At 41.9% G+C, this 144,179-nt stretch overlaps 1 protein-coding gene across 4 annotated transcripts; it reads left to right on the top strand.

The window, feature by feature from the left end:
- Positions 1-49,161: 49,161 nt before the first annotated feature.
- Positions 49,162-120,858, top strand: CGNL1 (cingulin like 1). 4 transcript variants are annotated; one of them, XM_072148136.1, is made up of 19 exons: positions 49,162-49,390; positions 63,592-65,158; positions 78,361-78,455; positions 79,117-79,213; positions 81,325-81,426; positions 81,768-81,916; positions 83,905-84,046; positions 84,863-85,075; positions 97,932-98,138; positions 100,748-100,852; positions 103,865-104,017; positions 106,524-106,694; positions 107,604-107,765; positions 108,741-108,830; positions 115,574-115,657; positions 115,926-116,050; positions 117,387-117,495; positions 118,575-118,738; positions 120,203-120,858. In XM_072148136.1, exons 2-19 carry the CDS (start codon positions 63,605-63,607, stop codon positions 120,330-120,332), a joined length of 3,852 nt encoding a protein of 1,283 aa, XP_072004237.1. In that variant the 5' UTR covers positions 49,162-49,390; positions 63,592-63,604; the 3' UTR covers positions 120,333-120,858. The 4 variants fall into 4 exon arrangements, with proteins under 4 accessions (XP_072004237.1, XP_072004234.1, XP_072004236.1 ...); XM_072148133.1 differs by having other exon boundaries at positions 120,200-120,858; XM_072148135.1 differs by lacking the exon at positions 49,162-49,390 and adding an exon at positions 49,401-49,507 and having other exon boundaries at positions 120,200-120,858.
- The last annotated feature ends 23,321 nt before the right edge of the window (positions 120,859-144,179 follow it).

The raw sequence follows: 144,179 nt of genomic DNA, 5'->3' as shown, positions 1-144,179 counted from the left end.
CATTTATGTGACAATGTCAGATCTAGTATAAAAAGTTATGACTTGTGGAAGATGAGCATGACAAAACAAGAAAAACCTGAAAGCCCATCAAGGTGTTCAGGGAAAAGTGACTTCTTTGTTTCACCTTCAAGGTGTTATCCATGGTAAAATATCATTATTGGAACCTCAACTTCTGAGCTGGTAAAAAAGTTCATTTGACTGACACATTTGTGCCCCTGCCTTTCTCTTTGGCGTCTTAACCATCAGTTCACTGACTGCCACGTAGAAATGTTAAATTATGAAGCCAGAGCAGTGCTAAACTTTGCATAATGTCACTGCGGTGAGGAACATTTGTAAGCCGGTTACAGTTCTTGGGGGTCTTCTGGAGCTACGACCAGACAAATAGGGTCTAGCGGCTTCACCAGGGCACCACTTGTAAGCTACCCACAAAGAATTTTATTGGAGTACAGGCGATCCCCTACTTAAGGACACCCGACTTACAGACAACCCATAATTACAGACTGACCCCTCTGACTTCTGGTGAAGCTTTCTGAATGGTTTACTATAGTCCCAGATTGCCATACTCAGCAGTAAGGTGTCTGTAATGAAGCTTTATTGATAATCCTTGGTCCCATTACAGCAAAAATGTTTAAACTCCAATTGTCACTGGGGCCAAATTTTTTTTTGTCTGGATCTACAATTATAAAATATACCAAACCAACAAACCTCTGGACCCTATCTTGTATGTAACCCGGGGACTGCCTGTATATATACAGTGGGTATGGAAATTATTCAGACCCCTTTACATTTTTCACTCTTTCATTGCAGTGAATTGGTAAGATGAAAAAAAAAAATTTTTTGTTCATTAATGTACACTCTGCACCCACCTTAACAGTGAAAAAAACGAAATGTAGATAGTTTTACTAATTTATATAACAAGAAAAACTGAAATTTGACATAAGTATTTTTAAGCCCCTTTGCTCAGTACTGAGTAGAAGCGGCTTTAGAGCCAGTACAGCAATGAGTCTTCTTGGGAAAAATGCAACAAGTTATTTACACCTGGATTTGGGGATCCTCTGCCTCTTCCCCTTGATCTTATCCAGGTCCCTCAGGTTGGATGGTGAACATTAGTGGAAGCCATTTTCAATTCTCTCTAGAGATGTGAAATTGGGTTTAGGTCAGTGCTGTGACTGGGCCAGTCAACAATTGCCACAGAGATGGTCACATTCAATGCAATTCTGCTATGAAGAAGGACTGTTCCTTGATATATTTCTATGTAGCTATTGTTATCCTATGTGCCAGGTTAAGGGGGTACATTATGTGCACGAAGGGTGATTTAATATTTGGTGGATTCTTTAATGCATCGGTTCTTTTATGTCTCTACCTTTTACAAGATATTCAGAATGAAGCATTTCATGGTATGAAGACCAATGAAAATAAAATACATTAAAGAATGTCTTCCTATAAATTGCATCTGACATCATGAAAAATCAACATGTATTTATATTATTTCTCTGAATGTCACATGCAGTTTATGTATTTTATATTAATACTATTTAATATCTCTTTCAACATCACTCGGTTTCTTAATTATAAAAGTTTTTCAAGTAAACAGATGCTTTCTGAAAGGCCAAATAAACATGAAACGGTTTATATTCCATGGCAAGTTAAAACAACACACATGTTTAGATCGTAATTTGCGCTCATGTTGATTCTCTCTATAATTTCTGAAGGAAATAATGAAAACAGGATTCCACTAAGACTTTCTCACAGGACCCCCACAACTCCAACTAAAAGAAATGGGAGATATTTAGCAGCATCTGGCACTTCAGCTGCCTCCCATGAAGCAAAACAGAAGGACAATCCTAAAACAAAGAATGAAAATTCAGGCACACCTCTAAATGGCTTGTAGTTATTACACACCCCATGTAGATCATGGATGCAACTGCCACCCTAACAGGGGAGGATTTACCTACTAAGGAACTCATGCAATTGCTTGGGTCCCCAGAGATAAAGGGGAACCCACAGAGGGGAGGCAACTGATTTTCCCAGAGGGGAGGGGGTTGCAGCTGCATCAACCTATGTGAGTGTGTCGCAGTCTCCTTTCCTCTAGACTCATCCGGCTCCCTCCTCCGAGTAGAGGAAGAAAGCATGAGGACTTTGTTACTTCTTCCCCCAGGACTCACCACATGCTGCTGGTAAATAGCCAAGTAATGTAAAATAAAGTTTTATAAAGTACAAAAGTGATTCAGACTGCTGACAAAGGCAATTTTAAAATCAGCATAGCATAGGCTATTAGAACCTGTCGCCTGCTAAAAATGACGTGCCTGGTTACAGCCAATTTGTGTACACCAGCTTTATGTCCTGTTCTCCACTGGCAGTTTCTCTGAAGTCTGGTTTAATAACTGTTCTCTTTACAAACAGTCTCTGGAGAGTCTAATATCCTTTATATCACCAGTTTTTTTTCATTTATAACACTTGTTAGGCAATTTTACTTTGTTCTTTTTTCTACCTTTACTCCTACCGTTGCTGCCCAGGGTAGGCAGGCACTAGGTGAGCAGTCACATGGTGCAGAGCAGATGTTTCCTTTCTCCTTTTCTCATACAAGTGAGCTTCCTGTTTCTAGCTACTGTGTGCTGACAGTGTGCTTAGTCATTATTGTACAGGCTTTAGCTACAATTTCATTTAGCTACTAATAATATCTGACACATTGAAAAAGATATATGAGACGATCGAAGAGTCATGAGATGGATATAAGATTGCTAAGGACACCGTTAAGGAGGTCCATTTTGTCCTAACCCATTGAAAAAGATCTCACAACTGCATACATTTTAGAGCAACTCCTTGTAAGGTCAGTTTAAAAATTGACTTGAGTTGTTTCTAAAGAACAGGAAAATAAATTGGACCGATGAATACATATATAGCATTTAATATGTCTATGTGCTATCTTTAGGACAGTAATCACAGAAGTGTGAATAAAGTCATCCACTTTTTATGTTCAAACCTTACTTAAACTTTTGCAACAAAATGGTGGTAGACGGCAATCAGGAAAACCACATCGGAGTAGGTGCAAACGTGTTCTTTTTATTAGGCTTTAATCGTGCATCGGTACATGGATAAAAAGAATGCGTAAAACTTTTGGTGTAGGATTTTTACAATAGCGGGGCAAATTTACTTACCTGGTCCAGTCGCGATCCCCAATTCGGACGGTCCAATGAGGATGAAGTCCGGCCCGATTCATGAAGATCGTGCACCCGAGTTCCTGCATCCGTCGCTTCCCCGCCAAGGTCCGCCGGAGTTCACCTTCTTGTTCCCGGTGCTTGTAAGTGTGTGTCGTGCGACACAATTCTAATTGTTAAATCTTGCGCGTTGTCCGAATCCGTCAGGTTGTCCGACAGCCCGCAAGATCTTGTCATTTATCAGAAGTGGTATGGACTCTCGGGATAGGGCTGTAATATTACCACTGTACAAGGCATTGGTCCAGCCTCACCTGGAATATGCCATACAGTTCTGGGCACCGGTCCATAAGAAGAATGCCCTGCAGCTGGAGAGAGTACAACGCAGAGCCACAAAAATGATAAGGGATATGCAAGGTCTTACTTATGAGGAAAAATTAAAACAACTAGATCACCAGAGGCGACAGGGCTTTTTTACAATGAGTCTTTTTACATCTAAATAACATTGACAGGTATGTTATATAGAATTGTTTCCCCTAAATCCCTTCACTTCACAATCACTTCCCTTCCTTTGTTGAAGTTGATGGACATGTCCCTCTACTATAAGTCTGGAGCCTATGTAACTACTAGGAGGCTCCAGGCTTATAGTAGATCTGGAAGATATCTCAGCCAGGATGGACCTTCTCAGACCAGGTCTGACCTGGTGGACAATCCAGCTTTTTCTGACGGAGACTACAGTAAATACAGCAGTTTAGGGCATTCACCCTTCAGCTCTTTGCCTCCAAAGTGACGTGCAGGGTCGGTTTAGCCTTAAAACTGGCGGGGATAGATGTTTTTACATGCTTTCTCCACCAAAAAACTGGCAGAGAAGTCATAGTAAATCTACCCCCAATAAGAACTCAAAAATTCATGCATCATCTATGATTCATTCATTAAAATCTGAGTGATTATCTCTATGTAAAGAAATATGCTGTCAGTAGATTAAGACGCAGCTTTACAGGCTCTAATACATACCTTTTACAACTAGGACAGATAGATCCACCAGGATATGTCTCATACCACAGCTGATGTTGAGCAAGCCCCTTAAGTGTTGAAAGTGCTCATTAAATAAAGAAATGAATTAATAACATTATTTAATAAATGTAATTAACATAAACAGTAACTCTTAGTGGGCTAAAGAGACCGATATATATAGTGATATATATATAGTGACTATATATATCGGTCTCTTTAGCCCACTAAGAGTTACTGTTTAAATTTAGCTTCAAATATATTGTTTACACTTGTTTACGTAGCTTACCAAGTGTCCTGTTATCTTATATTGTCTCCAAAACAAACATCTCAGCGTTCAAGAGAACATGAATGCACATATTCGCTGCATAATATAATTCAAATAACAATTTTTTCTGACAGAGATATGTCACCAAAATCCAGTCCACAGTTTCCAGCCAAACAAAATTTTGTTCAAGTTCAAGGTATCCGGGTCAGGTTTTCTAAAACACCCTGAACACTTTTATATAAAGAGGAAAAGACAAGGAGGTCCATAAAGGCTACTGAGGAAAGAGCTGTTTGCTCTGAAACGCGTCTAGCCACAGTTACAGCTATAAATCATAGGATCGAGACCCATCTAACAACCACTCACAAAAAAAGCACCAAGAACTCAAAACGCAACAAGAGATTTATAGCAGAATACCCTGTGTTGTAAACTCTATTGCTTGGGGTGGACGCACCCCGTTGTGTGCAGCTATCATTCACCTGATGTAAAACGATTGACCGGGACTGCAAAAGGAGAAGACGAAGCAAAAGCTTTGCTGCTTGACGCAGGACTCGCGCCAGAATACCTACCTTGGAGCGCCATTGCGCAACACACGCGGCAGTGGAGACGCCAAAGTGTACTCAGCCCACACTGCCTTTCATTATTCTCCATTGCGAATAAACTTTGTCTAATATGAAAACAAACTAGAACCGTCTAACCGTGAGTGTATGACTACAGTCATTTAAGATTACCTGTCATTTATACTGGTCCGATCCGATTTTTAGCCTTACAATGCAGATATAGGGCCCTATATCTTGCCAGCCACTTAAAATACCTCCCGGATACCTACCTCTCATACGGCATACGGCATCCAAACTTTGAACCCTTCAAAGAGATATCACCTTTTCCTCTTCATTTTTTAACTTAAAATACATTTTTGACATATCTCTAAAGCGCTATATTTTTTATTTTTTTATTTTTTCAAGCTAGTTGTCTTTTTGTTACAAAGACCAACTTTTAACACAGACGTCTGTAGGTCTGATTTTTATATCTGTATGTTTTTGGATGTACAAATAAATATTAATTTATTTAAGAAATCCGGAACCTTCCTTATTAGTGCCCACCTACACTTATACTTTATGCAATATATGATCTGCTCTATTACACACTTGCTGAAGATCTGAAAGCTTCCCCTTTAAATATTTTCTACTATAAATACTAAATGGCTAAAAACATTATCCTATACAATTTCTACATTTACACTTTTTAGCCTGGGGTTTGTGTGAATGGGTAATGTGATGTAATGCAAACTGTCACATCCTGGTTGCAAAAATCTTTAATGAAAATAATTAGCATGAAGATATATCTTTCTCTAATTGAGATTACTGTGCCGTCACAAATTACAAAAAGGGATCATTTCAACCTGATACAAAGTGGCAGCATTCAATTGCAATTTCTATTCTCCTCACAGGAAATACAAAAGATCTAATGGGAAAACTCACAGCGTGTCTCAAATTGTGTTTTAAAAGCAACTGGAAACCAATTTATATTAGCCTGGGAGGTCAATCTTGCTATATTATTAGGTATGTTAAAGATCTGGAGCTATCATGTGTCTTTCCCCCTCATATCCTCTATTCTTCCCATGTGCCTTGCGGTCCTTTTGGAAATATCACTTTTCACTTTTCTCCCGGATAGCAGGATCTCTATAGAATAGAATGATCCGTGTTAAATATCCTGCCTTAAGATTAAATCAGAAGCTTTAAAAACATTTTAGAGCAGCGGACAAAACACTTATAAGCATACAATTTATAAAGAACTGTTTTTATTATTAATCTGCAGTATCATGTTCATGGCTATATATCAGGACTAGAGATGAGCGAGCACTAAAATGCTCGGGTACTCGTTATTCGAGACGAACTTTTCCCGATGCTCGAGTGCTTGTCTCGAATAACGAGCCCCCTTGAAGTCAATGGGAGACTCGAGCATTTTTCAAGGGGACCAAGGCTCTGCACAGGGAAGCTTGGCCAAACACCTGGGAATCTAAGAAAAGGATGGAAACACCACGGAAATGGACAGGAAACAGCAGGGGCAGCATGCATGGATGCCTCTGAGGCTGCTTAATCGCACCATTATGCCAAAATTATGGGCAACAGCATGGCCATGACAGAGTGACAGAATGAAGCTAGATAGCATCTAAAACATCCAATAATTGACCCTGACACTATAGGGGACGGCATGCAGAGGCAGCGGCAGCAGCGGCAGGCTAGAGAGTGGCATGGCGACATACCCTAAATGGACTCAGGCTTCAAACCAATGGGTGGCAGAGAGGAACCAAAGGAGGTGAGCAAGAAGCGCTCAAATAATATCGGTACATGATAAAAGTTTGCCAGTATATTTTGTGGATTACACAGCAGGGTGGCGACAAAGTTAACATGGAAGCCATGAAAACAACCCAAAATTCTGCCTGACACAGCTCGTTTGATAAGGGGACCATGTATGGAGGCAGTGAACTAGTAGTAGATTAAAGGTGCTGCAGTTAAAACTATGTTAGTTGGATCTTGGCATGGAGCTGGCGCTCCGCTGCCAGGCGAGCTTTCGCCAATCCAAGCCCCTGTCTCTAGGCTACTCCCCAAACAGCACTTCTAAGAACCTTTTGTATAAGATCAAGTGTAGTAGCGTTCTTATAAGTTTAGGATATGGCGGGTGAGGGGAATGTAAACAGATGCGCAAGAAGCGCTGAAATAATATTGGTAAATGATAAAAGTTTGCCAGTATATTTTGTGGATTACACAGCAGGATGGCGACAAAGTTAACAAGTTTGTTGTGGAAGCCATGAAAACAACCCAAAATTCTGCCTGACACAGCTCGTTTGATAAGGGGACCATGTATGCCTACAGTTCATGCCAGTCGCTGCACTGGCTGCCAGTCTCCTTTCGAATACAGTTTAAAATAATAACCCTCATCCATAAAGCTCTGTATAATGCTGCACCCCCCTACCTCTCCTCTCTTATCTCAGTCTATCGCCCAACCCGTGCTCTTAGATCCGCCAGTGATCTTAGATTAACCTCTACCCTAGTGCGGACCTCCCACTTGCGTCTCCAAGACTTCTCTAGAGCTGCACCAATTCTATGGAATGCTCTGCCCCGGACTATCAGACTAATACCTAACCTCCAAAGTTTCAAACGTGCTCTTAAAACCCATTTCTTTAGGCAAGCCTATAACACTCATTAACTGCATGAAGTTTTAACTCTTCTACTAACCCATCCTGTGTCGTCCTCCCATCTGTTATCCAGCAACCAACAGGCACCAGACTTCTCTGCAGTCCCATTCACCCTGGACCTGGTATATAAGATGACGGCTGAGTGGTTCAAGCGACAGCAATTCTATTTATTATATTTTGTTCTATTCCCTAAGAAGAATGGCTTGACCATTAAATATTCTTTTACCTCGTGTTACCCCATCATCTTCATAAACCGTAAGCTCTGGCGAGCAGGGACCTCACTCCTGTTGTTCCATACAAATGTTGTGCTCTGTTACATTACATTTGTATTTGTTTCCTATGATTTGTAAAGCGCTACGGAATATGATGGCGCTATATAAATAAAGATTATTATTATTATTATTATGGAGGCAGTGAACTAGTAGTAGATTAAAGGTGCTGCAGTTAAAACTATGTTAGTTGGATCTTGGGATGGAGCTGGCGCTCCGCTTCCAGGCGAGCTTTCGCCAATCCAAGCCCCTGTCTCTAGGCTACTCCCCAAACAGCACTTCTAAGAACCTTTTGTATAAGATCAAGTGTAGTAGCGTTCTTATAAGTTTGGGATATGGCGGGTGAGGGGAATGTAAACAGATGCGCAAGAAGCGCTGAAATAATATCGGTAAATGATAAAAGTTTGCCAGTATATTTTGTGGATTACACAGCAGGGTGGCGACAAAGTTAACAAGTTTGATGTGGAATGCCCTGTAATAGCTCTTGGGCGGTGTGCCTTTTATCGCCTAGGCTCAGCAGTTTGAGCACCGCCTGCTGTCGCTTAGCGACGGCACTGCTGCTGTGCCTAGAGCTAGCGACTGATGGCGCCATGCCCACGGATGGTAGTTCGGAGGAGGAGGTGGAGGAGGGGTGGGAGGAGGAGGAGGCATAGTATGCCTGAAAGACCTGGACCGAGGTAGGCCCCGCAATCCTCGGCGTCGGCATTATATGACCAGCCGCAGGGTCAGACTCGGTCCCAGCCTCCACCAAGTTAACCCAATGTGCCGTCAGCGATATATAGTGGCCCTGCCCGGCAGCACTCGTCCACGTGTCCGTGGTCAGGTGGACCTTGTCAGAAACGGCGTTGGTCAGGGCACGGATGATGTTGTCTGACACGTGCTGGTGCAGGGCTGGGATGGCACATCGGGAAAAGTAGTGGCGGCTGGGGACCGAATACCGAGGGGCGGCCGCCGCCATGAGGTTGCGAAAGGCCTCGGTCTCTACTAGCCTATAGGGCAGCATCTCCAGGCTAAGCAATCTGGAGATGTGGACATTAAGGGCTTGGGCGTGCGGGTGGGTTGCACTATATTTCTGTTTCCGCTCCAGCGTCTGGGGTATGGAGAGCTGAACGCTGGTGGATGCTGTGGAGGATCGTGGAGGCGACAATGGGGTTTTTGTGCCAGGGTCCTGGGCAGGGGGCTGACTATCAGCTGACACAGGGGAAGGAGCAGTGGTGTGCACGGCCGGAGGTGAACGGGCTTGGTGCCACTGAGTGGGGTGTTTAGCATTCATATGCCTGCGCATACTGGTGGTAGTTAAGCTAGTAGTGGTGGAACCCCTGCTGATCCTGGTTTGGCAAAGGTTGCACACCACAGTCCGTCGGTCATCCGGTGTTTCTTTAAAGAACCTCCAGACTTCTGAAAATCTAGCCCTCGCCACGGGAGCTTGACTACGGCAACATTTGGCGCTGATGCACCTGCTCTGGCCCTGCCTCTCCACTGCCTCTTCCAACCTGTTCTGGTCGAGGACTCTCCTCCGTCTCAGAAGCACTGTGTTCACCCGGCCTCTCAACCCAGCTTGGGTCTGTCACCTCATCATCCTCTGATCCCTCAGTCTGCTCCCCCCTCGGACTTCCTGCCCTGACAACAACTTCACCACTGTCTGACAACCGTGTCTCCTCATCGTCGGACACCTCTTTACACACTTCTTCCACTACGTCAAGAAGGTCATCATCACCCACAGACTGCGACTGGTGGAAAACCTGGGCATCGGAAAATTGCTCAGCAGCAACCGGACAAGTGGTTTGTGACTGTGGGAAGGGTCCAGAAAACAGTTCCTCAGAGTATGCCGGTTCAAATGCCAAATTTTCCTGGGAGGGGGCAGACTGGGGGGGAGGAGGCTGAGGTGCAGGAGCTGGAGGAGTGCCAATTTCGGTGACATGGGTGGACTACGTGGAAGACTGACTGGTGGACAAATTGCTCGAAGCATTGTCGGCAATCCACGACATCACCTGTTCGCACTGTTCTGGCCTCAACAGTGCTCTACCACGAGTCCCAGTAACTTCAGACATGAACCTAGGGAGTGTAGCTCTGCGGCGTTCCCCTGCTCCCTCATCAGCAGGTGGTGTCTCTCCCCGCCCAGGACCACGGCCTCTGACCCCTGCAGTAGTTGGACGCCCACGTCCCCGCCCTCGTCCTCTACCCCTAGTCCTCGGGTTAAACATTTTGAAAATGAAAGTTATAACTTTAATTTTTTTTTTTTTTGTGTTTTTTAGTTTTTAAAACCAAACGATGCTATTCTATTGCTATGGCTATTTTCTAGGCCAAGTATGAAAGCACACTGCTATGCCAGATGAGATGACGCTGAGTTATGAAAAAATAAACGTAAAATAAAAAGGAAATGGCAGACTGTGCCTAATTGAAATCCAACCCCTAATAAATTTTCCCACTTCGGTCTTTGCGATGGATATGTGCGTCACTAAGCGCTAAACACAACGGTCGCAAGTCTCACTACAAATTCCTCACAATATGGTAGTAGATGCACTACAGCAAGGACAGCCACCAGCAGATCAACCAGAAATAAAATATATAACGCTATTGTAGGCGTAAGTAAGCCGTTTGGATTCTCCTATGGCTATTTTCTAGCCAAGTATGAAAGCACACTGCTATGCCAGATGAGATGACGCTGAGTTATTAAAAAAATAAACGTAAAATAAAAAGAAACTGGCAGACTGTGCCTAATTGAAATCAAACCCCTAATAAATTTTCCCACTTCGGTCTTTGCGATGGATATGTGCGTCACTAAGCGCTAAACACAAAGGTCGCAAGTCTCACTACAAATTCCTCACAATTTGGTAGTAGATGCACTGCAGCAAGGACAGCCACCAGCAGATCAACCAGAAATAAAATATATATAACGCTATTGTAGGCGTAAGTAAGCCGTTTGGATTCTCCTTTGGCTATTTTCTAGCCAAGTATGAAAGCACACTGCTATGCCAGATGAGATGACGCTGAGTTATGAAAAAATAAACGTAAAATAAAAAGGAAATGGCAGACTGTGCCTAATTGAAATCCAACCCCTAATAAATTTTCCCACTTCGGTCTTTGCGATGGATATGTGCGTCACTAAGCGCTAAACACAGCGGTCGCAAGTCTCACTACAAATTCCTCACAATATGGTAGTAGATGCACTACAGCAAGGACAGCCACCAGCAGATCAACCAGAAATAAAATATATAACGCTATTGTAGGCGTAAGTAAGCCGTTTGGATTCTCCTATGGCTATTTTCTAGCCAAGTATGAAAGCACACTGCTATGCCAGATGAGATGACGCTGAGTTATTAAAAAAATAAACGTAAAATAAAAAGAAACTGGCAGACTGTGCCTAATTGAAATCAAACCCCTAATAAATTTTCCCACTTCGGTCTTTGAGATGGATATGTGCGTCACTAAGCGCTAAACACAAAGGTCGCAAGTCTCACTACAAATTCCTCACAATTTGGTAGTAGATACACTGCAGCAAGGACAGCCACCAGCAGATCAACCAGAAATAAAATATATATAACGCTATTGTAGGCATAAGTAAGCCGTTTGGATTCTCCTATGGCTATTTTCTAGCCAAGTATGAAAGCACACTGCTATGCCAGATGAGATGACGCTGAGTTATTAAAAAAATAAACGTAAAATAAAAAGAAACTGGCAGACTGTGCCTAATTGAAATCAAACCCCTAATAAATTTTCCCACTTCGGTCTTTGCGATGGATATGTGCGTCACTAAGCGCTAAACACAAAGGTCGCAAGTCTCACTACAAATTCCTCACAATTTGGTAGTAGATGCACTGCAGCAAGGACAGCCACCAGCAGATCAACCAGAAATAAAATATATATAACGCTATTGTAGGCGTAAGTAAGCCGTTTGGATTCTCCTTTGGCTATTTTCTAGCCAAGTATGAAAGCACACTGCTATGCCAGATGAGATGACGCTGAGTTATGAAAAAATAAACGTAAAATAAAAAGTAAATGGCAGACTGTGCCTAATTGAAATCAAACCCCTAATAAATTTTCCCACTTTGGTGTTTGAGGTGGATATGTGTGTCACTAAGAGCTAAACACAACGGTAGCAAGACCCCCTGCAAATTCCTCACAATATGGTACTAGCTGCAAATAATAAAAAAAAAAAGTATAACGTTATTGTAGCCCTAAGAAGGGCTGTTGGGTTCTTGTAGAATCACTCCTGCCTAACACTATTCTAATTGAACAGCCTAACGCTTTCCCTGACCAGCAGCAGCTCTCTCCCTAGCGGCATCCAGACACAGAATGATCCGAGCAGCGCAGGCAGGGGCTAGTCTATTCCAGGGTCACCTTATCTGGCCAGCCAACCACTGCTATCGACGTGTAAGGGTACCACGTCATGCTGGGTGGAGTGCAGAGTCTCCTGGCTTGTGCTTGGCACTGTTTTTGGCCGCCAAAAAGCAAAACGGCGGGAGATGCCATTTTCTCGAGCGGGCGAAGTATTCGTCCGAGCAACGAGCAGTTTCGAGTACGCTAATGCTCGAACGAGCATCAAGCTCGGACGAGTATGTTCGCTCATCTCTAATCAGGACTGTACAACCACCCAGCTGCAGTAAGTTATAATATGGCATTCTGCTGCATTTATCTGTATCTTCAACACTTAAATGGGTTATATGGCCGTTCTAGGTAAAATATGAAAATCAGAGCATCTCAGATGCTCCTTTTTCATTTTCCAAGATCCTTCAATTTATGTGGGCCTGAAAAAGTTTTTTAAACTGCTTTTTACCTTTTAATCCTTCTGCCATGGAATAAAGACTAAACATGGTCGCCGCACTCAGCAGAAAGACTGCAACTCCCTGGATCCTATGCCCGCGTGTGCACTGCACACACTGTTCCCTGATTGGCTGTTTCAGCTTCTGCTGATCTATAAACAGTGGAGCGTACACGCACCCTCTCATGCAGAGCACAGACATCACAAGACGCATGCGCGACTGGTATATGCAGTAAGTCTCCTTGTCGTATCTTTGGAGATTAGGGGGTTCACAAATGCTGTCTGGGAAATAAACATAAACATTTGTTTTATAACTCACAAAGGTCTAGGAATTGTTTATAACATTAAATTAGTGATAGTTGTGATTATTAAGGGTAATTTTTTGGGGTCGTTAAAATTAATAATCATTTTTCCATAGGACACCTGGCACCTCTATTGATCATCTTTATTCAGCAGTCCCATCTGGACACTACAGTAGGAGCCGAGCAGGATATACACTACAGACAGAGCCGACTGCTTCCTGTTCTGTACTTAGTCTAGCGACCATTGGCACCTCTATTCATAGGTGATCATCAAGGGTGCCAGGTGTTGCACCCGTGCAGATCAACTACTTATGACCTAGCTAGCCTATGAATAGCTCATTAGAAGTGTTAAGGTCTTTAGTAACAGAGGGCATCAATACTTTTATAGAAGAATGGTGGTCTAATCCCATGGATAGAAGCATAACTGAAACATTGAAACACTTGTCACCAGCTACTCCCTTTAGATGTTCATACATGTTTCACTGATGGCTTCACTGATGGTTCAGGTCCACAGAACACAAACTCGGCCTTTAGTGAGAAGTTCCGGTTCACCCCCCACCAGTGCCATTTGGGCGGCAATCTCGTCGCTCCTTGTGATTTCACAGCTTTGTCCGTGGCATGGAAAGGATAACACCTGCAATCGCGGGTATTACCGGTGGGTGAGCGTTTTTTTTGTTTCATTTCTGGGTTCAACAAATCTGCCTGACCCCAATACTGATGGCTTTTTTTTACAGCCAAAGAGGACAATGGGGCACATTTGCTAAAAAAAACAGTGCAAACTGCACTATGTGACACACTCCTGTCAGGCTTTGCATGTTAAATGTGGCGCACGGTACGATTGTGCAGCAGAACTCCCATTGCAGTGACAAATTGGTTGCGTGACGAATAGTGCTATAACAACACAAAAGGGATGCATGTGCCACATATGTGGCGCAGACACTTCTTAAATACATGTACAAGCAGTTTGCATATAAAAGTCCGACAGAAAACTGTCGGTACGGACCCAATGTCTATAACCCTATGTTACACTGAGCATTTACCACACTATGAATTACGAAACAATATTTAGCTAAAAGCATCATTTATCAATTACACTGAAGTATTCTATAAAAACAATACAATGGATATTTTCATACTTGCTTGTTAGCTATAGGCATGTGGTGAAACAGGTTGAATATAGATCTGACTTAGTTATCACAATTTACTGCCCACAAGTCTCTAGACAGATCATAATGCCCCTTGTTCCAGTCTAGTGTGAGACAATAGTAAGCACTGTTACTTATTTCTTTCGTATATTAGGCTTCCTTGCTCATTTCCTCCAAGACTAATAACAATGCATCTCAAGAAAGTCATCAGTTCCTTTTCCTATGAGATCAGGCTTTCAAAACAAGTCACTTTGCAAAAGAAAAGGATTAAAAACTTTGACAAACATGTTTTTTTTTTCTTGGAACAATTCTGATATCAGAATCAACTGCAAAGCTTCTATAATCTTAAATATTTCTTGCTTATGGTATATATCATCTGCTCTTTGTGCCTAAAAAAATATAAAAATAACAGTAATGACAGTTCTACAAAAATCAAGAAAAATGATAAAGTATCTATAATACACAGAAATAACACAACATAAATATTTGGTACACTATGATTTTGTAAGTTTTCCCGCCTACACAGAATGGAGAGGTTAATCATTTTAATGTAGGTGCACTTCAACTGAGAGACAGAAACTAATAAAATAAAAAACAGGAAATCACATTGTATGATTTTGAATTAATTAATACGGATGTATTTCATCACCTACCAACCACTAAGAATAATAATAATCTTTATTTATATACCACCAAATTCTGGGGATCATAAACAAATAAAATAAGACATTACAGAGTAATAACAGTTATATGAAACAATAGGAGTGAGGGCTGTTTTTCTTATAGTTTTTCTTGAAGAATCTCCTCCTACTCTGCACTGTTACCTGTATTACATACACCTGTATAAAATAGACCTGTCCACACACTCTATTTACACTGTACAATGTCCATTTTAGGACATGGTAATGAGGCAAATCACCTCTCCTCAGCTGTTCAAAATGCAACCAAAATGCCACGTGTAACCTCACCCTTAGAGGTAAATAAAAAAATGTAAAAGTAAAAATGTATGAATTAAAAAAAAACAGGTTCACATGTCCTGGACCAGGTGCAGATTTGCGCCTAAAAATGTGCAAATATAAGCAAATAAAGTGATACATAAGTGAAAAGTCGCAGGGAACATCTGCAAAATAAAGATACACAAAGCGCACTGCACAAGGTACAGACCAAGGGGTACCTGAAAAACAACAGCAAAAGTTGCAGTGAAAAGTAGCAAAAATGAGACAATTTAACTAGCAGAAATAAAGATACATGTCCCCCTCTGTATCTCTCTCTGTAAATGTCTCTGTGTGTCTCTCTGACAGTCTCTGTGTCTCTCTCTGACAGTCTTTGTGTGTATCTCTCTCTGAAAGTCTCTGTGTCTCTCTGACAGTCTCTGTGTATCTCTTTCTCTCTGACAGTCTCTGTGTTTCTCTCTGACAGTCTCTGTGTTTCTCTCTCTGACAGTTTATTTGTGTCTCTCTCTGACAGTTTATGTGTGTCTCTCTCTGACAGCCTCTGTGTCTCTCTGACAGTCTCTGTGTGTCTCTCTCTGATAGCCTCTGTGTGTCTCTTTCTGACAGTCTCTGTCTGTCTCTATCTCTCTGTTTGTATCCACTCCAAAACATACTGGAAGGTTGATTAGATTGTGAGCCCTATGGGGACAGGGACTGATTTGACAAGCTTTGTGCAGCACTGCGTAATCTGTGTGCGCTATATAAATAAAATTATTATTATTATTATAATTATTATTAATTATTATCTTACCTCACACATAAGCTGTCTCGTATTGTATTGTAACCAATCAAAGCTCAAAGCGCATATTAACCCCTTAACGCTCTGCGCCGTAGCTCTACGGCGCAGAGGTATAGGGATTGTATGAAGAGGGCTCACGGACTGAGTCCTCTTCATACTAACCCTTTCAATGCCGCCGGCAAAGTCGCCAGCGGCATTTAAAAGACTGGCATCTGCAGATTCGTTACAATGAGCCAGTGGCTCATTGTAATGAATGAGCTGCAAAAATGCCATATATTGCAATACAGAAGTATTGCAGTATATGGTAGGAACAATCTGACCATCTGGGTTAATGTACCCTAGGTGGTCTAAGAATTAGTGAAGAAAAAAAAAATAAAAAAAAAAGTTTAAAAAATAAAAAAAATTAATAAAATATAAAAAATTCAAATCACCCCCCTTTCCCGGGAACTGATATAAAACATAATAAACTGTAAAAATCACAGACACATTAGGTATACCGGCATCCCAAAATGACCGATTTATCAAAATATAAAAACGGTTACAGGCGGCGGTGACCTCCGAGATGGGAAATGGCGCCCAAATGTCCGAAATGCGACTTTTACACCTTTTTACATCACATAAAAAATGGAATAAAACACCTCACACAGCTCCGTGCGCCAAAGTACGAAAAAGTTATTAGCTTCAGAAGATGGCAAAATTTTTTTTTTTCTTTTTTGTACACATTCGTTTAATTTTTGAAAATGTATTAAAACACAATAAAACCTATATAAATTTGGTATCATCGCGATCGCACCGAACCAAAGAATAAAGCTGAGGTGTTATTTTGAGTGCACAGTCGTAAAAACTGAGCCCACAAGAACGTGACGCACATGCGTTATTTTTTAAATTTTTCCACATTTGGAATTTTTTTTCAGCTTCGCAGTACATGGCATGTTAAAATAAATAACATTACGGGAAAGTAATATTTGTTACGCACAAAATAAGCCCTCACACAGGTCTGTACACGTAAAAATGAAAAAGTTATGGATTTTTGAAGCTGGAGAGCCAGAAATGAGCAAAAAAACCCTGCGTCCTTAAGGGGTTAATGACCTATGGAAAAACAGCAACCAATCACAGCTCAGCTTCTGACTGTCACAGTAGTCGCAGATAATGGTTCCTGTATATGGTGGTTAATAAGTGTATTTTGGAAGGAGCAGGGTAACAATTTCGGCTCAAATCCGAATCTATGATGTTCTCTGTGTCACAGAGAGAGCACCTGTGCAAAATTTGGTGAATGTAAATGGGACGGTGCAGATTCCTTTAGCGGACGTACATACATACACTCCGCTTTATATATTATATTACCGGGCACACTGTATATGTTATTTAAAGTGTAACACTTATTCATGAGGTATTGTATAATAATTTCCCATTAATAATGTGGTAATAATATGGTGACAGTGCGGTCACTTGTGATGTGAGGTGAATGTAATCCAGGTGATATTAAATTGTAAGTGACAGTGGTAATTTTAGTTGTGCCTCTGATTGATCAGTAGTGTAGTCACTGACTGACCTTCTGGTACCGATTTGGCAAACTCTGTGTCTTCAACATAAAATCTGCGTGCGCTATATAAAATGGCAAATAATAATAATAATAGTATAACCCTCATCATGTATTGCGTCAAGCAGATCTGAGCTTTTGCTCTTCTCAGAAAAAAGAGAACACAACAAATAAGTAAGTTATAGGAGTCTACCATCAGTAGATCATAGATGTCCTTTAATAGGGGCTACATTGTAAGGCGACCCCTCTCCATAGAGATACATGGCGCACAGCGCCATAACACAGGGACAGGTAGGACACGTGTGTGGCAGCATACCGCTGCCGTATGGCGCCGGGTGCCCATATATGGGGGACATATATACGGTGTATATACATCGGCTGTATATACGTCCCCATACAGCACTGTGAATGTAGCCGAAGGCTGAACAAAGTAGAATAGTTGTAAAAGCTGTAGTGAGATAAGTCACAGGGGCCGTTGTCTGTTAAATTATTAGGTTTATTGAGAATTCCACTGATTGGTTGCTCGTGTCCCATCATAAATTGTAATATGAAAGCATTTGCTTTGTCCAATGTGCATTACACTATGAATAAACCAAAAGCACTATGTACACTGAGTCTGTGTACTATTTACAACGCCCATTGTGCTGCTCAGATGGCTGGATGGAAGGAAACCTAGCAACTTGTGTTCAGTTGCCCTATAGCGCTCCCACAAGCAGATATGAGGCATTACATGGTGCTCATTAAAATCAATAGACTATGGATATCTATCTATATCATTAACTATCGCTATTGTTTGGTACCTGTTGACATTGCAGGCAGGTTATTTATTGACAGTTCAGTTTTTGAACTATACATATGCTACGGGTAAAGCCCATAGCATTTGACAAACCATATATAAATTTTGGGACACAAATATAAAGTTATATGGTAATCAGGGCCAGATAAAGGGTAGTGGAGGTCCCTGGCCTTTTTTCAATAAAATAAATGTTGCCAGTAATACATTTTCACAGCCGCCCAGTAATATATATACAGCTCTCCCCGTATATAGCCCTGCAGTAATGAATAAATATACAGCCCTGCAGTAATGGATATATATCCATCCCCACAGTAATACATATACACTCACCGGCCACTTTATTAGGTACACCTGTCCAACTGCTCGTTAACACTTGATTTCTAATCAGCCAATCACATGGCGGCAACTCAGGGCATTTAGGCATGTAGACATGGTCAAGACAGCTCACCTGCAGTTCAAACCGAGCATCAGTATGGGGAAGAAAGGTGATTTGAGTGCCTTTGAACGTGGCATGGTTGTTGGTGCCAGAAGGGCTGGTCTGAGTATTTCAGAAACTGCTGATCTACTGGGATTTTCACGCACAACCATCTCTAGGGTTCACAGAGAATGGTCCGAAAAAGAAAAAACATCCAGTGAGCGGCAGTTATGTGGGCGGAAATGCCTTGTTGATGCCAGAGGTCAGAGGAGAATGGGCAGACTGGTTCGAGCTGATAGAAAGGCAACAGTGACTCAAATCGCCACCCGTTACAACCAAGGTAGGCAGAAGAGCATCTCTGAACGCACAGTACGTCGAACTTTGAGGCAGATGGGCTACAGCAGCAGAAGACCACACCGGGTGCCACTCCTTTCAGCTAAGAACAGGAATCTGAGGCTACAATTTGCACAAGCTCATCGAAATTGGACAGTAGAAAATGGGAAAAACGTTGCCTGGTCTGATGAGTCTCGATTTCTGCTGCGACATTCGGATGGTAGGGTCAGAATTTGGCGTCAACAACATGAAAGCATAGATCCATCCTGCCTTGTATCAACGGTTCAGGCTGGTGGTGGTGTCATGGTGTGGGGAATATTTTCTTGCCACTCTTTGGGCCCCTTGGTACCAATTGAGCATCGTTGCAACGCCACAGCGTACCTGAGTATTGTTGCTGACCATGTCCATCCCTTTATGACCACAATGTACCCAACATCTGATGGCTATTTTCAGCAGGATAATGCGCCATGTCATAAAGCTGGAATTATCTCAGACTGGTTTCTTGAACATGACAATGAGTTCACTGTACTCAAATGGCCTCCACAGTCACCAGATCTCAATCCAATAGAGCATCTTTGGGATGTGGTGGAACGGGAGATTCGCATCATGGATGTGCAGCCGACAAATCTGCGGCAACTGTATGATGCCATCATGTCAATATGGACCAAAATCTCTGAGGAATGCTTCCAGCACCTTGTTGAATCTATGCCACGAAGAATTGAGGCAGTTCTGAAGGCAAAAGGGGGTCCAACCCGTTACTAGCATGGTGTACCTAATAAAGTGGCCGGTGAGTGTATATCCAGCCCTTCAGGAATGGATATATAAAGCATAACTCTCAACTTTTGTCCCCTATCCCCCTTTTGTGACCTCCTGTCTTCCCTCCATTTGATATTGTGGCCTCCTTTCCTCCTTCTTTAACTGTATTAAAAGACTTGCCTTTCTGTTGTTCCCTCAAAGCAGTCCTGCTTCCTCTTCCTCCAGGGCTCTAAGCTGACTCAGAGGCGGCGGTGGAGCCTGTCTGGGGGAGGATCTACTGCCACACATTTCTGCTAAAGAGAAGCAGACATGTATGGAATAAGCAGCAGGCCGATCCTACCTCCTCCTGGTCCTGATGCCTCTGCTGTTTTGTGTTTTGTAGGTGGGACAAAGCGGGGCAGTCTGGGACAATCTCCTAACCACCAGGGACGGCGGGGCAGCTGGGAAAAATTGGGACTATCCTGCCGAATCTGGGATTGTTGGGAGCTATGTATAAAGCCCCCCCCCCCAGTAATACATATCTACAGACCCCCAGTAATACATATGTACAGACCCCCAGAAAAGTAAAATAAGAAAATTTTACATTCTCTCCCGCTGCCCTGGAGTGTGGAGTAACCTGCTCCCCCTTTTAGCAGTCAGAACTCTGGCACAGGCATCACAGTGGGTCATATCATACTGTTCCCTAGCTCTGCCATAGAAACCAGTATCAATAGTCTATCCATAGTTTATTGATGTTTGGGGATCAAGGTAAGCCTCTGGCTACTGTTCAGATTCCCTGCACATATACAGCCCATCCCCGCACATATACAGTAGTGGGCGAATTGTGCACCCATGCGACGCCCGGATTCGCCCACATTATAATCTACCATTAATTGATGGGCCCCTTAACAAGAAAGTGGTGGAGTCCCCCCTGGCACATGCCCCAGGGTTCCTCCCCATAATCCAGCCCTGATGGTAATCAGTATGACTATCTTTTAGACAATACATTGTTAATTGTCTCTGGGATGTCACATGGTATTATATCTTTGTTAATTTTTGGTAGAGTTTTGTCTTAAATGTTTTATACATATTTGGGTTTATCATGCCATGATAAAGAATGGGGAGTATACCTACCAGTTTATGATGTTTTTAACCACTTAAAGGGGGTTTGCCCCTGAAAGAAAAATCTCAAATTTCCCAAATCCCCAGTGATAAAGATCATTTTTTAGTGTGGGTTGGGTCTCTCTAGTGCGGTGAGATTCTGTGTGCTGACAACGTGGTTAGATTATCATGGTACAGGTTTATATACACTTTCATTTTGCTTCTAAACATTCACTAGTATCTGACACATAGAAAGAGAGATGAGACAGATCAGAAATGAAAGATGAGATCCGTGATATGCATATAACACATGACAGTCTTAGCTATGCATCACAGCCATAACATACACTGTCAGCTCTGATGTGCCTCCCTCTCTCTCCCCTAGATAAAGTCCTTATCTGTCTGTAGCTAGTAGATTTACTCTCCTCAGGCTGCTTGCTGGCATGAAGTCTGCGTGTGTGTGTGTGAGCTTGTCTTGGAATGCAAGGGTGGGGGCTGGAGGCAGAGAGAAGAAAACTGTCCTGCATGACCCTAGACTTCTGAATTATGGTTGGAATTATATTGGTGAAATTCTGGGTTTTTGTAAATAAGAGTGAATTACAGACACATAAACATATAACATGTCACACAGCTCTGTAAAACAAAGTATGAAAAAGTTATTAGTGCCAGAATATGGCAAAATGAAGAATTTTTTTGTACAGAAGGTTTTAATTTTTTTGAATGTATTAAAAAGCAATAAAGCCCAAATAAATTTAGTAGCCTTGTGACCGTACTGATCCAAAGAATAAAGACATGTCCTTTGGGGCACACTGTGAAAACTGTAGAAACCAAGACAAAGAGAAAAATCATGCAAATTTCAGTGCTTTTGGAATTTTTTCAAGCTTGCCAGTACATAGAATTGAATATTAAATACTCTCACTGTGATTGCAATTCATAACACAGAAAACAAGCCCTCACACAGCTCTTTACATGGAAAATTTAAAAAGTCATAGATTTTAGAAGGCATGGAGTGAAAAATGAAAACGAAAAAACAAGATTCACTGCTTCCTTAATATCCCCCCCCCATTCCAGCTGCTGTATACAGAAATAGTCCACTTCATAGGACAGTGATACAGCAGTTGGTACAGGTGGGTGGGGAAGGGTGCCTGTAGGCAGCCACTGTAACAAATAGCTGCTGATTTTCCACAATAAGCAGCCCTCCTGCTTAGTTTAAGTATACACTGTATGCATGGACATGTTTTACATAGCTCCAAACCGTTGTCCAGCTGTTCCAGGCAGTTGAGCAAATATCCCGGTTTGTCCCACCTCCTGGTCCCAGTCCCGACACATTACACCTGCAAAGCAGGCAAGGCACTGGGATCAGCTTCCTGCTGCCTCCACACAGCTGCTACTGCACTTTAGCAGACATGGGTGGCTTCTCCACTTGGTTGTCCTCTTCCCCTCCTCTGAGTCACATCAGAAGAGGAAGCAGGACTGCTGCGAGGGAACAAGTAAAAGGCAAGTAACAATATTTGTTTTTGCTTAATACTCAGCAACAAGAAGCGGAGATGGAGAAGAGGGGCCACAATATGAGGGGGTCAAGGTCAGGAATCTACAATTTGAAGGGAATGGAGGGCAGTGGGCCACAATTGGAAGGGGGGGGGGAGAAAGTGGGGGTAGTATTAGAGAAGGCTTGGGCATTATAAGTATGGGTAGATAGTTTGAGTGAGATTGGTTTTATATATGTAATTGTGTAGGTATATAAGGTGATCTAACAGAGAGGAGGGCAAAAGATAAATTGCATTCATCTTTACCTGCCCTGCCTTTTCAGCATGTGCTTATTTGATTGTCTATTTTTATTTCTTTGGTCCCAATTGCTGTTCAATTAAGGTAAATACGGAAAAAAAACCTGGATAAACTGGAAAAACCTTTTAGGCTTTATTTTTCCAGATGCATTAATTTTGAAACACAATGCAAATGAATATGTACATCTCAGGTACGCAGCATGACCAACACGGGATGTCTTTTGGAATTTCTCTAAACTCTTTCTTGCTTTGTTATATTATACTACAGTATAGCTGGCCTGCAACATCTTCTTTTTCACTCATTCAGCCATTAAAAGGGTGCTTTATTTCACCTATTGGGAGCATAAAGAATCTTTCAATTGCCTAACACAGTCCAAAACGAAAAATAAAATAAAACGTGTAAAATTGTTCATTTCCACCAGGTGGCGATATTACCCAACAGCAATATCATGGCTACAATATACAGTATAATATGTCAGGTCAATAGATGGAAATACTTTTATATAGAACCTCTGGAAAACAGCAAACAATGTGATTAAAAGAAACTATAAAACGGACCATTCATTAAAAGCTCATGAATGTCATGGAGGAAAGCACACTGCTAAAAAGGGAAATGTGTCAAGCCGCGGGTCCCAGAAGTCTTGCGTCACACACAAAAAAATGGTAATGTCCAAATATTGACTGAGCAAAGAGTGGGGACAGAATGGACTGATTGACCATTGTGCTTTTGCAGAACCCCCAGACAGAAGAGGAGACACGGGGAGCCACGACAGGGATCGGGAGCCACCGGGAGCCGCGAGGAACATCGGGAACACCGGAGGGTGAGTATTAAAATTTTTTTTTTGTTATCATTGACTCGTGTACAAGCCGAGGCAAGGTTTTTCAGCACATTTTTTGTGCTGAAAAACCTGGCTTATACACGAGTATATATGGTAATCAGAGACAGCAATGAACCAGCTTGCATCCAGGTAGACAATAATGAGGGGATGTCTTTGTATCCCTTTTTAAACAGGCAACTTGTAAAAAGATAGATCGGCACTACCTTTATCTGGTTAAAAATGTGGTAGAACTTTATTCATCCAATGAAGAAGGACAGTACATTACAGTTATAAAGAAATGGATGCCATCTTATGCGTTTCAGACCTCAACAGGTCTTTAGTCATAGTCTACCAGATTTTTAACTCGATAAAGTGAGTGCCAATCTATCTTTTAACAAGTTGCCTAATTAGAGACACACCTATGGATGTATTTGACGGCACACCTGAAACACACTGCTTCAATGCAAAGTCTAAAGAAATCAGGAAGTGAATTGTGGACTTGCACAAGTCAGGTTTATCCTTGTGTGCAGTTTCTAGAACCCTAAAGGTGCCTCAGTCATCTGTACAAACAATTATACACAATATAATATTATACAGAATACAATACTAAATACAATTAAAATGTAACTGTTTGTCCATAATGACCATCGTCATGTTTGGAGAAAAAAGGAGAAGCTTGCAAGCCTGAGAACACCATCCCAACTGTGAGACACAGGGGTGTTAGCATCATGTTGTGTTTTTTTTTTGCTGTAGAAGGGACTGCTGCACCTCATAAAAATGGCATCATGTGGAAAGAACAGTGGGCAAGGAGTGCTACAGTATGTTACTTGGGCCTATGGGAGGCACGGTGGCTGAGTGGGTTGCACTTCTGCCTTGTAGCGCTGGGTCAAATCCCACCTAGGTCAACATCTGCAAAGAGTTTGTATGTTCTCTCCATGTTTGTGTGGGTTTCCTCCAGGTCCTCCCCCACTTTAAAAACATACTGGTAGGTTGTTTAGATGGTGAACCCCATGGGGACAAGGACCAATTTGTCATGCTTTGTGCAGCACAGCCTAATCTGTAGGCCCTATACAAAATAAAGAATTATTATTATTACTGAGATCACCCGCTGGCCACAGTGTGCCCAGAAAGTGTCCCAATGACTGGCTCAATGCAACCAAAGGTAAGTATACTTTCTGTTTTTGCTTCCCCCTGCCCTAACCCTAAGGGTTTTTCAAGCTTACATTTGTTTAATTTTAATTGTACTGATAACGCAAATTCCAAAATATAATATATACTCTTACTTCAAGTGGATATTTGAGCTCTGACTTATAGATGTCAGCTATATATAGATGACTTATAGATAGAGGCCAGCAGCTGCATATACATTTGTCAATTATTAACAAAAAAAAAAAAAAGTAGCATATTCAGTTATATGCAATGGTATAGCTAGAAGTATAGGGCTCAAGAGGCTAGAAAACACATGCAGGTTGGTCACCAGTAGAGATGAGCGAACATACTCGTCCGAGCTTGATGCTCGTTCGAGCATTAGCGTACTCGAAACTGCTCGCCCGCTCGAGAAAATGGCAGCTCCCGCCGTTTTGCTTTTTGGCGGCCAGAAACAGAGCCAATCACAAGCCAGGAGACTCTGCACTCCACCCAGCATGACGTGGTACCCTTACACGTCGATAGCAGTGGTTGGCTGGCCAGATAAGGTGACCCTGGGATAGACTAGCCGCTGCCTGCGCTGCTCGGATCATTCTGTGTCTGGATGCCGCTAGGGAGAGAGCTGCTGCTGGTCAGGGAAAGCGTTAGGGTGTTCTATTAGACTAGTGTTAGGCAGGAGTGATTCTACAAGAACCCAACAGCCCTTCTTAGGGCTACAATAACGTTATACTTTTTTTTTTTTTTGTTTGCTTGTGGCTGGGCTTGCTGGCACTAGTAGTGCAGCTAGTACCATATTGTGAGGAATTTGCAGGGGGACTTGCTACCGTTGTGTTTAGCTCTTAGTGACACACATATCCACCAAAGTGGGAAAATTTATTAGGGGTTTGATTTCAATTAGGCACCGTCTGGCAGTTTCTTTTTATTTTACGTTTATTTTTTCATTATTCAGCGTCATCTCATCAGTGTGCTTTCATACTTGGCTAGAAAATAGCCAAAGGAGAATCCAAACGGCTTACTTACGCCTACAATAGCGTTATATATATTTTATTTCTGGTTGATCTGCTGGTGGCTGTCCTTGCTGCAGTGCATATACTAGCCAATTGTCAGGAATTTGGAGTGAGACTTGCGACCGCTGTGTTTAGCGCTTAGTGACGCACATATCCATCGCAAAGACCGAAGTGGGAAAATTTATTAGGGGTTGGATTTCAATTAGGCACAGTCTGGCAGTTTCTTTTTATTTTACGTTTATTTTTTCATAACTCAGCGTCATCTCATCTGGCATAGCAGTGTGCTTTCATACTTGGCTAGAAAATAGCCATAGCAATAGGATAGCATTGTTTGGTTTTAAAAACTAAAAAACACAAAAAAAAACTAAAAAACACAAAAAAACACAAAAAAAAAGTAAAAAAAAAATTAAAGTTATAACTTTCATTTTCAAAATGTTTAACCCGAGGGCTAGGGGTAGAGGACGAGGGCGGGGACGTGGGCGTCCAACTACTGCAGGGGTCAGAGGCCGTGGTCCTGGGCGGGGTGAGACACCACCTGCTGATGAGGGAGCAGGGGAACGCCGCAGAGCTACACTCCCTAGGTTCATGTCTGAAGTTACTGGGACTTGTGGTAGAGCACTGTTGAGGCCAGAACAGTGCGAACAGGTGACGTCGTGGATTGCCGACAATGCTTCGAGCAATTTGTCCACCAGTCAGTCTTCCACGCAGTCCACCCATGTCACCGAAATCGGCACTCCTCCAGCTCCTGCACCTCAGCCTCCTCCCCCCCAGTCTGCCCCCTCCCAGGAAAATTTGGCATTTGAACTGCCATACTCTGAGGAACTGTTTTCTGGACCCTTCCCACAGTCACAAACCACTTGTCCGGTTGCTGCTGAGCAATTTTCCGATGCCCAGGTTTTCCACCAGTCGCAGTCTGTGGGTGATGATGACCTTCTTGACGTAGTGGAAGAAGTGTGTAAAGAGGTGTCCGACGATGAGGAGACACGGTTGTCAGACAGTGGTGAAGTTGTTGTCAGGGCAGGAAGTCCGGGGGGGGAGCAGACTGAGGGATCGGAGGATGATGAGGTGACAGACCCAAGCTGGGTTGAGAGGCCGGGTGAACACAGTGCTTCTGAGACGGAGGAGAGTCCTCGACCAGAACAGGTTGGAAGAGGCAGTGGTGGGGCCAGACGGAGAGGCAGGGCCAGAGCAGGTGCATCAGCGCCAAATGTGTCACATTGTGAAGCTCCCGTGGCGAGGGCTCCCGCGGCGAGGGCTAGATTTTCAGAAGTCTGGAGGTTCTTTAAGGAAACACTGGATGACCGACGATCTGTGGTGTGCAACCTTTGCCAAACCAGGATCAGCAGGGGTTCCACCACTACTAGCTTAACTACCACCAGTATGCGCAGGCATATGAATGCTAAACACCCCACTCAGTGGCACCAAGCCCGTTCACCTCCGGCCGTGCACACCACTGCTCCTTCCCCTGTGTCAGCTGATAGTCAGCCCCCTGCCCAGGACCCTGGCACAAAAACCCCATTGTCGCCTCCACGATCCTCCACAGCATCCACCAGCGTTCAGCTCTCCATACCCCAGACGCTGGAGCGGAAACGGAAATATAGTGCAACCCACCCGCACGCCCAAGCCCTTAATGACCACATCTCCAGATTGCTTAGCCTGGAGATGCTGCCCTATAGGCTAGTAGAGACCGAGGCCTTTCGCAACCTCATGGCGGCGGCCGCCCCTCGGTATTCGGTCCCCAGCCGCCACTACTTTTCCCGATGTGCCGTCCCAGCCCTGCACCAGCACGTGTCAGACAACATCATCCGTGCCCTGACCAACGCCGTTTCTGACAAGGTCCACCTGACCACGGACACGTGGACGAGTGCTGCCAGGCAGGGCCACTATATATCGCTGACGGCACATTGGGTTAACTTGGTGGAGGCTGGGACCGAGACTGACCCTGCGGCTGGTCATATACTGCCGACGCCGAGGATTGCGGGGCCTACCTCGGTCCAGGTCTTTCAGGCCTACTATGCCTCATCCTCCTCCCACCCCTCCTCCACTTCCTCCTCCGAACTACCATCCGTGGGCATGCCGCCATCAGTCGGTAGCTCTAGGCACAGCAGCAGTGCCGTCGCTAAGCGACAGCAGGCGGTGCTCAAACTGCTGAGCCTAGGCGATAAAAGGCAAACCGCCCAAGAGCTATTACAGGGCATCACGGCGCAGACTGATCTGTTGCTGGCACCGCTGAACCTGAAGCCAGGCATGGTTGTGTGTGACAACGGCCGTAACCTGGTGGCGGCTCTGCAACTCGGCAGACTGACACATGTGCCATGCCTGGCCCATGTGTTAAATCTGATAGTTCAGCGTTTCCTCAAGACATACCCCAATCTGTCTGATTTGCTCACGAAGGTGCGCCGCATCTGTGCGCATTTCAGGAAGTCCAGCACAGATGCTGCCACTCTCAGGGCAGCGCAGCGCCGCCTCCAACTGCCCGCTCACCGACTGTTGTGCGATGTGCCCACGAGGTGGAATTCAATATTAACCATGTTATCCAGAGTTTACCAGAAGCGCAGAGCGATTATAGACTGCCAGATGTCAACTTCCACCAGAACTGGTAGTCAGGTCAGTCAGCTTCCTCAAGTCTACAATGAGGAGTGGACGTGGATGTCTGATATCTGTCAGGTGCTGAGTAACTTCGAGGAGTCAACACAGATGGTCAGTGGCGATGCCGCCATCATCAGCCTCACCATCCCGCTGCTTGGCCTGTTGAAAAACTCTCTGATCAGCATGAAGTCGGAAGCTTTGCGCTCGTCACTACAGACGGGGGAAGAAGATTCCCTTGTTGATAGCCAAAGCACCCTTAGGTCTGTTTCTCAGCGCATATCGGAGGAGGTGGAGGTGGAGGAGGATGAGGAGGAAGAGGAGGAGAATGTTGGCGAGACACAAGAGGGGACCATTGTTGAGTCCTTCACTGTTCAGCGTGTATGGGCAGAAGAAGAGGAGTTGGAGGAGGAGGAAATGGACAGTCAGGCCAGTGAGGGGAGTGAATTCTTACACGTTGGTACTCTGGCGCATATGGCAGATTTCATGCTAGGCTGCCTATCCCGTGACCCTCGCGTTCAAAGAATTTATTCCAGCACCGATTACTGGGTATTCACTCTCCTGGACCCACGGTACAAGCAAAATCTTTCCACTCTCATCCCTGGAGAGGAAAGGAGTGTGAGAATGCATGAATACCAGCAGGCCCTGGTGCACAAGCTGAAACACTATTTCCCTTCTGACAGCGCTAGCGGCAGAGTGCGTAGTTCTGCGGGACAAGTAGCGAGGGAGAGTAGGCGAGCAGGCAGCTTGTCCAGCACTGGCAAGGGTACGCTTTACAAGGCTTTTGCCAGCTTTATGTCACCCCAGCAAGACACTGTCATCTGTCCCCAGTCTCGGCAGAGTAGGGCTGATCTTTACAGAAAGATGGTGAGGGAGTAAGTAGCTGACCATACCATCGTCCTAAATGATCACACAGCTCCCTACAACTACTGGGTTTCAAAGCTGGACATGTGGCACGAACTGGCGCTGTACGCCTTGGAGGTTCTTGCCTGCCCTGCCGCTAGCTTCTTGTCCGAGCGGCAGGGGCGTTGCTAGGGTGGAAAAAGATCCGGGGCACGGGGCCCAATGCATGTGTATCGCACTTTCAGTAATGCCCCCACCTGTACATAACCCCCTCACATTTGGTTGTGCCAATAACAACTTTACTGAGGGTGTATACAGCTACAGAAGAGAAGAGCTACAGGAGAAATCCCTACGTGTTACATCCAGTGACTGCAGGTGACATGTCCACTTCACTATTAGGGTGGTGGCACAAGTGACGTTTTGAACCCGCTGTTAGTCCGGTTTTAGTCATGCGTTTTCAGTCCATTACTTAAAAACGGGCCAAAAACGGGTTTAAAACGCCACGTGTAACATCACCCTATGGTTGCCCTCACACGATTGCATTTAAACAAATACAAGACACCAGGCGCTCGTTATCCATCAAATGCATTTCACTGGAGACTCATGTGAGATCAAACCTAGGCCCTTCCTACTGCCATGTGTGAACACACCCCAAGGAATGTCCCCACACATCCATCCAGTAATATTACACACAGCCCCCTTGTAATGTCCCCCTGCAATGTGCCCCACACACAGTCCCCCTGCAATGTGCCCCACACACAGTCCCCCTGCAATGTGCCCCACACACAGTCCCCCTGCTATGTGCCCCACACACAGTCCCCCTGCTATGTGCCCCACACACAGTCCCCCTGCTATGTGCCCCACACACAGTCCCCCTGCTATGTGCCCCACACACAGTCCCCCTGCAATGTGCCCCACACACAGTCCCCCTGCAATGTGCCCCACACACAGTCCTCCTGCTATGTGCCCCGCACACAGTCCCCCTGCTATGAGCCCCACACACAGTCCCCCTGCTATGTGCCCCACACACAGTCCCCCTGCTATGTGCCCCACACACAGTCCCCCTGCTATGTGCCCCACACACAGTCCCCCTGCTATGTGCCCCACACACAGTTCCCCTGCTATGTGCCCCATATAGATCCCCCTGCTATGTGCCCCACACACAGTTCCCCTGCTATGTGCCCCATATAGATCCCCCTGCTATGTGCCCCACACACAGTCCCCCTGCTATGTGCCCCACACACAGTCCCCCTGCTATGTGCCCCACACACAGTCCCCCTGCTATGTGCCCCACACACAGTCCCCCTGCTATGTGCCCCACACACAGTCCCCCTGCTATGTGCTCCACACACAGTCCCCCTGCTATGTGCCCCACACACAGTCCCCCTGCTATGTGCCCCACACACAGTCCCCCTGCTATGTGCCCCACACACAGTCCCCCTGCTATGTGCCCCACACACAGTCCCCCTGCTATGTGCCCCACACACAGTCCCCCTGCTATGTGCCCCACACACAGTTCCCCTGCTATGTGCCCCATATAGATCCCCCTGCTATGTGCCCCACACACAGTCCCCCTGCTATGTGCCCCACACACAGTTCCCCTGCTATGTGCCCCATATAGATCCCCCTGCTATGTGCCCCACAGTTCCCCTGCTATGTGCCCCATATAGATCTCCCTGCTATGTGCCCATATACATCTTCCTATGTTCTCCCTCTCACCTCACTCACTCCTGCAGATCCGTGCACTGCCGCCCCCTGCAGGTCATGTGATCGTGACATCATCACAGGTCCTGCAGGGAAAGCAGTGAACACTGTGCCTGTCTCATCACGATCTATGTCCGGAGGACTTGGATCGTGAAGAGAGAGAGAGGAGATCCGGGGCACCGGCCAAAAGATCCGGGGCACGGGCCCCGGATCTTTTGACCTAGCAACGCCCCTGCCGAGCGGGTTTTCAGTGCAGCTGGTGGCATCATCACCGATAAGCGTACACGCCTGTCGACTGACAGCGCTGACAGGCTGACGCTTATTAAGATGAATAAAGCCTGGATTTTTCATAATTTCCAATCTCCACCAGGTGAAGGAAGCTCAACCTGAATAATTTATCCACTCCTCCTCCTCCTCATTTTCCTCCTTCTCCTCCTCTTTGTACACTAAAGCAGAGGAAACTGGCTATTTTTTGACAGGGCCCACTGGCTCTAGCTATAGTACTTTATGCATTTAATTTTTCTGGAGGGCCACCTACCCGGTCCTCTGTTTTAAACAATTTTTGGGAGTGCCACATACAGGCACTCAATCTATTCAATTTTTCTGGAGGGCCACCTACCTGCTCCTCTTGTTTGAAGACTTTTTTGGACTGCCACATACAGGCACTCAATCTATTTCATTTTTCTGGAGGGCCACCTACCTGCTCCTCTGGTTTGAAAACTTTTTTGGACTGGCACATACAGGCACTATCCAAATTAAATTGTCTCCATAGCAGCCTCCACACGTTGTCTCCATTGCTACCTCCAAAAGTCGTCCATATAGCTGCCTCCATACATCGTCCCCTTATCAAACGAGGTGTGTCAGGCAGAAATTTGGGTTGTTTTCATGGATTCCACATCAAAGTTGTTAACTTTGTCGCCACCCTGCTGTGTTATCCACAAAATATACTGGCAAACTTTTATCATTTACCAATATTATTTCAGCGCTTCTTGCGCATCTGTTTACATTCCCCTCACCCGCCATATCCTAAACTTATAAGAACGCTACTACACTTGATCTTATACAAAAGGTTCTCTTAGAAGTGCTGTTTGGGAAGTAGCCTAGAGATAGGGGCTTGGATTGGCGAAAGCTCGCCTGGCAGCGGAGCGCCAGCTCCATGCGCATCATGCGCTTCTTGCGCATCTGTTTACATTCCCCTCACCCGCCATATCCCAAACTTATAAGAACGCTACTACACTTAACTTGGTGCAGGCTGGGACCGAGTCTGACCCTGGGGCTGGTCATATACTGCCGACGCAGAGGATTGCGGGGCCTACCTCGGTCCAGGTCTCAAAGGCCTACTATACCTCCTCCTCCTCCCACCCCTCCTCCACCTCCTCCTCCTCCGAATTACCATCCGTGGCCATGGCGCCATCAGTCGGTAGCTCTAGGCACAGCAGCAGTGCCGTCGCTAAGCGACAGCAGGCGGTGCTCAAACTGCTGAGCCTAGGCGATAAAAGGCACACCGCCCAAGAGCTATTACAGGGCATTCCACATCAAACTTGTTAACTTTGTCGCCACCCTGCTGTGTAATCCACAAAATATACTGGCAAACTTTTATCATTTACCGATATTATTTCAGCGCTTCTTGCGCATCTGTTTACATTCCCCTCACCCGCCATATCCCAAACTTATAAGAACGCTACTACACTTGATCTTATACAAAAGGTTCTTAGAAGTGCTGTTTGGGGAGTAGCCTAGAGACAGGGGCTTGGATTGGCGAAAGCTCGCCTGGCAGCGGAGCGCCAGCTCCATGCCAAGATCCAACTAACATAGTTTTAACTGCAGCACCTTTAATCTACTACTAGTTCACTGCCTCCATACATGGTCCCCTTATCAAACGAGCTGTGTCAGGCAGAATTTTGGGTTGTTTTCATGGCTTCCATGTTAACTTTGTCGCCACCCTGCTGTGTAATCCACAAAATATACTGGCAAACTTTTATCATGTACCGATATTATTTGAGCGCTTCTTGCTCACCTCCTTTGGTTCCTCTCTGCCACCCATTGGTTTGAAGCCTGAGTCCATTTAGGGTATGTCGCCATGCCACTCTCTAGCCTGCCGCTGCTGCCGCTGCCTCTGCATGCCGTCCCCTATAGTGTCAGGGTCAATTATTGGATGTTTTAGATGCTATCTTGCTTCATTCTGTCACTCTGTCATGGCCATGCTGTTGCCCATAATTTTGGCATAATGGTGCATTTAAGCAGCCTCTCCGTGGTGTTTCCATCCTTTTCTGAGGTTCCCAGGTGTTTGGCCAAGCTTCCCTGTGCAGAGCCTTGGTCCCCTTGAAAAATGCTCGAGTCTCCCATTGACTTCAATGGGGCTCGTTATTCAAGACAAGCACTCGAGCATCGGGAAAAGTTTGTCTCGAATAACGAGTACCCGAGCATTTTAGTGCTCGCTCATCTCTAGTCACCAGTGTAGATACACCTATTCCCTAGTCGTTAACATTTCTTTCCTTTCCCCCTGTTCTCTGCACTTCTACACATAGCAATGGGGTCCTGGGTTCAAGTCCCAGGGTCAACATCTGCAAAGAGTTTGTGCGTTCTCTCTGTGTTTGCGTGGATTTCCCTCGGGTCCTCCAGTTTCCTCCCACACTCCAAAAACATACTGGTAGGTTGATTAAATTGTGAGCCTCAACGGGAGCAAGGACTGATCTGACAAGCTCTGTGCAGCGCTGCGTAATCTGTGTGCGCTATATAAATAAAGAATTATTATTATTTACACATATTTTTTAAAAAGTTAACACTCAATGTACATAAACATTACATTTGGGATCCAAAAGTATGCAAGTGAATAATCCAGCATTATACGTATTCTATTAGTAAACAATATATGCTCCAGTTTATCCAAAAAGAAAAAAGACTATAATAACAAATTTCAAGGTGGTCCAGAGCACTTCATTTTATGCCATTGGGCCCATTTTCTACTTATGTCAAGTCTCTTAATAATTATAAATTCCCTCATATTTTTTTTCATAAGAGTAGCATTTTTCCATTTCCTCTATTATGGCCAGATCTGGCAAGATTTTGGACCTCCAATATTTAGCTATGTGTGCACGAATAATTGCACATATCCTATATACTACCCAAATAATTTGTAAATGTTTGCAACACGTAAATGTTGCGGGTATAGGTGTTTAACCCCCTGAATAAAGGCTTTGTAGGACCACCTTTGTCAACAATAACAGGTGCAAGTCTGTTGGGGGAAGGTCTCTGCCGGCTTTGCACATCTGGAGGCTGGAATTTTTGCCAATTCTTTAAAGAATAGCTTTAGCCCAGTCAGAGTGGATTATTTGTGAACAGCAATGCTTCCTAGTTAACATTTGGTGTTACTTATCATCATTGCTATATTAGGCAGTGTTTGACAATTGTGTGCTCAGGTATAAAGTCCACAAACCCAGACAAAAAAAAACTGAAGTAGGACAGGTGAAATCTGATAAGTTTACAAGTCTGTTATAATGACTGTATGTGTACTATAGTTATATCTATAGATGCCAAAGTATCCAGGCAGCTCACATGTGGTGGGGGCTGGGTGAGTGTTTGGAAACTACTACTAATAGATCTGTAACCTATTTGTCACTGGATAGTTTGTTGTTACTTCACGGTCTGATGCTGATGGAATTATTTCAATGATATGCAGCATCAACTAATTTAAAGGTGGTGATCACTTCATTGGATTGCTGGGTATCTAACATCTGACATCTGCGCATGGCTACAAAATGAACATAGAGAATGGAGAATGAGGGGTTAACTAAGTCTTTTTTTATCTAATTTCTGTTTGTAGCTAAAGAGTGGATGCAGAGAGTAGGGTGGACAGGAGTGTGAAATTCTTCTGCATTTAAGACCAGGCTTAATTTCTCCTGAATTTTAGACCAGGTTAGACTTGGTTTACCTTCTCCTGCATTTTAAACCAGGTTTAAATTCTCCTGAATTTTAGACCAGGTTTAACTTAACCAATAAACCTGGTAGATATCAGGGGCGGGAGCCTCCTAGTAAATCCTGCATGCAGAGTACTGGTTGGGGGTGGGGCAATTAAGGCTGTCTTCATAAATTACCCCCATTGTTCTGTTCTCTTTGTAGTGGCTAAGCCAGGTAGTTACAGCTCAGCTTCTACCCTAAAGTAAATGGGAGTTTGGCTGCAGTAACTCAGCTCAGCAACTACACAATAAAGAAAGCTGTGACTAATCAGTTGAGATCATGTGTTTCAGACTACATAGATCTCACATTGATGATCTATCAATAACCTAGCTTCAGTAAACAAAAGGGGTTTCATAATGAGATGACTAAATAAAAATATGTTTTTGAGTTTTTCTTATTTTCCCAATTGAAACATAAAAGTATAGCAAACTGTAACATATTATTGCAATGAGTTCCATTAAACCATTCTCATAAATGTAACTTTATGCTGAGCTTTAAATGCTCATCTGTAAATCAAATTATTGGTAATTGACCAGTATCCACTTTTTCCTGTACTCTTACTCCGAGAACTACTTGCCCTAGTGAATGTTTAGGTTAAACATCCTGAAGGGTTTCCCAGTATCAACAGAGTTGAACTTCTCTTAGATTTGCAAAGTTCCAGGCAGAGTCAGATAGGCCTTCTACAAATAGAATAGTGATAGGCAGACATAATGCACTACGCTATATTTTGTCCAAATCGATATGTGGGGCTGATAAGTAATGTTTAAGTACCGTATTTTTCGGACTATAAGGCACACAAAAAATCTTTGATTTTCTCAGAAATCAAAGGTGCGCCTTATAGTCCAGTGCGCCTTATATATGAATCGTACTTACAGACAACAGCTGCCTTGAACTATGCAGTGGTCTGCCACCTGCTGGTCATTCATCCTAATAATCAGGTGCGCCTTATAATCCGGTGTGCCTTATATATGAACCTAGACATTTTAGCAGGCATTTATTGATGGTGCGCCTTATAGTCCGAAAAATACTGTAGAATGGTATAAAAATAATGTCTAAAACAACTGTACCTTAAAGGGAACCTACCAGCCCGATTCTACCTATAAAGGTAGAAGGGGTGGTAGGTGGATGGATGGGACGTGAGGATAGCCCTTTTTTGGGCTAATCCTCACATCCCGGGTGTCTTTTACAAAACTTTATTACATCTATATGCAAATTTTTTTATGCGGCTACTGGGGCGTGGAGTAGCCGGACATTAGGCTACTAGTCGCGGCTACTCCACGCCCCAGTAGCCGCGTAACTTCGCCTACCAAGAAATCTTCGGCGCGCAGCTCCTGGTAGCTGCGCGCCCTCGTCCGAGTCCCCCGGCTACTGCGCATGCGCAGTAGTTCCGGCCCCGGAGCCGCGGCCACGCAGCCGAAGGCCTGCGTTCTGTGCATGCGCAAAACGCAGGGGTCCCAGACGAGGGCGCGCAGCTACCAGGAGCTGCGCGCCGAAGATTATCTGGTAGGCGGAGTAACGCGGCAACTGGGGCGTGGAGTAGCCGCAACTAGTAGCCTCATGTTCGGCTACTCCAAGCCCCAGTAGCCGCATTAAAAAATTTGCATATAGATATAATAAAGTTTTGTAAAAGACACCTGGGACGTGAGGATTAGCCCAAAAAAGGGCTATCCTCACGTCCCATCCATCCACCCACCACCCCTTCTACCTTTATAGGTAAAATCGGGGTGGTAGGTGTCCTTTAAGCTTCAAATAAAAAATAAAACTCTAACTACAAAAAAAGCCTATTCGACATAAAACAAAATAAAAATTATCTGTCCCTTAAAAATTGGTTTTACAATTTTTTTAAATAAACCTGTAGCAAAATTAGTCAGGATATTGTCCTAGCAGGCCCAGTAACAGGGTACAACAAAATAAACCTTTTTTTTAATGCAACCTAAAGCTATTTTATTTGTAATGGCCATACAACCATATACTGTAATCTAGTCAAGGTAACTGTGTTTGATTGCTGAATATGATTAACAAGTAAATTGGCCATACAGTATCTTATACTGCCCAGTATTTCTGTTTTTGTTAAACAGTTGTATGAATGCAGTGGATTCCAGCAATGAGCTGAACCTGATGAATACTGACCTAGTTGCTATTACCATACCTGTGTTCAACTAAATTTTAGTGATTTCCAAAGTAATGAAAATACAGAAGTCCTACCTTTCAGGACTGATGCAGACTTAAGTAATCCAGAGGGACAGCTGTAAGAATTGCTCCAGTCAGAAAAGAAAGCAGGTACCGCAAACAAATAATAGAACAATACACATAAAAGGGCACAACCCAATGACTATAAAAACATAAAAGATGAGACATAAGCAGGAAGGTATCAGGGGTATAAAGGAAAGAAATAGGTAGGGAAAATAAAAGGGAAAGAAGGACAGGAAGGGACAAGGACAAGACAGATCCTGAAAAAAATAGGATGGCAAGTTTTTATTGAAACCTCAACAGGTTTGGTGTTGGATTCAAATAGTTTTTTTTTTTTCCATGGGAGGGTCCTCCTGCCATGCCTCAAAAAGAAAACACAGGTCAATCAAATCTCAAGAGCCTATGAACCCCCTAGAGGTCTCCAGTGCAGGATAAGAGGCAAATGCCCCAGACATTATAAAACTTATCCACACTCCCTAATAGGAGGCTACTCATGATCCAAGAAAGTTTTGTTTCCAGGTATGTCACAGGTATAGTTCGAGATTTCCATACTCGTGCTATTGTTATCCTAGAGGCCAGAAAAATATCTACATTTGGATTTAGGAACATCAGGTTCTGTTACCATAGATGGAGATTTTCCCAGACTTTATGGGGACACAGTGACCGGATCACAGTGCTACTATTCTTAGCCTGCATTCATGGCACATCAGAGTGCTACTACTGCTAATATCTTAGTGTTGGGGAAGGGGAGAGAAGAGGGAAGAGTGGCAGTAAAATTTAACTTTTATTTTTTACAATAAAATGATACTTTTTATTCAGTGTGGAAGTGATTTAAAAAAGAATTTAAATAAATTCAAAAACTATTAGGGAAAGTTCTTGGGATATTATTCCCCTACATGAAAATGTAGACCCCTATCATTGATTTTGCATGTAATCCCAAATATTAAGGGATTGATAAAAGGGTTAGATTATGTTCTTTCTTTATTCATTGTTACAGTCTTAACTAATGTGATATTCAGCTTAGGCTTTGTTTGTCTTTTTCAAATTGTTATACAGTTTCATTGTTAGTATCTCCTTATTTAGTTTGGAGATTTAAACAAGTATACAATGTATTGTTGGAGAGACAATGTTACATCACAGTAAACAAAATGTATCCATTAGAATAGAAGCAAGCCGGGTTGAGTGTACAGCTTTCCCGGTAATGCCACGTTGTTCCACTGGGATGCATGCACAGCGATATATTATCTTTTAAAAAGCTTTTGACCCCTAGATGAAGCCGCATTATGGCGGCGAAACGGGAAAGTTCTTAACATCGCAAGTGAGTGAAAAGACAGCCAGATAACTCCAATCTATGAGCCACTACGAAGATAGGACATACAGAATAGATACACAGTCCGCTATTAGTTCAGGGAAGTCGCAAAGTGTATCTGATAGCGCTCCACACTACAGACAGAGTGTGAGAGCGTCTCCCTGCTAACACAGGGTCCGTGCCCGGCATTCTGCCGATCTGCGGACCTTGTATTAGAGTCCCGCGGCATACAAATCAAAAAGACTAAGTGGACTCGTACAAACGGGACAAATATAAAGATAACCCCTTATTACTAATAACAGCGGTTAAAAGTGGAGATCACTAAATGATAAAAGAGACCACATCACAGGATTAACATATATGTACCTCCTGCACAGCTTTTTAAAAAATAATGGGGGTCAATTACTAAGGGCCCGATTCACTTTTTCCCGACGTGTTACCCGAATATTTCCGATTTGCGCCGATTTTCCCTGAATTGCCCAGGGATTTTGGCGCACACGATCGGTTTGTGGCGCATCGGCACTGGCATGCACGCAACGGAAATCGGGGGCATGGCCGAACGGTAAACCCGACGGATTCGGAAAAACCGGCGCATTTAAAAAAAAAAAATGGTCGCACGGGCCATACTCACATGCACCACGATGAAGACGATGAACCTCGGGGCACCTCGGCGGACTTCGGCGCAGCAGCGACACCTGGTGAACATCAGGCGCAGGACCTTCATGAATCGCCGGAAGACCCAAACGCTCGTCAGAGAAGCCACCGCTGAAACGCGAATGGACCGGCTAAGTAAATGTGTCCCAATATATCGCTGTGCATGCATCCCCGTGGAACAAGGTGGCATTACAGGGAAAGCTGTACACTCAACCCGGCTTGCTTCTGCTCTAATGGATACATTTTGTTTACTGTGATGTAACATTGTCTCTCCAATGATACATTGTATACTTGATTAAATCTCCAAACTAAATAAGGAGATACGAACAATGAAACTGTATAACAATTTGAAAAAGACAAACAAAGCCTAAACTGAATATCACATGAGTTAAGACTGTAACAAAGAATAAAGAAAGAACATAATCTTACCCTCTTATCAATCCCTCAATATTTGGGATTACATACAAAATCAATGATAGGGGTCTATATTTGCATGTAGAGGAATAATATCCCCAGAACTTTCCCTAATAGTTTTGGAATTTATTTAAATTCTTTTTTAAATCACTTCCACACTGAATAAAAAGTATCATTTTATTGTAAAAAATAAATGTTAAATTTTACTGCCACTCTTCCCTCTTCTCTCCCCTTCCCCAACACTAAGATATAAGCATTCTTTAGTGGTGTACACCTGGCAGGAGAACAAGTAACAAGAATATAATCTCCAATTAAAAATAGTAGTCCTTCTGACCTGATCAATTGCTACTACTGCTACCCTGTATATATGGGCACAGCACAGTACCAATCCTCCAATCCTGCATAAACTGGGCCAGATTTATCAAGCTGTTTGAAAGTCAGAATATTTCTAGTTGCCCATGGCAACCAATCACAGCTCAGCTTTCATTTTACCAGTGCTCATGAATATTTTAAAGGGAAGCTGTGATTGGTTGCCATGGGCAACTAGAAATATTCTGACTTTCAGACAGCTTGATAAATCTGCCCCACTGTATGGGCACAGCACTACAGTACTCCTATCCTGTGTATATGGACACTGCACATTACCACTCCTGTTTTGCACATGTATGGGTACAGCACTGCGCCACTCCTATCTGGTGTATATGGGCACTGCATATTACCACTCCTATTCTGCATATTATTTATTCCTAGTCTACATATACATTATGAGCACAGCACATTGATACCTCCCTACAGTACAGATCGATTACTTTTCTTATCCTGCATATATAGCAGCAGCACAATATGAAAACTATAATTCTGTAAGTATCGGCAGAGCACAGTACTACTACTCCTGTCCTGTATTTATGGGCGCTGCATTGTACTACTATGCTCATTCAATATATGCGGCACAGCAAACTACTACTCATATCTTATACATATGGGCACAACACAGTACTACTACTCCTATCCTGTAACTATGGGCACTATATTTTACTACTACCCTTATTCTCTATATATGGGCACAGCACAGTACTACTACTCATATCCCGTATGTATGGTTTCCCTTTGTGGGAATGACAGGCATACCTCTGTAACCCTTGCTCACCTATGTGTAAAAACAGAAATAGGGAGCATTATGAAATGTACCTTTACAAGCTAAGCATTTCTTACATAGCTTTGTAGAATACCACATGATATATATTCTGAATGGAATTCCCCTTTAAGCATTCTGCATTTCATACATTTTTAAAAAGATATTACAACAACCCTTATCCAGGGTAAAACAAAGGGTTGTTTGCAAGTTGCAGGCAAAATTCTTGTATATTTGAATTCTTTGAATGTTACTATGGTTATGGTTGAGTCTGTTCTTATATTAATGCTGCACTGATTATACCATTATGTATGTTCATTGTACTGCAACATGCCCGCTAGGGCCTACGAGGGAATGGATTCAAAGAGTCCAGGAGGTGAATGGCATAGTGGCTAAGGCATAACTGGGTGGTCACAGTGGCCCTCTCTTGGCAGATGGCACTCTCCCACACCTATAGGGGCTGACTGCAACAAAGCATAAAGGCCAAACAATGGTAACGATCTTCCTTTGGGCACTTCTGGTTGGTAACAGTCCCAAGCTGATGTTAAAGGGGAAGTTTATGATGTTAAGTGGCTTGCCCAGGGACACTTTGAGTAAAAAGGGATACCAGCTCACCTTCCTTCATAACGTGGTGAGCGAGGCACGGACCCCACTTCTGCTGGGGCATGGACAGCCTGAGACAAAAAACGATTCATGGTCCAGCCAAGCTCCAAACACTTGCATTTTTAATCCTTTATTGTTGCATTAAATGACAATACAAAGCATCCAATTGTGGGGGGATAACAGCAGCTTACGCGTTTCGGACAAATATACTGTCCTTAATCATAGCTGACAACTAACATCATAGACAAATATTTATAATAAAACCCGACCACATACTCCACCCCCTAAAGGAAGGTTTTTACCCTCCACAATTACCCTACTTTGGACTCCCCCAGCATGCTGCTTCCTGCCCCCGAAGGCGTTCCGTTTCCTAGGTGATAGGTCATGTGATCTTGTCTCCAGGGATACAGCTTGGACACGTGATCCCCCCGATCACGCAACATCTTTTCGTCACGCACATTGTTCCTGATGCTACGGACTATAGAGAATAACTATATTAGTAACGAGTGTATTGCACTACTACAAAGTTTATTCACATGAAGAGTTTAAGCTTTGTAATCAAAAAGTCTTACGTTTCAAACTGCATGTGGGCCCAGAGTTTCCGTTGTCAGGGGCGTCAACGGAAGTAACCTTCTGTTAGGGGGTGGAGCATGCGGGCGGGTTTTATTATAAATGTTTGTCTATGATGTTAGTTGTCAGCTATGATTAAGCATACCTCCCAACATCTGTGAAAGGGAAAGAGGGACAAAATGGCGGCACGCGCAGTGTGCCGCGGCGATCCCCCTAAGCCACACCCCCAATTTTAGCCATATTATAATAATAAAAATCATCTCAATTAAAAAATAAAAAAAAATTTCCTCATTGGGATTTGAACCTAGAACCTGCAGTGTCCATGAACAATAATAACATAGCACCTCAACCCACTGAGCTATCAGCTCTGTGATTATCAAGTATTAGAATTTTGGTAACTAACTCCCGGGCTGAGTCCTCTTCATACAAGGGTGGGGGTTGTTGCATATTGCAGCAAACCCCCACCGCTAATAACCGCGGTCGTTGCTTGCACCGATCGCGGCTATTAACCAGTCCGTTGCCGCCGCGCCCCCGAACGTCATCGGGGGGCGGCGATCGGTTGCCATGGTAGCCTCGGGTCTTCGTTTGACACGAGGCTACATGGCTTCTGCAGATTCGTTACAATGAGCCAGTGGCTCATTGTAATGAATGTGCTGCAAAAATGCCATATATTGCAATACAGAAGTATTGCAGTATATGGTAGGAACGATCTGACCATCTAGGGTTAATGTACCCTAGATGGTCTAAGAAATCGTGGAAAAAAAAAAGAAAAAAAAGTTTAAAAAAGAAAAAAAATTAATAAAATATTAGAACTGATATAAAACATAATAAACAGTAAAAATAACTAATAAAAAAATTAGGTATCAAAATATAAAAACAGTTACGGCCGGCGGTGACCTCCGAGGCGGGAAATGGCGCCCAAATGTCCGAAATGCGACTTTTACACCTTTTTACATCACATAAAAAATGGAATAAAAAATGATCAATATGTCGCACAGACCTCAAAATGGTAGAAATGAAAACGTCGGCTCATTTCGCCAAAAATGACACCTCATAAAGCTCCGTGCGCCAAAGTATGAAAAAGTTATTAGCTTCAGAAAATGGCAATTTTTTTTCTTTTTTGTACACATTTGTTAAATTTTTTTAAATGTATTAAAACACAATAAAACCTATATAAATTTGGTATCACCACGATCGCACCGAACCAAAGAATAAAGCTGAGGTGTTATTTTGAGTGCACAGTCAAAGTCGTAAAAACTGAGCCCACAAGAACGTTTTTCTACATTTGGAATTTTTTTCAGCTTCGCAGTACACGGCATGTTAAAATAAATAACATTAAGGGAAAGTAAAATTTGTTACGCACAAAATAAGCCCTCACACAGGTCTGTACACATAAAAATGAAAAAGTTATGGATTATTGAAGGTGGAGAGCGAGAAATGAGCGAAAAAACCCTGCGTCCTTAAGGGGTTAATGCCTTGGTATATAGAGAGGGATCTTCTCAGAGATTATTGTAATTATTGCGACTATTATTATTATTATTATGGAGATTATTATTATTATTGAGATGATTATTATTATTTTTTCTATTATTAATAATCATCTCCATAATAATAAAAATAATAAAATTTATAATAATAATAGTCTCAATAATTACAATAATAATCTCTGAGAAGATCCCTCTCTATATATCAGTGCATTGTCTGTGTCACAGTGTAAATGGCAGATAACACTTCTTAGTTACCAGAAATCCTCAGCTCTGTATCACTGGGCTTATAGCTCAGTTAGGTAAGCTTCTGTCTGCAGTGCAGAGGGTCCCAGGTTCGATTCTCAGCCTGGGCAAAACTTTATGTAATTTAATTATATAAAGAGCTTGTGTCTGGGGAAGCCCTGGAGACCATATATGGACAGGTGCTGATCTGACCTGATGACGTGGTCCCTGCGCTAAGCCGACACTTCTCTGAAAAGGATTCCCTCCCGATGTCTGCTCTGGGGAACCCTAGGAGATGCAGTGACCATATATGGATAGAGATCTGAAGCTGATGACATGGTCCCTGCTCTCCGCTAAGCCCGACACTTCTCTGAAAAGGATTCCCTCCCGATGTCTGTACAAGCCATTCTGTACTGTTAAGTTAAGACTTTCAAAGTATTTACTATGCGGACACAGCGCCGGGACACAGCGGGACCTGGGGGGAAAATCCGTGATCATAGCTGCCCGTGACGCGGGGCAGAGGTACGAAAAACGGGAAAGTCCCGTCAAAATCGGGACGGTTGGGAGCTATGGATTAAGGACAGTATATCTGTTTGAAAAGCGTAAGCTGCTGTTGTCCCCCCACAATTGGATGCTTTGTATTGTCATTTAATGCAACAATAAAGGATTAAAAACGCAAGTGTTTGGAGCTTGGCTGGACCATGCATCGTTTTTACCTTAGCCCAGGGACACACAAGGAGACAGTCGGATCAAAATTGCAGTTATTGTTTCAAGCCGGAATTCAAACAGTACATAACACAGTACATGAACAGTAGTATAGCATCTGCCACTGGTAGCAGTCTAGGCTGAGGTAGAGTTGGCTTTACATGAAGCTACGGGTCTGGCTGATACCTTCCACAAGCTGGTGGCTGTAAGGTTCGGACTATCCCCTTAATTCTGCAGCCCCACAATACTGCAGCCGTGCAGTGACAGTCTGCAGGCTAGCACTCCTGCTTTTATACTCGTGTCTGATACATAAAACTCTTTACTCTCTCTACTACCTCACTCTAATCCAGGGGTCAGGAACCTTTTTGGCTGAGAGAGCCATAAGCACCACATATTTTAAAGTATAATTCTGCGAGAGCCGTACAATGGGGCTTATTTACTGAGGGTCCCGCGGCCGCATTTTTGTCGGGGATCACGCCACCCGCCGCAGAACATTATAATACACACGCCACCCCCCGCAGAACATTATAATACACACGCCATCCGTCGCAGAACATTATAATACACACGCCACCCCCCGCAGAACATTATAATACACCCGCCACCCGCCGCAGAACATTATAATACACCCGCCACCCGCCGCAGAACATTATAATACACCCGCCACCCGCCGCAGAACATTATAATACACCCGCCACCCGCCGCAGAACATTATAATACACACGCCACCCCCCGCAGAACATTATAATACACACGCCACCCCCCGCAGAACATTATAATACACCCGCCACCCCCCGCAGAACATTATAATACACCCGCCACCCCCCGCAGAACATTATAATACACCCGCCACCCCCCGCAGAACATTATAATACACCCGCCACCCGCCGCAGAACATTATAATACACCCGCCGCAGAACATTATTATACACCCGCCGCAGAACATTATTATACACCCGCCGCAGAACATTATAATACACCCGCCACAGAACATTATAATACACCCGCCGCAGAACATTATAATACACCCGCCGCAGAACATTATAATACACCCGCCGCAGAACATTATAATACACCCGCCACCCGCCGCAGAACATTATAATACACCCGCCACCCGCCGCAGAACATTATAATACACCCGCCACCCGCCGCAGAACATTATAACACACACGCCACCCGCCGCAGAACATTATAACACACACGCCACCCCCCGCAGAACATTATAATACACACGCCACCCCCCGCAGAACATTATAATACACACGCCACCCGCCGCAGAACATTATAATACACACGCCACCCGCCGCAGAACATTATAATACACACGCCACCCGCCGCAGAACATTATTATACACACGCCACCCGCCGCAGAACATTATAATACACACGCCACCCCCCGCAGAACATTATAACACACACGCCACCCCCCGCAGAACATTATTATACACACGCCACCCCCCGCAGAACATTATTATACACACGCCACCCGCCGCAGAACATTATTATACACACGCCACCCGCCGCAGAACATCCCAATACACATTTGTTAAAGTGTCTGCGCCAGTTTTATGTGGCGGCTGCTCTGTGTCCCACAAGACTGCTAGACTGCTGTTACTGCTAAGCCGGACCATGCGCCACATTTATTACTGACGTGCACCACAATTTTGTCTTAGGTCCTAGCTATTTTGTATCTCAGCTGCTGCAGAACCTCACATTAATGTAGAAATGCAGTAGTGGGGGAAGATATGAGGGGATGATGCATAGGGGTCTGTAAGGGACACTTAGGAGCTTCATAGCTGCTCCTGCACACAGGACACTAAGGGGTTAGTGCAGAGTGTGAGGAGACACTGGGGGGAGGGAGCACTTATCTGTGGCTGATCCCCGGCTGCTGACTCCTCTCCTCAGGTTCTGGATGTCTCCTCAGTATGCAGCTCTCTGGTCTCCTCTGTCTGAATCTCCCACGCTGCTACATCCAGCGCTGGGATTGGCTGCAGGCAGACATTCTCCTCCCCTCCCTCTCTCACATGGAGGAGGCTGCAGGGAGGGAGAGAGAGGCGCCGCCCCTGAATTAACCCCGCGGACCCTGCTCTGCTGAATACATCCAGGGGCATTACTACAGCCAGGGGCACAACAGGAGCCAGATAAGAGCCCCTGGTCTTGACAGGCAGCGTAGCAGATGCCACGGCTGTAGTAATGCCCCTGGATAGGAGCCCTGGCTGCGAGCCAGATGCGGCCATCAAAAGAGCCACATCTGGCTCGCGAGCCATAGGTTCCCGACCCCTGCTCTAATCCAATCCTCATCACTCTAGTAACAAACCAGCTGCTTAGGTGAATGTGACCAGAAGATGATTTCTCAGAACCAGGGCAGAACCCCTTTTTTAAACTTAGGGATCTCCCTTCTAGATGATTACAGGCTGCGGCCAATGAATACAGCCTAGTGCTACCAGGTGACCACAAACAGTAAATAACACAACATACATATTAAAATATGTTAATGAAAAAAAATTAAATAAAAACTAGAAATACAGGTAAGTGTTGTAGGTGTTGTCCCACCTAGTTCTCAGACAGATACAAGGTTACTGAGCTAGCCTGCAGCCACATACCGGACGGGGGTGACCAGTGTCTCTAGAGCAACACCACAGGTATTATCTGGGTCACTACAGTTATGCAATATGCATGTTATTTGTAATTCCTAAAATGTATATATGTTTTTGGCAGAGCAGACAGTCTTAAATTTTGTGTGCAATGAATGCATTTTGCAACACGCAGGTTCTCTTTTTGAATTTATACGATACATGTACCTGTATGAATGATTTTCGGACAGCATTGCAATGAAATATGTATAATAATGCATTCGTTTTTAGGGCAATTACGTTTTGTTGACGTTTCAGTCAAAACAACCTTTTTAAATTCCAGCCTTCTATGGGTGTAGGATGTAGGAATGTTGTGATGCTCCAGCACAGCATCTCTACTATCTACACTCATCAATGGATGGGGTGGATAACTCACGGCCTCATTTCTTTCTTTCTATGTTCACAGTGTGGTACAAACTTTCCCATGTATTTTTATGTTCTCATACACACGGCTTTGCTTTCCTTGTGTGTGAGCCAACTGCCTGGGCCCAAAATTCAGAGCGGGTCCAATTCCTGAGCATGTTTGTGGCTCGGCATATCTTTATTGATGTCACATGGTTCGGCAAAGAATGGACAATAGCTTTACACTTCCTAGCACACTGCCATACATAGCACAGTGACAGTACCTATATTGTCGCACAGAATTGAACACAAGTCATGGGAAATGGATGTGATGGCCCAGTCCTATGACATGGAAGCCGCACATACCCAGAGGTGATCAATTTTTATTTCTTTCTTTATGGTGTAAACTATGACAAATTCCTCATGTGTCGTGGGCCTTCATACAGTGGTCCGACCATGTGCATTTTCCACATAGTATAGCATTATTTGTTATGATAAGTATAAGTATCATAATACAGAGCTGGTACTCATAGTGCACAGGACAAAACCTCAGGGGTGTAACCCAGGGGTAGAGGGTCATCCTTAGCACCTGGAGGATACCTGGCCCTGCCATAAATCACAGGGGTGTAACCCAGGGGTAGAGGGTCATCCTTAGGACCTGGAGGATACCTGGCCCTGCCATAAATCACAGGGGTGTAACCCAGGGGTAGAGGGTCATCCTTAGAACCTGGAGGATACCTGGCCCTGCTATAAATCACAGGGGTGTAACACAGGGGTAGAGGGTCATGCTTAGGACCTGGAGGATACCTGGCCCTGCCATAAATCACAGGGGTGTAACACAGGGGTAGAGGGTCATCCTTAGGACCTGGAGGATACCTGGCCCTGCCATAAATCACAGGGGTGTAACCCAGCGGTAGAGGGTCATTCTTAGGACCTGGAGGATACCTGGCCCTGCTATAAATCACAGGGGTGTAACACAGGGGTAGAGGGTCATCCTTAGGACCTGGAGGATACCTGGCCCTGCCATAAATCACAAGGGTGTAACCCAGGGGTAGAGGGTCATCCTTAGGACCTGGAGGATACCTGGCCCTGCTATAAATCACAGGGGTGTAACACAGGGCTAGAGGGTCATCCTTAGGACCTGGAGGATACCTTGCCCTACTATAAATCACAGGGGTGTAACACAGGGGAAGGGGGGTCATCCCCAGGACCTGGAGGATACCTTGCCCTACTATAAATCACAGGGGTGTAACACAGGGGAAGGGGGGTCATCCCCAGGACCTGGAGGATACCTGAGAAAAGACAAAACAAAAACAACGGAAGAGGACGGCGCCTCGCGTAATAACGTAGAGACAAGTGGGTTCCGATTACGGTGAGAAAGGTGGAGGCTCACCTGGTAACCACTTGGGTACAAGTGGTGTTAGAGATCCAATTGGGGGAAGGATCCTTGTTAGTGCGGAGGTTATATTCTTAGGTTACTGCAGCAACTCGTAGGCCCTCCGAACACCGGTGACCGAAGGTACCGTGAGGTAAATGATACAGAAATAGAAAAAATGGAGAGGGCCAGGTGGGTGCGCTTGTAACCAAACAGAAATCTCCAAATATAGTAAATTACACGATATTTATTGGAAGCAGTAAAATTCGATGGTAACGCGTTTCGGGGAGACCCCTTCGTCAGACCAAAAGTGCGAGCGCTGAGTCGGAACTCAGAATGGGAGAGCTGAGAGGGAGCTCAAGCGGTCAGCTGCTGGAGGATACCTGGCCCTGCTATAAATCACAGGGGTGTACCACAGGGGTAGAGGGTCATCCCCAGGACATGGAGGATACCTGGCCCTGCTATAAATCACAGGGGTGTAACACAGGGGTAGAGGGTCATCCTCAGGACCTGGAGGATACCTGGCCCTGCTATAAATCACAGGGGTGTAACACAGGGGTAGAGGGTCATGCTTAGGACCTGGAGGATACCTGGCCCTGCCATAAATCACAGGGGTGTAACACAGGGGTAGAGGGTCATCCTCAGGACCTGGAGGATACCTGGCCCTGCTATAAATCACAGGGGTGTAACCCAGGGGTAGAGGGTCATCCCCAGGACATGGAGGATACCTGGCCCTGCCATAAATCACAGGGGTGTAACACAGGGGTAGAGGGTCATCCTCAGGACCTGGAGGATACCTGGCCCTGCTATAAATCACAAGGGTGTAACACAGGGGTAGAGGGTCATCCTCAGGATATGGAAGATACCTGGCCCTGCTATAAATCACAGGGGTGTAACACAGGGGTAGAGGGCCATCCCCAGGACATGGAGGATACCTGGCCCTGCCATAGATCAGGACGCCTGATGCTGTGCTGCAGAGCCCTGGCTCGCACAGTAGGTGGCGGTGTGGCGTCTGGCCAGATTTCGGATTCCTCCTAACAAAAGGAGGAAGGGGTGGTGACCCTGGAGGAGAGGGAGGCTGCCCGGAGCAGAGCTGCGCTGGGAGACTAGTGCTGGAGTAACTGCACAGCAGAGGGGACTGGCAGAGGAGGTGAGTGAGAGAACTTGTCATGTGAGGTAACTTGCTGAGGATGGAGGCAGACACCGAGGAAAGTCTGACAAACTTTCTGACAGGACGATGTCTGTGCTCATAGTTCACACCTTTCAGGTACCTGACCGCTTCTAGCGCAACTCTACATTGCGTGTCCCTGGTGTTCTGCTGATATGGAGATCGGAGCTTCTCCACACTGTGCGATTTTACTGCGTTCGGCTGAGTTCCATGTCTGCAATGACCTTGGGTGCCTGGATCTTCGCTGTGTGTTGAGTTGCTGGACTCAGGTGATAAGAGTGTTAACCAGTAGGTGCCCAGGACTGGTGGTCATTCTGGTTGTGGGCTCAGGTGTTTCTGCTATGAGGGTCCTGGAGGATCAGGAGACTGTGCTCACTCACAGAAACAATAAAATGTACCATATGTGAAGATCCTCTGTGGGTGCCTGTATACAGCAGCCATGTGTGTATTACTGCTGATAGTCAGGCGGACCCCATAGTGCATGGGGGTACTGGGTGCTGATCACATTCTGTGTGCGGGGTTTATTATAAACCAACCATCTGAACCATAGAGATTGCTATGGTCTCCTGCAGACAGGCCATGTGGCTGGTGTCAGACCCCGCCATACTTATCACCTGTCCTAAGGATAGTTAAAGTGTAACTAAACCTTCAACAAGACTGCATAAATCAATAATGCGGGTGATAATAGTAAACATTGTAATGTATTTTATTAAAGAAATCTGTTCATGTGCCCTTCTTTTTCCTCTGCCTTTCTTCCTTACTTAAAGGGAACCTGTCATCAGAAATTGGCCTAATAATTCACTAGCAGTGTATTGCTAAGCAGGCTCTAGATGTTTCTTTCATGGCCTGGAGTGGTGATGTCATCCAGAAAATCAACTTTGAAGTATGATGTAAATTAGTTTTAGGAGGCGGAGAGTTTAACACTTAAAGGAAACCTACCACTTGAAGTGGCAGGTATAAGAGGGAACTACCGAGCACCAGCTCAGGGTGAGCTGGTGCCGGAGCTTGCTTTTGTTAGTGTTTTAAACCGCAGTACCGCGGTTTAAAACACTTTTTAAACTTTATGGCCGGAGCTGCTTCGGCGCAGGGAGGTACGCGCTCGGCGCACCATGCGCGTGACCATGTGCACGGCTCTCCGCGATACTGCGGTTTAAAACACTAACAAAATTAAGCTCCGGCTTATTATACCTGCCACTTCAAGTGGTAGGTTTCCTTTAAGCTCTCCCTGCCTTATAACGCCTTCTTCACTGTAATTGACATTAGGACAATATAGATCAGATTTCCTGAGGTCCAGCGCATGAAGTCAATCACATGGGAGGAGGTGTTCAGAGGAAGGGAGAGCTTGACTTCAGTGATAAACTCTCCACCTCCCTGACTTTATACATCTAACTTGCATCTCTCTTCAAAGTTGATTTTCTAGATGATGCCACAAAGCTGGACCATGAAAGAAACAGGATATACAACCTGCTCAGCTGCTTGACAGCATACTGGTAGTGGTTTATTAGGCAAATTCCTGATGACAGGTTCCCTTTAAAGGAAATCTACCATCAAAATCAGTCATAATAAACACTTACACATAGATCCAGGCACCTTGACTATGGTGATCTTCTTATATCTGTTATCTATGGCATCCCTCCTCCAAGCCTGAAGGGCTTTTTTCAGACAAAAACATGTTTTAACCTTGTTATATTTTGTCCAGCCGGACGTGAACGTTATATAATGAGGGGTGTAGGTTCTTCTATTCAGCAACACCTCTAAAAGTCAGTTTAAAAAGTAATTGGTAAGAGCATCTTGATCTCTAAGGAATTTACATGAGCTGTGTCAGGGCAGCTTTAGATTTATAATGGGTTGTCCATAAGGAATGGTCCCTTATGTTACAGTGTCAGCACTGTTGTTTGGCAGGCAGGGACTCCTAGCATCATATATTGCTATGATGCAAGGACTCCCATCCTCTGCATTGTGTTATATTCATGGAATGTGACATCACAAGGGGCCTTATGTTTAGCCCTGGCCTTGGTGCCTGTGTAGCCTGTCTATGGTTTCCTGAGCACAGCCACTGTCTCATTCACAGCGAAATTGCCTGCGAGGCACAATTGACCTTTTCAGTTTATTTTCTTTTCTGACAGACCTTGTAAAGGTTGTGCTGTATGTTTATATATTTACCTACATGCACTGTATTCACACGCAGCTGCTCTGTCACAGTAATACCTGTAACTTAAAATCGGATTCATTTATCTACATGGGTTAGGTGTTAAAGGGGTGACCCCATTTTTTTGAATCTTTAACAGGGTAAATATAAGACCTCATTAAGGTCACAAATATTATACATACCTTGTTAAAGTTTTGCATTAGTTGCAGTTTACATTACAGGAAGTCTTGGAGGGTGGGCAGAGGTTTCGGAACCCAAGCAACAGGACCAAGGGCTTCCTGTGACGTGACCTGCGGCAACTGGTGGTGAGCAAATAATGGGGTCACCCATGTTATATTTGCCCTTTTTAGGGTCTGATACTTACCCTGTTTAAGGAAATGAACCAGTGAAAAAACAAAAAAACGCATGTGTTGACGCATGTGTCAACAATGCGTTTACGGTTGCGTTTTGTAAACACACGTGTTAACAGCTGTTTAATTAGGCAAATCACTCTTCCGCTATTGCAATGCGTTTTTAAACGCATTCGGTAAACGCGACATGTGACCGCACCCTAAGCGGAGACCAGGTAGGTTTACGTTTACAAATGTAATTAAACACAGTGGGGAGAAGCTTCTCCTAGTCGCAGTTGCTTTTACAGGAGACAAGGAGCATGGCAGACTCTGAGCATATACATATAAAAACATATTCATTTTACTTCTTATAAATTAGTGAACTTCCATTTTTTTTGTTATTGTTAGAAAATACTAGTGTGTTTGCGTGCGTGTATAGTATATGTGTGTGTGTGTGTGTGTGTCTAATATATTATATATATCTCAAACTTTTGGCTTGCCTTTTTCTTTAATGTTTGAGACTTTTCATGCTGCTTTTCATGTTGTTATTTATGACTTTTTTAGCGCCTAAAACAATCTCCTCTCAAAGTTTGCCATTGTCTAGTTTTCTGCAGTGTTCCCCGAGTTATCAACCAAATCCAGATGTGAAAGTAGGGACTTTTTTTGTTGCAAATCTATAGCTGCCCCTTACCAGGCGTAGAAATTAGCTAACTGATTGCGACTTTTGCAGACATTTTGCAACTTTAGTTAATTTGCAACTTAAGACCAAATGCCACATGTATCAATAAGGAAAAACCACTAAGATACATCTGACCAACAGAAAGTCCCAAAAAAAGACTGACAAAGCCGGACTTCTGATACATGTGCCCCATTGTGTGGCTTGTGTGTTGCTATGTTTGGGTGGGATCCCCAGTGGTCACAATGGCTCATTAGCATCCCTCTTCTGGCCTGTGGGATAACAGGCAGCGCAGCACATGAAAAGCTGTCATTAGCTAAACTCCTAATTAAATGGGAAACCTGTCAGCATCTGAATAGATGTGTCTGCGCTCCAAGTATGCAGCCACATAGCTGAAGTGGCATCTTTAGACAATACCCATTTTCTACAGGGGTGGGGATGGTACTGCGCTTCCCAATAACATTCTTTGCATTCCTGAACTCTGGGCACCTTCTAAATTCCCCCCTCCTGTGTCATGAATTAGCTGATTCCTAGGGAGGAGAAAGGGTGTGATTATTATTACTATATGGAGAAACATGTTATGTAACGGAGAAGGTTGGATTTGCATTACATAGAGATCTTAAGTTCCCCTAAGGGTCACAATAATCTGTTGTAAGCATTATATTAGCTGGTAACTAATATGTCTAGTAGTCTGCGTGTGGAAGGTCTGGGAAAGCTGGGTGTTAAAAAACACATGCATTTTTGAAAAACGCATGCGTTATTTGAAAACGCATCAGTTTTTGAGAGGTTTTACCAATCATCTTATTGAAAACTGGTCAAAAAACGGATGCGTTTTTTTTTTTTAACGTGTGTGTTTTTGGATGGACTGCTTAAAACAGACCAAAACCGGGTTCAAAACTCCATGTGTGGCATCACCCTAAAGCTGAATTGGGATTTATAAAAAAATAAAAAAATAAATGATCTGGATCATGTTATTTAATTGCTGTGGATCCCAACGTTGCAATGGTTTATCTCTGCCCCCTGCTGCAACAAAAGTGGGAGATACGAGCATTAGCTGATGTGTGCGGCATCACTGTAGGATTACTGCTGGGGTATATTCAGCAGCCATTCTGCAGTCTGTATTGGATGTGATATCTTCTGATAATGTGTTATTGTATTGAGACCTACAACAATTGATCTGATCTACAACATTGGACTTTGGAAATGTGCAGAAGCGCCCAAGGAACCTGTGGATATAACAAATTTTTGAGACCAAGCATACCGTATATATATATATAATATATAAGTCGACCCAAGTAGAAGACTCAAATTTTTGGTAAACCTTATTGGCTCGAGTATAAGCCGAGGGTGGGAAACATATTAGTCACATCCTCCTCCAGTTATGAAATGCCCCATGTAGCCAGGACCCCCCCTCATCCTCTTCTGATGAAATGCCCCCTGCAGCCCTTTGTCATAAAATAAACTTGCATACTTGCCTTCTGGCGCTCCCGATGCTTCTGCCCCCGTGGGCTTTCTTCTCTTGGCTGTAACAGCCAGCAGAGACGCGTCTATCCGCCAGCGCAGTGTGCATGGACGCGTCTGCCGGCTGTTACAGCAGAAAGAAAGAAGAGGAGCCACGGGGGCAGGAGCATCAGAAGCGCCAGAAGGCGAGTATGTTAGTTTATTTATTTTAATAGACTTGTGAATAAGCAGAGGTGGGGGTTATAGACGAGTATGTACGGTATTTCAGTATCTTCATGCAGTTATGTGCCGCAGACAATTATCCCTGTGGTCCCTTGTTTGTGGCCTGGCTGTCCATGGTATGTGAGGTCCGCTCCCACGCTGAAGATGATAGGAAAAGCTTAGTAGTCTAACGCTGTAGGCTGTGGAATCCATGGCCTTGTGCAGGAGCCCAGGTAAAGCCCCTTTCACACAAGTTTGTGGTCTGATAAACGTCCCCATAGACGGATATGGCGCCTAGTGATGGTGGTGAGACAAATGTGTGGCACCCCACCATGTCACCTCTACTCCTCTACAGTGCATGGTTGTAGGCTTAGTGGGGAAAGCGTACGGTTGTGTGAAAGCAGCCCAAGTATGGATGACTTTTATCCACATGACATCCATAGACTGGAATAAATGTACAGTATTTTGCACAAAAGTAGTGCCGCACACAGACTGATGTGTGAATGAGGCCTAAGAGAAAATGAAATAACAGGAACATTAAAAGGTGTCTTCTTTGTTCTGGACCTTCAGAGATAAGTGTAATTTTTTATGTAAAACCCCTGCAGCTGAAAATGAATAACCTCATATATGTAATACATTAATGATAAAGCCTTGTGAACATAGTGCCAGGGGTAAGGGTATGCTCACAATGGTGGGCTGCGGATTGTCACTGGGTCTGCTGTCCATGGTGTCATCCTTTTTCAGCACAGAGGAAACACCTGATGGAGTGTTTTCATAAATGTATCAGTACATTGTATAATAATGGGCACAGGGAGAGCTTCCGGGATTTATGGCACAGTATTGCCGGCTGATCCTGTGCTTTCATGTGTTCCTATAGGATTGTAGCTTCCAGTCTAACCGTCTATACAGTTTTCTCAGTGGGATCCTCCTTGAACACTTGCCTGGGTCCACTTTAGGCTTAGGTCAGGCTTCCCAGTTCAAAGTCAGTGTCATTGTTCCCAGTCAGTGAATTTACACACCTTGACATTTATTCATAGAGAAGAAAAGAGGGGTCAGGACCCCCCAACCGTAGTAAATCAATTTTTTCTTTCCCTGACTATGAAATGTAAGTTTACAGCTTCTATGTAAGACTTGCAGGTCTTTGTGTGGTGTTGTTTGTGTGTGTTATAAAGATGATTTTATATAAACTCTGGAATTTAGTCACATTATTGGGCATTGTAGACGTCTACTAATAAAGCTGCCCGGCTGTACATTTATGGCTTTTTTTTCTCTCTCTTTTGATATGTAACACCATATTATATGCACCAGGCAACATGCAGGCTGTATGTACTGTGATCTGATGTGTCTATGGAGCCTTCAAGACGTCAAATAAAAGCATACTGTTTGTATAACCAGGAGCCCATCACCGTTTCATACATTTTACTTTGAGTATCCCTGTTTTGTCTCCAGGGTCAGCGGAGGGTCTTCAAGTCCTTCATTATTAAGGTTACTGTTCTATCTTTCCCATTTGTTTGGATTTTCCTTTTGTTTTGAAACGTTTAATGTTGGCATTATATTATATGTATACTGTTTTCTCTGTATGTATAGGGACTAAAGTGGTGCAGCTCTGTTTTATGATGCCTGTGGTAAATAATGCAGTCTCTATGCCATGAGGCTGCATTCACACCTGGTGCTTGAGTTGCTTTTTTATTAAAACAGAAGTCAAGCACAACAGGGAGGAGTTTGGGTAACTAGCGCCACATGTTCTGCTTTGTTTTCATTTAAATGTCACATGTGAATGCAGCCAGAGAGTAGGCCCACACAGGACATAAATGCAGTTACTACATATTATAGGACCATCTTAGTTACACACATGCCTTGACTAAACTCCAATAAATTCAACCCCCTAGTATCCTGCAGACTTATCCAACAGTGGTTAACCAATTCAATGCAATGGTTGAAAGTTTTTGAAAACATTCTGTGATGTTGTTGCTGCAAAAATCATGACATTTAGAATGGAATATGTCACTGGATCATTTTCATGTTATGCCTTGCCTTTAAAGCCACTTTGCCCTCCTCACTGACTCTGAGGAGGCGGGGAGCTGCAGTACACAGTCAAGGTGTCCCACCTCCTCAATTATGCCAACACTGCTAATCCAGCTGAAGAGAATTCCCGAGGGTGGGGTCAAGAGCAACGTGGATTTCTCTTCACATAGTCCGCGTCACTCTCAACCCCAACCTTCCTAATAGTGTGAAGAAGAAATGAGTAACCCAAACCACTGTTTCTCTCTCACCACTCCTTCAGGAATTCTCTTCAGATGGATTAGCGATGTCTGCATTATTGATGAGGCTGAGTAGCTTGACTGTATACTGCAGCTCCCTGCCTCCATGACTGGAACAGAGTTTTTCTAAAGAAAAAAAAAGGGGGGCTCTACTTCCATAGATGGAGGGATCATTGTAACATATATAAAATCATCTAAAAGGTATTGTGTGTTTGGTTTGTTCAAGTGGGAGGGGGGGGGGGGGGAGGTCCCTCGTGATTTTTGCAGTGTAAATTTGAGACAAACTCTGTAGTTGAGTCGGCCATTGTAGTTATAGCCTTCCTTAGTCTAGGGACTTTCTTCCATGGAGCTTTGTGTCTTCAATGACTTTGACATTATCTGTCACCTGTGGATATTGTGTGGCTTTTTGTGAAACCTGCCAAAAGTGTATGACTGCAGAGGAACTCACTGTTTACCTTCCCGTTTGGCTCAGAAATGTGTATTGCCTCCTGTGCTGAAGAGATTAATTGTCTTTTGTGGTTTCGGTTAGCAGAATTAAATCTAGAACAAGTTTCACAACTGTTGCCAATCAGAAACAGGAAGCAGATTGCTCGTATCCCAGCCGTCCACATCCTCCTCAGCCGGGCAGGAAAGTCAGTAACAGCAACCTGAAGGGCTTGTTTCAAGACATAAAGAGCACACTGGTGAAACATGCAACTCGAGCTATTCCGAAAGTGGTATAACAGGTACATTTTGTTCTTCTCCCTGCATAGGGAGCTACTCTGCTACCTGACGGGAATCCTTAGGTCCTTGGATATAGTACTAAAGAAAGTAATTATAGACAGGACAAATTGATCAGTAATCATTACACAAACTTCTTTATTAGGAAGATTGATGCTCCTTAAAGGGAGCTTGCCATCAGGAATGTCATTTTTAACTGATGACAGGTTTCAATAACCTTTTGTGCTGATTTTAAGAAAGCCTTTATAGTCGATTCTCTTTAAAAATGTATTCATCCTATAATCCAAACTTTCCGATGGGTATAACAGAATCTCTGTTATTAACGGTCCCAGATAGCCCAGTAACTCAAGTCCGTCACGCACTGTCTACGATCTGTGGCTGACAAATAGCTGCAAAATATTCCCAGGGATCATATGTACTTCCGTCGTTTGAGTGTTGTCTGGTGTGTCTGTATGGCTGTGTTTGTTGGATGTGTGATGGTTTCTTATTTAGTTTAGGTATGTGTTGGTTGTCCTTTATGGGTCTGTACATATTTCAAAGGAAGGCGGGATGAAGGATTATATTTTGCTATAAATTGTGGGTACTACTTTTTCATGTTTTCCTCATACACTTTATTTGCACTAGAGTAATGTGTGATTTAGATTATTGTTGCTCCTTTTCTCCACAATATTCATTCAATGAATGTGTATTATGGTGCTTATAGTACTTATACCCAATGTTAATATTTTGTTTCAATAAAATCTTTATTGAACCTAAAAATGTATTCACGTTACCTGTCCTGTGTCTCAATCCCCTTGCTGAATCCTCTCCTCCTCCACCCTCTTACCCATCCCTCTGGCTCTTTTACAACAGTGAATCCTTGAGGGAGGGGTTTGGGCATAGAGGATCGGACTTGGTTGTTGGAGTCTCTTGATGCTGTTGGCATGGAGCCAGGTAATGTGAATAAACTTTTTAAAAGAATTAACTCTAGTCACGATTTCCAAAAAATGCTAATTTAAAATAGGCATAGGAGAGGCTATTGTAACTTGTAATCGGGTAGAAATTACCTTCCTGATGATAGGTTCCCTGTAACACAGAACTGAATGACTTTATCATGGCATCTTGGTTAAAATCTGAGACACTGAAGGACGTTTCAAAAACTGCTGAATGAACATTGGATTGCAGAGCAGGATACGATGTGGTGCTTCCAATGAAGCAGACATTGTACTGGCCAAAAAAAGTGTGAAATAAAACCTATTCCTCTTGCCTCGTATAAACAACTATAACTATGAGTTGATAAAATACTACACCTAGTATAGTATTCTAGAATGATGACAGTATAAGACATTTATGGCCATTTATTCAGCTTTTGTAGTATTGGATACTAACCTAAAGGTTGTTCAGCTTTGCCTATGCTCATGTCTTACCAAGACTTTATATGTATGAATGTATTTACCATTTAAAAGCTGTCCTTAGGATAAGTTATCTACCATATATCAGATTGGTGGGAGCCGGTTGTCTGCTACATGCTGTACACTGAAATGAAAGTGCTTTCAGTATTACAGTCTGATCAGCATGCAGAACATGACTCTCGTATCACCCAGTAGTTTTTCTTGCTTAGACTTGTTTTGTTTAAAGATTGTGGTTTGTGGAAAAGATTTTGTGGTTTGTGGTCACTTACTGATGTCTGGCAATTCAGTGCCCTGCAGGAGTGTGTTAATGTGTGTGCTATGCCGCTGATATTCTAGAGAGACTGTGGGATAGTCTAGGTGTTAATTTGCACTGTTTTTTTTTTTTTTTTTTCTTCCTCAAAGATATGGCATTACTGTATGATTGGGGTATGCCCAGTATTAGAGCCTGTCATTGGGTAAAAATGACTTGGTGGCAGGTTCGCTTTAAGGGTGTGCCCACACATTCAGTTTTTCAGATGCAGTTTTTGATGCCCAAAGCAGGAATGGAGTAAAAGTAGGAGGAGGAGCAGCACCTTTCAATTATTTGTCTCATCCAATTATCATCCGCACCTGCTTTTAGCTCCAAAAACTGCATCTGAAGAACTGAACGTGTTGCTGCACCCTAAGGGGTTACAGGTAGGCTGGTCAAGTTCTACCACAAACTAGGCAAACCAGTCTAAATGGACCTTGATAAGCACATGTCAGGCTGTCGACTGATATTTGGAGAAAACATTTCCCGTAGACTATGGATGCAATTTCTGGTGTATTTAGACTATAGGTGTAGTATTAAATTGCATCTAAAAACGGAATTTACTTTTGTTCATTGCATTTGGAAAACCTTTGTAAAAAAACTTCTTTTCAAATTTGATTTTTACTCCATCTCTACTACGTTGTCAAAATCCACCCATGTTATGAGTGAGTAAGGCAGGTTAAATTCACGCCGCGATGACACCGTGCTTCCTACTATTGAAGGGGGTTTCCTGAGGGTGTCAGACTGAAATTAATGCTCTCATGTTCATTTTCTAGTGAGGCAGTCATGTGAAGGGGAGAACTACAAACAATTGAACCATAGGAGCCATCACAAGAGGTTCAATTATTATGTTTTTTTTTTAATTGTGCTTGTTCAGTATAATCTTGACAAGGAACCCTGTGCCGCAAGTTGTGATATCCACAACTTGCTGTTGTACCACTTGTTACATAAGACACAGCTCAACAAACTCTACGGATTTTCTTGTAGACAGGGAACTCCCCTGAAATGCCCAGCACCGCTTCTATATTTGAGTTGACACAAAGGCAGGGATATGTGTAGATCTACTAGCAGGTATTGACCTAGAAGTCTTGAGTCTATACAGCTGTCTTATGGCATCCATTAACGTCTCATGGCGTTAATAATGTCATTTCTCACTTTTATTCCGGAGATAATAATGTAGAGCATAATCATTATTATTGTATATACATTGCTATTTAGGTCTTCTGAGTCACCACCATGACATGTCTGTCTACCTTGTGTTGCTTACATAGTTATTATCTTGAACACTTTGTAGATCCTGCTGATGATGAATATTTTCCCTATAAGTCGGCTCATGTTGAATCTTCACATTCCAGGATGTGTGTCAGTCATTGTTTTCTATCTCATTCCTGGAGTTTATCGTCTTATTATTTCATTTTTTATAGTCATTCCAACTTTTATGTCTTTGCTTTGGTTCTGATGATATACAGGTCATGCTTACATAAGCCACTCGTGATTATATCACTAATACTATGTATGGACAAATACTGGGGCTGTGCTTCATAGATGAGCGGCACAGAAGGCCACCAGTCCTCAGAACTGCACAGTGCATTTCTATGGACATGTAAGTGATCTATATTAGTTTCTATAGTACTGGTAGCGCTGGCAAGGAGGACTATAAATCTGTAGAGGGCTGTTGTGGCCTTGCCTTGCCACTAAACCTCTTTTATGCAATAATATAAGGCAAAGTTATGTAAAGTATGTGACCTTATTGTAAGTTTTAAGTCTGAATGGGTTAAAGCCGCAGGGGGAAAGCCTAAGAAGACCAGCATGGGAAAACTGTTCTGCCAATGGGACAATTCCGGGTGTATTAACCTGGTGGAAACCAATGCAGGAGGTCCCCTACTTAAGGACACCCGACTTAAGTTTCGACTTGCATACAAATTCAACTTGTGAACAAACCTATGGACCCTATCTTGTACGTAACCCGGGGACTGCCTGTAGGAGTTTTTAATTAAACAAAAACTTTTTTAACTTAACTTGTTTAACCGCCAAATATGATAGATGCTGGGATTGATTAAGTTATTTACATTGAGCTATTGTTCCCCCTCCAAAAAGAAAGTGGTTTTAGTCATAATTGCAGTATTATTAACCTGTCAAGGACTAGTCCCTTTATGGTTTACTTTTCCGCATCCTGCATTTCAGATTTTTTTTTAAATATATTTACAGTGGAATTGACAAAATAATGGTTTTGTTCCATTTTCTTAAGGACTTTGTTTTTATGGGTATCAATTTGATGTTGAATGAAATGAAAATGTCCAGGTGTCATTTCTTTTCATTCAAATCATTAACCACATTCCATAGTTAGTTGTTTTTTTATATTTTAATAGTATGGGCAGCTTTGCCTGTAGAGGTACCTAATGTTTTTGATGTTTTGGGAGAAAGATATATAATATATATAAAAAAATTAGTTTTAATTATTTGTTGCTGATCCTTTTATATCCAGTAACAATATAGTGTGGATAGGCCTGGTTATATGATGAATAATAGAATACCATTTGTGCATTCAACCTCCCCTGACAGAATGGAAAGCGTCTAATAGACTGATGTGTGTACACGGTTGGTACTTGGCAGCTGGAAACATCTGCTGAGTTATCAACTTATTTTTGCTGGAAATACTGTCTGCGGATTACTCCATTGCTGTAATGGAAAATTGCTTGCCAGGAGTAAACCATGATTTGACTCCCAAATAAATTATTTTGTGTGTCTCATAGATGCCTGTATGAATGTCTGATCTTGATAAGTGTGCGGACACACCTACACATTCCATGGAATCTGGCATTGACACAACAGCCTGCAGCTGGTTTCTAGTATGGTCAGTCTCAGACAGTAGGTGTTCTCCTTAAGGAGAGAGTGCCAATTAAGGCCACCTTAAAGGCATCTGAAGACTTAAAGCCATAGATGCTCCACTAGGTATTCTGGGAAGAATGCAAATAAGTTTTCCAAGGTGTTAAATGGAAAACAATACCTTTGTTTGCTACCTTGAAAGGCAGCCCCCTTAAAACCAACTAGGTTGAAACAGATCTGTCTACAGTTGGGAGTTTGTTCCTTATGGGATAGATATACTGGTTTGGCTTAATCCCACACCATGTTTTTAGACTTCTTGTAGGTCATACTTGGTGTTAAAGGGGCTGCCTTTCAAGGTAGCAAAAGGAGGTATTATTTTCCAATTAACACCTTGGAAAACTTATTTGCATTCTTCCCAGTATGGTCAGTTTGTGAGGCTGGAGGGTGCTTTTGGATTCTGCCAAATGTAGGATGATGCCAGCCTAAAATATGCCAGACATGGCCCGTATGTTAATTCTATTAGAAGAGCGAAAACACTAACTCTTAGCACAAGAACCAGTGCAGAAATAGTAAAACTGGTGGAGAGGAATTTAGTCACCAATGGAGTGCCGTCAAGTTTTCTCAATTTTATTTTAGAGGTTGTTGTAAAATGGAAGCGGAGCGCTGGTTTTAATATTTCATTTCTTTAAAGAGAGTAACTTGTGATGAGACAGTTTTGTAAAGTGCAGGAGTACAGATTGATTCTCCTACAAGTGAATACTATACAGCACCTCCATCCATGATCCATTGTATGTATAGATGTCTACAGAACAATAAGTTCAGTACTAGGCTATAATATAGGCTGGACCTCCGGACCAGCAGAAGATAAGTTATATACCGTAGTTTCATTGGTTTTCCCATAGTATATATCAGTGATGGTGAACCTTTTAGAGACGAAGTTCCCAAACTATTATCAAAATCCACTGATTTATTGCAAAGTACCTACACGGCAATTTAAGCTGTAAGTTACTGCTACCTGTTCTTCCATTACTTTCAATTGAATTGGCCTCTTGAGGACTCCAATACAGGTGAAAGATGTAGGGCAAATTTGGACTATCATGGTAGCTTCTCTCCAGGGTTCTCCTGTACAGCTCCAACGATAATCTGGTCCTTTCCATACGTTCTCACTCTTCCTGTAGTCCTAAAAAGTCAAGAATGCGTTACTGTAAAAGAGTGCTGAGACTGAGAGCAGCATATCTTGATTTGCCTGGGACTGCAGGAAGATTCTTTGAGTCTTTTCTGGTGAACTCTGTGCTGGGGCATTGGCCTGGATGCCCACAGAGAGGGCTCCGAGTGCCACCTATGACACCTGTGCCATAGGTTCGCCATATGTTATCACTATTATTGTGATGACAAAATTAACTTTTATCATTTGAACACAGCGATACACTGTAATCTGGGATCATGTTGGCTGGCACAGCCAAAGTGGTGGTTGTCCAAGTAAATTTTTATTTTCTAACTTTTCCTAAAAGAGCATAAATACAACAATTCATCTAACCATATTTCTCCAGGAAATCAGGCACTGCTATTCCTATGTTCACCTAAGTTTTTAGTTATGGTCCTGATGGTTTGTAGCATGTCTTTGACTACAAAATATCACCACCCAGCTTCATTCGGCTATAGTGGGCATGTGCCACCTGGCCTATACCAAAGACTAGCATCACTGCTGGAGCTTCAGAGGAAGAGCTCTCAGCGATTTTTCTAACATTGCAGTCATGGAAAGGAACCATTTTAGGGATAAGGACAATGCTTAATCATAGTTTTTAATAAAGTATTTATTTTAGGTGGGTTATTAATCTTAGTATCAATGTTAGTAATTTCATCTATTCTCTCCATTACAGGTGGTAAGCAGGAATGGCAATGGATCCCCGTTTTGATTTAAAATATCGCCCACAAGATCCCAGTGTCTTAATACAACACAATGAGGACAAGAAAAGGAGAATACGAAATTCTCAAAATAAGACAGAGGGTTCCTATGGAGTAAGCATCAGAGTCCAAGGAATTGATGGCCATCCATTTATTGTGCTAAATAATAAAGAAGGACATGCGTCGCGCAATAACGCTTCTATGCCTGAAACGGATCGTCTCTCTCAAAGCAGATCAGTGCTGAACTCAAGGCACAGTCAGAATTCCTGTAGAGACATGGATGAGGATTTCCCAGAAAACCCATACAAACCAGTGAGTAACGCATCAAACAAAGCAAATTATGTACGGTCAGAAAAGGGCACTTCTGAGTTTAAGGAAGGATCCCTAAAAACAAATTTGTTCAATTTTCAGCGTCATCCTGAGCTCCTAAAACCATATGATCCAAACGGACATTCAGTAGATATAGACAATTATAAGACAACAAGTACACTAACTAGTACACTTGCATTATCTCCCACAGAGAAAGAAAAACCTAATGTTCCTAATATGTCATTGCATAAAAATGCAGTTACCAAAAATGCATCAACAAACCTGATGGATGTCAAAGATTTGTCCATCAAGAAAGAAAACCAAGAGAAATCTCCTATAGAAAATACTAGTATCTTAAGCAGTACTAGCGACAATTGTACTTCAGAGTCTTTTACTTCCAGTAATGGATCACCGTATAGTCCAAATTTTACTACTACTGAACCTAGAAAGACCAAACCTGATGTTCTACAATTTAGAAGACAGGATTCAGCTGGACCAGTTCTGGAAGGATCTCGATCACGAAGGTCTTCCTGCTCTTCAACCACTGCAACATCTTCTCAGTCTCTGCAAAAATTCTGGCTTGAAGAGCAAGAGGATGCCATCTATGCTGATAATGTTAACAGGCATGAAAACCGGAGGTATATTCCTTTTATACCTGGGACTGGCCGGGATATTGATACCGGATGTATTCCTGGAGTTGATGAGTTGATCGAAAAGTTTGACTCAACAATTCCCATACAAAGAAGAGGCCGATCAGCCAAGCGGAATAGGATTAATCCAGAAGACCGAAAAAGGGCAAGAAGCGTGGATAGTGCATTACCTTTTGGCCTTCAAGGCAATACAGATTACCTAAATGAGTTCAGTAGGAATTTGGGGAAATCAAATGAACATTTGCTGAGGCCGTCTCAGATTTGCCAACAGAAATCGCACACTCAAAACTATAAACTACCTTTCAAGAGACAAAACACCACTGAAAACCTTGTCAGTCATACGGCATCATGTGAAAGTGCCAATAGGCAAAGCTACAGTTCACTTCCATTTCAGAAGGACACAAAGAGTAACCGGATTATCTCCTTAGATCAAACGGATTCAGTTACACTACCAAGACAAGGCAAGAGTAACGGAGATGTCTCTACCATGACATCCACACTAAAGTTACAGAACAGAATTGCTCTTCCTTCTGATGAGGGGAATAGGAAGGTGAATGCACGCAATTCAGGTCAAAGTGCACAGGTTAGTGCTGATATTTACATTTAATGGATAACATATTTAGTGGAATTTGGGGTTTTGGCTTGTAAAGCGAGAACCCAGCATGATGCATTTGGGGAATAGCTTTAAAATGAGAGTGTAGTGACCTGCTTGCTCTGTTGCAACTTGTATCCTATTAAAATGAATGGAAGCTGAGCTGCAATACTGCAACACAAAAACAAACGGACGCATAGGGCTTAGTAGACTTGAATGTTCTGATCCAATTGCTCTGGTAGCACTGTGCTAAAGCTCACCGGCACTCAGCCTGGATGTTAGACCCCCATCTATCCTCCGTTAACCTGAAAAGGTACATTACATTGTCCAGGCCCAGGCAAGCTGTAGCAGGGACTTGGAGTCCGAGATTTGAGTGCCTAACCGCAAGTTGTCATTGTAGAGGCAAGGATAAATTTGGGGTTGAAGGATAATGAACCATTGAAAAAAAATGGTGGGGGAACTGGATTCCAAGAAATGGTTGTTGCCTGTCCTTTACTTCTATGAGGTGAGGCATCACTACTGGTGAAAGCAATCTGCTATCTTCATTAAATATTGGTTAAAACTAGAGAGGAGCGAACATACTCGTCCGAGCTTGATGCTAGTTCGAGCATTAGCGTACTCGAAACTGCTCGTTGCTCAGACGAATACTTCGCCCGCTCGAGAAAATGGCATCTCCCGTCGTTGTGATTTTTGGCGGCCAGAAACGGAGCCAATCACAAGCCAGGAGACTCTGCACTCCACCCAGCATGACGTGGTACCCTTACACGTCGATAGCAGTGGTTGGCTGGCCAGATCAGGTGACCCCGGAATAGACTAGTCCCTGCCCGCGCTGCTCGCATCATTCTCTGTCTGGATGCCGCTAGGGAGAGAGCTGCTGCTAGTCAGGGAAAGCGTTAGGGTGTTCTATTAGAATAATGTTAGGCAGGAGTGATTCTACAAGAACCCAACAGCCCTTCTTAGGGCTACAATAACGTTTTATTTTACTTTTTTTTTTTTTGGTTTGCCTGTGGCTGGGCTTGCTGCCATTAGTAGTGCAGCTAGTACCATATTGTGAGGAATTTGCTGGGAGGCTTGTGACCGTTGTGTTTAGCTCTTAGTTACACACATATCCACCTTAAACACTGAAGTGGGACAATGTATTAGGGGTTTGATTTGAATTAGGCACAGTCTGCTGATTTTATTTTTTTTTACGTTTATTTCTTTTTATAACTCAAAGTCATCAGGCACAGCACAAAATCCAGTTGTGTGCTGTCAGTGTAGGTTAGAAACTAGCCATAGCAATAGGATAGCATCGTTTTGTTTAAAAAAAAAAAAAAAATAAGCACAAAAAACAAAAATTTTAAGTTTACACTTTAATTTGGAAAATGTTTAACCCTAGGGGTAGAGGACTACTACTTCAGGGGTCAGAGGCCGTGGTCCTGGGCGGGGTGAGACACAACCTGCTGATGAGGGAGCAGGGGAACGCCGCAGAGTTACACTGCCTAGGTTCATCATGTCTCAAGTTACTGGGACTCGTGGTAGAGCACTGTTGAGGTCAGAACAGTGTGAAGAGGTGATGTCGTGGATTGCGGACAATGCTTCTAGCCATTTGTCCACCAGTCAGTCTTCCACGCAGTCCACCCATGTCACCGAAATCAGCGCTCCTCCACCTCAGCCTCCTTCCCCCCAGTCTGCCCCCTCTAAGCAAATTTGGCATTTGAAACGGCATACTCTGAGGAACTGTTTTCTGGACCCTTCCCACAGTCACAAACCACTTGTCCGGTTGCTGCTGAGCTATTTTCCGATGCCCAGGTTTTCCACCGGTCGCAGTCTGTGGGTGATGATGACATTATTGACGTAGTGGAAGAAGTGTGTAAAGAGGTGTCGGACGATGAGGAGACACGGTTGTCAGACAGTGAAGTTGTTGTCAGGGCAGGAAGTCTGAGGGGGGAGCAGACTGAGGGAAGGAGGATGATGAGGTGACAGACCCAAGCTGGGTTGATAGGCCGGGTGAACACAGTGCTTCTGAGACGGAGGCGAGTCCTATAGCAGAACAGGTTGGAAGAGGCAGTGGTGGGGCCAGACGGAGAGGCAGGACCAGAGCTGGTGCATCAGCGCCAAATGTTTCCCATAGTCAAGCTCCCGTGGCGAGGGCTAGATCTTCAGAAGTCTGGAGGTTCTTTAAAGAAACACCGGATGACCGACGGACTGTGGTGTGCAACCTTTGCCAAACCAGGATCAGCAGGGGTTCCACAACTACTACCTTAACTACTACCAGTATGCGCAGGCATATGAATGCTAAACACCCCACTCGATGGCACCAAGCCCGTTCACCTCCGGCCGGGCACACCACTGCTCCTTCCCCTGTGTCATCTGCTAGTCAGCCCCCTGCCCAGGACCCCGGCCCAAACACCTCCCGTGCGAAAACCCCATCTTCGCCTCCACGATCCTCCACAGCATCCACCAGCGTTCAGCTCTCCATACCCCAGACGCTGGAGCGCAAAAGGAAGTATAGTGCAACCCACCCACACGCCCAAGCCCTCAACGTCCACATCTCCAAACTGCTTAGCCTGGAGATGCTGCCCTATAGGCTGGTAGAGACCGAGGCCTTTCGAAACCTCATAGCGGCGGCTGCCCCTCGGTATTCGGTCCCCTGCCGCCACTACTCTTCCCGATGTGCCGTCCCAGCCCTGCACAAGCATGTGTCAGACAACATCATCCGTGCCCTGACCAACGCCGTTTCTGACAATGTCCACCTGACCACGGACACGTGGACAAGTGCTGCCGGGCAGGGCCACTATATATTGCTGACGGCACATTGGGTTAACTTGGTGGAGGCTGGGACCGAGCCTGACCTTGGGGCTGGTCATATACTGCCGACGCCGAGGATTGTGGGGCCTACCTCGGTCCAGGTCTCAAAGGCCTACTATGCTTCCTCCTCCCACCCCTCCTCCACCTCCTCCTTCGAATTACCATCCGTGGGCATGGCGCCATCAGTCGGTAGCTCTAGGTACAGTAGCAGTGCCATCGCTAAGCGACAGCAGGCGGTGCTCAAGCTGCTGAGCCTAGGAGATAAAAGGCACACTGCCCAAGAGCTATTACAGGGCATCACGGTGCAGACTGATCTGTGGCTGGCACCGCTGAACCTGAAGCCAGGCATGGTTGTCTGTGACAACGGCCGTAACCTGGTGGCGGCTGTGCAACTCGGCAGACTGACACATGTGCCTTGCCTGGCCTATGTGTTAAATCTCCTAGTTCAGCGTTTCCTCAAGAAATACCCCAATCTGTCTGATTTGCTCACGAAGGTGCGCCGCATCTGTGCGCATTTCAGGAAGTCCAGCACAGATGCTGCCACTCTCAGGGCAGCGCAGCGCCGCCTCCAACTGCCCGCTCACCGACTGTTGTGTGACGTGCCCACGAGGTGGAATTCAACATTAACCATGTTATCCAGAGTTTACCAGCAGCGCAGAGCGATTGTAGACTGCCAGATGTCAACTTCCACCAGAACTGGTAGTCAGGTCAGTCAGCTTCCTCAAGTCTACAATGAGGAGTGGACGTGGATGTCTGATATCTGTCAGGTGCTGAGTAACTTTGAGGAGTCAACACAGATGGTCAGTGGCGATGCCGCCATCATCAGCCTCACCATCCCGCTGCTTGGCCTGTTGAAAAACTTTCTGGTCAGCATGAAGTCGGAAGCTTTGCGCTCGTCACTAGAGACAGGGGAAGAAGATTCCCTTGTTGATAGCCAAAGCACCCTTGGGTCTGTTTCTCAGCGCATATCGGAGGAGGTGGAGGAGGATGAGGAGGAAGAGGAGGAGAATGTTGGCGAGACAGAAGAGGGGACCATTGTTCAGTCCTTCACTGTTCAGCGTGTATGGGCAGAAGAAGAGGAGTTGGAGGAGGAGGAAATGGAGAGTCAGGCCAGTGAGGGGAGTGAATTCTTGCGCGTTGGGACTCTGGCGCATATGGTAGATTTCATGCTAGGCTGCCTATCCCGTGACCCTCGCGTTCAAAGAATTTATTCCAGCACCGATTACTGGGTATTCACTCTCCTGGACCCACGGTACAAGCAAAATCTTTCCACTCTCATCCCTGGAGAGGAAAGGAGTGTGAGAATGCATGAATACCAGCAGGCCCTGGTGCACAAGCTGAAACAGTATTTCCCTTCTGACAGCACTAGCGGCAGAGGGCGTACTTCTACGGGACAAGTAGCGAGGGAGAGTAGGAGAGCAGGCAGCTTGTCCAGCACTGGCAGGGGTACGCTTTACAAGGCCTTTGCCAGTTTTATGTCACCCCAGCAAGACACTGTCACCTGTCCCCAGTCTCGGCAGAGTAGGGCTGATCTTTACAGAAAGATGGTGAGGGAGTACGTAGCTGACCATACCATCGTCTTAAATGATCACACGGCTCCCTACAACAAACTGGGTTTCAAAGCTGGACATGTGGCACGAACTGGCGCTGTACGCCTTGGAGGTTCTTGCCTGCCCTGCCGCTAGCGTGTTGTCCGAGCGGGTTTTCAGTGCAGCTGGTGGCATCATCACCGATAAGCGTACACGCCTGTCGACTGACAGCGCTGACAGGCTGACGCTTATCAAGATGAATAAAGCCTGGATTTCTCCGGATTTTCATTCTCCACCAGATGAAAGAAGCTCAACCTGAATAATGTATGCACTCCTCCTTGTCATTGTCCTCCTTCTCCTCCTCTTTGTACACTAAAGCAGAGGAAACTGGCTATTTTTTGCCAGGGCCAACTGGCTCTAGCTATAGTACTCTATGTATTTAATTTTTCTGGAGGGCCACCTACCCGGTCCTCTGTTTTAAGCAATTTTTGGGACTGCCACATACAGGCACTATCCAAATTAAATTGTCTCCATAGCAGCCTCCACATGTCGTCTTTTTAGCTGCCTCCACACGTTGTCTCCATTGCTACCTCCACACGTCATCGCCATAGCTGCCTCCAAAAGTCGTCCATATAGCTGCCTCCATACATGGTCTCCATATCAAATGAGCTGTGTCAGGCAGAATTTTGGGTTGTTTTCATGGCTTCTACATCAAACTCGTTAACTTTGTCACCACCCTGCTGTGTAATCCACAAAATATACTGGCAAACTTTTATCATTTACCAATATTATTTCAGTGCTTCTTGCGCATCTGTTTACATTCCCCTCACCCGACATATCCCAAACTTATAAGAACGCTACTACACTTGATCTTATACAAAAGGTTCTTAGAAGTGCTGTTTGTGGAGTAGCCGAGAGACAGGGGCTTGGAGAGGCGAAAGCTCGCCTGGCAGTGGAGCGCCAGCTCCATCCCAAGATCCAACTAACATAGTTTTAACTGCAGCACCTTTAATCTACTACTAGTTCACTGCCTCCATACATCGTCCCCTTATCAAACGATCTGTGTCAGGCAGAATTTTCAGGTGTTTCACCAGATACATAGTGGAACTCGGCCCATCTGTCGCCGCCATGCTGGAGACCTGAAGTTGCAATCATAGCAGCGCAATATGGATGCCCCATACTGTCGCTCTTAATCATGGAACCATTTCCGTAAAAACAATTAAAAATTGAACCACTATGCTATTCCATTATTCCTAGGTGAAATATTCAAACGACCCGGCCTGCTTTGAAAATTATAATTTTTTCAAAGTAAACGCTTCTGGCCCCCATGCCCATTTTGGGTGGGGAGGAGCCGAGAGACAGGGGCTTGGACAGGGGAAATCTCGCCTGGCAGTGGACCGCCAGCTCCATCCCAAGATTAGGCAGCCTCAGAGGCATCCATGCATGCTGCCCCTGCTGTTTCCTGTCCATTTTGCCTCCACGATCCTCCACAGCGTCCACCAATGTCTCATTTCAACTCTCTATACCCCAGACGCTGGAGCATGAGAGGATATGCAGCACATCATCCCCTTATCAAACGAGCCAGGCAGAATTTTCAGGTGTTTCACCAGATACATAGTGGAACTCGGCCCATCTGTCACCGCCATGCTGGAGACCTGAAGTTACAATCATAGCATTGCAATATGAATGCCCCATACTGTCGCTCTTAATCATGGAAGTCGTCTCCATGGCTGCCTCCACATGTTGTCCCCTTATCAAAAGAGCTGTGTCAGGCTCATTTTTGGGTGTTTCACCAGATACGTTATGGAACTTGGTCACTATGTCGCCACCATGCTGTGTTATCGACTAAATATACCGTCAACCTTTTGTTCACATAGGAAATCATTTCAGCGCTTCTTGCTCACCTCCTTTGGTGAAGCCTGAGTCCATTTAGGGTATGTCGCCATGACACTCTCTAGCCTGCCGCTGCCTCTGCATGCTGTCCCCTATAGTGTCAGGGTCAATTATTGCATGTTTTAGATGCTATCTAGCCTCATTCGGTCACTCTGTCATGGCCATGCTGTTGCCCATAATTTTGGCATAATGGTACGTATAAACAGCCTCGGAGGCATCCATGCATGCTGCCCCTGCTGTTTCCTGTCCATTTCCGTGGTGTTTCCATCCTTTTCTGAGGTTCCCAGGTGTTTGGCCAAGCTTCCCTGTGCAGAGCCTTGGTCCCCTTGAAAAATGCTCGAGTCTCCCATTGACTTCAATGGGGCTCGTTATTCGAGACGAGCACTGGAGCATCGGGAAAAGTTTGTCTCGAATTACGAGTACCTGAGCATTTTAGTGCTCGCTCATCTCTAGTTAAAACACTCTTCCTGCCATATGTTTTAAAATACATGAAACAAGGCTTTTCCGAATGCTTTACATCAATGGCGATGCAACAGGGCAGATGGAAAGTGTGTAATGTTCATGTGACAGGTAGCAAAGATGGGTGCAGCCACGGATGTGACTTGCAGGGGCTATTTATACAATTTTTACAAAAAGCGATTGGCAAACACACACAGAGAATACTGCATATATACAGAGCAGAGGTTTGACTAAAGGTATAAATATTAGCTTTCTGATAATACTGGCCATGTAGATCACTATACTGCAGGGACATTATAGTTTGTCTTAAAAGGGACCTGGAAGCTAATTTTTACGTGACAGGTTTTGGTAGCCTTTGGTATGTTGATTTAAAAAAGGCCTTTGTTGTGCATCTGTATAATTCCAAATAAAGAAACTGTTTCTTTACCATTATCTGGCTCCCTGCCAGCCGTGTGTGGTAAGTCCCAGGGAAGGGGAAGGTAGATTGGCAGTTAAACAGCACAAGTCTTCTTCTCCTCAATGCCTCCTCCCTTCCGCTCACTCCCCTCCTCCCCTGGGACTCTCCACCAGCTACTGGCAGGGAGCCAGGTTATGTAAAAGAAACCATTAAAAAGCACTGGAGTTATTCAGATGCACGACAATGGCATTTTTGAACTCCACATGCGTAAATGACTGTCCTGATAATAGGTTCTCTTTAAAAGCTTACACTGTTATAGATTTTTGATTGTGGGGAGTGGAAAATAGAAATGAAAAAACAAAACAAAAAAGGGCCAGGTCCTTAAAGGGTTAAACAAATACTGTAAATATTATTTTAAAAGGCACACTGTCACCAGCTTTTACACCACCAAACCATCAGTCCCCTCAGGTAATGTCCTTTATAGAATTCCCTCTTTTATGTTAATTCAGTCCTACCCATTTAAAAAAAAAAGTCATGTGAAAATGAGCAGAGAAGAGTCACTTTAAAACTGAGAGAAGGCTGAAGGAGAAGTATCACTACAGACGCCTATCTTGGGCTCTGTGGCTGCACGGTTCAGTTCTTGTTGCATTGTAAATATGAGAATCTCCTCTTGGAAAACAAAATGATGTGCTTTCAATCAATGCAGAGATACAGGCAGTGAAAGAAGTATTTAGAAATGTGACCTGCGGATGATAAAGATCCAATTTCCAACTAGATCTTCTAATGATCATATCTCCAATTCTGTACTACACAAAGTAAACATGATAAGTTTTGATAAATTTCATTTATAGCCTTATATGGACTGGTAATTGGTTGAACCGTGGTTCTAGTTTCTATATAACCCAAGATATGAAAGACTCCTTTCAGCCCATTTGCATGTGTAACATAAAAGAGCGAATGATAGGATATTTCGTACACTACCTGAGGTGGCTGCTAGCTTAGATGACTGGACAAGTACAACATAAAAAAGGCCTCAATTAGATATGATTGGACCAGAACTTCCTGTTTGGGATCTGATGCCAATAAGGTCCGTACAGCCAATCCACTATATAAACGCCTCTAGCAACTAGCCATAGTTTTGATTGGCCAGGAAGATACCCCTGGCCAATCAAAGCCATGGCTAGTAGGAAGGGGCATTAATATGCTGGATTGGCTGTTCGGACCTGAACTTCCTGTTCAGGGTTGGCAATATGTCCGGTTCGTGCTGGGCGCACACAAACTAAAACGGGAAGTTTGGGTCCGCTCATCTCTAGCCTCAATCACAGCTAAGGAGTTTATCATTGCTATATACTACTATCTTCCTAACCGACTAAAACCTCATCAATTATATTGTAGGCCCAATTCACACCTGCGTTTGAACCTCCAACCTTTCATCACTAGAACAATAATAAGGCCTCTTGCACACTAGCGTTGCGTTTCACGTCAGGGTGCAATGCGTGAAAAACTGACGTTTTTGCTGCGTTTTTGTTTCATTTTTGTTCGTTTTTTTTGCGTTTTCGGTGCGTTTTTCACGCGCGTTTTTTTAAGTCAATGGGACTTTTTCAAAGGGACCAAGGTTCGGGAATAAAATGTTTTATTTAATTGAAAAATAATGTCTTCTGATAAGTTGCAAACATCTGCGATCTATTCTTCACTGTTCCGCGCGCGTATATTATCTCCCGACAAGTTAGCAGATGTGAAGAACAGTGAAGAATAGAATAAAAACAGTGAACACAGTGAACACAGTGAACACAGGATCATTTTAAGATAAAAACACAGTGCAGAACACAGTGCAGAATAGATTACAGATGTTCGGCACATCTGCTTACTTGTCGGGAGATACGCGCGGAGCGGTGCGAACAAAATAGCATGTGAAGAACAATATATATGTGTGTAAAGAACACATTGCAGATGTTTCCATACATCTGCAATGTCTTCTTCACACATATATTGTTCTTCACATGCTATTTTGGGCGCACCGCTCCGCGCGTATCTCCCGACAAGTAAGCAGATGTGCCGAACATCTGTAATCTATTCTGCACTGTGTTCTGCACTGTGTTTTTCTCTTAAATGATCCTGTGTTCACTGTGTTCACTGTTTTTATTCTATTCTTCACTGTTCTTCATTGTGTTTTTTTAATTAAATGATCGTTCGCGAGCAGGGGAAATACTGTTATACTGGTCACCTAGCAACCCTTACGTTTAAAACGCATTGCACTCGCATTGCACTTGCAATGTTTGCGAGTGCAATGCGTTTTTGATACGTTCCCATAGACTTGAATGGGGCGTGAAAAATGCGCGTGAATCGCAAAAATAGAGCATGCTGCGATTTTGACGCGCGTGCAAACGAACGCAAGCACGCGCGTGCAAAACAACGCAAATGAAGAAAGACCCATTGAATACAATGGGACAGAGTGCAATGCAAGTTCTGCGCGTCAAATGCACGCGCAGAACTCGCGCGTGAAAAACGCCAGTGGAGAAGGGGCCTAAGGCCTCTTGCACACTAGCGTTGCGTTTCACGTCAGGGTGCAATGCGTGAAAAACTGACGTTTTTGCTGCGTTTTTGTTTCATTTTTGTTCGCGTTTTTTTGCGTTTTCGGTGCGTTTTTCACGCGCGTTTTTTTAAGTCAATGGGACTTTTTCAAAGGGACCAAGGTTCGGGAATAAAATGTTTTATTTAATTGAAAAATAATGTCTTCTGATAAGTTGCAAACATCTGCGATCTATTCTTCACTGTTCCGCGCGCGTATATTATCTCCCGACAAGTTAGCAGATGTGAAGAATATTGAAGAATAGAATAAAACCAGTGAACACAGTGAAAACAGTGACCACAGGATCATTTAAGAGAAAAACACAGTGCAGAACACAGTGCAGAATAGATTACAGATGTTCGGCACATCTGCTTACTTGTCGGGAGATACGCGTGGAACGGTGCGAACAAAATAGCATGTGAAGAACAATATATATGTGTGAAGAAGACATTGCAGATGTATGGAAACATCTGCAATGTGTTCTTTACACACATATATATTGTTCTTCACATGCTATTTTGTTCGCACCGCTCCGCGCGTATCTCCCGACAAGTAAGCAGATGTGCCGAACATCTGTAATCTATTCTGCACTGTGTTCTGCACTGTGTTTTTCTCTTAAATGATCCTGTGGTCACTGTTTTCACTGTGTTCACTGGTTTTATTCTATTCTTCACTGTTCTTCATTGTGTTTTTTTAATTAAATGATCGTTCGCGAGCAGGGGAAATACTGTTATACTGGTCACCTAGCAACCCTTACGTTTAAAACGCATTGCACTCGCATTGCACTTGCAATGATTGCGAGTGCAATGCGTTCTTGATGCATCTCCATAGACTTGAATGGGGCGTGAAAATTGCGCGTGACTCGCAAAAATAGAGCATGCTGCGATTTTGACGCGCGTGCAAACGAACGCAAGCACGCGCGTTGAAAACCACGCAAATGGAGAAAGACCCATTGAATACAATGGGACAGAGTGCAATGCGAGTTCTGAGCGTCAAATGCACGCGCAGAACTCGCGCGTGAAAAACGCCAGTGGAGAAGGGGCCTAAGTCTAATGGAAGCCATTTAAAGTCTACTGAAATCATTGGACATTAATGGACACCATTGGTGTTCATTTGCTCCACTTCTGTTATTTAAGTGGAAAATTGAGACGGAGACTGCAGCACAACAGAAGCAGTGCAAACAGACACTCGCGGAAGCCAATAAAAGTCCATTGAATTTAACCTTTACAGTGCACTTTTTAGAGAGATGTGTGTGCATCTATGTAATGTACTGGAAAGCTGGAAAAAAATTCCAAGTGCTGTAAAATTTTGCTGTGTTTTCAAGTGGGTTCTGTTTTTACATTTTTCTTTGTGCACTCCAAATGACGCCTCCATTTTATTCTTTGGGTTGGTACTGTCGTGGAATTACCAACATTTTATATATGTTTCACAAAAAAATCGTCATTTTTTTTCAAATTCTGAGGTCAATAACACACACACAGACTGTAGGCTGCCATGGCAATCCATCGGCAAACTCCAATGATCTGGGGGAGGGTGGAGCGGATTGGTCACCGGCACTTCTGTAATTGGTACCAGTGCCGACCATGGCAGTTGGAGGCAGGTGTCAGTTGTGTATGGAGTTCTCTCATACCGCCACAGCCCCCACCCCCCCCGGCACCATGACATCATAGTAAGTCGCAGTGCAAGAAGGGGTATAAATGGACAATTTACAGATCTGTTATACTCCTGTTATTATTACTTTAGTAGCGGGTGATAACGGAGCTTCGAGCAAAGTTGTGTTTTTTCTTTTTCTAAATCGAAATGATTTATGGTAGTTCTTCGAGTAAATGTTATTAATTTGCTTATTTTAATTTGGAGGATAGAAACAAATCACATGGCTAATCTGATAACAAATGGATAGAAATTGAAGTGTCTGTTGTGCATTTAGCTTTTGCTTTACCCCAGCCGTCGCCCTCTGCTGAAGGTTTTCCTTGGCTTGGTGGATTAGTGAGAGAACAGACCGCCAGGACGCGATGGCGTCTTTCCAGCAGCTGAAGCTCGGCCACCTAACAGGCAATAACATGAGCCTCCTACTGCCCTTTCACAATGAACTTTGATAAACTTGGCTGTTCTGGAAATCCTGAGCTACTGCTGTGACCCCAATCATTTTAATAAATTTCTTGTCAATCTTTTTAATCACTTTGCTATCGCCAGTCCAGTCTGTCATGACTTCTACAACAGGGTGATATGTCAGATGGGCACAAGAAAAGATATTTTTTCATTTTTTTTTTTTTAAAGCTAATTTCTATTCTCTTTGGGTTTTTTTTTTTTAGGACCTAATTTATCATTGTGTGATTTTTTTTTTTTCCCCCCTATTTCTTCTAGTAGTAGTTTCATGTTTTTATGGGAAAAGTCTTTGTTGTTAAAACAACCAATGGTTTGCAATATTTTTTTTTGTTGTATTGTACAATGTTTTGTCCAAATAGATGTTGCCTCTGCTGTAAAACATGAATAATAGGATAATTGTAAATCAAAGGAGAACAAAAAATTGGTTTAGCCCATGTACATTTCCTATTGTGGTTTTGGCACATTGACAGGGCATGCATGACAAATCATGGTCTTCTCCGGCAGCATTACTAATCTGTACTCCACCCATTTGTCTATCTACAAAAACATATGTACACAGTAGGGTGGAGAAGCTGCATGCCATGTGCAGATATTTCCTCCCTTGAGATATGATTCACCCCCTTTCGGACTTTTCCTTAGATGTTGAATGGGTTAAATATATTCTTTCTAATGCTTTGTTCCAAGCGTCTTACTGCAGTTATAAAGGCACAAGTATAAGATTGTGTTCCTGTGGTGAAGCCTGGAGTGCTAAACTAATGGAAACAGGGTTGGAATGGCTGCCGATCTGCAGGGATGCAGACTATCTCGCTAATATATCGGAATAAATCTTCATCTTCTGCACAGACATTGCTTTAATTTTCTTCTAAATGTGTACATATAATTCTGCTGACTTCTGCTGGAGTAGATGCAGAATTGTCATCATTCGATATATATGAGAAACTTTGATGCTTCTTAAAGGGATGTTCACACATTCTATGGAGGTGTCCTATCCCTGAGATATGCCAGTTTATATGTTCAGCATAGTTTGACTTCTGGTAGGACCCGTATCCTGATGTTGAGCAGTGTCCCTTCATTGTTTTACTTGGAGTTTAAGGGAAACCTCAGCACTCCTGTTGTTCAGCTAGATTGCAGAAGAAAATGGCAATGTCCAGACAGAAGAACATGGGTGTGGAAGTAGCTGAGACTTTCCAAATGGACAAAAGAGGCGCATTGTGAATGCTATTTTGTGTTCACTATAATAATATCTGATGTAATGGGTACTTTTCTGTGGGCGATTGTGTTTCGATTGTTGTAGATCTCGAGTCGGGTAGAACAATGTCCTTACCTTATTATTTAGTAGTAGATTTTACATTGGTATATTTCATGCATTTACAGTATGCTCCAACTATCTTGATGTACATTTTATGTATTGAAGAGTTTTAGTTTTAATGTGTATTTTCCTTGTTTTCAGGTGACGCCTGATCTGTTGAAGGGGCAGCAACAACTTTCCCAGCAGACGAGTGAGGAAACTGCTAAGCAGATACTATTCAACTACCTTAAAGAAGGGTTAGTAAATCTGTATCCTACATGTGTACTGCATTCTAATATCATCTTCTACATGTATTAATTTTTAAGAGCTGTATATTTGATGGAACAGTTCATGAATCTCTTTAGTCTAGCACTTGAAGTACTCAATTTGTCTGTATGAACTGGAGGTAAATAAGACTTCATATTTGATGTGTCGAAAAACCTACATTGAAAAATATAACATTTTGTGAGATGAAGAGGACTGTGCAGAACAATGTAGGCCCCAACCCCTGCTCTGTACATGATATATGTAGAGGCCCTGGCCTCTTAATATATCTAGTGGACAGGCAGAACAATGCATAGAAACGCGCTATAACCTGTGCCAGGAACTAGCACAGGGGCAGGAATGCCCTGCATTGGACCCCCTTCACAACCCTACACACCCCCAGCTGGCATAAGGGGTTGTGCTCTTGGAATTGCAACTGTTTCAAGGCTTGTATACCAAAAACAAACCCCTTAGAACTTTTCGTCGACAGAGCGTTGTGGGAGATGTTTGGTCATGGGAAAATCCTGCTGCATAGTTTAGGGTGGAAACAACCCCTGACAGTTTTTTGCTTTAACTACATATAATGATACTTCCAGTAATTGCTGTAAAATTCAGCTTATCTCCATGATTTATTATTGTTATCTTGTTTCATAGGAGCCACGATAATGACGATGCAACAAAAAGAAAAGTCAATTTGGTTTTTGAAAAGATTCAAACTTTAAAATCCCGAGCATCATCCAGCTCGGTGCAGGTAAATCTTCCCGCTGCTTTCGCTTCTAGTGTTTACACTTTACACACCCTGAGATATGACCTGGTTTATATTACTTCTCCTAATGACCTTTTTATTGCCTTGAGCTTTACTTCTCATATTGTAATTGTTGTGGTGCTTTACCTCTACAGTAGATGGTCAATATTAGCCTACTTACTTACAGTTTACCTTTTAGTACCACAGAACAATGACCTGAATAGAACATTGATTATCCTTCATTTCCTACTACTTCCTTTTTTTTATTTTTCAATTATGGGTTAGTTGGTTTATTTAGGTTCATGTAGGCTCTACAAAACGTATTACTAAAATGAACACATCTGTGACTGGCTGAACCTGCAACTAAGAGGTGACTCTAAGTGGGAAGTCACACATTTGTTTTCAGAGCATTGCAGCTTGTTTTTTTTATTCCTTAATCCAAAACTCATGACTCCTTAGAGGAGCAGATTAAATACTGAATTTTAAAGACTTCTTAAAATATGCATTCAGCTGCATGTTCTCCGAGCCACATGATCATTTGGTTTAATATTACAGTGTACCCTTACAATTAATAAACTGCTTGAGCTTTTACTAATCTTTTATTTTGCAGCATTTGTTTGATATGATGTAAAATTGGATAGGAATAATATCCATCTACTATGTACCATATCATACAGCTGCTCCCATTATAGGGTGATATAATGGATCATTCTTTCTTGTTTATCACATGATCAGTCCTGTGTGCAGTGCTATAGAACAGAATTGCAAAAAAATGGGGATAATACCTCGTTGGTGATATATAGTTTATATTATATATATATCGGTTTATATATGTAAAGGTTGTAGGATTTTTCATTTATTTTTAGAAGGTTTAGCTCCAGCTGTCCCATTCAGTCTTCATTCACACCATAATGAAAGATAATGCACAAGTCTCCTTCCCCTCTCCACTGTGTTAGGCTTCCTGCACACATCTGCAGCTTCTCGGGCCATAAACTGTGGTCCCATAGACCATTGTTTATGGCCTGACTGTCATCAGTAGGCCAGCGCGGCTCGTGTGCCAATGACAATAGAAACAGACTGCTCAAGCCACAAACTCGACAGGAAAAGGACCTATTCTAATGTTTGTGTCTCTGGCAGCTGGTCTAAAAAAGGCTAGTGCACATCCAACTTTCACATTAGTGTGCATGAGCTGTTTTACCGATTATACAGAGTGAATCTTTCTTTTGATAGTGCTACATATGGGAGAGGAAAGACCGTAAAGTGGGTGTTAGGGTTGTAGCTGCACTGTAGCGACACCTTGGCTGCAGTGGTCACATGTTCAGACATTGCCTGTGGACCAGTAAGCAGCACAGATTCATAAAGATTTAAGATTTTACACTTTTTTGAAAGCCTTTTTAGATGTTTTTTTTAAAGGGAACCTGTCAGCAGAAATTGACCTTATAAATCACTATCAGTTTGTTGTCGAGCAGCTGAACACCTCCATGTTTCTTTCATGACCTGGTGCAGTAGCACATCCATAAAATCGACTTTGAAGCGAGATGGTTGTATAAAGTCAAGGAGACGGAGAGTTTTAGACTGAAGTCAAGCTCCCTACCTCTGGATGCAGGACCATCAATTACATTGAAGAAAACATTCTGAGAGCTCACTAACCAGATGTCCTGAAGTCCAGTGAATGATATCCATCATAGTGTAGGAGGTATTCTCAGGTGGAGAGATCTTGACTTTAGCGCTAAACGCTCCGCCTCACTGACTTTATACAACCATTTTACATCTCACTTCAAACATTATTTGCTGGATGATGCCACCGCTCTGGACCATAAAAGAAACATAAACTGGTATTGCTTTATTAGGCCAATTTCTGATGACACGCTTCCTTTTAAGATTAAATTTACCAGTTGCAGCATTTGTCTTATTGTTATTACTTATTAACAATAAAAAAAACAAAGTTCATTGCCTTGCTTTCTGATGTGTCATGGTAAAATTGAAGTATTGTATACATAATTTATTATGGTAATACCTTCTAGATGACAGCTATGCCAAACTGTAAATCTGCTGTAAAGGAAAGCAATTTATGCTGAGATTTATGTACATGAAACTAAATCAATTTGTCTTTTCAGGCTCCTGATCCAACCGCTGAAATAAAGCTTTTGTCTGACCAAAAAAATGAGCTTGAAAAGAAGGTTGTTACCCTCCAGAGACAACTTGATGAGCAGATGAAGGTACTAAACTATCAGGCCATTCTATTCTATAATAGGGGATGCAGTACCTTTATAAAACTCTCTCCTGACCTGTCTATTTACTATAAATTCCTGCATTGTCTGTGAAATAACAATTCTGGAGCACCATTCTCTTCCACCTCTGCTGTGTTGTTCCTCTATCATTCCTACTGGTAATGTCTGAACGCCAGGGCCTTCATAATGGGGAGTGTTTATGGAACTACTGATGGGAGAGGATTGTAGTTAGTAAGTCTATATCTGTTGTACTCTTTCATGGGATGCCTGTATTAAACTGTAGTTGTTTTCTACTAATAACTTTTATTTTTCTCTCTTACGGAATTCAGAATCAGGAAAGCAACAAAGAAGAGAAGTTTAAGACAAAGGCAAATCTTAAAGACATTGAACAACAACTTGAACGCAGCATGGATGAGAATTTAGGTCTTCGTGGGAAACTTGGGGAGAGTGAGAAAGAATTAAGAAAACATCTAGAAGAGTATGTTTAGGTTAATCCTTCATTGTTAAGGCACATTCCTGATTTGTACTGTATGGGGTATTCATAATATTTCTTCAGTATAGTCTATATTGTAAAAACTGTAGAATGTAGTATGCTTTTGTTTTTGTTCTATCTTTTTTTTTTTTTTTTTTTCTTGTGTTTCCCCCCATGTATGTTGTATCCCATATGGCAAAAGCTTGCGCTGTATCGTTATTTTTCTCAATGGCCCCAATTGGTGTAAATTATTAAAAAAAATAAAAAAGCATCTCTCTCTCATGGATTCTCAGCAATTGCTCATCATTGCTGCTTCGATGCTTCCCAGTTCCCACTGGTCTCTAAATGATTTTGCCCCACTACAACCAATAAGTGAATCTGGCAACAATATCACAACTCAAAAGCCAGGAAGGGAATGGTTGGGGGATTGATAAGAGAAGACTTTTAAAGGAGTTTTCCCACAAACAAAAGCTCCATAGAGATTAATGGAGCAGAACGGTCATGCATGGCCGTGTGCTCCATTCATCTGATGGAGCGACAAGGAGTCTGACGGACCCCTCGTTTTCAGTGCTGAGTCCCCACAGATCACGAAAACGAGGGGTCCGTCGGACTCCTTGTCGCTCCATCCGATGAATGGAGCAGACGGCCATGCAAGAACGTTCTGCTCCATTAATCTCTATGGAGCTGACAGAAATTGCTGAGCACTGTGTTCAGCACTGAGACCCCCACTGAATAGCATGTTGGGCCCTATCCAGTGGATAGGGCCTAACTTTTGTTCATGGGAAAACCCCTTTAAAGAGATGATTTATTTAGTGTTTAAGGGGTTAAGCTTTAGCCTCCTCTCCTCCTTATGTCTGCTGTGGCCAAACTTCAAAACTGCCTTTAGATACACTGGCATTGTAGAGAAGAGGGTGCAAAAAATAATAATATTCTCTACTCTACTTTGCTTTGCTTTATTTTGTATAGTGCACTGGGTTCTTGCGTTGTATGCACTGCTCATGTAATCGAAAATTACGAATGCAAAATACATAGAATGAATATGATAACATTTTATCTTCAGAGTGGATTAATATTATAGTTTTACCAGCAAGTAAGTGCTCCAAACAACAAGCTAGAAGATAAATGACTACTTATTTTACTTATGCTGATGGATTGTTGTACAAGAGCATAGGCCAAATGCCTTAGTGTTCCTTTACCTATATTGTTCCTTTACTGTGAGGTGACGAGAAGTGACAGACTTTTTCACATAACCTCCTAAGGCTACAACATAGAGGCTCTCTGCATACAATGGGATGGCTGAATTTATACAGTGGGAATTCTGTTGCAGCAGAAACCAGCTGAAAAGGTCTGGTTTCTGATGAGGGTTTGTGCTGTTTTATTAAATTTCAAACGTTGAATTCTGTATGAGATTATGCTGCAAAAGCTGTGCTCTTGATATTTTTTTTTTGTACCCATCATGTGGATGGGATTTGTATGATTCCAATCCACTATGCTGCTACTATATTACACTGCATATTTTCTACATGTAATACGGAGTGTGCATGCAACATTAGAATGTTCAAATAACTTGATATTAATATTTCAAGATTGAAGGAAAGTTGTTCTAAGGAAAATGCTTTAACTACAGTAATGAGAATTTTTTTTTAAGGCTCAATAAAACTCAAGTTTTATGTACGGTAGTTTCCCATACACATTAGCTGTCTTTTTGATGAACTTATCGCTTTTGATTTCTGTGGTTTTTATCTCCATCTAATTCACTACACCTGAACCTCTTGACCTGGTAAAGTGTACAGATTAATAAGGGAGTGGTCTTAGACTTTTCTTCGCCATTCAGTCATTTGATTGACAGCTATATAAAATGTATGACCAGCTTCATGGCATAGGCTGCATGAAGTTTTACCATTTACAGTTATAAATCCACAATGCTATATATTTTTGTCACTGGACACTTATTATAGCAGATAATGACACCTGCTTACTTTTTGTTCCCATAGATTGTTTGAGCTAAAGATGGAGCAAGAGCAGTATCAGACGGAGATCAGAGACCTGCAGGAGCAGCTATCAGAGATGCACGATGAATTGGATAATGCAAAGCGATCTGTTGTTGATGATGGGGAGAGGGAAGCTTTGATACAGGTCAGTTAAAAGAAATTACTACTAATTCTTATGGTTGATATACTGTGAACAAATGGCCACAAACGGGGAAAGGTTTGCTACCTGTTTTGAGTGGGTGGAAATAGGGGGATGTTTGAGCGCAGGAATAGGACCGGCTCTATAATTTGCATTGCAGACACCGGCTCTGTCACAGTGCCATCAGACATGATTTGTCACCTCACCATGACCGGGCAATGGGGGCCGTGCTATATTTGCAGCTAGCTAAAAACCCTCATTTACGGTATTGTGCATGAGGCCTTATAGTTTTTGCAGTTTTTCTTAGGGTATTTGAGTGATTGTAAGGTGCATATAATAGAACTAATAATAAAGGTCATATTGTGTTAATTGCCATTTTTTGTCTTTAGTTAAAATTTTTATCAAGCTTTACATAATTATGATCTATTCTTGGAATAGACCATAAATATTGGATTGGTAGAGCTCTTTGACCGGGCCACAGTTATTAGTGTTGCAATTTTTGGCTTTGGTTCATGCTATAAAACCAATACAATTCACCCACTGAAGTTAATGGGTCTGTGAAAATAAAATGAGATGATTTTAATAGAAGGCCTATTTTAGCACTTATTATGGATACAGCCTGCTGACTGTATAGTGGTAGACAAGGTTTGGGCATAATGATCTGTTTAATCGCAGTACTCCCATGATGTTTCACAAGCATTAGACCTGTTTTACTGCTGCAGCCATCTACTGTGTATACTGTGAATTATATAAGGCATACGGTTTTATGACTGGTGTAAAAAGTTTTATTCTCAATATCTTTGTTTATGATGATTTTTCAAGGACCTTATGCACATGAAACAAGGTGTTCAAGAACTGCTGATGGCCAGGGAGGAACAAGAAGACCTGTTAAAGAAGAGAGAGCGGGAACTCACAGCCTTAAAGGGAGCTCTGAAAGAAGAAGTATCCAGCCATGATCAGGAGATTGATAAACTCAGAGAACAATATGAAAAAGAGTTAAAGAAGATGCGAGAAAGCCTGGAAGACGCAGTCAAGGTAAACCATTCTTACTTTGTAGACCTTTTTTGGACGTTTAACCTCCACGTTTTACAAAACATTGGTATACACAGTCGTTTGTAGTTCACCACGTGTACCTGTACATATGGCAAAGAATATGTCCCTGCTGTTGATTTACTGCATTCAAGTATAATATAGGAAATTATTCTGATTTCTGGTGCATGGCCCCTTTTAAATTTGGTTCTATTATAATAGCTGAAGACTTAATGGATGTGAATGTATACTGATAAGTTTTTAGACTCACCACACCCTTAAAGGGGTTTTCCCATTAAGACAAGTTGTACCCTATCCACAGGATAGGGCCTAACTTTCTGACCAGTGGGGGTCTCAGTGCTGAGACCCCCACAGATCGAGAAAATCCCCACAGATCACCCATGATTGCGAAAACCCCTGCAGATCGCGAAAACTAAGGCTCTGACCGAGAAACACCCCCCCCCCCCTTGCTCCATGAGAGTAATGGACCAGACGGACGCGCATGACCATTCTCCATTAATCTTAATGGAGCTGACAAAGATCCCCGAGCACTGCGCTCGGCAATTTCCATCAGCTCCATAGGGATTAATGGAGCAGAATGGTCATGCGCGGCCGTCTGGTCCATTAGTCTAAGGAGCGGCGAGGGGGTCAGTTAGACCCCTTGTTTTCGCGATCTGAGGGGGTCTCAGCACTTGTCTTCGTGGGGAAACCCCTTTTAAGGACAGGGTAGTACAGACATCCAGGCCTGAATCTGGTGTAGAGACATGACCCAAAAGTCAGGGTGAAGTAAAACAATCACACTCCATGATAGCGGCTCTCCAGTGTTATCTTGGTGACAAGGTGTTCTTTTATTTGCTCATAAAAAAGATACTTTTTGGCTCCATCATTGCTTGACAGTCACTTCAGTGAGGAGCTGTAATGTTGTATCTTTTTCTATAGGAGAATAACAGAACACTTAAAGGGAACCTACCACCACGATTCTACCTATAAAGGTAGATCGGGTGGTAGGTGGATGTAAGGGACATGAGGATAGCTCTTTTTAGAGCTAATCCTCACGTCCCCGCTAACATTTGGCAAACTTTATTGAACTAATACGTAAATTTAGTTATGGGGCTACTGTGGTGTGGAGTAGCCGGGCACGAGGCTACACAGCGCGGCTACTCCACGCCCCAGTAGCCACATTACTACTCCTACCCTGTTGTGTGCGGCGCGCAGCTCCTCATAGCTGCGCGCCCTTGTCCGACAAGTCGGCTACTGCGCATGCGCAGTAGCTCCGGCCTCGGAGCTGGGGCTGTTTAGCCACGGGCCTGCGTTCTGCGCATGCGCAGAACGCCATCATGACTGACGAGGGCGCGCAGCACACAACAGGGTAGGAGGAGTAATGTGGCTACTGGGGCGTGGAGTAGCCGCACCATGTAGCATCGTGCCTGGCTACTCCACGCCCCAGTAGCCGCATAACTAAATTTACATATTTGTTCAATAAAGTTTGCCAAAAGTTAGCGGGGATGTGAGGATTAGCTCTAAAAAGAGCTATCCTCACGTCCCTTACATCCACCTACCACCCGATCTACCTTTATAGGTAGAATCGTGGTGGTAGGTTCCCTTTAATCGCCAAGATAACGCTGGAGCGCTGCTTAGTGGAGTTTGCCTAGCAAGTCGTAAGTTACTCAGAAATACATCAATAGCAACTAATATATTAATTTAATTAATAGCCTTTATGGTAATACTTTGTTTCTGGATCTTTCTCAATAGACCCGAATTTCGTTATTTTCATGATACTATCGCCGCTCCTTCAAATAATTTTCAAGGGAGTACATTCTGAGATGTTAAATACACTCTATGAAGTCTTATCTTGAGAACATAGTTGGCATTTCTAGGTACAAGTGTGAAGTGAAACATTGTGCAATATCTGGATGATTTTTTAAATATTCATCCTCTCTTCTGAGTGCTCTGGGAGTTTGGAATGAAAAATGTAGTGTAGCCATTGACAAAAATACAAGGTAATGTTAAATGGTAAAAATAAAACAAATGCTATGCATATTATTCAACATTGTGGAATGTGCTTAAAAGCATGCATACAAAGTTTTTTTTTTAGTGGGGAAAGTAATGCACATACTATTCGGAGCCTGACTGACCCTTTTGTAGTCATTCGGGTCCTTTGGACCTTGGTTGGTGCCCATTATTCCTTTCCACGCGGGCTGCTACTTGTATGTTACTATAACAAAGTAGAACAATAGAAGTCCCATTGCTGAAGTGAACATTGCACATCACAAATTAAGATTGTCCAATATCGGCAGCACTTTCATAGTTTTTGCACCATTATTTTTTTTTGTGTTGGTCCTGACACCATCTCTGGCTTTGACAAAGTAGAGCGCCATAAACATAGGTTGGCTGAATTTTGCGATGTCCAAAACAGAGCTTGTGTCTGAACCCACCCAAAAGCTACAGTAACCTCCAGAAGAGGTCCTGAGCGCATCTCATAAATAAAGAATATTAGGGAGTCCGATGTGCACAGTTTTTGTAGACTTTTCTTTTTGTATGAATTTCAGCAACAAAAAAGCCAATGGGTTTTCCATTATTTCCAAGGAATTAAGGAATTAACTTTTCTCATATTTAAGAGCAAGGAACATTACAGATTTAAATTTTGTAAATATGTTCTCTTTGTGGTCAAAATAGTAAGTTTTGTTTACTTAAAACATTGGCATAAACTTTGGCATCTTTAGTCAATCATTAGTCAGTCATATCTCCGCATGCTGCAGTTATATACACTAAACGCTTTGCAGTTTTTATAGACTTGATGATGATACAATTTCTGTAGGAGTAAATGCCGGTTTCTATGAATTGTGCAAATCAACTGAGCAGTAAATGGTAATCCTAAAACGACATCAGCACATTTTATTATTTGGAACGCAAAGTCATGAGTTTCTGCATGTTTTTATTTCTTCCAAAACCTGCAGTGAATTCTAAATAAAGTGCACCTCCTGCTTCTACTACAAATGGCTTCACTCTGCCAAAATTATTGGGACAGGTGTCAATAAAAATGGCAATTCTTGCTCATCTTTCCCTGGGTTACGTACAAGATAGAGTCCGGAGGTTGGTTCTTAAGTTAAATTTGTATGTAAGTCGAAACTGTATATTTTATAGTTGTCAATCCAGACAAAATTTTGGCCCCAGTGACAATTGGAGTTTAAACACTTTTTGCTGTAATGACACCAAGGATTATCAATAAAGCTTCATTACAGACATCTTACAGCTGATCACTGCAGTCTGGTGAAGCTTTCTAAAAGCTTTACTATAGTCCCAGAGGTCAGAGGGGTCTGTCTGTAACTATGGGTTGTCTGTAAAAATAAAAAAACTCAATTATTAAAATACCCCCCCCCCCCAGCTTCTCTTCACCTTTATCCCGGCCCTGTCCATTGTGAATCTTGACAAACCGGGATCACCTAGAAAAGAAAGTTATAATTGGTGGTGCGGAGACCAGATGTCCGGCGCTCCAGGCTGTTAACTACGCATGCCCCTGCAGCTCCCTCTACCAGTATGACGTCACCTGCCCCTCCCAGGGAGGGAGGTGCAGGGGCATGCATAATTAGCAGTTCTGAGCGCCGGACATCTTGTCCCCACACTCCGTTCTTTCAACAGTAATTTTCTAGTGTGTGTCCTGTCTTTGTTCAATTAAAGCCCATTGAATGAGCATACCCTTAGAATAGGTTGTTTTCTGAAAATGATACAGGGGGAAATTTAACAATGTGTGCAGGGTACTGCTAGACCAGTCTTCTGCTGCACCAGATTTATCTCTGTGTCTGAAGAATGATGATAAATCTTGCATGGTAGAATACTGTCAAATTAATTTGGCACGTTAAACTAGATCAACTAACAGATGGTGCAAACTACAATGAATTTTTCAGCTTGCCGACTTTACCGTGAAACCACGCCCGCTTTTCCTGAGGCCTCACCCCTTTTTGCAGAAGATGGGAAAAGTGCCTTAAGAATCCTTAATAAATGCATTTTCAGGCATTTTTTTTTCTGCCGCAAATGACTCTAGAATTGGGGAGCAGACTGCTTGATAAATCTCTTATATGGTCTTTTGGACACTGTAAAGAAGTTCTACTCTAAAATGAAGATCACGATCAAAAAAAAAAATTTTTTTTTCTTCACATACACTTGTAAAAAGTTTCCCTATATAAGGGATCATGCATACAGCCATATGCATATTGAGTACCTGTTTTTGCAATATATTTCTTTGGCCACAAAGCGGGTCATGAGTTGCCCTTGTGTAACCCGGAAGCAAGCCGTATCACCAAAGAATATGGTGGGCTGGCACCCAAGTTACCTGGTCTCCTGGACAACTCACCGCAAAAATGGGCCGAATGCTGTGGACACCATAGGCATTCCCATAGACTTTTTTTTTTTTTTGAGACCGCTCTGCAAAACGTCAAATGTGTCCATTTTTGCATCTAATAAAAAATGGTTGTGAACACAAGGCCTTACTTTGTAGTCCATAAAATGTATCTGATGCTTGGAAACCCTATAAAAAGATAGCTTTGGGTGATGTAGCTTACATCATTCTTTGCTAGTAGTCACTTTTGTATAAGTCAGTCTTCCACCTTTTATGGACCTGAAATGTAATGTAATGGCAATGTAGTCTATTAGAGGATCACACACAACTGAACCCTTCTGATGGTTGGAAATCCCTTCTTGTTATCCCACAAAGCATTTCACTAAATATATCACTCGTGTAATCTTGTCCGTAGAAACCCTGTCCACTATAAAATGTGGCCTCATTCATGGGCTTCATTATTCTTACATTTGTTGAATGAAGTTTTACGCTGTGGATGTTGACTTTACAATTCTCCAATTATCCCAGTTAGTCTCCTTTGACTGGAGTGACTTTAATCTAAATGTTGGCCCTAGAATTAGTAAAAAGAACATTGTGTTACTGTGAAGTCTAATCTTTTCAGCCCTCTGTTCAAGGCTTTGTGGTCTTGACCTGATAATTCCCAGGAATGAGAGCGCATTCTAAACTTTCTAAGAAATGGAACCATGTCAGTAACCCAGCGCTGATTATCTGCTGGAGAAAGGGGCTTTGAGTGCCTTTCATTCTTCACTATTGGCTTGTTGGATCTGGTAAAGGATTAGTGGATGTTAATTAAATGGAATTATTTTATTTTGTCTGTGTCAGCAGTATCAGAATACTGTAACATTATGGGAGAGTGAAAGGCGCTATTTGTAGACTTTGGGCATTAGATATGGATCTTCTAATTAACCAATAGCTAGTTGGAGACATGGTTTTTGCCAGTTTATTGATACCACTATTGCCCTGGCACCGTATGGCAGGCTTGGTGCCCAATGAGTAAATTTAAGTGAGATTTCACAACTGTTTTCTCCACCAATTCCCTGCTCTTATCAAAGCCCTAACTTGTAAGGGGCCACAGGGTGGTGAAAAAATCTCCATTTTGTTTCACTTTTTGTTTTCCTTTTTTTTCTACTTTCTACAGTCCCCCTTATATCTTTGCATTCTGTTTGGCCATCCCACTATTCCAGTAGGATATAAGTTATTTAACTATTAAATGGCATTGCCTGTTTATATTGGCAAGAATAATTGTGCCAGTTCTGTAGTTACTGAGTTGTGTGTGTGAAAGTTGTTAAGAAGAGAAGCAGAAAAAGGCTGCTCTTCCCAACCTTACTTGTCCCTGTAAAGTTCAGGCACCAGTGAAGGGCCTGCTAATTGGGGACTTTTTGATGTAATGTCAAGCAAAAGCCGGATCAGCTGATTCCATTTCTATCACGTATTTTACATTGTCTGACTCCAGAACAAATGAGCCAGTCATTCGTCGGAATATTTTCTACTGGTTTCCTATATGTATTGTCTCCGGCTCTGCAATGTGAACAGTCTTCATCTTGCCTCTGACCTCTATATTTCTTTGGAAGGGGGAGGGAGATTGGAACTAGGTCTCCATTCATTGTACGTTGGGGCCTTAATTGCTCAGTAATTACTTTGTCTTAATCATTAGCATATGTATCTCAAGTCATTTTCTGTGTTATTGGGGATGAACAATCATCTCTGTGGCTGTGCATACAAATGAATAGCTTTTGGTATATTCCATAGATGAGCTGTGGACACAGGTGATTTGTTGTTTTCGCAACTTTTCTGGACACAATAATTTACTTTGACTTTTATGTCATTCTTCGATTGAAATATGCTAAATCATAATATTTCTATTGAACGTTTATCACACTGAGGAAACCATGTTTCTTCTGAAAGTTGCATAAAGCCTCCTTCAGGCCCCAAGCACACGTCGGCGTACGGGAGAGGAGTGGGTGAGCTCCCCTCTCCATAGAAAATAGTAGCCGTATGACCGTAGATAGTGCATGCTCTATGTTTTTGGGGCTACGGCTCGGAACAGTGAGTGCTTTTTGCGCCCACCATACCGAGCCCATGCGCCAGAGCGGTCTATGGGGGTCGTATGTGCGGTTGTGCATGTGAGGTCGTGTGCATGGGGCCTCACATATGTTGCACCACAACATACAATCTTGTACAGTACTAGTATTCTGTTCCTTGTTGTTCTTCTTCCTGCTTTTATGACTTGGCATCTCAGTGTTCCTGTCTTAGAGGAAAATTATATTGTGCACAATAATCCATATAGGCTCAAAAGGTTCAGGATTAATTGTATACAGGTAAGGTATTTTAGGGTACAGAGAGTAGAAAATATTAGGTGACTGGGTGACCAACTTTTTCATGTACCAGACACTTTTTTAATGCAGATTTTGTAAGGTGCAATTCTGTAAGGGCTTTTATACATTCTGGACCAGAAGCTCAATTGCCTAAAAAAAAAAAGTTTCTCTAAAATGACAAACATGAACATGAAAGGTATTTTTAAAACCACAATGCTGTTTTACTATTGGAGGGGGAGATTTATTGGCCAATAAACTCTATTTTAAGGTGAAAGTGATTCTTTAAACAATGGCACAGGATGTCACAAAATGATCTGGTGGCTATACAATTTCTACTCTCTCCAGACACTCGGCTACAATTCACTTTCCTCTCTGGTTGTCACCATTTTCTTGCAGGAAGTTACATTGTTTATGCTGTTAGCTTCCTACATGTAGTCATAGGTTTTCCTTAGTTTATTCTTAGTCTAGACAATTTTTTCCAGAAAAGCAATTTCTGGTTATCAATGCATTTGTGCTATCTTCAGAAAGAGCTTTTGGCTTGTTTTCTGCCGTTATGTTGTGGCACAGTGGAGGCAGAAAGAAGTATCATTTTATTTGGGCTGTTAGGGATTAGGTCCAAGACACGTCCTGGTCTGACCATTTTTTCAGGTATCTCTTCACCTTTGCCTTGCATCACAGTGATTTATGATGCTGTGACTACCAGCATGGCCCTCGCTGTACTGTCATTTCTGTACAGGATAGTAGACCCATGGTTAGCCTGGATCTATGATGCAGTGAATTCAGTTCAGCCGAGCCACAGTCGGTTCAGGAAATTAAGCTGAAATATGGACTTTGTTTCATGTCTAGATGAATAAGGAATCTCCTAACCTGTTAACACCTTACCACCAGGGCTATAAAGGCTAAATATATGTTATTGCAAATTAATTATATGCGTGTAAGCTGAATTGAGTCCTGTATTTGTAATATATGTCATAGGCGAATAGTTCACCAAAAGGGTCTGGTCACTATCTCTCTGTGTGCCTGTACAGATGGACATGCTGTGTACGTCTGCCTTCATAGTGTCGGAAAATATCTCCCTGTGGAATTAGATCTTGGTAATGTTTATATATAGCAACTTGTATAATAAAGGATACCATGTGAACGTGCAAGTAAAGCAAAGGCAAACAAAGGAGTTCTTTACATATTACATGTGTGGTGATCTGTAGTATCCAAGTGTGGGGCACCGGATAGAACTGTATGAAGAAGAAGGGTAAATAAATAGAAGCAGGTACTTGGCACAAATGTGGGTGGCCTGGCCATTTCGTGAACATTTCCTGTAATGCCCAGATCCTCTGTAGCTTTCTGGATGTCAGACATACCGCTGCTCTGCTCTGAGCCAGTTTCATGACCTGTTTTGGAGGATTAGTGCACAGACTGGTTTACATTACTCACATATTTCTTTAGGTTCCAGGTATTCTGCTTATGTTTGACCATGTTTATTTGTTTCACTGCGTCCTAAACCCTTCAGCATGTTTCTTTGTTCCTGCTGATCAATTACCCCAGTGTAGTAACCTGTGGATGATCCAAATGCTTTGTTAGGGTGGGATTGTCCCATGTCGAAAGTCAAGAATGTAATGGTTATTTTATATCGGTCCTAAATATAAAGGTTCATACTGCTGTTCAAGGCTCATGAACGTGTTAGACCATGGTTTACAGGGTAGTTGCCTATAGCAGCTTTCTTTTTGTGAAAGAGCAATTTAGAATAGAATACTTTTCCTAGGGAACATTACGTGTAAGAATTCTGGTGAATCTGTGTCTTCCAAATATATAAAGGGGGGGGGGGGTTACTGAGATTTACTAATAAGCTAATTGCACCTAAATTCTAACAAGCCTTGTGCCACTTTATTCATGTGTTTTTAGATACATTAATTAAAAACTGAGATGTTTAATAGGAAGGGCTATGATTCGCTGAAAATGTAGCCCCTGGGGGACATGAATTTTTTTTTTCTTTTGGTGTACAATTGAGACTTTTGGCAGCTCTTTTTTGTGCCTTATGTATGATCATTTCTTTTTTCTTGTGATGCAGGTTTAGTTTCTCCTGTCCTGGCAGGAAATGAGGAGTCGGGGGCCATGTATCATGTCCTAAGGGGGGAAGCAGAGGGGAGGTAATCTGGGAGACATGGGAGTTTTTTTTAAATTTGAAATCTTTGGCAATGTGTACACTAGTCTCTATGGGGACATGGGGAAGCCAGAAAAATGGCTCCTGATGACCCCCCTCCTTAAAGACCTTTTTTGTTTTTTTTATATGCTTATCAACACTTAACTTTGAAAAGTTGTGCTGTATATTCATTGTGCTATGTGAGCAGGATCTGATCTCATTCATTAGAATTGATGGGGAGCCTGCTCTGTCTTTGTGCATTTACACTTTCATACATACACAAACAGCTCTGCTACATACCATTTCTGGTATGTAATTGGATGACCTGAAGCATGTAATCAGTCACATGCTTATGAGCTGGATCATTAGGCTCTGTTCACTAAGAAGCGCCAGCTCCTCTGGCTCTCAAACGGCTCCCTATTGATTAACCCCTTACCGACATGTGACGTAATAGTATGTCACATGCCAGGTTCGGGTGCATGGCGAGGGCTCACGGCCTGAGAACTCTCCGTAGCCGTTAAGTTTTTGCTGCATATTGCAGCAAAGGCTTACCGATAACATCCCCGGGTGAGAACCCACTGCGGCAGCTTCAAAAAATGGCGGCACGTGGGCGTTACCATCTTGGTGAGGATAGTTTCTCCCTGTGACATCATTGGGGAGCAGCGATCCGTCGCCATGATAACATCGGGTCTTCTGAAGACCCAAGGCTGTCTCGTTTTAATCCTTTCTTTATAATGTGCGGAATGAGGAAGAAAATCCCCATATACTGCCATACTGTAGTATGGCAGTATATGATGGGGTCGATCAGACTCTCTAGGGTTAAAGTACCCTAGGAAGTCTGAAAAATAGTAAAAATAAAAAGTTTTAGAATTTAAAAAAACCTAAAAATTCAAATCGCTTCCCTTTCCCGAGAACTGATATAAAATGACATTCTTCTACTTTGAGTTCTCAACTTGTGGGATTAGGAAAAGAACATTTCTTTGGGAGTTTCCATAAAAATTAACTAAAAGTAAATGGGATGTGCTCCTCCCTGTCAAAACTTGGATTTGTATATTTTGTACAATTCCTATAGATGAAAACATCTCAGACCATATTATTTGTCCTCTAGTGGAATACTCGCTGTAATTAGGATTCAGGTTATATATGTACTAATTCTTATCCGGTGGATACTTCTCATGTGCAGCATTTATAATCCCTTCTCTGCCTCCGTAGGCTCTCCACCCGTATAGCTAATAACCGTTGTCTTCATCTATTGTCTATTACTACTCCTTTTAAAAATGCTGACCTTGCAAAATAATTGTATTCACAACCCACCATAAAGGGCTTTCTGGGGCCCATGTGGTTGCGTATAAGTGTGATCCAGCAATTCCCATACCAGCCAGCAATGCTGACAGACACATCTCACTATAAGCACTCTCTTGTACCTCCTAATAACCCTGCTTGGCCCACTTCCTATTCTTTGTCTAATGCTCGTCCTGAACACATTTGGAGCAGGTCAAGCATTAAAGGAAACATTTTCATTGTTTCCTTATTTGTTTAGCCTATTATTCTTATTTTCTGCTGACACAATGCCTGTAAGGAGCACACAAGCACCAACTTTTGTTGTCTTGGCAGAAAGGGGAGGGCAAATGTAAGAAATTTTCTGTAGTCTGTGCTAGAACTCGATTCTTTTTCATGGAGAACATAAAATTAAAAAAAAAAATTCTCTATAGTGGATATGCAAAAAAATTCTCTATAGTGGATATGCAACACCCCTGCCAATACATAGGCAGGCTGGTAGTTGCGAATAATGCCCTCTCCAGGTCAGGAGCTGTTAGGGGGAATCGTGAACCCTCTATGAAGGTTCTAGTGCCTGGACATCATGTAATTGCAGCTGTAGATTCTGCCTGGTGCGCCAATAGTTAAATGGGTGTAAGATGTTATCAAATTATGGATAGTGGTCCAAAAGCAGCTGACCGTTTTCCCATTAAAAGCTAGTCATGGGAGCAGTCCTATCCATCTTTGACAACAACTACTTTGCACATACATGGTTACTCATTGATGGGACTGTCGCCATGACTAGATGGCTGCAATGATCTAGCAATCTGCTCAGCTCCTTCTGCCCTCTAAGATGATGTCTGCAGTATGGGCTACATTTTCAAGGTAACTTATCTACTTTAAAATCCTCGAGCATCTTGCACAGAAGTGTGCAAGAACTGTATAAGATTGTTGGTATAGAGTAAATATTGCCAAGATAAAATTGGGTACTCCTCATTGTACTGCATAGCATACCAGTGCTCTATGCAGTATTCGCTAAATATTTTTTTTATATGTTGCACATTGTCTGGTATTGATGATTTCCCAATTCCTGATTTATTATCTTCTTTATTATTGCTGGACTACCAAATTTCTTCTCCCGCTCTGATTTCTCATTTGATGGCTAGTACTTCTATCACAGCACATTGTACTGATTTTCAGCATAATTTATGTGCTGAAAAAGTCCCATTTGGCTTATACTCGGGTATATAAAAAAATAAACGTAGTACGACCCTTCCGGCGCTGTCCGCCGGCATCCTCTTCTCCCCACAGCAGGTCTATGCGATCTGCCGGCACAGAACTATGACGCGGCAGTGTCGCCGCCTGCTGTCATCATAGTTTGTGTCGGCAGATCGCATAGACGTGCATCTGTGGACACGGCCTGGAAGACCTGCTGGGTTACAGTGCCCGAGGGCGAGTGCTATGTTTATTTATTTTTCAAGGGAGCACTCTGCTGGATGTTAAATCTATGGAGGCACTCTGCTGCAAGTAACATCTTTGGGGGCACTCTGCTGGACATTTTATTAATTGGAGGGGCTGCTGTAAACATTTTTATTGATGAGTTGCAGCTGCATTTCCCACCCCAGGCTTATACTCAAGTCAATACGTTTTCCCAGTTTTTTGTGGTAAAATTAGGTACCTCAGCTTATACTCGGGTCGACTTATACTGTAGTATATACAGTAATATTTTCTATGTGATTTGTAAGGAGTGGTTTTCCTACTCGGTGAGCAACTAGAAGCAATGTGTATTACTCACAAGTTCAGTAGGAATCTTATTTGTGTGGTCATGAGTGATGCATAGGAGAAGCCTCTTACATAGGGCTGTGCTATGATGTGGTTATACAATCATGGTTTTTGGGAATGTGGTATAGAAGTGATGTTTGAAACACACTTGTTAGTAAAGGTTAGTACATTTTCACTGCTTAAAGAGAACCTGTCATGCAAAATAACCCCCCTAAACTAAATATATTTTCATAAACTGACATTAGAGAGCATTGCCTCTATCCCTTCATTGTCCCTCTACATGCCTGTAAACCTAAGCAATGAGGTCCTAAAGCTGTATGCAAATGACCTGTGAAATGTCCAATGAAGCATTAGCATATTCAAGCTGTCCACTCTATTCATGAGTGGGAGGCACAGCCACACCCCCAGTGCTTGACTGACAGCATGTATAATGATGTGAGGCTGTATAATGATGTGCTTCCTGGTGCTGGTGGCCACGCCCCCTGCAGCCTGTGTGTGCATGTGTGTGTGTACAGGAGAGATACAGCAGCTCCAGGCAGCCATGTTACAGCAGAACATGTCAGATTCATGTGTAGCTTATGTCTGTGTCTCTCACCTGTATATTAGGAGGATGCAGCATGTCAGCAGATGCAGTACACACACTAGCCATGCTTTACTATATATTACACACAGACATGAGCAGGGGGAGGAGAGGGGAGGGGTAACAGGGGTGACATCACTGCCTCTGACCATGTGACCAGCCTCATTTATATGATAAAGAATAGATGATTTTACAATGATTAATGTATGAAATAACTAGATAAAGGCTGGGATGGAATCCTTGTGAGCTGCTCCAACAGGTAGAGGTGACAGGACTAGTGGCAGAGACCTGATGACAGGTGTCCTTTAAGCTGAATCTCTGCCAGTTCATTTGTATGTTTTTTTTTTTTATTTTGTAATTGGAAACTTGCATTTATTTACAGTATTTATTTTTTTTAAAACATTTTTTTACATTTCTTTTCTTCACTTTCAAAGAATACACGGGATCTTTCCAGCCAGAAACATGAAGCAGATGACTTGAAGGCAGCATATGAAAACAGAGCGAAAAGTTTGTTGCAAGAAAATGAAGAACTGAAACAAAAGATACAAAAACTAGAATTCACAATAACCGAACTTCACCAGACAATCAATGAACTGAATGAAGACAATGACAGAATTAAAGAGAGGCTCAAGAAGACTGAAGTAAGCCAAAAATATATGGTATAAGTGAGAACTTTACACAGACTGTAATTACATGGTTTGTCATCAGCTGAAGGGGGAAAAAAATCAGATGTACTATGGTATTAAATTAAATATTAAAGAATCTGAGAAATTTCCCCTTAACTGTCATGGGATTTGTGGATATGTTCTCTATCCTACTGTCTGTTCTGGAGAGAAATACAGTTTGGATTGAACAGTTACTGTATATACTCGTGTATAAGCAGAGTTTTTCAGCACAAAAATGTGCTGAAAAACCTCACCTTGGCTTATACACCAGTCAATTAAAAAAATAAACTTATATACTCCCCCTCCGGCGGCCCCTCTGCTCAGCGCGGGTCCCCGATGTTGGCGCGCCTCCTATTCTGTCTTCCCCGCGGCTCCTCTTCTTTCTTTGATCTTCTATAACAGCCTGGCATAGAGGCGGCCATGTTATCTTCCTGGCTGGCGCATACGATCAGCGGCCGCATCATAGTATGAGGTGGACGGCAGAGTGCATGGCCGCGTCCCTACCAGCTGTTGCAGAAGAAAGAAGAGGAGCCGCGGGGAAGACAGAAGAGGAGCTGAGCCAACATTGGGGAGCCGTGCTAAGCATCGGGGCCACTGGAGGGTGAGTATATGTTTGTTTATTTTGGGTGCTGGGTGGGCTGGCTGTATACTACTGGGAGCTGGCTGGCTGTATACTACAGGGGGCATAAATTAACAAAGGGTCGTGTTCACACAATATAATATACACTCACAATGTGCATCACCTGTTAGATCTAATTCAGTGGTTCTCAACCTTTGTAATGCTGTGACCCCGCAATACAGTTACTCATGTTGTGGTGACCCCAAACCATGCGATTTGCAGTAAAAACACAATAAAATTGCGGCTCCAAAGGCTTTAGGCGACCCCTGTGTTTTGGTTGTTCGACCCCTGCTGGGGTCACGAAACACAGGTTGAGAACCACTGATCTAATTACTTTGTTAGGGAAAAGAAAGCGATGAGGGAAGGGAAAAGTTGTGAGTGTGTAAGCTAAAATATAACTTTTATTAATTCTTATAAAATAGTTATTTGCAGGGGAAGTAACGGCGCTATTGTATACAAAGAAGAGCAATGCCCTATTGTGTCTCTGAGGCAGCGATTTTGAACTACCGTATATACTCGTGTATAAGCCAAGTTTTTCAGCACAAAAGATGTGCTGAAAAATGTCCCCTCAGCTTGTACACGAGTCAAAGTCAAAAAATAAGTAAAAAAATACTTAAAAAAAAAAAAAATAAAAATAAACTTGTATACTCACCCTCCAGTGGCCCCCGGTGTGCAGCGCTGCTCCCCCGATGTCCGCGCGGCTCGTCTTCAGGCTTCCGTGCCCGTCTTCTTTCTTCTGCTGGGAGCCGCCAGCAGCGCCGTGTCATACTAGGCCCCGGACGGGAGAGAGCAATGGTGGCGCCCAGCAGAAGAAAGAAGACGGGCGCGGATGTCTGAAGACCAGCCGCGCGGACATCGAGGGAGCAGCGCTGCACACCGGTGCCACCGGAGGGTGAGTATATAAGTTTTATTATTTTTTTTATTGCTGGGGCCAGGCTGTATACTGCTGGGGCCAGGCTGTATACTGCTGGGGCCAGGCTGGGCTGGCTGTATACTATAGGGGGCTGGTTGGCTATATATTGGGGGGGGGGTCTGTGACCAATGCATTTCCTTCCCTCGGCTTATACTCGAGTCAATAGGTTTTCCCAGTTTTTGCTGGTAAAATTAGGGGTCTCGGCTTATACTCGGGTCGGCTTATACTCGAGTATATACGGTATATAGTGAAACCACGCTGCTGCACAAGTAAATTATTTTACTGCTTGTTAAGGTGTTTTGTGTATATACAATAGCACAAAAACACTAAATTGTATTTACTACCACGTGAGAGCAGATTTGTGCAGTGGCATCTCACTGCTGCATATACAATATACTCTGTCTCCCAAATACCCCCTTATATAAAGATAGTGTAGGGGGACGTTATATATTCTTACAGGAGAAGTAACAGGAAGAATTAGGGGATCCACTCCTCTTTAAGTGTCCTGGGCTGGCACCTGACACCCTTTCTGGCTATCATAAAGTATGGTGATCCTAGTGAAGCCATACTAGTTTTTTGGGATATATTTCACAAATAAATATGAAACTATTTAATAAGAATTAATAAAAGTTAAATTACTACATAGGGGGCTGGCTGGCTGTATACTACATAGGGGGCTGGCTGTATACTGGGTGGGGGGGGGGGGTTGTGACCAATGCATTTCCCACCCTCGGGTTATACTCGAGTCCATAGGTTTCCACAGTTTTGTTGGTAAAATTAGGGGCCTCGGCTTATACGGTATATACTGTAAGTATATTTTCAACGTTGTGACTCAATTTAGCAATTGCCCTTGGACAAAAAATATTAAAACATTTATAATTAGGAATAGACATTTGTACAGAATACAAAGAAGTCTGTAAACATTAGTCAAGGTCTTTTCCTTAGCGGTCATATTTTGCTGGCATGTAAGAAATGTTTACTCTATTGTGTAATACATGTGTAAATATTCCCCACCAAATAACTTTCTTACACACCACCTGATAAATATTACAGAAAGAAAAGCAGCAACTGGCCGAAGCTTTGGATGAAGCGAAGGAACAAGAGAGGGAAGCTCTGGAGTTTTCTAGGGGGCTGGAGAATCAACTTGAAGACACCAAGGTGAAAAGAGGATATAAAAAAATAAGACCTAATAACGTTTCAGCCTTTTGAATAAGTATTACGCCTCTAATAAAACAAATACCAGGATATTGAGTCACACACTTAACCTAGTCACATACTATAGTAACATATTGTGACTGCTATGCCAAGGGCCTTCCAGCAGTTTAATCCAAGGAAAGAGCACACACCTTAAGCACATATTGGGTGGAACCATCTCATCCAAATTTCTATAGAATGTCTTTTTAATTTTAATTATTTTATTGTTGGGTGCTTTGTTTTGGATATTTTTTAAGTAATTTTTTTGAATGGCCCATATTTATGAAAAATTGTGCAAAAATGTGCAGTTTTCCTGTGGAGTGTGCAGGGTGAGCCAGATTCATGAATTGTGGTGCACGTTCTCCATGAATCTGGCGCACTCTACGCTGATATTTATTTGGTGCACCTTTAACCTAGTGTACAACACTTTAGACAGATATCAAATGGATTTGCGTTGCCAATCAGTCTATAGGTTTTTAAAATCTATGCAACCCCCCTCCCCCCCCCCTCCCATGGCAGCTCTTCTGGTCGTTGATTAATTTCACTTTTACTTCTTGTTAAGAAGCCATATGCCCGCCCGCCCTCAGCCGTTGGGGCATACTGCTAAGGGCTGGAGAGGAGTAGGAGGTGACCTTTCCCCCTCCGTAAAGAGCAGCAGGCGCACGGCCGTGATACTGGGAAAGATAGAGCAGGCTCCATCTTTTCCCAGTGTACAGCAACGGTGGCACCATACTGCAGCCGGGCCACCTTTGCCGTCTGAGGGGACGTATATGTGGCCACAAATTTGCGGCTGCATATACCCCCCCCCCCCCAGACGGCCGTGTCAATTAACTGTAACATTGTATATATTGATTCTGAATGGGTTTCTTTGTATTCTGCAGCGCAATTTTATTTATTTATTTATTTTTTTCTTAATTGCCTCTGTCTTTAAAATATATTTTGGATTTTAGGCTGTTCCCTGCATTTTTAAGCACTATGGTCACACCCCAGGGAGATAACTTAGGATGGTGCGGTCACACATAGTGTTAACGCATGCATTTTCAAACACATAACTGAGAAGAGGAGATTTACCTAATTACACTGCTTTCAACATGGCATTTACCTGAAAAAAGACAGCAAAAGTGATAGAAAAAAAGTAGCAGAAATAAAAATGCATGCCCCCCATTGAATATTTAATAAACTATTGATGTATTGTAATTTTTTGAACTCAATGCACATCTCCTTTTTGTCTTTTCTGGTATAGCACATGTTTGGTGCGTGGGCATCCATATTACTGTAGTGCCCAATCTCCTTGCATTTGTTGGACAATTCTGTCAGACAAGGCATGATAAATTTGGCGCACAGTCCGACTGTGCACCTGAAGGACCCTTTTCAGTGCAGAATTTTGTATCGCGTTGGGTATAGTGCAGCTGCAACACATATGTTGCAAACACGTTACACTTTATAAATACATGTGCAGGTAGTTTGCACTTAGAAGAACGTGGAAGAAAGAAAACTAGTGCAGGGGCTTTAATTAATTTAAGCCAATGTATTTAATGAATAAAAGAAGCAATACTTGTCCCAGAATTCCTATTGCATCTGCTGGTCCCTGCTTCCCTCTCAACAATCAGGACATGACTCTGTCCGTCAATGGCTAGATATATTTCTATTGATGGGGGTTGTTTATGTGTAATGTGTGATTGAGTCGGGTGCATAAGAACTAGGTCCAGGTACATGCAAGTCAACATGGGGCCCCTATGCCTCAATTTTTTGAGCTTACAATATCTCGTAAAAACCGTATAAATATTTTTACCACATTATTTTATCCAAAATCTATATTTTGCATGAATGTGTTTGAACTCTTTAAAGACTTTCTTCTTCTTTTTCTTTTCTTTCCTTCTCTTTCCTCTAGATGAGCATTTATTCTTTTTAGAAGCAAAGCGTTTAGAGTATATGACCGTATACTTTAGGTAAATGGCAATTTACCATCATTATAATATAGACAGACCCCCATGTACAGGGAAAGGGACTTCTTCTATGACTTCCATAAGTCTTAATAGGAGGTCCTTCAGACTAGCGTATCCATTCAACATCTGTTTGCAGTCTGTGTGGTGTCCATGTTTTAAATGTGTCCAAATTTTTATTATTTTTTTGCAGAGCCATTGACTTCTATAGGAGTCCGTGGTATTCGGTGGTGAATAAAATAGAGCAATTATTTTCTGCAATTTTTTTTCTCACTTTCTGCACATCTGTGGAAAAAAAAATACAAACTGACATTTGAATATGTATGCAAGAAACAATAGGGGAATTTATCATTACAATTTGTGTTTTGAATTGGTTGTCCATGTTCAATTATATTTTTGTTTAATCTAAATGCATCAAGTGAGTCTATGTTTTGTTTTGTCTCATAATATTTGTGTTTTCTTTTTGTGTTTGTCGCAAAATGTTCTTTCTTTTGGCACACGTCCCTCTAAATAGCAAATGTTATTGATAAATTTGGAAGTAATTTTTGTCCAATTTCCCTGCCAGAGGTGAGAAAGGAGGAGGAGTCCTTTTGCGCCAAAACATGTGCCCAGACAAAAATTTGCACCAAATCGCAAATCATGAATTTAGTTCAGAATTATGAAAACTAGTCTAAGCAAATAATGAATTTAGCGAAAGCAGGGTTTATTTTAAAGTGACTTTGCACTGTCCTATGTTCATTTGGCGCAATGGAAAGTTGCAAAACGGCATCTGTACCACAACTGTGCTAAAACACTAACCCCCCCCCCCCCTTCCCCAATGAGTGAATATGATATATGCAAAATCACAGAAGGCATACTAAGCCCTAAGGAAAATGGGAAGTCTACAGAACCACAACCTCTTTTCAGATTCTGGAAGGAGCACAGTCAATAGAACCTTTTCTAAGGCCTGGACTACATACAAACTATAGAACTGCATTGTTATAGTATTGATATTTACATTACACTTTGTTATATTGTCTGTTTTGCATTTCAGAGAAGCCTTACTAGGATAAGCCATGAACATCACCAACTATCCGAAAGACTAAAAGATGAATCTAACCAGAAAGAACAACTAAGAAACCTGAAAAATGAAATGGAGAGCGAGCGCTGGCAGCTGGACAAGACCATTGACAGGTTACAAAAAGAGGTTTGTGCTCACTGCTTTGAAAGATGTTTGCTCAATAAAGGAAATACACATCATGCACAATATTTTTAAGTTTTATGATTCCAGCATTTTTGTTAAAGGCTACATATCATTCTACGATTTTTGCAAACTTCTGTCATCATATGTTGGCAGTTTTGATCCTTGGGTATACACTGACACATCAAATGTATTTGACAATTATTTGACAAGTCTGTAATAAGCCGACGACACACCTGGTGTAATGCCACAGGTTTGTTTCAGCATTTAGCATCATAACGGAAAATTTGACTTCTCCATCATAGCTTTATCTTTTATTAAGCTTATAATAATTACATGGGCTGTATTAAGTAAAATATAATCTGTAGTGGCTTGTTGATTTATACTTTGATATTTTTGGATAGATTTGACTGACATTTTCTGACTTTTTTCTTGCTTTGTAAAAATAAAGCTCAGTTCACACTCTATTTAATGAGAGCGTAATGGAAACATAATAGGCATAGAGTACGGAAGGTCTTCCACTCACCATAGACTTCAATGGACCTTCCCTTAACTTCTGTTATTTATAGTGGTAAAATAAGCTACAGTATTTTTTTTTTTTTGCTTTTAATAACAGAACCTGCCAAACACGGTTATGAACTTGACCTTACTTCTACCTAATTACTGTAAATTAAATGGCAATAAAAATGATTGGGAGGTATTTCCACCGAATATTTATTAGGTAGCGGATCCGGCTATTGTTTTGGAAAGAGCTGTCTGTGTATATTGCAAAGGTTTGGTAACTTACTTTACCGTCCAATGAATTTAATTCTAAGCTGCAGCTTCAAAGAGCCGTTCTGTAACCTCATTGTGAATGGCAATGGAGCAGCTGCCTCCACGATCTATTTTTGAGCTGTTGATGAAGATGAGTTTTCTTTTAGTTATTCATTAACGATTTGGGTTGTTCCCAAATTACAGTGAAGGCTCTGAGCCGAACACTTTCCACACTATGAGCTCAGTGCAGAACCCTGCAACAAATGTCTGTGTTAATTTGTGTTCATAGGAATAAAAAAAACTAAAAGCTCCTGGTACCTTTTATTCTCTTATATTATCCACTAATGCCAGAGGTGGGAGAGGTGTCTTCAGAAGGGTTAAGGTGAATTGTCTCAGATAGGGGAGCAATGCAGAATAACAGCATTTAGAGAATGTGGTCAGTTAAGTGGTACTTTGTATGCGGCAACAGAAAACTTCCCCAATAAAACATTAACAAAGCAGTAACGTGGACATGTAGTTTTAACCTTCAGGGGAATCGTCGTCAACTGTTTCTCAGAAGAGAAGTGGAACAATTTGCACTCCACATTTTACATTATCCACTATTGCACAGGACATGACTTTGTTATGAGTCTCTTCCAATTTGAGAAATCCCTATATTTTAGGATTTTCCCAGTGGTTGTACAACTCCTTCAAACATGTGACATAAATTTAATAAAGACCAGACGAGAACCGTGTATGAATAGCACATAGCTGCCAAGGTTAGTTGGGTAAAATTGGGTCTGTAAAGGGGGGTAAGCTTTGGTGCGGTAGCTACTAAAAGTGGGAATAAGGTAGGTAATGTCTACAGAAGGGAAAGCTTTTGTTTTTTTTTTTGTGACTAATAAATGAATGGCACTGTATATATGCAGTTACACCCTTTTAGGGAATGGAGAGCAAGGTAGGGTTTTTAGTTGTCTATGGACAATGGTTTATTACAAAATGAGCAGAAGGCCTAAAGAAAGGGGACATTCTAATTGCGGGGGGGGGGGGGGGGAGCGCAAGAAGAGGGGTTATTATGTCTGTGAGAACTGAAAATGGGGCAGAATAAGTGAGGGCCAAAGGAAAGCGGTTATTAAAAGGAGCTTTATAATTTTGGGGAACACCAGCAGGTGGATTGGTTAGATACATTTTAATAAAGGTGTATCCGCACACCTGACAACATATTGTTACAATGAGGGTGTCATAGCCAGACATTTGCTATAGGGCCCAATCATTTGTAATTACATCTGAAGCGCCTTGGAAGAGGATGGATTGTTGTGTCCCAGACTAAGGGCTTATAATTCTCCATTTCTTGGAGACATATTTTTCCACTATTACCCAATATTTAATGCACAGGTTTTGTTTCCTCCAGAGTGAACTGGTCTGTAGCCACTGGAGTACAGACCTTTACTGGAATGTGCTTTGAAATGTGTCTGTCGATATACATGACTATTTCCAGGCGGATTGTTAATCATTACGTTCAATGTAGCTCCACTGCTTGTTCTGACATAACAAAGAGCTCATGACCAAGTAGGTTATTTGGATCACAGACCCTATAACTAGCTGCAGAGTTTACTTTCCTTTTTATCAAGGTCATTATTAATGGGAGCTCATTAAAGGGCTAGACACCTGTCAATATGAGTTGATGTAATAGCAATGGAGTCTAGAGCCTTGCGTGTATATTTCAAGATATGGCTTATATGGTACTTAAGATTACATATATAAATGGTTTTGTTATCAGGTGTCTGAACACGTTGAGTTTTCTCGGATGTCCACAGTAGAGCTTCAGAAGCAGTTTGATGAATATAAAGAGAAAAATCGTCGAGATAATGGCGAAATGCAAAGACAGTTAAAAGATAAAATCCTGGAGCTGGAAAGGTGCAACCAAACAATACGAAAGCTACAAGAGGAGGTAGGTTAAAGAACTTGAATGTGACACTGCCTATTGCTTTTTGCTTTAGTAGGAGCATATCACACAATATTACTCTAAGGCTTTGTTCTCATCGATTTGTGTGTTGTAGATCTGCTACAAAGTGATCTGTTTTGTATCCACATTTTTTCCCCCTCTGGTTCCCCGGAGGAAAACTGCACTCAGATGTCATCAGTTGTTTTTCAGACCCATAGACTTCTATTGGAGTCTGTAGTCTGCAAAAAATCAGATTCCACAGGATCTCATTGGAAACCTTAGACATCATAGATGGGGTACTGAAGGGAAAAACTGTGGGAATAATCCTATATAAGGCTACATTCACACTGCCGTATGGGGGACGTATATACGTCGCCCATAGACCGCAATGGCCGCACGGTGGGGTACAGGAGTGGTATGGTGTGGCACTGTACCGTTCCGTACCCGGGAGAGAGATGGGACATGTCCTATCTTCCCCCAGAATACGGCACCGTGCGCCATATATCGCTATGTGAGCAGCCTTTGGTTTTTCAGATGCAGTTTCTGATTCCCAAACCAGGAGTGGAGTAAAAGTAGTGGGAGGAGCAGGACCTTCCAGTTAGTTGTCTTAACCAATTATCATCCGCTCCTGCTTTTGGCTCCAAAAACTGCGTCTGAAAAACTGAACGTGTGGACAAATCCTCATACTACATACCGTACCTGGTGTTATCTCACAGTAATTGATGTAATAATGTAAGGTGTGAATTTAATCTTGTTTTAATGAACTAATTAAATAAAACCATATGTATTGAATAAGCATCCTGGGTGAACATAAATATTCTTTATGTATAGATTTCTTAGTCACTACCCTTCTTTAGAGGACTTATCTCTGGGCAGGATTGTCATGGTGAATCACATTATATTAATTTAATTCAGGTCAGACATTTAGAAGAAAATTTACAAGACCACCAGAGGGCTCATGATGAGTCAATGACCAAGCACCATCTTCTACAGCAGACAATTAAAGATCTTCAGTATGAATTGGACGCCAAAAACCATATGAAGGAAGACCGATCGAAACAAGTGAAGTCAATGGAAGTAAGCGATTTTATTCAATGCAATTATTAGACTTATTACTCTTCCCCTGCTCCTTCACCACTTGTGTAGTGACTACTTCATACTCATTGCATAAGTGCTGGTAGATTTCTTTTAAACTTAGGATGGCAGCCATATTGCTATCATGTGTATGGGTTACATCTTAATGGCCTCAGTATTTTGGAGCAAATGAGAAGAATTTTTTTTTTTTAAGTTTTCGTTTTATTAATCTCCTATACATCCGCTCAGCAGGCTACCTATGTCCATTTATCCACCCTTCCAAAACCAGAAAATATGTATATTAATTATACTGAAATAAAGGAGGATCATATTAGTCTAATCAAGTAAAAATTATATTTTACAGTGGTTCCGAGTGCAACAGAGCATGCACAATTAATTTCAAGGCATTTCCAGGACCTAAGATAGAATATCTGTATCTGAATGGTGGAAGTCCTATATTCTGCACAGCTTCCAAACTGTAGATTAGGAGAGCAACGGTACCCCATAAAAACCCATTCATTGATTACGGGACCAGACCCGTTCTTTTGGTATTGGCTTAACAGGGTATCGTACATGACCTAACCCAAACTCCATTTAGAGTATATAAAAGTACATGGTAGGAATAATGGAAAGAATCCTGTCTCCAGGCCAGTGCACTGCAGATATTTACTTGTGTTGTATGAAAAGTGAAACTCAACCCATCTACAGAAACTAGTTTGGTCAATCTTTCACTCATACCTTTATACATGGCTTAAAAAGAGACAAACTGGCAATTGTTCTTTTGGCCTCACCTGCAGATCGGTCACCCCCTCCCTATCAGATGAAATGGTAAATTTGTATACATTCACATAGAAGATGACATCATAGATCATCAAGTCTCTCAACATCTTAACAAAAATATCTGTTAATGATTGTGTTCATTCATCTATGGATCAATGTTCTAGAGCTCAGTATACAGAAATGCTTTGTTCTTTTTAGGACAAGATCGCCCAGTTAGAGCTGGAACTTGATGAGGAGAAGAACAATTCAGACTTGTTGCTGGAAAGGATAACTCGCTGCAGGGAACAGGTTTGTCTTTTTATTTTAATACATGAATAGAAGCTCAATAAAGGATATGCTTCACTGTTTTTCCTGAGCCATGGGTCTAAAAAGGGTATGGATACACTTAGCTGTAAATATTCCATTGTCCCGATTTATCATTGAGGAAAGAGAAGGTATACAGACAGCATAGATGAAAGGTATGTCTATAGCTTTGGAATCCAGAACAGTCCCAGATCCTATAGTTCAGAACCATTGATGTTCTTGCTGACAGCCTTCATCCAGGTTACCCATGAGTCTCATTGATTTGATGTATATTTAATAAACTGCAGTGCAACACCATTAATTTTTCCTTTTTAGACATTATTTTATGTTTCACCACCATAAAATGTCATACTTATAATAAAAAGTATAAGCCTGGGGTTAATTGGCTTATGTGATAGCAATTCACTCCAGAGCAGCAGAAAAAAAATTACTTCCAGTAAAAAACTAGAACACCAAAAAAAACCTGTGAATCACCTAGAAAAACAATCTGCACTGGTACGTTATATAAAACCAAAATAGGAGGTGCCAATTATTTGAATATTAAAAAAGAAACTGCTTTCAAAATGCAAATAATGAAAACTTATGAAAATGTATCTGGTCATGAATCTGGAAATATGGCTCAATCATGAATTGAATATCTTTATTTTGCTTTATGTCTGAGCCATTCCTGATTTTCTATCCTTGATGTGTAAAGCTTTCTCAGAAACTTAATTCTGAGCTGACACGTCGCCCTTATTACTGCCACGACTTGCTTTACCCATTCTTATTATGAGAATAAATGGCTCCAAACAATCTTTTTAGAGTAAGACATGGTGTGATTCCTAGTTGAGCAAATAAAGGATATGGATCAATAGGGATGTCCTATAAGTCAATTTCATAAGCGATGTGAAAGTCCTAGTTAAACCCTGGCTTCCTACTGACCTCTGACAATTGAAAGTTCCTGTTGCTGATAGGAACCAGGAAAGGGGAAATTGAGGGAATAGTTTCTCCAGAATTCATATATGATTACAGAGGAAATCTCATAGATCTCACTGATCCATGACTGATGCCTAAATCTCTGGATAATATGGTAATTACAGACTCCTCGATAAAGAAACAATTTTTTAAAATATATTCTATATTTCCATGCTATTCCACAGCTCTTTCCTGATCATGGGGGACATATACAAACAAAATAAGGCATTACAGATTAATATCATTGTCAGATTAGGTGATAGGTGTGAGGGCCATGCTCATCAGAGCTTACAATCTATGCATATGTATGTTATTTTATCTCTTTCGTATAATATTGCATCCTGTAGGTTGAACCTGTAACCACATTTTCACAAATACAGCTAGTAAGAGCCCTATTAACCAAATGCCACCTTTCTTTAAACAAAAAAAATTTTGCCTTCACATCCCCATAAAATTTATTATTTTGGTGTTATATTACCTGGCATCAGAGGGGGCATGTCCTTCTTGGTCAGCCCCTCCCATCTCCTCACCATCCCTTATGCCTCCTCACTATTCAGAACTTCAATGACATCTCTGGTCAAATCACATGAAGGTTCTTTTCCCCTTAAAATTTAGGGGTAAAGGAGCTTAGATGACATCACCTTGGTCACATGACATGACTGTAAAACAAGGCACTGTGAAAAACATTTACACAATATTTTCCTAAAAGTAATCAGCCCTTTGTGTCTGTAGTTCAATATTGGCAGATAGTCCTTAAGTACTAGTTCCATACACCAGAATATCCTAGCAGTGAGACCTGCCAATTAGGAACAAGAAGCCAGGGCAGTGCAGAGATTTAAAGAGGCACATGGCTATCAGTAAAAATAAGGGGGCGTTGTTCACTGGCAGCCCAGGAGAAAAGAGTCCTATCCAGCTTAAGAGTCAAGTATGCTAATTAGCATTTCGGGAAAACTGCTAATTAAGGTACAGTACCTTACTGGCAGCTAATTTTAGGTTATATGTGGAGAACTTTATCAGCAGGCATTGATAGTTTGATTAAAGGTTTTCTTTAAGTGTGCATCATGCATTTCATCTTTTGTGTTCATTGACATCATTGTACTTTTGCATTGTTTGTCTTCTAACACTTGTTTTTACATAAACTGTATAAATGATATTAAGTCAGGAGATTTCAGGTTTCCAAAACCAAATGTTTAGCGTCTTAATTACCAGCCTTGTCCTACAGTGCAGAATTTCTTACAGGGAAATGGCCAAGAGGACTACAACATGCTCCAAATGGGGCTGTAGGGACCCCACTAACAGGAAAGGAGTTAATTGTAAAATCACTACAAAGTGAGGGGGGTGGGTGAGATCTACAAATGAGAACCTTCTGGCTGTGGATTTCTTCCCTGAAACCGTGGGAGAGCGCAGTGTTTCTATGGTGACTGTGAAAATATGGCAGGGTAAAGTTACAGTGGCTTTGCAAGTCCATTTTTGTTTTCAGGATTCCCGGTTGGTTTCCCAACACCTGTTCCACTCTGTAGTCCAGGTGTATGAAGCGACTCATTCACAGTGAGGAAGGAATGAAGTGTCTAACGTCTGGAGAAATAGAATGAGCACCTCATTACTGTAACTCCTGGCTCTCCCTCTCGGTGTACATGACACACGCGATTTATGAGAACCCACATTACAGACTGGCTTAAAAAGACATGAAGGGATGCTTCCAGGCTCCCTGATATCAATAATTGAGAAGAAATGAAATTGTGCAGTTTCATTAACAAGACTATGATAACCAGCTGTTCTTAATACCACGTCTAGCATAAACATGGGCTCCGTTTATTAAATCCGCGCCGTCTCTCAGAGGGGTATTATGGCTCATTGGAAATACTTTGTTTTCAGTGTTCACCAGACCCAGCTGTGATAACTTCTGCTGAAATGTACAGTGTTTGTTGTTCCACTGAGGATGAAAATAATGCATTAAAATTGAACAGATTTTCTGCCAGAGGAACCCGTTACACTGCTAGCCCCAATTATCCGCCGCGTTACAATTCCCTCATCTCCAGAAAATATCATGGTTTATACAAATGTAGGAGAGTTAAATAAAAGCAAGAGAACCTTGGCGTGTTTAGCTTCGCTGTTATGGCTTTTTTTTCCCCCAAAATGTTTTTCACAAAGTGTCTGTTAAGTCAGAAGTTGGATAACTACAGGCCAGGTCCTACAACTTCATAGGAATTCAGCACCAAGTATAGTGCATAGGTGATCATAGGGAATACTGTTCATATCATATAGGACATGTATTACAATAAAGGAAGTTACTACTAGCGATATCTCATTTTTAATATGATCTTTTTGGTTTTTACATAAACACATCAATCCTCTTAACACTGTGGACCAGTTAAGTTTATCATTTTATGCATCAGTTATTGTGAGCCAATACCAGAAACTGCTACAAATCTTTGCATGATTCATTACTTCTGGGTTGGCTTCATGTGTTGCTTTGGCTCAAAATTACTGCTCCAAAAAAAGGATAATACAACTTAGATGTGAACTGGCCCACAGTTATTGCACTTCAGCCCCAGAGGCAGGGAGCAGTCCTTGTTTTGTTATAGGGCTGTATGTAAGAATATCTGTGTGCTCATTTTTCTTGAATGCATAAAACCTTTACCTGGCTATGTTGTGGCACGTGTTATTGCTATGTTGTGAAACATTGGCGCACAATGTATAGCAACTACATTGGATCTCACAGATGAGTGATTATTATTTGCTAGCTGTCAGTGGTTGCACACTGTTAGTGTAGACTATTAGTTTTAAAGGACATCTACCACCAGGATCAAGGGCTATACACCAAGCACACTGACTGGTGTGTGGCCCCTCTAACAGGATTTTAGCTTCTTATGCCCATGAAACTTGTTTAAGCAATTTTCCATAAGGTAACAATTCTGCATTTTTTGTTCCTAGATCTCTTTATTGTACAATCTATTGTGTCAAATGGGGGTTGGGTTACATAGTTTAATACTGATACTGAAAGCTTCTTTATTCTACATAGTTTAATACTGACCACGCTGATTGGTTACATTTGGAAAGTGTAGGGGGGCACCTCCAACTGGACACAACCACCTGTCAATTTATTTATAAATAAGATTAAAGGGGACAGCGCAATGCCAAATATTTTGGGGTTATATTTTACTAATTTAAATGACTAGTTACTAGTTCTCTTAAAGCTGCTTTCTTGTTAAGAGTGTTGGCAAATCTGGATCATTGCCCTCTGAAGCGAATTAATGTGACTTCCTAAAATGTCATGTTTGCTTTGGTGTGACTGTGTACAGCCTTATGGGACTGTTGTTGCACACGTGCAAATATAGTTAAAATGCAATACATTTGGCACCATCTGCATAGTCTACTTGCCATCAGTGGAAAGCCTGGTCTGAACCGGGCACCCCATGATAATTTTCCAGGGAAATCCATGGCCCAGCACTTTCATTCCTCAGGAAGATGACGCTTCAGTTGAATGGTCATAGTGCAAAGTCTGTGAGAAAGGGAATTTCTCCTTCTATTCTGTTACTGGGGTAAGTACATCTGTGATGCATGGATACTGCACCTTATTGGCCAACCAGAATATGATGCCGCTGCAAAGAGGACTTCATCCATGTATTGCTTCATTACATCTTCTGCTTTAATATAGAAGCCAAGACTTGTAATACCATCCAAAAGGGGTTTTTTTTCTACATCCCCTTTAAAGTGTGATTTGTGGACAAGGCCTTACATTGTTCCTTATTATTACTAGTGAAGCTGTCTGTGCGGTAGAGAGTATTACACCTACGGCTGCTTTGTACAACACAATTAGTAGGATCTGAATAGTCATTTACTCTCATTAGACGTAAGCCCATGTGAGCCCCTGCCGCCCAGTGTGACCTCATTTCTCGGGAATGTGGGGCCACTTTTTTACTGTTCCTGTTTATGAATACATTAGGAACGTAGCTGTTACATCTCAAGTTTATCATAATGTTATACAGTTGTAGACTGTTTTATAAGTTGTTGAAAAGTAGGAAATGTTAAATGAAATACCTCCTATATGTGTACATGCATGATGTATTATTTAAAACATGTGGTTACCCACTATGCTGAATTAAAACTTTTGCTCAGATTGGCATCCACTCTCCACAAACTGCAGTGATTGTCACCTGTATCAAACAACATCCAATGTGAATTGGGGGTAATAATGGTCATCAGTTCACTTCACAGTGAAATAGTGGGAAAGTTGGAGGACATAAAGGATACAACTGTCTTGCCGCGATGGTAGCTGGGAGCGGTGTACGACAATGTGTGTGTGTGTGTGGGGGGGGGGGGGGCGTGAATGAACTAGGTTTCAGAGGAGCCAGGGGGCGCTCGTTGGACAGGACCCTGAGTGCCTCCGGGTCATCTGAATTGTTTCAAAAGCTTATTTTCTATAGTAGCGGAGGCCCAGGAGGAAGCGACAAGAGACTCCCATAGGGTGCAATATGGGACAGTCTACTACCGAGAAAATGGTGGTCGATGTCCTTTTTGTCTTTGTGTTTAGGACACAAACAACTAAGGGACAGCGCCAGTGCCAGAATTGTAAAGATATTGCCTTTTTCTTTAAAAAAATGCAGGGCCTCACAGCTGTCCATGTGTTGTGTTGGCTATTGCAGCTCAGATCAAACAGTCACTGGGATTGAACTGCTTTACCATACACAGCCCATGGACTATAGTTAGTAGGGAAGCGGCTTTGCTTCTCTAATCCTGGAAAACCCCTCTAAAGCTACATGCTCTTGGTTGTGGCTAATTCTCAGCCGTGTTTTTCAGTATCCGCGAATTGGTCCCATGAGTGTTGTTTTTTTTTTTTTTAAAGTGCATGATCTGTGAATAAACAATAACAATAATCCTTTATTTACATACTGCCATCATATTCTGGAGTGCTGTACAGACCATTGGATCCATATACATATAAAATAAGACATTACAAAATAATAACATAATCAGATGAAATGGTAGGAGTTAGGGCTGTGCTCACAAGAGCTTACAATCTAAGAGGATGAAGGGGCAGCACAGAAGGTGACAGTGCTTGTACAATGGTCAAGCCCTTCTATTAATGGATAAAATAATTAAATGAATAGATAATACTGAATGAACTGGTCACCATCCACTATTGATATAGTATATGTCCTATTTTCTTTTCTTTTTTTTTCTTTTTTTTTGTTTCTTGCATAGGACATGGAGTTAAAATGCATTTGATCATCTTATATATGCTTAAATAAAGAGAGGGTAGGCCTAGAGTACAGTACATGCACGAGCCGAAACTGACATTTTCTTCCCTTTTTTATGACTGATTTGCATCAGTCTAGCATCCGTTTTCCACAGATCCTCATAGAGTCTAGCCGGAACTGTTTTTAATGAATCACTCATAAAATATAGTTTACTTTTTAATGGGTTGGTCGTACAGCTCTGATCCATTAAAAAGTATTTATTGCAGCTGTATGCCAACTGTTCCAGAAAACGGATGGTGTATTTTTCACTGTTGTTAAAAATATAGTCTTGGGAATATATGTATATAAATATCACTGAGACACACACATGCTCTATGATGCGTTTCGCACATGTGGACCTTTTTCCCCTCATGTTTATGGTATTTTTAATTTTTTTTACAAAATACTATGTTGCCTATGTTAAACAGCATTACATAGACTACATAGGATGTCCTCTTTTTGTTTTAGTTTTTTTAACACTTTAATTATGTTTAAATGTTTTAAACATTCCAACATTTTTGTTTTTTATCATAGATTGAACAAATGAGGGGAGAACTTCTTCAAGAACGGGGTGCAAGGCAAGACCTGGAGTGTGATAAAATGTCCTTGGAGAGACAGGTAATGACCTTAGTTTAGGGCATGTAGACGGAAGGTGGGTTGTACTATCTTATGGAAATTTCTGTATTAAATTTTCAATCCAGCTTTATTTGTTATTGACGTAGACAGGTTGTGTAAGAGTGCAGGACTGTGCAGGCTAGAGAATAAAACAATTGTTTCTCCAATATTTACTGGTTATTGTTTGAGGATCCGTCTTTGTTTTCATAACTTGTGTAGCATTTTAAAGTTGCATATTGTCTGACCCACTGCGCCTTTTCATAAAATCTAGTACAAAGATCTGAAGAGCAGAATAGCTCATCTTGAGACTTCACATCGATCCAATAAAGAAGGGCTTGTTGCTCAGATGGAAGGAAGAATAGCAGAGCTGGAAGAACGCCTGGAAAATGAAGAAAGGTAGAGGAGCTGCTTGTATGTAGAGTTGAACTTGGGGTGTGATTGTGATTAACCTTTTCTTTACCATTGTTGCTACATTAGTAAGACTGTCTACGTTTTATAACATTTAATAAGCCAGAAGATATACTTCTGTAAAGTATAGAAAAAAAGAAAAAACATGACTAGAACACTTCTGGTAAACAGGTTAAGATAATTTTAATTCCTATTGAATAGGCAATTGAACTCAAAGAGGGCAAATCTTAAGCCAATATTATGGCTCATACATGATGTATTAGAAAAATGTATTAATCAGTTTAATTCTGACATTAGGCTATCATTTACAATCTTGCTAAACCTTGAGCACTGTCTGACATGTTCATTTCTGTTTTATATTCGGCATACCATTATAAACGAGTTGGAACTAGACTATTACTTGACCACTTCTGTATCACAGGGTAGCACCACATGTATACCAATGAGACATAAACTCCAGTTCTGCTCCAGACCCATGTCCCGTAAGGCACAAGTCACCCTTACTCTGAAGGTGTAGCAATCCAGTAAAAGAAATTTGAATGGACCAGATGAACTACAGATTCTTCAATAAAGGCACAAAGTGGCATCTAATAAAATGGCCAATGCGTTTCAAACGGATATACCGTTACTCATGGTACTCAGCTAAAATTAAACTGCAGTTCAGCTGGTCCATTCAACTTCCTTTCATTGCACTACATCTATACCTTGGAAAACCGCTGACTTGGTGTATTATTTTTTTGCCAGTCTGTATCCTGGCGTGACCCTTGAATTCACAAGTAAAGTTTAATTGTTTGTCATTCCTAAAATGTCTCACTTTAACGATTTCAATATACTATATTATCTACAGAAAGGCATCTTGTTTGTGTTTGCCTACAGAAAGCAGAACAGACTGAAGATATATCACAATATTACAATTACACACTGAGGAGGATTTTGTTTGGAGACAAGTATATTGTATTATAGCTGAAAGCTTAGCATTAGTATTCCTGTAATGTCAGCATCACATCACCAGAAACCTTAATACTGTACCAGAACGCCTTGGTTTATTTTAGTGTTGGTGACCTGGATCACCGGCTGTTCTGTCCTTCATAAAAGAAGTTTTATAGAATATGAGATTATTGATATTCCAGTGTGGGAGGCAATAACATTATCACTTTGCTGAATGCCAAAAGAAAGGACGATGAAACTTTGTGTGCTGCAAGCAGTAAATCCGCAGAATATTAAATGCAATGTACGTTTCATCAGCATTCTGAGGGAAAGTTGAAAAGGATCTGGCACAGTTTCCTGATTCAATTTCAAAACAATGTGCTTTCCTCTCCCTCAGGGACCGGGCAAGTCTCCAACTCAACAACCGCAGGCTGGAGAGGAAGGTGAAAGAGTTAATGATGCAGGTCGATGATGAACATCTCACTTTAACAGATCAGAAAGATCAGGTAAACTGCAAATCCAGGTTCATGTAACTAAATACACTACTAGGTGTCTTAAATAAGTTATCTTAAGTAAAGAAAGCATTGCAATTTTTTTTTATTTTCAGCTTTTTTGCAAATGTGTCCCCAGCATCCACCTGTTCCATGAGTAAGAAAGTGACAATTATAGGTCATAAATGACCATCACTATCACAGTTTTTTCAGTTTTGCACTCGGTGTAAGGTATCAGTCCTTAAGAGCTGTGTGGATCTATAACTTTGTGTATATAGTTAGTAGCAGCAGGACTGTGAGTTTTTTTTTGCCTTCTTCTGGAGCGACACAATATAATGTATAGGGTGAACTGATGTCTTTTTCTAATCTTTTTTTACTATGATACTATGTTTATAGTATATCGTGCAATTCCAGAATGTCACACCTTTTATTTCTTTCACTGGCAATGTTAACATCAGTTTTATGTCATGATGCTGATATATCAACTCTTCTAGATGATATTGGTCCTATATGGACTTTTCAATGACTTTTATTATTTCATGACTGTGTCAGGTCTGTCCAATAAAAACTCTCCTTATGGAGAGTTTTCCAGTTATAGTGGTTGTCCGGGATTTAAAAAAAACAAATCAAAACAATCTACTAGGCCTGGAGGGGGGATATGGAAAATATGCAAATAAGTTCTCCAGGATAGGTGAAACATTGCTTCTTAGCTACTTTGTAAGGCATGATGGGGAAAATGTTTTCCTTATCTTATCCTGAAAACGCATTTGCATATTTCATATGACACAGACCACACATTTGCATCTAGAGGCAAAGAAATCTTAGAATAGTAGTTGGTTTGATTCCCTTTATGGCCAAAACTGTTGCAGCAAAATCTGAACAAAATAATACAATTGAGGGAAGTGCTGGATGGCACCTCATCATTACACTTGGATGTCATTTTTTTTTCTAGTAACTTTTTATTAGTGGGTTAATCATGAACTCTGAATTGGCACATCCGCACATGTAAATATTAGTAGGCATACATGAAATAATGTGTATGAACATATGTAGTATCCACCTTATAATTTAAGACCTGACATTTGTCTGTCCAGTTAAGTTTACGATTGAAATCCATGAAGAGGCAAGTTGAAGAAGCAGAAGAAGAAATAGATAGATTAGAAAGTGCTAAAAAGAAGCTTCAAAGAGATTTGGAAGACCAAGTTGACATAAATGAGCAGCTCCAAGCTCAGCTAACTGCGGCAAAGAAAGAGCTGAGGTAGGTTGATCTTTTACATATACATGTCTCAGTGCAGCAATAAATCGTTAGGAGGATAACAACGCAGGACAAGAATGCTCCTCACTCCTGTTGCATCTGCTTCTGAACACACAACTCAATTTACGTCAGTTTATCACCCGGTCACACACTGGTGATGGCAAGTCTTAGGAATTATGCGGAGCAAATGGGGTTTTACTGTCCTAACCCACATCCCTCCTGCAGTAAGATTGCAGAGTTCTGTGGACTTTCTCTGGCAATTCAAGGTCTGAAAGAGGCTTTCTTATTTGCCAACTAGAAGTGCCTATTATCACATTGTCAAGTCACCCTAATGAGACTACTAAAAAAAGTGTTAAATATGGTTTTATAAAATGTTTTTTTCACATCTTCATTTTTCCTTATTAATTTAGTATAAATAAAGTAGTATAAAAGAAAAACACCTTCTCCTCAAACTAAGAAAAAGCAACAGTAATGGAAAAAGTTATGGCAACACAAAATCAAATTATTTCTTTATCCTATTTCATCGTTTCATGACATTTGGACAATAAAACCCTTATTTAGAGGTAAAACGTTACTTAATGTGCACTGTGAATGGCACAAAATTAAAACACCAAAAACAAGGCTGGAATTTCAGAGGTCTTTGTCATTTATCCATCATAATTGGTAAATGAGTTATTAAAGAAGTTTTAATGTACCACAGATATAACGCAATGCGCAAAAAAATGCAAAAAACAACCCCTCATACAGTAACGGCAACTAAAGAAATGTTATGTTATGAGCTTAGAGGACATTCTACCATCAAAATGAAGCGTGATAAACCATCGGTACTTACTCATAGATCCAGGCACTGTGACTGTTGGTAATCTTCTTATATTGGACCATGGCCTCTTTCCTTCTAAAATCAACTTTGAAAATTATACTATTGACTCTAAGGGCTCTGTGGGTGTTACAAAAACTCTCTGTGCTCTGGATTCAGAGACTGTGGACACACTGCAGCAGCACATTTCAGTCTCGCCCCCACCCCTGCTTCCTTGGCATTTCTTGTTATCTCAGCAAACAGTGGGCACACTAATGACACCTACCAGAGCCCCTTAGGCTCATAAGCATAGTTTTAAAAGTGATTTTAGAAGAAAGGAAGCAATTGATAACAAATATAACATTGCCAAAGTCTGGATCAATGAGTAAGTGTCCCTGGTTTATCATGATGGATTCTGATAGTAGATTTCCTTTTTTAAGGAGTAAGGGCTTCTTGTTATGTAAAAATTTAAATTTACTGTATTAAAAAAATTGTAATGAGCTTCTACCTTGGGATTGGGTAGGATTAGGAAAAGGTCTACCTTAGGTAATACATGTTTTTCCAGTATACAAGTTATACATTTTGTGGTAACATAATCTCAGGGAGTTGTCAGACAAATACCACATTGCAGTATATTTATTATTACTGATTTGTGTTTGTTCTTGCAGCAGACGCAGATGTTCTCCAAGCAAAATGCTGAATGACTTAGATGATGATGATGACCTGAGCACAGACGGAGAGAGTCTTTATGAATCTCATTCTGTATATAGATTTTCTAGAGATGATGGCATAACCGCCTGAATTGCATCTTTTATTTGGACTATGAAAAAAAAATAATTGAAAAAAAAACAAAAAAAACATACCCGTATTATAATGCGTATTTTAGTACTACATAACAAAAGATATAGCCACAAGTTCCAGCGATAGAGATGTCCTTTTACGTGAACTTGAAGGAGACGGATTTGTACAGGTTGATGTCTTAAAACGATTGTTCTTTGTAAATATCTTCATTGAAATATAATTTTCCAGAATTTCATAAAAATGTATTCAACCAAATTAGTAGAAGAATCAGTATGTGAAAGTAAATTGGCGGCCACAGCTGTGTAATAATTATAAATCTATAGACCATCCGCACATCTGCTGTTCTGAAGGAAATGGAGACAATGCTGTGCTGTAAATAACGCTGCCTCCATGTTGATTTCCAGATCACAGTCTTGTATAATCTATTCATCTTCTTGTCACTTTCCTCTTGTGCTTTTCTTGCCTTGTTCAAATGAAATGATATTTTTTTAATAATATTATACCTATTAAAGGACTTTTAACAGAATTGATTGAAATCTTTACAAGTTATATTACTTTTCTATTTTTCAATTTAAAAAAATATAATTTTTTTTTAATTTGATCATTGAAGGACACCTACCACCAAGATGAAGGATTGTAAACCAAGCACACTGACATACTGGTGTGTGCCCCTCTGGGAGGATCTGCTCTTCTTTTGGCTTCTTATGCCCTTGTTTTTAAGAAAAAAGGCTTAAAAAATTAGGCAAATGAGCCTGAGGGGCTCCAGGCTCTATAGGTGTTAATGGTCATTTCATTTCAGTGGGCAGCATCATTTGCATAATTTTAAAAGCATTTAAAAAAAAAACCAGCACATAAGAAGCTAAAGGGAGAGCAGATCCTGCCAGAAGGGGGCGCACATCAGTATGTCAGTGTGCTTGGTTTACTGTTCTTGATCTTGGTGGTAGATGTCCTTTAAACAAAGTACAGAATCACAGCGATCGGTTGGGTAACAAACCCATAGATTTTCTTCTGGAGGCAGCTAAATCCCATTTAATTTGGCTGCAATAGTGGTCAGCTAATTGGTGGCTATGAGAGCCGTGCGCTTAAAGAAAATCTACTATCAAAATAAAGCATGATAAACCAGGGACACTTACTCATTCACCTGGGCAACAGGACTGTGCTAATCTTCTTATATTTATTATCGATGGCTTCCTTCCTTCTAAAATCAACTTGTATTGTTATGCTAATGAGCCAAAGGGTTCTGTGGGGTGTTACCAGAGCCCCTTCGTGCACGCGAGCTGTGCTGAAACTGCCACTGCTGCAGTGAGATGACATCGGGCAGAGGGAAGGGGGGTGCGTAGGGGGAGACAGTGTAACAGTGCTGTAGTTTCACAGACTGAGGGGCTCTGGTAACACCCCAGGAACCCTTCTGGCTCATTAGCATAATTTAAAAAGTTTATTTTAGAAGGAAGAAGGTCATGGATAACAAATCTTAGAAGATTACCACAGTAACGGTGCCTGGATCTGTGGGTAAGTGCCCCTAGTTTATTATGATTAATCTACTGATTCAAGAGACCATTAAAAAACACACATTTTTTTGAGAGCCTCCTTTATTTCAGCTGTGGCTTTCGTACTCTGGTGTAACATGTGTATACCTGACCTTCAGAGGTCCTTGTCTGCAGACACCACATTCAATATTCAAAGAAAAACACCTTAAAGGATCACTCTAGGCAAAACTGATATTACTCCTAACATGCGGCCAGGTTATCAGCGACGTAATGAATACATAGGAACCATTCCTTGTTGATATGTGCTCCCATAGGGTGTGACACACTACTGATATCCTGGTTTAACCACTAATAAAAGGCTGTAAAACACAATTATGACTAATAAAGAAAATAGTTCCACTCAAATGGGAGATTTATGATCCCTTATGTTCCCACTTCACGCTTTCTTACAGGATCTATAATTTTATTGCTGACATTTATGGGGACATTTTTGGCGGGCTCGGTACAGGCAGTAAAATCCTTTTGAAATATTGTTCTAATGAGATGACATCTGAACTAAGAGCTCTCATGTAACACATGTAACACCACTATTGGACAAGCCAACTAAGAATATTCATGTATGTTATCTGCTCTTCCACTTGGCATAAAGGCTGCGAGACATCAGCCCTAAATTAACACAAGCCACTAGATGAGGAAGAGAACCCATATCATGCTGCCGCTGACCACACAATATCACTGAATATTCTGGTAGTTTTACTTCTTAATCTAATATATGAAGCCGAATATACATATGGGCGCGTGTATGTATGTCCACTAAAGGAATCTGCACTGTCGCATTTACAATTACCAAATTTTGCACAGCCGCTCTCTCTGTGAACGCCTTAGAACAGATTTTAAATCGTAATTGTCACCCTGTGATTCACAAAATCCACTTATTATCCACCATGTACAGGAGCCATTGTCTGCTGCTGCTGTGGCAGTTAGAAGCTGAGCCGTGATTGGTTGCTATTTTGCCACAGGTCATTAATATAAGCTCTGAGCTTTGATTGGTTACAATAGCCAGTGAGCATAAGACACTTATGTGTTAGGTAAGATGAATAGGGATACAGACGGGCAGGGAGAGTGAGTGGGAGAGATGGATACAATGATATAAAATATTTTTATGTTAAACGATTCTATTTTGTTATAGCTAAGAGCAGTTATTTACTATCCCAGCGAACACTGGGAGCTACAGCTAGTGTAGTGATAACTACCAGGTAGATGGCAGCTGAATGCTGGTTTGATCACCAGCTATTTTTCCAGATTCTCCCTTCCATACAAACACAGCTACGCTAAGAGGAGAGTAGGCAGTAGTCTTAAAAACCAGGAAATTGGAATGCTAATCCAACATGTGCCAAAATTATCCTTTCCTAGATCTGAAATAGTCTAAAAACCTCCATTTTAGAACAGTTGCAAGAGGAGTCACAGCCATGGCCAGGAGTGCGCTGTTTCTACATGTGTAGGCTCCGGTAGTCTGCACGCGGTCAGCTGCTACGTGTCACCACTGGAACTGGATTGGTAAAATGGAAGCAAATTTGAAAAGCTTTGTACTTATCTTGGTTTACAATATAACTGTAGACAAAGTATGGCATGGAATTTTATTTTTACTTATTCATTTTTATAGTATTCTGAATGATTTTGTCAGAATCTAATAGTATTCCTGTTGTAAAGGACTGCATGTCACTCCTCTGGGTGTGCAATAGTGTGCTCAAGTAGGATACCGGTCGGTTAAGTATAATAATAAAACACTTGGCACTCTATTTGATGATGCAAAAACACAGAATTTTACTGGTGTACAAAGTATGACAATCCAAATTCATGTAGCGTTTCGGTCTTGAACTTCTTCGGAAACGGATTGCAAGGTGTGGAAGAGGATGATGATGAGCTGCTGTGCGGTGAGAGGCTGTAGAAAAGGCAGCAAGTACTGCCGAGGAGAAAAGCCTCTAATAGTATTCCTGTCACATTGTTATTACATGACAGCACAGAATTCGGGAGTGATGACCAATATAGCTACACAGCAGGAAATGTGCAGCTCTGCTTTATAGAAAAATTTTAGGTATTTTCTTTGATTACAACTAAATTTCTAGAAAAAGCATGGCTTGAATGCCAGTTTTGCACCGTACAAGCCCTGAAACAATTGCAATGCCTACCAAACCGGCAGTTATTGCAAATATTATCCCCCTCAGACTACCTCTGTGCCAAGTGGGTGTGAAGGGGTTCAGAGGGCGGCCAGGAGGTGACGCTGGAATGGAAGCCGCACTTGCTACATCCAGTGACCTTTCAGGGGGCGTAATGGTCACTGGTAATAACACACTTGTACACTGCAGTTATCTGCCTGATTTATCTGGTGGTGCTGGAGGGGCAGGGACTGTCATACCACAGGATAAATGTCTCCCACAGTTTGAATCTGGATTGGGTAATCCTGATTTTGTATGCTGCCTATTATATCATTTCATCAAAGTCCACAAATGGTTGGAAATGTTTTATTCAGTCTCATCCTGCAGCTACTGGCAATATGATAAGACTGACCGCCAGGGAGAACTCAGAATGGATCCCCAAATTGCCCCAGCAAGTAACCTAGAAGCTGCACGTGGGCAATGAATTGATAAATGTACTTCCAGAAGTGTGATGAAATTCACTACAATATTCCTGAAGTCTACAAACTTCAGTCCATTCAGTTCCATGCACAAACACCTTATCCTTATAACGGAAAGAAGAATAGTCAGACAAGGTTAAAGGAACAAATCATTGATCTCTCCAGCATGATTTATAATGCTAACATATCTGATGTCTGTAACAAGGTTGTTTCAAATATAAAATCGATATCCTGACACCGCACATGCTGCATATATTTCAATGTCATATGGCAGAACATTTCAAGTTGAATTTAAGCTGTTAGCAAAAAAGCACTATTCTTATTTCTGTAGATCTGGTACATAGTGGAGAATGCAGGACTAATAGCCCATCAGTAGATTTCTACTGTGTGTAAGTGCTGCCCTCTAGTGGCAAAGATAAACATGTAACCAAAACATGGATATCAGTAGAAATATTCAAAGGAGCTGAGTTTGATGCCTGAGAATCAGGGCCGGTTCTAGACAAAGTAGGGCCCTGGGCGAAACTAAAAGTGGGGCCCCCAAAATAAAACTATTTTATGACCAGTCACAGTCAATAAGAGGCTCCTTTAGTCTGGTAAAACAAACTCTAATATGGGAGAATTTTATAGGAGATGGATGATAGGAAGATTGATGGGCTGCACGGTGGCTCAGTGGTTAGCACTACAGCCTTGCAGCACTGGTCAACATCTGCAAAGAGTTTGCATCTTCTCACGGTGTTTGCATGTGTTTCCTCTGGGTCCTCCGGTTTCCTCCCACACTCCAAAAAATTACTGGTAGGTTGAATAAATTGTGACAGGGACTGATTTGGCAAGCTTTGTGCAGCGCTGCGGTATCTGTGTGCTCAGTAACATAACAGGTACAATGATTCTGGTAAAAGAGCTTTTTTTTCCATTATTGGGGCAGCACAGTGGCTTAGTGGTTAGCATTACAGCATTACAGTGCTGGGGACCTGGGTTCAAGTCCCAGGGTCAACATCTGCAAAGAGTTTGTATGTTCTCTTGCTGTTTCCGTGGGGTTCCTCTGGCTCCTCTAGTTTCCTCCCACACTGCAAAACATACTAGTAGGTTGATTAGATTGTGAGCCCCATTGGAAACAGGCTCTGTGCAGTGCTGAATAATCTGTGTGCACTATATAAATAAAGAAGCCGGCACCAGAAGCAGCGGCTGTCAGCTGTCTATCACAACTGACACCCTCGATCAGAGCCGAAGCATGATCGCGGCGTGTAAGAGTGTTCCTGCTATGGATCGGATCCCCTGTGCCGCTTACCGGGGGATCCGATCCACCTCTGGGCAGCCCCAAGGACTGTCCGATCTTCTGAGCAGTCAGACCCCTTCCGGGTCTGACTGTAAACGGTCTGCGCATGCGCCTGCATGCTCAGACAGTTTACACTGCTCTACAATGAATTAGTATTGTAGAGCAGTGTATTGAACTAGAACCAGCGATCAGAGCATCACTGGTTCAAGTTCAAGTATGGAAAAGTAAAAACACTAAACACTGCACATTAGAATAAATAAAAAATAAAAATATAAGCCCCTAAAATATCACTTTCCCATAAAAACACTTAATAAAGTAAAAAAAAAAAACGCAAAAAACATTCCGAAAAAAGATAATTTTTAATTAATACCTTTTAAAAAAAAATGCTCCGCACTCTAAAATGAGACCACTAAAAAGAACAACCCTTCTCGCAAAAAATAAGCTCCTAATCAGATTTGTCAGCCGAAAAATAAAAAAGTTCTGCATATGAAAAGAGGGTGATGCTAAAATGAACAAAATTTTCTCCAAATGAGTTTTTATTCAGTAAAATTGAATAAAATACACAAAACCCCCACATACAGGCAGTCCCCGGGTTACGTACAAGATAGAGTCCGGAGGTTTGTTCTTAAGTTGAATTTGTATGTAAGTCGAAACTGTATATTTTATAATTGTAACTCCAGACAAAAAAAAATTTTGGCCCCAGTAATAATTGGAGTTTAAACATTTTTTGCTGTAATGGGACCGAAGATTATCAATAAAGCTTCATTACAGACACCTTACAGCTGATTACTGTCATCTGGGACTATAGTAAAGCATTCAGAGAGCTTCACCAGAGGTCAGAGGGGTCTGTCTGTAACTATGGGTTGTCTGTAAGTCAGGTGTCCTTAAGTAGGGGACCGCCTGTATTTGGTACCGCTGCGTCCGTACCAATCTGCATAATAAATCAGAATTGTTATTAGATCCGCAAAGTGAACCCCGTAAAAAAAAAGCTCCAAAAAAAGCTTTTAATTAATACCCTATAAAAAATGCTCTAAAAGTGATTTAAAAACTGTTACGCTCTCTAAAATAAGACCACTAAAAAGAACAATCCTTCTCGCAAAAAATAAGCCCTTAAACAGATTTGTGAGGCGAAAAATAAAAAAGTTATGCATATGAAAGACGGTGATGCTAAAATTAACAACATTTTTGCCAATTTACTTTTTATTCAATAAAAATGGAAAAAAATAAAATCTATATAAATGAGGTCTTTTTGTAATCGTGGCAACCCATAGAATAAAAATAATATACTATTTTTATGGTATGGTTAACGACCAAAAAAAAAAAACATAAAAATTTTCTTAAAATTGATGATTTTCATTTCCTCCACCAACAAAGAGTTAATAAAATCTCACCAATTAGCTATAAATGCCCCTAAATTACGTACCAGAAAAGTGTATCTCATGTGGCAAAAGAAATAAGCCCCTATAGGTCCACATTAAAAAAAGAAAAAATTATAGCCTGTACAATGTGACATAGCAAATCTGCTCCTGAAGGCACCTCCTTCCCTTCTATGCCCGGCCGTGCGCCCATACAGCAGGTTACCACCACATATGGGGTATCAGTGTACTCGGGAGAAATTGGGTATCAAACTTTGTGGAGCCTTTTTCCATTTAATCCATTGCAAATGTTTAATTTTTGTGAAAAAATATTACAATTTTAGACCACACCTTCATTTTGTTTTAACCCCTATAAAACACCTAAAGAGTTAACAAACTTCTTAAAACTTAGTGGTTTTTTATACGTTGACGGGTGTAGTTTCCATAGGTGTAGGTCCATCTAAATACAGGTTTTGGTGATTTTACAAAAAATATGAAAATTTGGGAAATGTAAGTTATGAATTTATTTGGGAGATATGACTACCTGCATCAAAAGTAGAGAATTTAGAACGTTGTAAATAAAGAATTTTTCCAAATTTTTAATTTTTTTTTTTTCATAACTAAGCACAAAAGATATCATCCAAATTTTTAAACTAATTTGAAGTACAATGTGTCACGAGAAAACAATCTCAAAATCCCCTGGATATCTCATAGACACAGGCCACATTAGAAAATTGGGGCCGGTCGTAAAGCCAAAATAGGTCCTGTAGGGGTTAATGACAACCTCCCATTCCCTTATTCCTGATTGCCTGCTATATTCAGCCCCGTGAATTTACACACCGACTTTAAAAAGCATTTACTAACAATTGATAACATCCCCAACCAGGCAATGGAACACTTGCACTTACAGGTGATGATCTGCTCCATCAAGAAAAGGACTTCATTATAACTTCCCCGGCCATAGCTCATCATCAGGGGGGTAACTGCAGTGGTAGCAGCTATAGTCATCTGACCTGACACTAAAGAATGGAGGATATGCATCATTATATACATAATATTCTGCACATTGTACAGCATTGTATGTATATAACATATATGTGATGTATATATGCTGTATATGTGTGTGTATCTTTGATGTGTATATGGTGTGTATATACTGTATGTGTGTATATATGCTATACGTCTATATATGGCACTTTATCTGTTTGTATATGCTCTATATGTGTATGTATGTGTGTAAGAGTGTATAAATGTGTTTATGTATATAGTTATATAAATATATGAGTATACATGAGTGTTATATGTACATTTTTAAGCGAGAAGGGGAATAGAGTTTCCTTAGGGAGTCTGATCAACTCACTGGGGGCCTCAAGTGCTGGATAACGGTAATGCAGCTGGTAATTCTCTGCCAGGGAAGGAAGATTAATAATGTTGACCAATCAGATGTAATGTTACTTTTGTAATGCAAAAAGATTACTGGTTGGCTAATGTGCTTGTCCCCACACAAGGGGAGTTTATAAAACCCCTTGGGGCTGGAACGTTCCAGATTTGGAGAGTCCTCCCTAAGAGAAGAAGAGAGTTCCCTAAGAAGCACATGTGTCTGTGGCACACTGCCCTGACACACTTGGCTTGTGTAGAGACCAGGGCCCAAGCAGACATCTACCTCCAGGAGTCTGTCTTATCCTGCTGCTGAAGCAGCCAACAATCCTCTCAAGCCTGAAATTACCTATACCAGGCTGATTTCATTCCTAGGGAACAAAATCCAACCAGCCATCCTTATCCAAATGAAGTTACTGCCGTTGTGGCTGTTGCTGAGTTCCAATAAAAAGTCTGAGTGAGCCTGCTTACCACCAAGGGAGCTCCATCCTCCATCACCAGGGATCTCTATCTATACCTCAGGGTTGCCCCAGGGAGAAAACCTACATCTTTAGCCTCTCCCTCCATTTATTGTACTATCCACCTGTCGGAGACCTGTCAGACTGTGGACACGGCCCCTGTTCCCTGGTACCACCAAAGAACACTTTTTTCGCCTAAGGCAAGGATAGAATTGGCCCTGTCTCCCCAGTTATCTTATATACAGCCTTCCTTTCCCAGTTATATTATATACAGCCTCCCATTCCCAGTTATATTATATACAGCCTCCCCTTCCCAGTTATATTATATACAGCCTTCCCTTTCCAGTTATATTATATACAGCCTCCCCTTCCCAGTTATATTATATACAGCCTCCCCTTTCCAGTTATATTATATACAGCCTCCCCTTCCCAGTTATATTATATACAGCCTCCCCTTCCCAGTTATATTATATACAGCCTTCCCTTTCCAGTTATATTATATACAGCCTCCCCTTCCCAGTTATATTATATACAGCCTCCCCTTCCCAGTTATATTATATACAGCCTCCCCTTTCCAGTTATATTATATACAGCCTCCCCTTCCCAGTTATATTATATACAGCCTCCCCTTCCCAGTTATATTATATACAGCCTCCCCTTCCCAGTTATATTATATACAGCCTCCCCTTTCCAGTTATATTATATACAGCCTTCCCTTTCCAGTTATATTATATACAGCCTCCCCTTCCCAGTTATATTATATACAGCCTCCCCTTCCCAGTTATATTATATACAGCCTCCCCTTCCCAGTTATATTATATACAGCCTCCCCTTTCCAGTTATATTATATACAGCCTTCCCTTTCCAGTTATATTATATACAGCCTCCCCTTCCCAGTTATATTATATACAGCCTCCCCTTCCCAGTTATATTATATACAGCCTCCCCTTTCCAGTTATATTATATACAGCCTTCCCTTTCCAGTTATATTATATACAGCCTCCCCTTCCCAGTTATATTATATACAGCCTCCCCTTCCCAGTTATATTATATACAGCCTCCCCTTTCCAGTTATATTATATACAGCCTCCCCTTTCCAGTTATATTATATACAGCCTCCCCTTTCCAGTTATATTATATACAGCCTTCCCTTTCCAGTTATATTATATACAGCCTTCCCTTTCCAGTTATATTATATACAGCCTACCCTTTCCAGTTATATTATATACAGCCTCCCCTTTCCAGTTATATTATATACAGCCTCCCCTTCCCAGTTAAGGTATATACAGCCTACCTCCCCAGTTATATTATACACAGCCCCTCTGCAGTTATATTATATACAGCCTTCCTTATCTAGTCATATTATATACAGCACCTCCCCGTTTGACCCCTCCCCATTTATAGTATAGAGTACATACTATACAGACTCCCATTCTCAGTTATAGTATATACAGTCTCCTCTCCTCAGTCCCTCCCTGCCACTGGCTGTATTTGTGAAAATTTTGGTTCCCTTTAAGAATAAGTCCTTCCCAGAATTCATTGGATAGTGTAGTGAGGATAACCAAGTTCTACTATTTTACAGACAGGAGAGCAGTATTGTATAATACATTAGTTATCCAGCAGCAGATCCCATCGATTAGCCTGGATTGTGACTATAGCCATTTACCTGACTGATTCTTTCACATATTATTACTTATGTTGTTCCTCAGTGCTATGTAACTGGGGAGGTAACAAACACATAACATGACAAGTAATGAAAGAAAATTAGCATACAATGAGACAAAACATGTCTGGACGCATAGGAACCAACAATTTTGCAGATTATTGACACAATAGCGGAAGCTGGATTCCCTTATCTAGTCATGGATGTTGCATCTGACTGTAGGTGATAACTGGTTATTATTGTACTTACAATGAGACATTAGGTACAAGGTGCTTATTTTTAGTGTCAAATATAACTGCATGAGCCTGTCACCAGCTAGTAAATACATGATCATATAGAATAGAGTAAAAAGGCAAGGCAGATTGGAGTTCTGATCTTATCTGTGATATCTGATCTATGGAATCTACCACCACCAGGAGCATAACTTGAGGGGGTGCAGAGGGAGCAGTCGCAATCGGGCCCAAGAGGCTTTGGGGGCCCGCAAGGTCTCACTTTCCCATTTGAGAAGATTAGTACTATAAAACATACATTATAGTTGGGGCCCTGGCACAAACTTTGCACTGGGGCCCATCAGCTTCAAGTTACGCCACTGGCCACAACATCATATGTGTGGACCAAAAACTGCGAACATCTAGGGTAGTTAAACAGCAGTGTCATAACTCTGCTCTGTAGATATTTTTGCTAATTTATTAAACACAGACCCCTTGCTGTGACGCTCATATTTAACTCACATGCTGTCCATTTCCTTCTGATCCTCCTTGAGATGGTTCTATTCTTTCATTGGAATTCATCTGTGTTTAATTAAACGGATTAGACTTGATTAGGAAAGGCACATACCTGTCTATAAAAGACCAGCTCACAGTGCATGTCAGAGCACATGAGAATCATGGGGTCTAAGGAACTGCCCAAGGAGTTCAGAGACAGAATTGTGGCAAGGCATAAAGATTACAAAAGAATTCGGCAACACACAAGGTTCCTAAGAGCACAGTGGCCTTCATAATCCTTAAATGGAAGAAGTTTGGGACGATAACAACTCTTCCTCGACCTGGCTGTCCAACCAAACTAAGCAATTGTGGGAGAAGAGCCTTGGTGAGAGAGGTAAAGAAGAATCCCAAGATCACTGTGGTTGTGATGAAAATTGAACTTTTTGGTGTTATTTCTAAGCGGTATGTGTGGAGAAAACCATTCACTGCTCATCACCTGCCAAATATAATCCCAACAGTAAAACAGGGTGATGGCAGCATCATGCTATGGGGGTGTTTTTCAGCTGCATTGACAGTACGACTAGTTGCAATTGAAGGAAAGATGAATTAGGCCAAGTACAGAGATCCTGGATCAAAACCTTGGATATCGACTGGGCCAAGGTTCACCTTCCAACAAGACAATGACCCTAAGCACACAGAAAATCCCCAAATCCAGGTGCAAAAACCTTGCATCGTTCCTAAGAAGACTCATAGCTGTACTAGCTCAAAATGTGCTTCTACTCAATACTGAGCAAACAGTCTAATAATAATTCCTTTATTTATCTAGTGCACACAGTTTAGGGGTCTGAATATTTTCCGTACCCTCTGTATTTCTCAGGCAGTAATTATACACTCACTGGCCACTTTATTAGGTACACCATGCTAGTAAAGGGTTGGACCCCCTTTTGCCTTCAGAACTGCCTCAATTCTTCGTGGCATAGATTCAACAAGGTGCTGGAAGCATTCCTCAGAGATTTTGGTCCATATTGACATGATGGCATCACACAGTTGCCACAGATTTGTCGGCTGCACATCCATGATGTGAATCTCCCGTTCCACCAGATCCCAAAGATGCTTTATTGGATTGAGATCTGGTGACTGTGGAGGCCATTTGAGTACAGTGAACTCATTGTCATGTTCAAGAAACCAGTCTGAAATGATTCCAGCTTTATGACATGGCGCATTATCCTGCTGAAAGTAGCCATCAGATGTTGGGTACATTGTGGTCATAAAGGGATGGACATGGTCAGCAACAATACTCAGGTACACTGTGGCATTGCAACGATGCTCAATTGGTACCAAGGGGCCCAAAGAGTGCCAAGAAATATTCCCCACACCATGACACCACCACCACCAGCCTGAACCATTGATACAAGGCAATGGATCCATGCTTTCATGTTTTGACGCCAAATTCTGACCCTACCATCCGAATGTCGCAGCAGAAATCGAGACTCATCAAACCAGGCAACGTTTTTCCAATCTTCTACTGTCCAATTTCGATGAGCTTGTGCAAATTGCAGCCTCAGTTTCCTATTCTTAGCTGAAAGGTGTGGTCTTCTGCTGCTGTAGCCCATCTGCCTCAAAGTTCGACGTACTGTGCTTTCAAAGATGCTCTTCTGCCTACCTTAGTTGTAACGGGTGTCGATTTGAGTTACTGTTGCCTTTCTATCAGCTCGAACCAGTCTGCCCATTCTCCTCTGACCTCTGGTATCAACAAGGCATTTCCGCCCACAGAACTGCCGCTCACTGGATGTTTTTTCTTTTTCGGACCATTCTCTGTAAACCCGAGAGATGGTTGTGCATGAAAATCCCAGTAGATCAGCAGTTTCTGAAATACACCAACAACCATACCACGTTCAAAGGCACTCAAATCACCTTTCTTCCCCATACTGATGCTCGGTTTGAACAGCAGGAGATTATCTTGACCATGTCTACATGCCTAAATGCACTGAGTTGCTGCCATGTGATTGGCTGATTAGAAATTAAGTGTTAACGAGCAGTTGGACAGGTGTACCTAATAAAGTGGCCAGTGAGTGTATAACTATATTTTCCTTTATAGCAACTTCATATTTAACTTCATTCAGACTGCAGGGTTTTGTTAAAAGTATTTTGCATGAATATTTAAAATTCAAAACCAAGAGTGGGTCCAAAACAAAGATGTAGAAATCTTATGTTTATACATTTTCTTTTAGGGTCCATTCCAGGTTTTATAAAATACTAGAGTTGTCCTCTCTGCAACAGTCTCCATTATATCCACTAGGGGGTGCAAAAATCTTCTTTTCAATGGGGTGATTCATGTTTTTGTACAGGTACAGAGTATATAAGAGAGTTCCACATAAGTCTCATAGCTTAGATATAAGGTATATTAACATTATTAAAATTTAGCTGTGAGTGTGGGGCTTGACCAGACATACATACATCTATTATTACTGTTTTAGTACATTTTCTTACATTTTAGAGAATAGCACATGTGTCAAAACGCAACACATCACAATTAGACGTTCGTGTGCATTTTGAATTTACCACATTTTCTAAAAACAGTGCAGTCTGTAGTATGTGCAGTTTGCCTGTGTTTAGTCAGGGGGTGCCAGATGCAGGATTTTTGGCGCATGTTCTTCATGAATCTGGCGCCCCCTGCACTGCTCCAATACTGCGCCATTTTTTTTGGTGCACCTTTAATACAGGGCTTGCAATACAATTCTGTGTCTTTGCACAGTTGAACTGGCGCACGGTTCGACTGAGCAGCACAACGCTCATTTCGGTGCAGAAATTTGTGACGCATGAAGAATAGTGCATCATGGGCCACAACGTGTCGCATGCTCCGGAAATGCGTTTTAGACACTTCTTAAAGGGGTTTTCCCATGAAAGAAAATTCTCAAATTTCAATAGTGATGTTTACACAATAAAGATAATTTTGAACCCATTACTTTGTGATTTTACTCAGTTTTATTACTGTTCAGTGATGGTCAGTGTAAAATTACAGGGTGGGGGTGGGACCTCTCTTAGCAGACACTTCATGATTCCCCTGTGCTGTAAGATGCTGTGTGCTGACAATGTGCTCCACAGCATCAGACAGAAAAGCAAGATGGTTGCTGACCCGAAGGTCAGAAAATACAGGATCGGAAACCAGGGGCAACTGAAATTGAAGACACCAGGACTGATAGAGACAGGTTGGAATTATATCTGTGAAATGCTGTATTTTTGTTAATAACAGTGAACAAGAAAATGTGTTATTTTGTTATCTTGTAAGTACATGTAAGAAACTTGTCTTCATAGGAATACTCCTTTAAACCCTTAACGACCTGGATCTTTTTTGTTTTTTCACTTCCATTTTTCACTCCCCACCATCAAAAATCGATTACTTTTTTATTTTTACATGTAAAGAGCTGTGTGACAGCTTGTTTTCTGTGTAACAAATTGCACTTCATTGTGACGGTATTTAATATTCCATGCCATGTACTGGGAAGTGAGAAAAAAATTCCTGTGAAAATGGTGAAAAAAGTATTGGCGCCATTTTCTTTTATGGCTTTCACTGTGCGCCCCAAATGACATGTCTACTTTATTCTTTGGGTCGGTACAATTATGGGGATACCAAATTTGTATAGGTTTTATAATGTTTTCATACATTTACAAAAATTAAAACCTCCTGTACAATTTTTTTTTATATTTTGCCATCTTTTGCCAATTTTTTTTTATTTTGCCATCTTCTGGCACTAATAACTTTTTCATACTTTGGTGTGGGGAGCTGTGGGTCGTGTTATCTTTGTGGCTTATGATAATGATTTCAATGCTACCATTTTTAGGACTGTACGACCTTTTGACCACATTTTATTGAATTTTTAATATTTTTCAAAAGGGCAAAAAAGCGCCATTTTCGACTTTGGGCGCTATTTTCTGTTATGAAGTTAAACGCAGTGAAAAACTGTAATTATATTTTGATAGATTGGGCATTTTCATACCCGGCGATACCTAATGTGTTTATGATTTTTACTGTTTATTTATATTTATCTGACTTCTAGGAAAAGGGGGGTGATTTTAATTTTTAGGGGTTTTTTATACATTTTTTTAACTTTTTTTTATTTTTACAATTTTTCAGACCCCCTAGAGTACTTTAACCCTTGGTTGTCTGATTGATCCTATCATATAGTGCCATATTACAGTATGGCAGTATATGGGGATTTTCCTCCTCATTCATTACAATGTGCAAATTGCACATTGAGTTAAAATGAATCACCCAAGGCTGTCATGGCAAATAAAACTAAGATGGGGTGCCCATGCAAAGACTTACTGGCTATGGAGCGGGCTCAGCCCGTAAGCCCTCTCCATTCACCCGCACCCGACAAGCGCCGTCCTATTACGGCGCAAGTTGTTAAGGGATTAAATACATGTTTGCAATGAAAAGCACCTTAGTAGATGTGAGCCAATATTGGGGCATATTTATCAAGCTGTCTGAAAGTCATAATATTTCCAATTGCCCATGGCAACCAATCACTGGTCCCCTTTAAAATATTCATGAGCACTGGTAAAATGAAAGCTGAGCTGTGATTGGTTGCCATGGGCAACTAGAAATATTCTAACTTTCAGACAGCTTAATAAATATACCCCAATGTGTTTGAAATACAACAAAAACCACAGCATGTGAACACGGTTCTCTATTAGAAAAGCCCACAATATAGTTTTGCCTTTTTAAGCACAGCTCAGGCCGTTTAGTGGACACCTTAACTGGAATCTGTTTTATTTGTGTTTTTTTGCATTGTAGGAAGGGGTTTATTTGTCATAATCAGAGAATGTTTTGCTCTGGAAAGTACCCTGTCTTTTTTCCATAGGAATAACACTGAAAGCAGAACTTTGTGGGAACCCTTGTTATACCATTTGTGTGATATAGCTGTGTGCAGTATACAAGAACAATCTACAGGCTGAACTTGATGTCCTGTCTATTCCCACAACACGTCTCTGGTATGTTGCTCTTCCTGGCTATTCGGCAGTATGCTTCCGGACACTTTCAGAAGGATAACCCATTATCTGCTGGAATTAAAGGAGTAGATGCAGTTCCTCAGTAGCACTGAAATTTCCCTGCAAAATATTCACATAGCCAAGTCCTTGAGATAAGTCTAGTTTTATCAGCTTGTTCATGGCCACTAAGCAAATGTATGTGTCATACAGAAGTTCAGAAAAACAACATATCCTAATTCTCTACTAAGCTACACTTCACTTAAAGGGAGTTTACCATGTTTTATTGTTACAATTACATTGTGAATGGTGGTGGTCCAACCTCGGAGAATCCCACAGGTTCCTCTCATTGGGTCCCATTCTTGCTGATGAATGGTCGAGCAGGCTTCCTTCCATTCACTGAATATGGTAGTGCCAGAAGGTTCCAGCATGGCGCTCTGATCCCTCCTGTATTCTCATAGACAGTATGGTCACACCTCCAGTGCGCCCTAGAGCTATTTTTAGATGAAAATCTCTTAAATCTCAAATTGCAGGAAACCATGAAAGGTTCTAAAGCGATCAGCTGAAATCAGTTGGAAAACCTCACACGTGGAATTCATTTTCCTGCAGCTCCATCAAAGCTGTAGATGTAGCTCACTTCACCATACATCTGGAATGTGAGAACATGGTCTTCAATATAATTATTGCATTCTCCGGGCATCATTGGAGGTAACTTTGCGTCTGTATCATATCATCTACTGTTTTATGGTTTTTATGAATTAAGTGAAAATAAAAATAAAGCTTGTTTGTTACATATATATTTTTTTTAATTTTAAATTTTTTTTTTCCGAATCATTGTTCCTTGGTTCTAATTTTACCATTTATGTAATACAATAAGTATCATGTTGCATCAAGCAAACCTGGGGGATGGTGTTATTTGGGGAATTGAGGAGCTGGTCAGCCCGCCTTAATATGTACACATTCTAGGACGTAGTTATTTTCATATAAATATTTGGCCATTCCCTATTTTTGTTCATAAAATTTGGTATTGAAAAAAGCATGTATATGGAGGTATATGTGGAAATATGGTAGCGATGTATTGTAATAGTGCAGGTACAACAGGTGTAGGGTGAATGAATGTCTTGTGTAGATACAGAGGTCTCTGTAATAACTTTCATAATCCTTACATCCACAACACTTCAGTGTCTGTATTCTGGGTGGAAATGTGAGCTCTGTTTTATCTTTATAGTGGCCGCTCCTTGCAGCAAAATACACAGGTAGAAGAATTTTACACCTACCTATCGCCTGTACAGTGTCACAAAAAGAAGAGACAACGCAACATTAGCGGATTAAGAGATCAAGTGAAGTTGAGAATAAGCTACTGTGCGTGCAGATAACACAATTACATCCTGCTAAGAAATGAGAGCTAATCTCTTCAGATTCCTAGATGTATAATATACTGTAACATTATGTCTCATTATTCTGAAGCCTAATGGGGCCCCGAAGCAAACTGTGAAACAGGACTCCTACCTACCATATGCTTTTTATAATATTTATGTGTCTATCTACTTTATGTTACCTCCTCCTCCTGGACAGACCCAACCAAACCCTCTGAAACTCAAATCACACAGCGTTCTGGCACTATTTAAAGGCCTGAGGAAAGCAGGCTGTGGCCAAATGCCATCATGGTACTTAAAAGATGGCGGCACATTGGCGCCATCATCTTGGATTTGATCACCACCCTGTGATGTCATTGTGGGGCACGAGACCATGCCAAATTGCCAATATACTGTAATACAGTAGTATTACAGTATATTGAATCAGCGGTCTGCCCCTCTAGGATTAAAGTAGCCTAAGGGGCCTAATAAATAGTAAAAAAGTGAAAGCTGTAAATAAGAAACCCCTGAGAAAATGATGAAGTGAAAAACGGAAGCTCAAAAACAAAAAAGGGTTATATCGGACTGAGATGGTTTGTGACACACCACTGGATGCAGGTCTTTCTCTCCAGCTGCCCTTGGACCTGCTGGGCCTTTCTGCCTTCCTTTTACCCTTACCCACTCTAGGATCCTTGCAGCCCACCGTCAGCCACCTCCCCTGCAATGGTTGCTTGCCATGCCTTCTTCTAACTTGGTCTGTCTTTTTCAGCTCTAGACCTCTTCTTGATGTCCTTACCATTATGTTGCCTAGCTGTCAAAGGAATGAACCCTTTTTTAACATTCCATGCAATGTGCTGGGAAGCAGGAAAATACAATTGATGAAAAACGCAATTGCAAGTTAATAAATGGTATATACAGTTTTTATAGACTTGACACTTTAGGATACCTAATTTCTTGATTTTATTTGTTTATCTGTATATGTTTTGGGGGAAAGGAGGATGATTTTAATTCTTACTATTTTTCAATTTTTGTTTCCTTTTTTTTTACTATTTTTTTTCAGGCCTCCTAGGGTGGCATGAAAAGTGGTGAATATACTGCTAATCTATTACAGTCTCAATTGCTGAAGTTAATGTCAGGTTTATTATACAACCAGGGAGCCCCCTATTAATGTTGTGGTGTGCTAAATGCTTAAGCTGCTTTCGTGAATACACCCAATAGGTGAGGTCCCACATACCTACCGGTTTCCAAACAATAAACCCAATTAAAGTACTCCAGTGAGCATGGCGACAATGGTTAATTCCCCAAACCCTTAAACAATTGGCAGGACATACTGTATATGTACATCAAGCTGTAGATGCCATAGACATGAGAATTAAAGGAACCCGTCACCCCTCCAAAAATGATACACAATGGGGGGGTGCATTCATTGTTAACTTTCAAACATAAAAACTGTCATCTGTTTTGCTGTACCTGTTGCACCTTTTTTTTGAAGTGTCAGTGCCACATTATGGGTGCTTTTTTATGACACTCAAGAATGTTTCTTTTTTTGGCACACAATTTGGGCGCCGCTTGGGAATGCAACACTTTTCCAGCCCTTTTAATTTTCTGACACGTTTTTTGGTGCAATTTGGCACACACTTACAGCTGCAAAAAGCTGGTCTTTGGAGTTCAATTTCACCATAAATGTGGAGACAATTCTAAACCTTTTTGGTCCTGTGGCAATTCATTAAAATACAGAGCTGATACTGCCAATGACAAGGGGGGGGGGGGGGGGGGGAGGGGAACAGCAAGAGGTGCAGAGAGGGACAGAGAAAGTTCTGTAGAATCACAGACTGGGATGGAGGGACTGACAGGGAACACTATTACCTCACTATTTTGTGCAGGAGGCATCTGTATCCACAGTCTGGAACACATCCAGCTGTCACATGTCACATGACATTCTCCTCTGTGAGCAGGAAGCAGTAGCTCCTCCCCTCCCAGGAAACCAACTGAGAAACTAACTATAAACAAAGTACGGACTCACAGGGCTTATCAGCACATGGAGAGGATGCAGCCATTGCAGCAGTGAGATAATCTGAGGGGGATAACAAAGAAACTAAATAGGCAAAGTTGTTTTACATCCCAAAAGCTATTGATTTGTTGAAAAAAAAAACCTTTACAGCTGCTCTTTAATCTAACATCCCAGTGTAAGTTATAGCAGGATTTGTGTGCCAAAAACATGGGCACATATTGTCTCAGGTTATAAGGGCTTATTGTAATAGTAATACTCTATAAATGTAAATACAGTACTAAACAACTTGCTTAACTGTAAAGAAGTAGAAACATTTATACAGTAAATGATGGCTGATGTGACCCCTGGTTAAAATGAGTTTGACACCCCTGGTCTATGATAACCTTAAATAAGTCTGTTAACTCAACTGAAACAATTTCCCTGATTATAGGGATTCACTGTGTTATCCCCAAGTGTGTGGCCCCTTTTCATGTGGGACCAGAATCTTGTAGCTATGTAATATCCCACAGTCTGAAATACTGCATGTATCTAAATAGTTTTCTGTTTCCACACCAGGCACTTAAGGTTGGTTTTCTGCCAACTGCGGGGGCCTTCTCCCTCCTGCCTTGTGGTATTTAGGCATATATACTGTAATTGTTCTGCTTCCAGTATTCCTAAACATGTCACATCCAGTATATGTTTCCATATATAGTCTTCAGAGATGTTCAGCAATGTCTAATAGAAAACTCTCTGCCAATGTAACAGGTTACCCTGTGCTTTATGTACAGAGTGAGGAATAGTGAAAAGTATAGTAAATCCAACATTTGATAAGATACGTAGGACATATCTGACTGCATTTGTGCAAAACATAAGACAAGATATTATTGCTTGGGCTATACAAAAAACCTCCTTGGCATAATAGTAGAATTGGGCAGATGAGCATCACACATTAGTACACACAGTACTGTAGTACAATATGGAGACCTAGTAAATGTAGAACAGCATAGTACCAAGGGACTGATAAGAAGAGGGCTTTATTCACTATTATTAACAACCATATCTGTGGTACCAGCCTGGTACTGGTCACCTTGCTGCAAAGATCCTTCTTGTTTTTTTACTAAACCGCTCAAAGCTTATGAGGAAATTTTGATGACAAATATATGGGCAGCTCTGGTTAACATTAAGGTGGTGCTTTAACCACTAGCCACAGCTTTGTTATTGTATTTGCCATTCCTTTAAGATGTTCTTCATGTCACATGGATCTTGGCATTACAATGAATAATTGAAGTGAGTCATTATTATGTGTCGATCTTCATTGGAAATGCACATGGTGTAGATTTCAGCAGAGAATAATTAATGCAAGGTAGGCTGAAACCCAATATAAAAATAAATATGTTGTGTTTGAGTAGTTACACCAGGTAAATAATGAATGTACACACATACTCACACTTCATCTAACCAGAGCTTGAGGAAACAAGTGCTGAATATTCTTCTCTATACATAATGCTACATAAACAAACACATTACCTCTAAAGAAACATAATCTAGCAAATAAGATCTAGTAACAAAACAAACAATATCTGCAAAACTTTGAATGGCCCCCACTACAACATGGAATTTTGACCAGAACATTTCCAACTGGTTAGATAATGAAATACAGTGATGTCACAGTAGAGTGATAACAAAGACACTGATGTCACAGTACAGTGATAACAAAGACACTGATGTTACAGTATGCAACAAAGAATAAAATAGTGGGGACTTGTTAATCAAATATATAAATGCAACCTAAGACTTTGAATGAATCTTTATTAATGATAGTGATTAAAAACTATTAAAAGCGCAACTAACAAGCACATAAAAGAGTCTCCTCTCCCCAGTGGCGTAACTAGAAGCTGATGGGCCCCAGTGCAAAGTTTGTGCCAGGGCCCCGACTATAATGTATGGTTTATAGTTATAGTCTTCTCATATGGGAAAGAGACACCTTAAGGGCCCCCTAAGCCTCTTGGGCCCGGGTGCGACCGCAACCTCTGCACCCCCTCAAGTTATGCCCCTGCCTCTCCCCCTAAGATACATGTCAAGAGTGTGGACAGTAAAAAATATATATATATAATATATCCTTGTACCATACACAGATCTTAACTGGTGTAGGTACCATGCAACTTTCTTAGTTTATGGCAAATTGTTGTCTCACTTGGATCTTATGATGTTATTATTATCTGAGATCGGCTATAATTATCACAGACTTTGGTATTGATACATTGCTGCTTCTCTTATTCATTCTTCTGTGTACGGTACAAGGATACATTATACTATATCTTAGGGGGAGAGGAGACTCTTTTATGTGCACATTAGTTGCGTCTTTAATTGTTTTTAGTAACTATCATTAATAAAGATTCATCAATTTAGTTATGGTCAGTGTATGCTTCCTCTTTGTCTTTTTTGCTATTGATGTCACAGTATAATGATAACAAAGACGATTATATCACAGTATATTGATAACAAAGACAATGATGTCACAGTAAAATGATAACAAAGACAATGATGTCACAATATGTTGATAACAAAGACAATGATGTCACAGTATAATGATAACAAAGGCAATGATGTTACACAGGAATGCACATTATAGGGATAACAAAGAGAGTCATGTCATAGTACAGAGATAATAGACAAAGAGATAGCACAGGGATAATGCACAATGATGTCACACTACAGGAATGCAAACAGGGATGTTAAATATAGAAAAAGACACAATAATTAAACAATACAGGGTTAACACATTGGGGGTCATTTACTAAGGGCCTGATTTGCGTTTTCCCGACGTGTTACCCTAATATTTCCGATTTGCGCCGATTTTCCCTGTATTGCCCCGGGATTTTGACGCACACGATCGGATTTTGGCGCTTTGGTGCTGGCATGCACGCGACGGAAATCAGGGGGGCGTGGCCGAACGAAAACCCACGGATTCGGAAAAAACGCCACATTTAAAATAAAAAAAGTGTCGCGGAGCTTGCACTTACCTTCACTAGGAATAGGCCGGTGTACTTGAGTGCATTTCAGCGGACTTCAGCGCAGCAGCGCCACCTGGTGGATATCGGAGGAACTACCTTAATGAATCCCGGCCGGACCCGAATCCACCGCAGAGAACGCGCCGCTGGATCGCGAATGGACCAGGTAAGTAAATCTGCCCCAGAGTCGCGTCATAGTACAGAGAATATACACAGTGATATCACAGCACAGAGAAAATACAAACAGTGATGTCACAGTGCAGGGATAATTCACACATCGATGACAAAAAAAACAGAAATAGTGTACAGTAATGTCACAGTAGAAGTATAAAAAACATAGAGACATCAAGGTTCAGGGATAATAGACTCAGGGATGTCACAGTTCAGGTATAATAGAGTAATGTCACTGTAGAGGAATAATGCACACAGTAATGTCAGTAGAGGGATAATACAAAGTAATATTATAGTACAGGGATAATACACACAGTGATGGCACAGTACAGGGATAATACACTCAGTGATGTCACACACAGTACAGGGATAATACACACAATGATGCCATTGTACAGGGATAATGCACACAGTGATGTCACAGTACAGGGATAACACACACAGTGATGTCACAGTACAGGGATAATGCACACAGTGATGTAACAGTACAGGGATAATACACACAGTGATGTCACAGTACAGGGATAATGCACACAGTAATGTCACAGTACAGAGATAATGCACACAGTGATGTCACAGTACAGGGATAATGCACACAGTGATGTCACAGTACAGGGATAATACACACAATGATGCCATTGTACAGGGATAATGCACACAGTGATGTCACAGTACAGGGATAATGCACACAGTGATGTCACAGTACAGGGATAATACACACAGTGATGTCACAGTACAGGGATAATGCACACAGTGATGTAACAGTACAGGGATAATGCACACAGTGATGTCACAGTACAGAGATAATGCACACAGTGATGTCACAGTACAGGGATAATGCACACAGTGATGTCACAGTACAGGGATAATGCACAGAGTGATACCAAAATACTGGACTAGTGCACACAGTTATCATAGGTATCAAAGGTGACTAGAAAGCCAAGGAAAATCAGCAACACAAAAATAAGTGATAGACATATTTGGGGAAGAGTAAAGGGGTTGGCAACATGGTGAGATCAGGGAAAGACTATCAAAGAAGGCAAAAGTACAGGTACACATACATGCAGAGATACGTCTTATGTAACAGATTTTCTGATGGACAAGGTATTTAATAAGCCCCATTACCAACACTTTTGTCGGTTTTCCACCTTGCACGGCATATCCCGGCTCACCCTGTTTACTATAGTCTCCAGCTGAAATATCCACCTGGTCTAACCTGGTGCAGATTTAATTTAAAAAAACACCTCTGGATATACTAAGAGCCCAGGGCCTGTAAGTATTTACAGTGTGGAGCTTGCCAGCAGGCGAAAATTTAATATGCCAGTCTTGGTAAATTCCCCCCATTGTGCAGTTTCCGAGCCCATGGTTGCAGCCATATT

Source organism: Engystomops pustulosus, chromosome 4 (assembly GCF_040894005.1).
Source record: "Engystomops pustulosus chromosome 4, aEngPut4.maternal, whole genome shotgun sequence".
NCBI classification, from domain to species: Eukaryota; Metazoa; Chordata; class Amphibia; order Anura; family Leptodactylidae; genus Engystomops; species Engystomops pustulosus.
Note: the sequence above shows the minus strand (reverse complement) of the source record. Positions and strands in the feature narration are given on the sequence as shown.

What these genes read in the sequence shown, in the direction of transcription:
- CGNL1 (XM_072148133.1), top strand. Translation starts at nt 63,605, where the DNA reads ATGGCAATGGATCCCCGTTTTGATTTAAAATATCGCCCACAAGATCCC. An exon ending in AACAAGTGAAGTCAATGGAA is followed by an intron (nt 107,766 to 108,740) that starts GTAAGCGATTTT and finishes TGTTCTTTTTAG; the next exon opens with GACAAGATCGCCCAGTTAGA. An exon ending in CGCCTGGAAAATGAAGAAAG is followed by an intron (nt 116,051 to 117,386) that starts GTAGAGGAGCTG and finishes CCTCTCCCTCAG; the next exon opens with GGACCGGGCAAGTCTCCAAC.